This window comes from Mauremys reevesii, linkage group 20, assembly GCF_016161935.1.
Source record: "Mauremys reevesii isolate NIE-2019 linkage group 20, ASM1616193v1, whole genome shotgun sequence".
Taxonomy (NCBI): domain Eukaryota; kingdom Metazoa; phylum Chordata; order Testudines; family Geoemydidae; genus Mauremys; species Mauremys reevesii.
This window is the reverse complement of record NC_052642.1, coordinates 2,364,789-2,504,912: the sequence shown is the minus strand read 5'-3', so window position 1 is coordinate 2,504,912 and position 140,124 is coordinate 2,364,789. Positions and strand designations below refer to the sequence as shown.

At 50.4% G+C, this 140,124-nt stretch overlaps 6 protein-coding genes across 19 annotated transcripts in view; 2 read left to right on the top strand and 4 right to left on the bottom strand.

The window, feature by feature from the left end:
• CWF19L1 (CWF19 like cell cycle control factor 1) overlaps window positions 1-42,379 on the bottom strand; it is a 46,794-nt gene extending 4,415 nt beyond the window's left edge. The window contains exons 1-12 of one of the 5 annotated variants that reach the window (XM_039508477.1): window positions 42,226-42,379; window positions 41,146-41,230; window positions 37,700-37,778; window positions 35,314-35,415; window positions 31,944-32,158; window positions 29,713-29,831; window positions 20,164-20,248; window positions 19,148-19,288; window positions 18,287-18,398; window positions 6,441-6,520; window positions 3,850-4,059; window positions 3,082-3,201 (exon numbers count right to left, since the gene is read on the bottom strand). In XM_039508477.1, the coding sequence (XP_039364411.1) occupies window positions 3,082-3,201; window positions 3,850-4,059; window positions 6,441-6,520; window positions 18,287-18,398; window positions 19,148-19,288; window positions 20,164-20,248; window positions 29,713-29,831; window positions 31,944-32,158; window positions 35,314-35,415; window positions 37,700-37,778; window positions 41,146-41,230; window positions 42,226-42,248 (1,371 nt within the window). In that variant the 5' untranslated portion in view covers window positions 42,249-42,379. Of the gene's footprint in view, window positions 1-3,081; window positions 3,202-3,849; window positions 4,060-6,440; window positions 6,521-18,286; window positions 18,399-19,147; window positions 19,289-20,163; window positions 20,249-21,298; window positions 21,377-29,712; window positions 29,832-31,943; window positions 32,159-35,313; window positions 35,416-37,699; window positions 37,779-41,145; window positions 41,231-41,932; window positions 42,060-42,225 lie in introns of those variants that run through there. The other 4 variants (XM_039508479.1, XM_039508478.1, XM_039508480.1 and 1 more) reach the window with 4 other exon arrangements.
• A 6,744-nt stretch (window positions 42,380-49,123) lies between these two features.
• LOC120387102 (fibrinogen-like protein 1-like protein) lies at window positions 49,124-55,242 on the bottom strand. The gene is made up of 4 exons (XM_039507302.1): window positions 55,048-55,242; window positions 51,906-52,049; window positions 51,119-51,181; window positions 49,124-50,214 (listed from the first exon to the last, which is right to left on the bottom strand). The coding sequence occupies exons 1-4, from the start codon at window positions 55,109-55,111 to the stop codon at window positions 49,586-49,588; spliced, it is 900 nt and encodes a 299-aa protein (XP_039363236.1). The 5' UTR covers window positions 55,112-55,242; the 3' UTR covers window positions 49,124-49,585.
• A 6,085-nt stretch (window positions 55,243-61,327) lies between these two features.
• Window positions 61,328-66,997, top strand: LOC120387103 (fibrinogen-like protein 1-like protein). The gene is made up of 3 exons (XM_039507303.1): window positions 61,328-61,402; window positions 64,383-64,478; window positions 65,845-66,997. Exons 1-3 carry the CDS (start codon window positions 61,399-61,401, stop codon window positions 66,522-66,524), a joined length of 780 nt encoding a protein of 259 aa, XP_039363237.1. The 5' UTR covers window positions 61,328-61,398; the 3' UTR covers window positions 66,525-66,997.
• A 14,124-nt stretch (window positions 66,998-81,121) lies between these two features.
• On the bottom strand, window positions 81,122-85,369 carry LOC120387413 (fibrinogen-like protein 1-like protein). 2 transcript variants are annotated; one of them, XM_039508124.1, is made up of 4 exons: window positions 85,154-85,369; window positions 83,339-83,482; window positions 82,498-82,554; window positions 81,122-82,121 (listed from the first exon to the last, which is right to left on the bottom strand). In XM_039508124.1, exons 1-4 carry the CDS (start codon window positions 85,155-85,157, stop codon window positions 81,493-81,495), a joined length of 834 nt encoding a protein of 277 aa, XP_039364058.1. In that variant the 5' UTR covers window positions 85,158-85,369; the 3' UTR covers window positions 81,122-81,492. The 2 variants fall into 2 exon arrangements, with proteins under 2 accessions (XP_039364058.1, XP_039364059.1); XM_039508125.1 differs by lacking the exon at window positions 82,498-82,554.
• A 14,609-nt stretch (window positions 85,370-99,978) lies between these two features.
• On the bottom strand, window positions 99,979-114,440 carry LOC120387065 (uncharacterized protein C2orf72 homolog). 5 transcript variants are annotated; one of them, XR_005590021.1, is made up of 3 exons: window positions 113,904-114,440; window positions 101,436-101,574; window positions 99,979-100,036 (listed from the first exon to the last, which is right to left on the bottom strand). XR_005590021.1 is itself a non-coding variant. In XM_039507217.1 (3 exons), exons 1-2 carry the CDS (start codon window positions 113,307-113,309, stop codon window positions 101,471-101,473), a joined length of 495 nt encoding a protein of 164 aa, XP_039363151.1. In that variant the 5' UTR covers window positions 113,310-113,312; the 3' UTR covers window positions 99,979-100,036; window positions 101,436-101,470. The 5 variants fall into 5 exon arrangements, 2 of the variants coding, with proteins under 2 accessions (XP_039363151.1, XP_039363152.1); XR_005590020.1 differs by having other exon boundaries at window positions 101,436-101,577; window positions 113,904-114,437; XR_005590019.1 differs by lacking the exon at window positions 113,904-114,440 and adding an exon at window positions 112,862-113,312 and having other exon boundaries at window positions 101,436-101,577.
• LOC120387064 (uncharacterized protein C2orf72-like) lies at window positions 113,560-135,284 on the top strand. Of its 5 annotated transcripts, none has more exons than XR_005590018.1 (3): window positions 113,560-113,813; window positions 133,679-133,817; window positions 135,226-135,284. XR_005590018.1 is itself a non-coding variant. In XM_039507213.1 (3 exons), the coding sequence occupies exons 1-2, from the start codon at window positions 117,401-117,403 to the stop codon at window positions 133,780-133,782; spliced, it is 762 nt and encodes a 253-aa protein (XP_039363147.1). In that variant the 5' UTR covers window positions 117,345-117,400; the 3' UTR covers window positions 133,783-133,817; window positions 135,226-135,284. The 5 variants fall into 5 exon arrangements, 3 of the variants coding, with proteins under 3 accessions (XP_039363147.1, XP_039363149.1, XP_039363148.1); XR_005590017.1 differs by having other exon boundaries at window positions 113,569-113,813; window positions 133,676-133,817; XM_039507213.1 differs by lacking the exon at window positions 113,560-113,813 and adding an exon at window positions 117,345-118,055 and having other exon boundaries at window positions 133,676-133,817.
• Window positions 135,285-140,124: the final 4,840 nt, after the last annotated feature.

Below are 140,124 nucleotides of genomic sequence, written 5' to 3'. Positions count from 1 at the left end.
AATTTGGGTGGCTTCTGTCATGCAGGCCTTCATCATTTCAAGATTCACAGAACCATAGCACTGGAAGAGACCTCAAGAGGTCGTCTAGTCCGGTCCCCTGCACTCAAAGCAGGACTAAGTATTATCTAGCCCATTCCTGACAGGTGTTTGTCTAACCTTTTCTTTAAAATCTCCAATGATGGAAGTTCCACAACCTCCCTAGGCAGTTTATTCCAGTGCTTAATCACCCTGACAGTTAGGAAGTTTTTCCTAATGTCCAACCTAAACCTACCTAGCTGCAATTTAAGCCCATTGCTTCTTGTCCAATCCTCAGAGGTTAAGAACAACAATTTTTCTCCTTCCTCCTTGTAACAACCTTTTATGTACTTGAAAACTTATGTCCCCTCTCAGTCTTCTCTTTTCTAGACTAAACAAACTCAATTTTTTCAATCTTCCCTCATAGGTCATGTTTTCTAGACCTTTAATCATTTTTTGTTGCTCTTCTCTGGACTTTCTCCAATTTGTCCACATCTTTCCTGAAACGTGCCACCCAGAACTGGACACAATACTCCAGCTGAGGCCTAATCAGCGTGGAGTAGAGTGGAAGAATGACTTCTCATGTCTTGCTTACAACACTCCTGCTAATACATTCCAGAATGATGTTTGCTTTTTTTGCAACAGCGTTACACTGTTAACTCTCATTTAGCTTGTGGTCCACTATAGCAACCAGATCCCTTTCCGCAGTGCTCCTTCCTAGACAGTCATTTCCCATTTTGTATGTATGCAACTGATTGTTCCTTCCTAAGTGGAGCACTTTGCATTTGTCCTTATTGAATTTCATCCTATTTGCTTCAGACCATTTCTCCAGTTTGTCCAGATCATTTTGAATTCATTTATTTTTATTTATTTTAATTATAATCCTATCTTCCAAAGCACTTGCAACCCCCCCAGCTTGGTATCATCTGCAAACTTTATAAGTGTACTCTCTATGCCATTACCTAAATCCTTGATGAAGATACTGAACAGAACCGAACCCAGAACTGATCCCCGCGCGACCCCACTCGTTAAGTTTACACTAGAGCAACATGGGGCTACAGTGCCTTAACTCCATTTGGAAACTAAAGCTGTGCAAAATAAATCAGGTATCTTGCCAGTAGCTCCTAACACTAATACTCTGTGATCTGCACTAGCTCTGCCCATTAGCTTGTGGGTGGAGGTTCAGTCCTGTTCTGACTTATGAAGCCCTACATGGCCTGGGGCTTGCCTGCTTGTGATGCCTCCCCCCTTGCAAGATACTGACACAAGATCAATGGACGTGCTCGGAGTGCAGCCTCTCTGGTTTACCAGAGAAGATACTGATGGTAGGACTGGGGGCCTCAACTTAGAAATTCATTCCCTCTGCTCTGAAACCCCCTCAACAAGCTCACCCTTAGTGCACGGTGAAAAGCATTTGGAGGATGCTGAGGTTTTAAAGCACGTGTTGTGTTTGGGGTTCTGCAGGACCCAAATGAGGAGACATCCACCTCATGCTGATGACTGGTTTTGTGCACAGCAAGGCAGCTGGGTTGGCTAATGTTGGTTCTGTCTCAGTTTACAACGGTCACGCTGCAGTCACGGCCCAACCCCGTCTTCCAACACTGCCTGCAATGTCTGCCAATGGGCCTGTGGCTCAAGGATCAGACTCCTCAGTCACCAAAGGACCCATGAAAAATAAAACCTGGGAAAGATCATCCTTGACCTTGAGGGATCCCCGACAACGAGTGTAGTTTTAATTGGTCAAGGCTCCTACAGACCAGCATAAAGCATCTTTATGTTTATATGTTGAAACCAAACTAAAATAATAATTTCCACAGCCCAGCCTGCTGAAAATCAAGGCCTTCTACTTTCTAACACAGAGAGGGTATTATTAAACCTTTGCATTGCTTTACATAGTAACGCAAACACATCTGTGTTATTTATTGACCAGAAGCTAGCCAGTAAACGCCTCTGCAGCATGACGAGCTTGTAATACTCCTTCTGGAAAGTGACCTGGGCTTATTCATGGCATCTAGCTGCTTTACAAGGTTAAATAGTTTTGTTCCCATTTCCTAACAGAAGCTTTCTCTGAGCCAGCTTGAGGAAAGCCTCAGCTTTGCTTGAAGTGAACCTCAGTGCGTCAGAGTTAAAAGAAAAAGCTGTCAAGTATCAGAGGTGTAGCCGTGTTAGTCTGGATCTGTAAAAGCAGCAAAGAGTCCTGTGGCACCTTATAGACTAACAGACGTTTTGCAGCATGAGCTTTCGTGGGTGAATACCCACTTCTTCGGATGCAAGTGGTGGAAATTTCCAGGGGCAGGTTTATATATGCAAGCAAGAAGCAAGCTAGAGATAACGAGGTTAGTTCAATCAGGGAGGATGAGGCCCTGTTCTAGCAGTTGAGGTGTGAAAACCAAGGGAGGAGAAACTGGTTCTGTAATTGGCAAGCCATTCACAGTCTTTGTTTAATCCTGAGCTGATGGTGTCAAATTTGCAGATGAACTGGAGCTCAGCAGTTTCTCTTTGAAGTCTGGTCCTGAAGTTTTTTTGCTGCAGGATGGCCACCTTAAGATCTGCTATTGTGTGTCCAGGGAGGTTGAAGTGTTCTCCTACAGGTTTTTGTATATTGCCATTCCTAATATCTGATTTGTGTCCATTTATCCTTTTCCTTAGAAAAAGCTGGGATCTAATTTTTGGCTTGTTCCTACTTTGGCTGCAAATGTGTTTTCCAAGGAATAATGGACCCAAAGGACACAGCAAGCCAGACTGCTGCTAGTTATTACTCATTGATCCAGCAAGAAGGGCAAGTGGTTTCAAATAAAAGGAAGAGGAGGAAATAGTAGCAATGTTTGATTAAAGGCCACCCCAGACCGTCAGCAATTATTGATACAGGGCTTAATGGTGGAGATGCAGAGCACCTACAACTCTCAGTGTTTTCACCTCAATAGGTAAGTGCTCAGCGCCTCAAAGCTCAGGCCCACAGTGTATCACAACTCCCGACTGCTTAATCTGGGCGTGTAAGGCTACTGCTGGATGAAATGCCAAACCAGAAAGGATCAGTAAATGAGAGGTGAAAGTCTTGGTTCATACTTGCTTGATATCCGAGTGCTCTGGGATTTCTAATAATTCAATCTCCTGTTCTTGTGCTTGTAGAATAAAGGACTCTTTAATGTCTTCAGTTGCACAGCAGCTGAGTGGTACAGGAATCACCTGGAGATGGTGGACACAAGAAAAAGACACAAACTAAAAGTTCTTGAAACGTTTTCATGACTGTCCTCCAATACCCTTTGTGGTAGATGAGGCCACTCTGAAACGGTCACAGGTCCACCAGGTAGAAAACCACCCAATGCACCTTCCATAATCCATGCAGCAGAAACTGGTCACTGAGCATCAGTGTTTTCAGCCACTGGCCGAAGACTTGTACGTGTTATAGCACACGCTTGGAAGCTTTCCTGCCTAGCTCAGTACCTTGAACTGAGTAACCCACTGCACATGCCAAGGAAAGCTGCTAAAACCAAAGCAGGAGGAGAGCCTGCCGGCTTCCATGAAGCCCTTCTGATCTTTATCAGTTGAAGATGATAAATGTTCCAGTCTATTGACACTGGCCTCCAGTAAACTCAGCTCTCTGCACTTGCTGTAGCAAGAAAAATTGAACATGTTCAAGTGGCCATTTAAGTGGTCACAGGGGTTTTACCTTTATCCTGCTTCCCATCTGCTGGTCGCAAGATTATTTACAATTTGGGATGCCAAGGAGGAAAACCAGAGAAGGGAGTTTGCCTGCACTTGGGTTGAAATGTGAGCTGTTCCCTTTCAAAGCAGCTTAGATTGTGTTCTTCCACTGGTGTGTTATAATCCTACCTGCAACTGTAGGTGCTGACTTCTGTAATTTCTTTCAAACAACACGTATCTTTTTCCTTTGCTTCTGAAAAACTTCTTCAGGGCAGATTTGTACTTGTCTATTTCTTCCATCGCCTCTGAAGAAAGTTCAACCACTGACTGGTAATGCCCAATAGGTAAAATCAGGACATGATCATTGGATAAGCCACCCTTGGCAAGGGCAAGATAGCACTAGAACAGAACAAGAAATCAGAAAATACATAAGCAACTATTCACAGCAAACCAACTCAGACCTTGCCATGGTTATTCCCCCATGGCTAACCCGGCTCACAGTTGCAAGATTCAAAAGACAAAAATCAACAAAATACCCCAGGCTCTACTTCAAGGAGAGTTTGTAGCAGGCTGTCAATTATCAGATGACTTAAAAAAGGGTAGGGCAGGGCAAGGTCAGGTGGCAATAAATGGGATTTCTGGATATGACGCCGCTTGAAAGAAAATCCACTTGGGAATTTATGGTTGGGTTTAAAATAAAGAATGAATTAATTTGATCCTGGAATAGTTCATAATCAGCTAATTTTGGTTTATACTCCACAGCAGCAGCAGCAGCTTTACGCAAAGTGGAATAGCCAGCTAGCAACACCGTTTAACCCAGAGGAGGTCACGGAATCAGGGCTCAGGTGTTCTTACACCTGAAGGACATAATGGTCTCTAACTAGATAGAAAGTTATCCAGAGAAAAAGATCACCAAAGACATATAAATAAGAAGGTTTAATCATTAAGAAATGCATTTGATTTCATGATATTAGGAAAAACTTTTTCACTCAGAGAGTGGTGAAGCACTGGAATGGGTTACCTAGGGAGGTGGTGGAATCTCCTTCCTTAGAGGTTTTTACGGTCAGGCTTGACAAAGCCCTGGCTGGGATGATTTAGTTGGGAATTGGTCCTGCTTTGAACAGGGGGTTGGACTAGATACCTCCTGAGGTCCCTTCCAACCCTGATATTCTACGATTCTCTGATTTGAGCTGGAATTTTGCAGAGAGCCAGTAGGTTCCACTGCTGAAGTAGGTTTCCATCTCAGGACAGGCTTGGACCAGGTCTGCACTAGAAAAGGTTTGTTAATGTAGCTTGTGACAAACAGGGAATTTTTTTGTAATATTTTTGTGACACCACTGGGTGATGCAGTTTCCCTCATACTTGGCTCAGCTATCCATAGTGGGGGGAGGAAAGGGACGGGAAATGGATTAAGTTTGCTCTCAGGGCAGACTAAGACGTAAGTGTGTGGGTGTGTGGGCTAGCTGGCTGAGCAGACTGAGTGCATCATTAAAAAGATTGGCCAAGGCCAACCCATATCAGTGGAAAATCTGAGAAGACAATGGAAATCCAGTCACCAGCATATTGACATCTAGCAATCAATGACCCAGAGGGAGGAGAAAGAGGTGGGGGAATAAACATGGGCTCTGCCAAAAACTTGGACCTCTTTCACCTGGGAACTGACTAAGGAAGGAAGTCAGAGACACAGAGCCTGAAAATGGGAGTTCCCTACAGCTTGGCTAGTGAATTGCTCTGGGTTGACTAGCATGGACTATGCTTTAATGTTTATGGCTCTATGCTAACCTAAGGAATTCCAATGCTATATTCCAGCAGACTAATACAGCCGACTGTTTTGAAAATGCTGCTTGAGTGCCACTGCAAATACAGCGTGAAGTGCATGAGTCCCTGAAGCGTGTACCAGTCTCTAACCAAGAGTCTCTCTCAGCTGGACTTGGCAAGCAGAGCTCACAGTGTGAAGCAGGAGTGCTGAAGACCTCCAAGTTCAGTCTCAGGAGGCAGGGAGGCCACATAGCCTACCCTGAAGGAAGAGTGAGACCCCTTTGGGACTCTGGCACGCTGAAGGGATTCTGCCAAGAGACTATTCTAAAGCTGGGGTGTAGCACTGATTTTGTGGATTTGTGACACAAATAAAATGGCAAACCCTCCTAATGCAGTCATGCCTTATACTAGCAAAAAAGAAAAAAGACGTGATGTTGTCCATACAGCTACACTGGTTTATCTCACAGAATAAACCATGTTGGTAGAAGCACTTTTTTGCCAATATAACTGCATTTATACTAGGGCTTTGGCAGGTATAAAAATGACATTAAAGAAAAATCACCCTGACTGACATTACTATGCTGGGAAATCTTTCTAGTGCAGATGTGGCCTTGCCGTGGTTCCCTGAGCACAAGCAAAGATAAGAAAAGTTATCTAACTGCAGAGTAGAATAAACTGTCCTGCTGGGAGATCTTAGGGACATGATTTAAGTTGGAATCACAGAGTTACATGCTCACACTCAGGACATCGTTTGTGGTTGATACATAGTCAAAATGGGCTATAGCGCCTCTTGTGTTGAACAGCAGTGAAACTGGACAGTGTCAGGTTTCCTTTGAGGTTTGTGAGAGGATAATCAGAGGTTTCTGTGACCTGTAGCTGCCAGACAACCCTTTTGTGTATAAGTTTAGGATATTTTTAATTGCAGTTTAAAGTCAAGTGTTAAAAAGAAAGTGGCTTTAAATCGTAAGCATCAGTACAACACTGCACTTTTCTGTGAGAAGAATGTGCCAAGAAGTACTCACGTGTGTGCCGATACTAACAACCAAATGTTTCTCAACGTCAGGGCTGGAAAGACAGAACCAGCAGGGGCCAGTTGGCTGACCTTTATTAGGAGAAAAAGAACAAAAACTGTTACCATAAACATTCTTTTCATAGAGATAACAGGATCACAGCTAAGCACTCAAAGGTTAGCATATGGATGTTACTGTAAATATACTTATTTTTGGTGTAAGAACTGGTTGGAAGGCCAGGGCAATGTTTTCTGGTGCCCCGTCTCTTTAAGAACATAAGAGCAGCCATACGGGGTCACACCAATGGTCTAACGCAGTATCTGGTCTTCTAATAGTAACCACAACCGGAAGCTTCAGATAGAATGAACAAAACAGGGCAATTTCAAATGATCCATCTTGTTGTCCAGTCCCAGCTTCTGGCAGGTGAAGGTTTAAGGTTGTGCCCAGACCGTTTTGGCTAAAAGCCATTGGTGGCCTTATCCTCCAGGGGCATACCCAATTCTTTTTTTTTTTAAACTCAGTTATACTTTTGGCCTTCATAAAATCCCATGGCAAGGATTCCGGAGCCTGACTGCACATTGTGTGAAGATGACTTGATCATTTATAACATGCAAGCAGAATAGAGCCCAGAGCAGGAATATATATACACTTGGTGCTTTAATGGAGCCAACTTCACAAAGTTAAAAACAATTATGAGCCCGATAAGTTGGGAGGATGAATTTCATCAGAAAAAGCTGAATGATAATTTGGAATCATTTAAGAACACATTCCTAGATGCTCCAAAAGCCACAATCCCACAAATGAGGAAGCCCACACTGGTTAAAAAAATACCTGGTTTAAGGAGAAGTGAAGGCAGCTATAAAAATTAAAAAATAGTAGGTAACAAATGGAAGAAAGGGAAATTTATAATAATGAATATAAATCAGAAGTTAGCAATTGTAGAAAATTAAAAAGGAAAGCCAAGGGACACAAGGAGAAATGTATGGCCAGCAGAGTTAAGGACAGTAAGGAGGTTTTTTTTTACATATATTAGGAACAAAAAGAATCCTCCTGACAATGGCACAGGTCCATTGCTATTTGGAAATGGTAGAATTACCAATAATAATACAGAAAAGCATAAGTGTTCAGTAAATATTTTTGTTATGTATTTAGGGAGCACACATGATATAGTCCCATTATGTGTGATCACAACACTGCATTCCACTAGTATTTCTGGAATCTGTTAAACAGAAGCTCCTAAAAATCAGACATGTTTTCAGTCAGCAGGTCCAGATCACTTCCATCCAAGAGTTTTAAAAGAGCTGACAGAAGGGCTCACTGAACTGTTAATGTTGATTTTCAATATGTCTTGGATGCACTGGGGTACTTCCAGAAGACTGGAAGAAAACCAACATGTAATTTTTAAAGAGTGTAATAGGATGACCGAGGTCATTAGAGGCCTGTCAGTTTGACAAAAATCCTGGGAAAGATAATGGAGCTGCTAATAAAGGGCTCAATTAATAAAGAATTAAGGAGGGTAATAAATATCAGAGGGGTAGCCGTGTTAGTCTAGTTCTGTAGAAACAGCAAAGAATCCTGTGGCACCTTATAGACTAACAGACGTTTTGCAGCATGAGCTTTCGTGGGTGAATACCCACTTCTTCGGATGCAAGAACTTTCGTGGGTGAATACCCACTTCTTTGGATGCAAGAACTTGCATCCGAAGAAGTGGGTATTCACCCACGAAAACTCATGCTGCAAAACGTCTGTTAGTCTATAAGGTGCCACAGGATTCTTTGCTGCTTCAAGGAGGGTAATGTAATTAATGCAAATCAATATGGGTTTATGGAAAATAGATCCTGTCAAATTAACTTGATATCTTTTTTTATGACATTATATATTTGCTTGCTAAAGATAATAGTGTTGATGTAATATACTTTGACTTCTCTAAGGTATTTCACTTGATACTGCACAACATTTTGGTTAAAAAACTAAAATGATATAAAATTAATATGGCACACATTAAATGGATTAAAAACTGGCTAACTGATAAGATCTCAAAAATGTAACCATAAATGGGGAATAGTCATTGAGTGCATTTGATTTGCAACAAGGTCCCGCGGGGATAGGTTTTTGGCCCTACAGTTTCTAACATTTTTATCAGTGACCTGGAAGAAAACATAAAATCATCACTGATAAATTTTGAAGATGACACAAAATTTGGAGGATTGGTAAACAATGAAGAGGACAGGTCACTGATTCAGAGCAATCCAGACTGTTTGGTAAATGGGGCACAAGGAAATAATGTGCCTTTTAATCCAGCTAAATGTAAAGGTATACATCTAGGAACAAAGAATGGAGGCCATCCCTACAGGATGGGGACTTTATCCTTTCAAGCAATGACTCTGAAAATTACTTGGCGGTCATGGCGGATAATCAGATGAGCTCCCACTGTGATGATGTGGCCAAAAGCACTCTTGGGATGCACAATCTGGGGAATCTCAAGTAGGAGCAGAGAAGTTTTTACCTCTTTATTTGGCACTGATGCGACCACTGCCGAAATCCTGTGTCCAGTTCTGAGGCCCACAATTCAAGGAAGATATTGATAAATTGGAGAGGGTTCAGATCTCTCATATTGTGGCAGAACTTGTCCCTGAAATTATGGATATCAGAGCCATGTGGGCCAATATGGCCAAGTTGTGGTCCATATGGGAAAGGGACATTTGGACAATTCAGAGGAAACCAAGGACCATAATGAGAATAAGCATCCACACATCTAGTAAGAAGATCCTTGTCATTGTTTTTCCCTCCATCTGTATGGCTTCTTTTTTGGCACTTGAACCAGGGAAACCTCAAGGATTGGTGACTCAGGTTCTGGAGTGACCTAGGGTCTGCTGAAGACACAAAAGAATTACTTGGAACTGCAAAATTATTTGTAAAAGACATCTGGATTGAGGATGTTGCAGATGCCTCTTCCCAAACTGAAGATATCTGAGCAGCTGAAACCACTGGTGCAGAGTGGGACTGGATTGAAGCTACTAGTGCCAGCAAAGGAAGCCGCACAGAGAACCATCCTGAGCACTCTTATGCCAGGAGGAACAGTGCTGATGCAGCTAGTTGTCAAAGAGAGAGGATTCCAGTCCTGCTCCTTCCCCCACCTCAGCTGCTTACTTGCTCATGTGTTTGGTGTCATATCTTGGATGAGTAGAATTGGAGGGATGATTCAGAAAGGAAGAAGCTTCTGTGGCTGGTCTGTGTTCAGAGTCCAACATAGCTTTCATGGATTTTTCCATGAGGAAAAGCTTGTCTGGATTGCCTGTCCTTTTGTGCATGCTTCTTGGAAGACCTGCATATGGCACATTTATCCAAGGACAGTAAATGTAGATGCTAGTCAACCCAGAGCAATTCAATAGCCAAGCTGTAGGGAACTCCCATTTTCAGGCTCTGTGTCTCTGACTTCCTTCCTTGGTCAGTTCCCAGGTGAAAGAGCTCCAAGTTTTTGGCAGAGCCCATGTTTATTCCCCCACCTCTTTCTCCTCCCTTTGGGTCACTGATTGCTAGATGTCAATATCCTGGTGACTGGATTTCCATTGTCTTCTCAGATTCTCCACTGATACGGGTTGGCCTTGGCCAATCTTTTTAATGACCCATTTGGTCTGCTCAGCCAGCTAGCTCACACACCCACACACTTATGTCTCTTAGTCTGCCCTGAGAGCAAACTTAATCCATTTCCCGTCCTCCTCCTCCCCCCACCATGGATAGCTGAGCAAAGTATGAGGGACAGTAAAGGCATCTGTCATGGGTGTAGTGAGATGAAAAACCCACGCACGAGGGGGGCGCATGATTTAAACCCTTGTGACCTAATCTGTGCCATAAGAAGATATCCCCCCCCCGCCCTTTTCTTTTGCTGGCTTACTGCTAACAAACTACATAAAACAGTAACAACGAATAACTAACTATAACAAACTACTAACTGCATAGCAAGAATAGTACAAAGGGACACGATGTTGTTCTGACTCAATACTTAAAGGCAGCTTGAAGGAACTGTGTGGCAGCTGGGGTCACTGTACCCTCAGGTGTGGAGGGGCAGGGAAGGGGTGAGAGGGCATGCAAGGCACATCCGCAACCCCTGCTGGAGACGGTTGGTGAAAATGTTCAGAACTCCTGTGCTAGGGCACAGACATAAGCAAGTGGGATCCCCGTGTGCAGTAACTCGAAGAAGTGGAGATTAATAGTAGTGAGCTTACAGAGCCCACACGTAAGGCCGTTTAGCCTCACACCACACCAGCCTTCATACTTTTTTTTTTTTAAGTGATACTAACAGTTTCCCACCAATGCTGACCAACTGCTTAGTATTTTCTACCCTTTGATTGTCTCATTTAGCTTGTAAGCTCCTTGGGAGCAAGGGACCATTTCTTCCTTTGTATTTGTGAAGTGCAAAACATGATGGGGCTCCGTTCTGGACTGGGGCATTCAGATGTTACCACAAAGTAACTAAAAAGAGGAAGTTACTCACCTTGTGCAATAACGACGGTTCTTTGAGATGTGTCCCCCTAAGGGGTCTCCACTGTAGGTGTATCTGCCCCCTGCGCCTCTATTGGAAGATTTTAGGTAGCAGTCTCTGTTCGGCCCACACATGCACCCTCCCTTCCTCATGGTCTGCCTCAAGGCTGTGTAGCACTGTGTGGGCGAATTGCTCCCAGTTCTTTCACCACTGCAGAGTTCCTTGACGGGAATTCCGAAGCAGAGGGGAAGAGGGCAGGTTATGGAGCACCACAGGGACACATTGCAAAGAAATATTGTTACTGCACAAGGTGAGTAACTTCCTTCTTCAAGTACAGCAACTCCTCACTGAACGTCGGCCCAGTTAACGTTGCTTTGTTCTGTCACTGATCAATTAGAGAACATGCTCGTTTAAAGTTGCTCCCTAATAACGTTGTTTGGCAGCCGCCTGCTTTGTCCACTGCTTGCTGGGGAGGAGGGGTTCCCTTCCCCCCCGCTCCTGTACACCATCTCCACAGAGCGGGGGCGGGGATAGGACAGGGCTCAGGATGGAGGAAGCTTGCTGGCAGCAGCTGCTGTCTCAACTTGCTGATCTACAGTACTTAAAAAGTACATCTCTCTCTCTCACACACACACACACACACACACACACACACACACACGGTCTGTCTCTGTCACACAGACTGTGTGTGTGTCTCTCTCTCTCTCTCACACACACACACACACACACACACACACACACACAGAGCACTTTGGAAATTGTTTGTTTAAAACTTATACTGTGCGCGCGCGTGTGTGTAGCCTTTTGTCTGGTGAAAAAAATTTCCCTGGAACCTAACACCCCCCCATCCCCCATTTACATTAATTCTTATGGGGAAATTGGATTCACTTAACATCATTTCTCTTAAAGTAGCATTTTTCAGGAACATAACTACAACGTTAAGCGAGGAGTTACTGTAGTGTCCCTATGGGTGCTCCGCTGTAGGTGACTCCACAGCAGTATGTCCCATGGACAGCTGGGGCTTCGGAGTGGATCCTATTACTGATAACACATGGTATCAGAGTCTGAGTCTTGGGTAATTGCATAGTGTTCTCTGAAAGTATGGCCAGAGGCCCACGCTGCTGCCCTGGAGATTTCAGAGATGGGGACTGTGACGGGATCCCTGGGGTACAACCTGGAACTGGGGTACCACTGTCCCCTCTTAACTCTCCAGCGAGGGCTGCCTCTCACAATGTTTTTGCAAGTGACAAGCAGCAAACCCCTCCAAGTGCTGTCATCACTCAACACAGTGGCATGTGGAGCCCCACACCCAGCTAGATTGCATGAATGCTCCCTGAGCCACTCATGAATCACACAGAGAAAGGCACCAGCAAATCTCCCAAGGCCCCAGCCTTGCACCCCAGGAATATACCGTCGTGCACCACTTCAAATCCTTTCTTGAACAATGCAAGTATTTTGATTAGTTCACCACTTCATCAAAGGAAAGTGGACATGTACCTTAACAGAACAAGGAGTAATGGTCTCAAGTTGCAGTGGGAGAGGTTTAGGTTGGATATTAGGAAAAACTCTCTCACTAGGAGGGTGGTGAAGCACTGGAATGGGTTACCTAGGGAGGTGGTGGAATCTCCTTCCTTAGAGGTTTTTACGGAAAATACTAGCCCAGACATGCCCTGGTGGGCCCTGCTGAGTCTCAGAGTTGAGTAATCCTCCTATTGTGTGATGCCTGCACAACTCTCTTACAGAACTGTACATCCCTTGTTTACAACTCCGCTGCTGATTAATGGTCGTTTAACACCTGCCTGGGTGTTGGTCACCTCCTTCATTGTCACTGGCGAACTAGCAATGGACGACTCCCAGACTTACACCATATTTCAAAGACAGCCATGCAGCAAAATCTCATAACTTTATACACACTAATGAGATGCATATTTTGACAGAACAATGGTTTTCAGCAGGTCATAACCTTTCCTATGAGATCTTACATTGCATGCTTTGAATGACATATCACAACCATATACGAATGCTGAATATGGGGGTTACACTGTGGTACTTTGAGGTACAGTATGTCACAGGGACATCTTTAAGAAACACAACCGAGGTGGAAACGTATCTTGTAGAATGCATGCTACAGAAAGACACCTTCATCTCGCCAGACTTAGCACTTCCCCCTCTGGTGGTGACAGGCCTGAGGTAAATCAGCCCCACTCCGGGCAGTATTTGTCTCCCCTCTCTGTGCTCCTTTCGTCATATTTTCAGGGTAGCCCTCGGGATTGGCCTAAGGGGTGAACCTCCACCAAACAAAAATCTAACAGTCTCACAAACACAAAAATAAAGGGGATACCTTTCCCTGCCTCCTCGCTGGGTTGTCCTGTGTGCCCTGGAGTGTCAGCCCTTTCCTAGCAGGCACTCAGGTTTGGCTGTTTCCCCTCTGGGAAGAAGCACAGCCTCTCACCCTGGAAAAGCTTATTTCCCTGCTGCCACTAGCCTGGCAGCAGCTTGTCTCTCTCTTCCCCCTTTCTCTCACCAGAGGAGGGGTTTTAAAAGATGTCAGGGAGCCCTTGAAAGGATTCAGGTGTTCCCAATTGACCTGAGGTAACCCCTTCTCAACTTGTAGAAAAAAGGGCCTTTTACATTCTAAGGCTGACATATCGGCCTTCCAGCACCCTCTTGCAGCCGTCCAGCCTGACTTTGTCACATATTCTCCCCGCTCTCAACACCACAGGGTTGGGCTACTTGGGTCGAAAAACAGTGCACCACTGACATGCCTCAGCGTTACCACGCTTGGTCTCTGACCTGTGTTGCACTCTGAAGTGGAAGGGTTGTAACAACAGGAACCACCTCGTTACCCTTACATTTCTTTCTTTGTTCCAGTGCACCCATTTCAGGGGGGCCTGGTCAGTGATGAGGGTAAATCTCCGTCCAAGTAGGCAGTATCAGAGGATTTCCGTGGCCCACTTTACCGTAAGGCATTCCTTCTCTACCATGGCATACTTTTGTTCTCTGGGTAGGAGCTTCCTGTTAAGAAACAGGACTGGGTGTTCTTCCTTTCCTAGCATTTGAGAAAGTACGGCTCCTAACCCAGCCTCAGAGGCATCGGTTTGTAGTATAAACTCCTTCTCAAAGTCTGGGGCTACTAGTACTGGGTTATTGCAGAGGCCAGTCCTCAGATCGGCAAAAGCTTCTTCAGTTGTGCCGGTCCATTTCAATATTGCTGGGCCCCAAGCCTTTATCAGATCTGTCAACGGGTATGCTAGGTAGCAAAGTGGGGAATGAATCGCCTGTAGTATCCAACTATCCCCAGGAATGCTCTGACCGGTGTCTTCCAGATTGGTCAGGCATCTTTGTATCACCTCTAACTTGTTCAGTTGGGGGCAGGCTTTACAATGCCCCTCCCTATGATGTACCTGAGTTATTTGGTTTCTGATAGCCCTATTGCACATTTGGGGGTGAAACCTGCCTTCCTCAGTGTCCAGTACTGCTTGCATCTTTTCTAGGTGCATCTCCCAGTCTGGGCTATGTATGATGACATCAGCGAGGTAAGCGGCTGCATACTTGCCATGTGGACGTAACAGCTTATCTATGAGCTGCTGGAAAGTCGCAGGAGCCCCATGTAACCCAAAAGGGAGGACATGTACTGGTACAATCCTTCTGGTGTAGAAAAAGCAGCCTTCTCTTTGGCTTCCTTGGCCAGAGGGATGTGCCAATAACCCTTGGTCAGGTCAAGGGTGGACAGGAATCGTGCTTTTCCCAATCACTCAATTAGCTCGTCTATCCGAAGTATACGGTAAGCATCGAACCGCGACACCTCGTTTTATTTTCAGAAGTCATTGCAGAATCTCATGCTGCCATCTGGGTTAGGTACCAGGACACCCTTAGGAATGCCATCTTAATAGATAGGTGTAATAGGGAGCAATTAGCCACAGGCTCAAAGGGTTATCTGGTCAGGGTTCTAAAACTAGATTGAGGTCTCAGGCTGGAGTGGGTGGTCTAACATGCAGGAAGAGGATTCCCATGCCTTTAATGAATCTGCATGTTGTTGCATGGTCAAACACTGAGTATCTGTCCATGGGATGGTAGAAGGCCGTTATAGTCACTAGATGAACTTTAAGTGAGCTAAGAGAAACCCTGGACCATTTGAGGTCTCGAGAATATAGTCCAGAATCAATGGGAGGGAGGAAGATGACAGGTCCAATTGCTTGGAATCACACCAAACTTGGAATTGTTTTCACTTTTGAAGGAGGGCATGATGAGTTGCTGATTTCCTACTGTGCAGTAACACAGGGATAGCTCAGTGGTTTGAGCATTGTCCTGCTAAACCCAGGATTGTGAGTTCAATCCTTGAGGGGGCCACTTAGGGATCTGGGACAAAAATCTGTCTGGGGATCGGTCCTGCTTTGAGCAGGGGGTTGGACTAGATGACCTCCTGAGGTCCCTTCCAATCCTGATAGTCTATGAGTCTTTTACCCACTCAGAGCATTCACTCTGTAGGTGTTGGAACCAAAAAAGAGTCAGATTGAAGCCAGAGGATCCGCATGTTGGGGTGAAGGACCCTTCCGTTGTTCTAAGAGAGCAGATGAGGAAGGGGCAGAAGAGGAATCGGAGGACATACTGGAACCTAACTTGTCTCGGCCAGGAGGGGGCAATCAGAATAATCTTCTCTCTCTCTCTCTCCCCAACAAGACCCTGAATAACAGAGGACACGGAAGAAAGGTGTACAGTAGGTCCCTGCTCCATAGGAAGATCAGGGTGTCCCCCAGGGACTGTCTCCTCAATCCAGCTCTGGAGCAATAGCAAGGACTTTTCCTGTTCCGGTAAGTGCCAAAAAGGTCTATTGTCAGGGTCCCTTATAGGCTGAATATATTGTGAAGCATTGCAAGGTTCGTTTCCCATTTGTGATCATGGGAGAAGTTTCAACTAGGGCGGTCAGCTGTCACATTCTGTATCCATGGTGCCTAAGATGAGCACCAATTAAAAAGCTGTAGTGCTTCCACACAAAGGGAGGGTGATCTGGCACCCACTTGATGTAGAACATGCAGGTCACACTGTCTGTCATGACCTTTGTGTGAGTATCCCGGATGAATTGGAGAAAGCGTATACAGATATTTCTGACAGCTCTTAGCGCCAAGAGATTGAGGTGGAGGACTGCTTCTGAGGGAGACTGCTTGCCCTGGACCTTGTGGTTGTTCAGATGGGCTCCCCAGCCTATCAGGGAGGCGTCTGTTGTTAGGGTCAGCATTGGTGGAGGTTTGACCCCGGAGGGCATCAACAGGGGCTTGTCTAACCCATCCCTGTACAGGGAGTAGACAGATTTGAACCACATCTGCAGACATCTCATGAATAGCCAGGCATTTAGCGTCATGAATGTGCATGCCACCATGTGCCCAGGAGCTGGAAGCAATTCCTGGCCATTTGTGGGCCAGTCTGGACTGTCTCTATGAGGCTCCACAGGGTGCTGAATTCATGCAAGAGGAGGAATGCTCTCACCTACACCAAGTCCAGTTCAACCCCAGAGAAGCAAGCCATCCAGGAATGGGTAGATGACAATACCCAACATTCGTAGGTGTGCCACTACAATGGCAAGGACCTTGGAGACCATCCTGGGTGCGGCTGAAAGGGAGCACCCTGTATTGGATAATGGTTTTGCCCACAGGTGAACCGAAGAAATCTCCTGTGAGATGGTCAGATGGAAATATGTAAGTAGGCATCCTATAGGTCAAGGGCCAAAAACCAATCTCCTTGCTCCAGAGATAGAATAGCTGCTAGAGTGACCATCTTGAACTTCTGAGCCTTCACATATCTGTTTAGTGCCTGTAGATCTAGTATGGGCCTCCAACTTCCCTTTGACTTGGGTATCAGGAAATACCTGGAGTAAAAAAACGATGCCCCTGAGGTGAGTGGGGACTGATTCTATGGCCCCTAGGTGGAGCAGGTGATCTATTTCCTGAGGCAACAGTGTCTCGTGAAAAGGGTCCCTGAAGAGGATGGGGAGGGAGGATGGGTGGGGAGGAGGGACGTGAAGCGGATGGAGTAGCCCTTTGAAACAATCTCCAAAACCCACTTTTTGGAGGTGTTGTTCTTCCAGTTCCTTAAGAAATGAGTCAGGCAACTACCAAATGGGCACAGAAGCACCGTATCGGGCAGCTGATCGCATTGCAAGAAGTGGTCATTCGGGGCCTCAACCAAGGAGTCAAAATTGGTGTTTAGAAGACGAGGGTTGAGAGATCGAGGGAAGTTGATGACTTCCTCCTCTGGATCCGGGGTCTCTTGCGCTGTGGTTCATAGTAGTGCTGTGATGGAGGGAACTGGGGTAATCAGGATCTGTGAGGTGGTTGTGATGTAAATTTCCTCTTCTGCCTTGGTGTATAGATATCCAGGGAGCATAGCATGATCCTCAAGTCTTTCAGGGTGTGGAGCGACATGGCGGTCTTGTCAGTGAATAGTTTGGGCCCTTTGAACAGGAGATCTTCAACCACTGCATGCACCTCTCTGGGCAACCATGAGAGGTGTGACCAGGATGCCCGACTCATTACCACCGCCATCAAGACTGAGCAGGCTGCTGCGTCAGCCACATCCACTGCAGTCTGTAGCGCTGTTCTTGCTAGTAATTGTCCCTGTGTGATGATGGCCTGAAATTGTTCTTTTTGTGCTTCCAGTAAGTGGTCAATAGAAGTACTCAGTTTTCAATAGTTCATGAAAACATATTTGGCCATTAGGGCCTCATGTGAGGCCCTGAATTGCAGTGTCACAGATAAGTATGCCTTTTGTCCAAGGAAGTCTAGCGTCTTCCAGTGTCTATGTAAGGGGTGGATCTGGAGTAATACTGCTTTCCCTGAGCATTGACTGCATCCACCACGACATAGTTTGGCTGAAGATGGGTGAAGAGGGGAACGCAATACTTTTTATCGGCCCTTTTGGATGTTGATACAACAGAGGCTGGTGTCTGCCATATGACCTTAGCTGGGGCCAGAGGAACCTCGGTGACTGGAATGGCGATTCTAGAAGAGGAGGAAGCGTGTAATATCTCCAATAGTTTATGCTAACCTATGACGCAGTGAAGAAGACAACGGAACTGCTATACTTTCCGTTCAAGGCCAAAGGCAGTCGAGAAGCAATTGAGGGTGGTTTGCTCACACAGCGCTACATAGCCTTGAAACAGACCACGAGGGAGGAAGAGCACATGTGGGGGCCGGACGGACAATGCTATCTATAATCTGCGATTAGAGACGCAAGGACGCAGACACACCTACAGCGATGCACCCATAGGGACACTACTCAAAGAACAACAACTACTACTACTCAGGAATATTTTGCTCTCTTATTTTTCTAGGGTAGCTTCCAGGGAGTTCACCAAAAGCACCAATGGCCAGGTACTCACGGATTTTCTTAGGCTGCTTGAGCTGGGAATGCTGTCCTCCCTTTCCATCTGATGGCCGCTTCTTTCCATGCTGTTTGCTCAAATCAAAGAAAAACTGACAAGCTGGTTCTTCCTGGTCAGAAAAATAAAACCAAAGTCAATTGTGCTCTGTCTATATGATGAAGCCCCACCTAATATACAAAGAGATCCTTCTGAAAAAGCTGTTTGTTACTCAGCAGATAAGTGACATAATGGTTTGATCTTCTCTCCCACTAATACAATGAAGTCCATCTGCCTAGTAACCATATCCCCAGGCTGGGAGACTTGTCTAAAACAGTTATCCCGTTCCCTATTTCAGCGGCCCCTCTTACTTTCAGAGCGGCTGTGTTTTATGAAATATTCAGAAGGCACAGAAGCACTTATGGGAGAAGGAAAGAAAGGGTGCATGGGGGAAATGGAACTGGTGGAGTGCAGGGCTGCACTGACAATTTACCAGGACTCTAAGGGCTATATTCTAACTGACAGAAACCAGGCCAACCGCAGTCACTCCAGCTTCACTGTGGAGCCTGCCCTACATGGGCCCAGTATGCAAAGAAGCCCATGGAAAATAGGTCCCAACAAGCAGCCTAGTCACTCACACTGATTTGGAGCATGGCCTGCAGTATCTACACACCGTTAAAGGTAGGCAGCAACTATGTGCTACACTACAGAATACCACAGGCCACAATGAGGCTGTTCCTGAGATTGTGCATCACCCCAAACCATCCCTCAGACATTCAAAGCACTTTGGACAGAAACACTCAAAGGTAACAAACCCAAGCGCTGTTTTATGCTGCAGAAGAAAGCAGCAGCTCACTCACACAAAGGCTGAACATATTGTACCTCTGCACCTGAGAGCATCTTTGGCTTATGTGCTTCTTTCCCGGATTTCTGATATGGGTTTTCAGTGACATCTTGTGGCTGTTTCACTAGCTCTGCAGGGTCCATTGAGCGCATTGGGAGAATACTAAATGCATAGAGATACTGGAGAAAACAAAAATGATTCAGCAACCCAAAAGGCACTGAAAAGGAACAACTAGCTTCACAACAAGAATTCAGTTCATTTTACATTTCCATTTTTAGAACCTTTTTGAAAAGCAGCAGCAGATCTGGAAGTAGTGCCCATTAAATGGATTAGAGAAAATAACAGGGAAAAGTGATAAATCTCGTTCTTCTATTATTCTGATGACACTTGTTCACAATTCTGCCCCTCGCTCCCCTAAATCTTTCCCTCCCTAAGGTTCCTTGGACCCCAGGTCCCAACACCTCCAAAAGCCCGACTGCCCTGCCCGTGTCCTCCCAGGCAGCCGTGGTGGCAGCAGCTGGGGAGCCTGAGAGGAGGACTGGTCCCCGGGCAGGCGGGGGAGACTCCAAGGTGAAGAGGTGTTGGCCCCGGCGCAGCCCAAGCACCGGAGACTGACAGGTACCTGCCCCTGCCCGATCCTGGCACCACCTGCCCCCCAGCCCAGTGAGTGTTACCTGCCCCACCAGCCTCAATGCCCTGCCCCATACTGTCAGCAGGCCTGACAAACTCACTGCACCCCACATGCGTCTTACAGGGCACTTACCCACAAAGACGAATGTGGAAGGGATCTACACAAGGCTGGCAACTTGTCAAGAGTGGGAATGTTTTCTTTGTTTTTAACCTCATCTACCAAACATTATGGGGTATTACTTGAGTGATGAGATTCCAACTTTGCTCTGTTGCAAGTCTGTATGTAACTGTGACATCAGAAAGGCCCCATCATTCAATGTGTGACCCCAGCCATACTCTAAAAATAAATTAGATGTCCAAAGTCATGCTTGTTTCCACAATATCTATATCTGATAGAAGAAAATAATCAAGCATTCGCCATTACCTTTTTCTTGCTTGTATTGCCAACGTTGGCAAGAGCTATAAATCTGCTCACATGCTGTGCATTCTCCTGTAGGACCACATGGTTTCTTTGGAAAAACAAACATTTTAAAGGTATTTTTGACAAAGTTATTACAGCAGAAGCTACTGTTTGCAGATCACTACCGCTAAGAACTAGTACTCCCGGGGGAACACTGCGCACGCGCAGAATTTATGTCCCCTGCAGGATTTATTCACTTCCCTGCAGAAAAATGACTTTCTGATGGGGAAGCAAAGGGAAGCCACAAGAGCGGTCATGCAACCCTTCCCAGCAGCGTGTTTCAGATTTACCAGAGAGGTAAATCACTGTGGGGCAGGAGGCGGGACTGGGGAAGACCCAGCTGGTGGCTCCTACCCTGTGCCGGGCTCAGCTGCTAGTCCTGGCTGGGCTGGGGGAGGACAGGACTTTCTCTTTCCCAGCACAGCATCCGGGGTGGGTAAGACCCACTCTCATATTTCTCCCCTGGCTGCAGGAAGCACAGAAACTCCACCACACACACACACACACATACTTCCTGTACCCATTGCTTCTCAACTACAGGGGGAGGGATCTGCTCCCCCATCCACCCAACCTCCGTGCAGCCAGACCCCCTCATACCCAGACCCTCCTGCCGAGCCTCATCCCCACCCCCTGCACTCAGAAACCCTCTGACGAGCTCCACTCCCCTTGTACCTGGACCACCCCGATGAGCCACCCACACTGGGATCCCCACCCCACCAGCATCTGGATCCCCCACTGATCCCCATAGACCTCCCACCAAGCTCTATCCCCCCCACACACACTCAGACCCCCCTGTGCAGAGCCCTATCTTCACCTGGACTCCCCTGCAGAGTCCCATTACCATTACACTCAGAACCCTCCCAACAAGCCCCTGTGCATCCAGATCCCCCCCACACTCAGATCCCCCACTGAGCCACCCACACGCAGATTGCCCCACACAGAACCCTCAACCCACACATGGATCCCCCCACAGTAAGCTCTTCCACACTTGGATTCTGCCTTGCTGAGCCTGCCTGCCCCACGCAGAGGGGCAGGGCCCTGGGGTGTTTCTGGGGCAGGCTGGGTCCTTGTGCCGTGTCAGGGTTGGGTGCAGCCTCACCGCTGAGTCCGTGTCCCGGGGGGAGCTGAACAGTGATCTCCCACCTCCGTGCAGCCAGGGGCCTGTGCTCCCCAAGGCCCTGCTGGAGCCGCCACATTTATTTGACAAATAAAATTTGCAAAATTTTAAAATATTGTGTGCAGAATTTTTTATTTTTTGGCACAGAATGCCCTCAGGAGTAAACCAGCCAGGGAATCAAATATACAGCCTGTTGTAACTTGTTGCTGGATTTTCTTCAAAGTAAGTTGCCTGAGTAATGGCATAAAGATGTGGGTAATGTGGAGCTCAATTCTACAGAGTACTGAGCATTTTCACTCTGATCCAACAAAGTACTTATGCTTGTGCTTAACGTTAAGCATACAAGTACTCCCAGTGGTATCAATGAAATTACTCACATCGTTAAAATTAAGCACATTTTTAAATGCTTTGCTGGATTAGGGCCAAAATGCTTAGCACGCTCCAGAATTAAACCTGAGTCCACCGATGAGAAGTTCTGATGGCAGTAGCTTATCAGACCTGAAAATTTTAATAAAAGCCACTTTTGAATGCAGAGAAAAAGGATATTTAAGTATTTTAAAACCTACAACTTGAGGATGCTTCCTGCTGGTTTGGCAATAACTCAATCCTGGGCCAACACATCGTCCTTAGACTTTGCTTCATTTTTATTTACAGGTCCAATTATTACACTGGAGACAGAAAACAGCCTCAAATATTGTTTCATTATTAATTATAACTATTAAAACAATTCTCTGACTCAGGGTTTCTGTAATGGTTCATAGATTCTAAGGCCAGGAAGGCCCATTATGATCATCTAGTCTGACGTCCTGTGTAACACAGGCCACAGAAAAACACCCAATCTTGATTTAAAAATTTTCATTGATGGAGAATACACCACAACCCTGGATAAATTGTTCCAGTGGTTAGTTACTCTCACCATTAAAAATGTATGACTTATTTCCAGTCTGAATTTGTTTAGCTTCAGCTTTCATAGAATCACAGAATCTCAGGGTTGGAAGGGACCTCAGGAGGTCATCTAGTCCAACCCCATGCTCAAAGCTTTCAGCCATTGCATCAAGTTATACTGTTGTCTGCTAGATTGAAAAACTCATTATTAAAAATTTGTTCCCCTGGTAGGTACTTATAGACTATAATCAAGTCACCCCTTAAATTTCTCTTTGTTAAGCTAAATGAACTGAGCTCCTTGAGTCGATCACTATCAGGAATGTTTTCTTGAAGGGCCAAAATCCCAATAATACATATGTAAGATCTTGACCACAGTCTCTGTTAAGAATCTTTCACATAGACCCAAATTCCACCGCTTGGTCTGAGGCATAAGGCCGAGTTAACAATGGACAACACATGGCTGAAGAAAGCTGGGATAATCAGGAGATGACCTTGTTTGTTTTAACTATACATAAAATAAGCTGAGAGCATCACTCCAGGTGGAGAGCAGTAATTGGGAGGCTTATCACGAGTTATAGGCACATAACTCACTAACAGAAGCCTTAAAGTCTGCTCCCTGGTTCATGAAGAGATAACGGTACATACTCCCCGAATGCCTACCAGGGTTCAGGGAGAGGCCTAACATGATAGCATGAGTTATGGCATCCTCCCTTACAGATGCCAATCCTAGTTCGCAGAAACGCAGTTGTAAACCATACATGATTGTCACTGCTGCTTACTGTTCTTTTTGTTTAAACCCTGTGGGCCATGCTGTCTGGAAAGAGCGCCGTCATTTCTATGGACCTGAAATCAGGATTCAACTTACACGTTGCAAGAGGAGAATTTTGAGGGACAACACCTGTGTACTAGCAAACATGTTAACCTGAGCTATGGGTGGAGCCATTATGTAATGTTTTAGACTATTGGCTTATTGTGCTAATTTTGTCTTGCTGCTAGAACCTATCCAGGGGCTCGGGAACTCCCACCCCATCGCTTCTCTCCGCCCACTGGCACCCTATATAATCTATTGTAATCAATTGTTTAGCAGTGTCTCACTGAGCCTAATAAGCAAAGGGACACTGGGCCAGCGCTGTGCGTAATAAACCTCATGCTTCTGTTCCTTCATTTCTAATCCTTTAATCACTCTTCTGGCTATTCTCTGAACCCTCGGCAATTTATCCACATCCTTCTTGAATTGTGGGCACCAAAACTGGACACAGAATTCCAGTAGTGGTAGCGCCAGTGCCAAATACAGAGGTAAAATAACCTCTCTACTCCTACTTGAGATTCCCCAATTAATGTATCCCAGGATTTCATTCGTTCTTTTGGACACAACATCACATCAGGAGCTCATCTTCAGGTGATCGTCTCCCACAACCCCCAAATCATTTTCAGAGTCCTTGCTTGCAAGGACAGAGTCCTCCATCCTGCAAGCATGGCCTATGTTTTTTGTTCCTAGATGACAGGATGGCATGCATAGTAAAATACATATTGTTTCCTTGGGCCCTGTTTACCAAGCAATCTAGATTGCTCTGAATCAGAGATCTGCCCTCTTCATTACGTGCCACTCCACCAATTTCTGTGCCATCCGCAAACTTTATCAGTGATGATTTTATGTTTTCTTCCAGGTCACTGATAAAATGTTAAATAGCATAGGGCCAAAAACCAATCTCTAGGGACCCTGCTGCACACAGACATGCTGTGATGACTGTTCCCCATTTACTGTTACATTCTGAAATCTTATCAGTTAGCCAGTTTTTAATCCCTTTAACATGTGCCATATTAATTTTATATCATTCTAATTTTTTTAAATCAAAAGGTAGTGCAGTACCAAGTCAAACACCTTAGAGAAGTGTAAGAGTATGATATCAACACTATTATTATACATTTGGTTGCTAAAGATATCTAAAAAGATAGTTAATTTGATAGGATCTATCCTCCAAAAACCCATATTGATTTGCTTTAATTACATTACCCTCATTTAATTCTTTATTAATCAAGCCCTGTATTGGCCGTTCTATTATCTTGCCCAGGATTGATGTCAAACTAACAGACCATTACCCTTTTCAAAAGTTACACATTAGCTTTATTTCAGTCTTCTGGAACTATCCCAGTGCTCTTAGACACATTGAAAATCAACATTAATAGTCCAGCGAGCCCTTCAGTCAGCTCTTTTAAAGCTCTTGGATGGAAGTGATCTGGATCTGCTGACTGAAAAAATGCCTGATTTTAGTAGCTTCTGTTTAACAGACTCCAGAAGTACTAGTGGAATGCAAAGAGTGTTACAATCACATAAAATGGGACTATATCACGTGTTCCCTAAATACATTCAAAAATAAAACAAAGTAAATTTTAGAGCCTGCAAGTCCAGTCAGTTCTACTCCTTGTTCGGCCAATCGCTCAGACGAACAAGTTTGTTTACGTTTGCAGGAGATAATGCTGCCCACTTCTTGTTTACAAAGTCATCCGAAAGTGAGACCAGGCGTTCTCATGGCACTGCTGTAACTGGCGTCGCAAGGTATTTACATGCCAGATGAGCTAAAGAGTCATATGTCCCTTTGTCATAAACAGATAGTTAAGGGTTAATGTCTCTTTTACCTGCAAAGGGTTAAGAAGCTCAGTAAACCTGGCTGACACCTGACCAGAGGACCAATAGGGGGATAAGATACTTTCAAATCTTGGTGGAGGGAAGTCTTTCTTTTGTGCTCTTTGTTTGGGGGTTGTTCGTTCTCGGAACTGAGAGGGACCAGACATCAATCCAGGCTCTCCAAATCTTTCTGAATCAGTCTCTTATGTTTCAAACTTGTAAGTAGCACAGGCAAGGCGTGTTAGTCTTATGTTTGTTCTCTCAATCTGTAAATGTTCCTTTTTGCTGAAGGATTTTTACCTCTGCTGTAACTGTGAACCTGAGGCTAGAGGGGGTTTTCCTCTGGGCTATATGAATCTAAGTACCCTGTAAAGCATTTTCCATCCTGATTTTACAGAGATAATTTTTACCTTTTCTTCCTTTAATTAAAAGCTTTCTTTTTTAAGAACCTGATTGATTTTTCTTTGTTTTAAGATCCAAGAGGATTGGGTCTGAACTCACCAGGGATTGGTGAGGGGCGATGGTTAATTTCTCCTTGTTTTAAGATCCAAGGGGTTTGGATCTGTGTTCCCCAGGGAAGGTTTTGGGGGGACAGAAAGTGTGCCAGACACTGATTACTGGCTGGTGGCAGTGTTACCAGGTCTAAGCTAGGAATTAAGCTTAGAAGGGTCCATGCAGGTCCCCACATCTGTACCCTAAAGTTCAGAGTGGGGGAGGAAACCTTGACACCCTTCATGCTTCAACCACCATTCCAGGGGACATGCGTCTATGCTTATGACTGATTCTGCTCGATAACAATGCAAAGCAGTGAGGACCGACGCATGTTCATTTTCATCATCTGAGTCTGATGCCACCAGCAGAAGGTTGATTTTCCTTTTTGGTGGTTTGGATTCTGTAGTTTCCGCATCACAGTGTTGCTCTTTTAAGACTTCTGAAAGCATGCTCCACACCTAGTCACTCTCAGATTTTGGAAGGTACTTCAGATTCTTAATCCTTGGGTCAAGTGCTGTAGCTATCTTTAGAAATCTCACATTGGTACCTTCTTTGTGTTTTGTCAAATCTGCAGTGAAAGTGTTCTTAAAAAGAACACATGCTGCGTCATTATCCGAGACTGCTATAACATTAAATATATGGCCTAATTTGGGTAAAACAGAGTAGGGGACATACAATTCTCCCCAAAAGAGTTCAGTGACAAATTTAATTGATGCATTTTTTTTTAAATAAGCGTCATCAGCATGGAAGCATGTCCTCTGGAATAGAGGCCGAAGCATGAAGGGGCATATGAATGTTTAGCATATCTAGCACATAAATACCTTGCAATGCTGGCTACAAAAGTGCCATGCAAATGCCAGTTCACTTTCTGGTGACATTGTAAATAAGAAGCGGGCAGTATTATCTCCTGTAAATGTAAACAAACTTGTTTGTCTTAGCGATTGGCTGAACAAGAAGTAGGACTGAGTGGACTTGTAGGCTCTGAAGTTTTACATTGATTTGTTTTTTAGTGCAGTTATGTAACAAAAAAAATCTACATTGGTAAGTTGCACTTTAACGACAAAGAGATTGCACTATAATACTTGTACAAGGTGAATTGAAAAATACTATTTCTTTTATCACTTTTACAGTGCAAATATTTGTAATCAAAATATATCCTTTGATTTCAATTACAACACAGAATACAATAAATATGAAAATGTAAAACAATCCAAAATATTTAATAAATTTCAATTGGTATTCTATTGTTTAACAGTGTAATTAAAAAAGTTGTGATTAATCACAGTTTTAATTGATCACGTACATTAACTGTGATTAATCGACAGTCCTAGTTATTTGCAATGTTTACAAAATCCAAGGACGTTTTAGTATTGGTAGCATGAGACCTCCAGCATATGTCACTCAAACGAAAGTCCTCCATGATTACACATTTATCTCTTCTCTTTGCACATTATAGATTGGTGCGTAAGGAAGCATCCTGCTCCATGTGTGAGCTGGCCTGTGGCAGAGACCAACTAGTACCCCATCTTGTTCTTTATCTATTAGAACATAGATCCACAAGCAATCAAGATAATTTTCTTCTACGTTATCAGTGACTCGGAAAAAGGTTATGCCATCCTCCCTCCCCGCCCAACACACCAACACACACACACACACATATCTTTTGCTTGCACGATCCTTCCCAAATAGGTTATAACCACTGGCTTTAACATTTCATAACATTTGTGACTCATCCAACCAGGTTTCATTTATATCGGTTAGATCAAATTTATCCTCATAAATGAGCAATCCCAGTTCCTCTTGTTTTGTTACTCAGGCTCCAAGAATTCAGAAAATTTCAAGAATTCAATTCCAAAATTTCTTCTCTTCATGTCATTTGGCTCCTTGCTTAATTTTGTTCTCAACATCTCAATTTTGTGCTAACTAAGCACTCATATCGTCCCTCTTTTTACCATCCCCTTTTAACATAAGAACAGCCGTACTGGGTCAGATCAAAGGTCCATCTAGCCCAGTACCCTGTCTATCGACAGTGGCCAATGCCAGATGCCCCAGAGGGAGTGGACCTAACAGGCAATGATCAAGTGATCTCTCTCCTGCCATCCATCTCCATCCTCTGACAAACAGAGGCTAGGGACACCATTCCTTACCCATCCTGGCTAATAGCCATCTATGGACTTAACCACCATAAATTTATTCAGATCTCTTTTAAACGCTGTTATAGTCCTAGCCTTCACAACCTCCTCAGGTAAGGAGTTCCACAAGTTGACTGTGCGCTGCGTGAAGAACAACTTCCTTTTATTTGTTTTAAACCTGCTGCCCACTAATTTCATTTGGTGACCCCTAGTTCTTGTATTATGGGAATAAGTAAATAACTTTTCCTTATCCACTTTCTCCACATCACTCATGATTTTATAGACCTCTATCATATCTCCCCTTAGTCCTAGCCTCTTTAATCTTTCCTCGTATGGGACCCTCTCCAAACCCCTAATCATTTTAGTTGCCCTTTTCTGAACCTTTTCTAGTGCCAGTGTATCTTTTTTTGAGATGAGGAGATCACATCTGTACGCAGTATTCGAGATGGATTTATATAAGGGCAATAATATATTCTAGTCTTATTCTCTATTCCCTTTTTAATGATTCCTAACATCCTATTTGCTATTTTGACCGCCTCTGCACACTGCATGGACATCTTCAGAGAACTAGCCACGATGACTCCAAGATCTTTTTCCTGCCTCGTTGTAGCTAAATTAGCCCCCATCATATTGTATGTATAGTTGAGGTTATTTTTTTCCAATGTGCATTACTTTACATTTATCCACAGTAATTTAGTTTAACTTCCTCCTGGCTACTTAGCCAGCCTGTCCTCCAGGAGGTGAAGGCTATACAAACTACACAGGCCTCTCCCCCCATAGAACATGGACCAACGTTCCACGGAACCAAAGCCCTCCTACCCAGCAATTTACATCCAGACTCTTCTGCCTTCCTTTGCACAAGGGACATGAAGGATCTCAAAGAAGATTGATTGGACATTCTTCTTCAGCATGCTTCGAGTTCACTGAGGTCATCTACTATCTCTGAGATGTATCCCAACACCATGCTGTTACTGCCAATTTGAACCATCACAAATGGATTCTTCCCCATAGACTTAAAAAGCTTATTCAATCTTAGATTAACATCTCATGTCTTGGCTCTGGAAAAGTAGCACACTCTCCGGTTGTCCTCCTGTCCCTTGCAGAATACTGTTTCAGTTCTTCTGAGTATTGAATCCCCAAAAAGGACTGTCTGTCTTCCTTGGAAAATTGGACACTCTTTGTGGGTAAGAAAAATCAAGCTTATGTGTGGGTGGCAGCTCGGCCCAACCTATATGTCCCATACATACAATCATAGATTAGGGTTGGAAGAGACCTCAGGAGGTCATCTAGTCCAATCCCCTGCTCAAAGCAGGATCCACACCAACAAAATCATCCCAGCCAGGGCTTTGTCAAGCTGGGCCTAAAAACCTCTAAGGATGGAGACTCCACCACCTCCCTAGGTAACCCAGTCCAGTGCTTCACCACCCTCCTAGTGAAATAGTTTTTCCTCATATCTAACCTAGACCTCCTGCACTGGAACTTGAGACCATTGCTCCTTGTTCTGTCATCTGCCACCACTTTGAACAGCCGAGCTCCATCCTCTTTGGAACCCCCCTTCAGGTAGTTGAAAACTGCTATCACATCTCCCCTCACTTTTCTCTTCTGCAGACTAAATAAGCCCAGTTCCCTCAGCCTCTCCTCGTAAGTCATATGCCCCAGCCCCCTAATCATTTTCATTGCCCTCTGCTGGACTCTCTCCAATTGGTCCACATCCTTTATGTAGAGGGGGGCCCAAAACTGGACGCAATACTCCAGACATGGCCTCACTAGTGCCAAATACATCTCTCCCTTCCCTTGGGCCTGCTGGAATTTGAAAGGTGTCTTTCATAGTTTCCACACTGAGGACCTGGTATTGATAGGAAACTTCTAGGTGTGTGGAATTCCTCCTGCTTCTCTTCCCTGTGGTGGCCAGTCTGCCTAACTTCATCTGTCTCCAACCATGTAGAATGCTGCCGTGACCGCTTGGTGAGGAAATGTGTTTTGTAAAATCCACAGTAGCAGTTATTCTATTTGTAACATAAGTTCATAGGGACGTATTGCTGACATTTATTATCAGCAATGGGTCAACTTCCTAGTGTAGATGGGGGTTATGGCCACAAAATATGCTTGAGATGAAGTCAGGGTGTACACTGGAATAAATTAAGGTACCTACAAGCTATAATGCGGCTTTAGCAAATTATAATTTTAGAACTGCTTCCCATACATGCTAGAAAACCAAACTTTCTTATAAAATAAGAGTGGTTTCTCAAGGTCCTACATACCTATAAGGAAGTCTTTCATAATAGGTCTTCTCCAATGCAGCAAAGTGATATCTTGGCTTCAGACTTGTGGCTAGACTAGATATTAACACCGAGCCACATCTCTGAGTATCCATTTCTCCCTATAAAAGGCAAATAAAGCATTAGTCTAAAATCCTCTGGGTTTGCAATGCAGAGAAAAATGGTTCAGCATAGAGTTTCTTTGTTCTGTGTATTTTAGAGATTTTGTGCTCTGCACCTCTGCTGAACAGCAGCACGTTCGAGCCAGAGTTCGAATTCTCCCATAGATGTTGCTTGCAGTGGGGCTTGAAAAGCTCAGCTATTGAGCCAGCTCTTCCCGCTACCAGAGATTGTACAAAGCAAAAGCTCTGGCACAGAGCTCAGAAGCCCTGGCAGTAGGTGGCTAGATATAATCCCCAGATACACACACTCTCCCATATCCCCCCTAGTTAGCTGCCCCCCGGCCCCTTCTTTCTCCCCCCACCTCAGCCCAGTTCTCCATTGGACACCCTCCATGAACAAACAAGAGACTGCATAATATCTGTGCTCCCCCTTCTTGTCCCCATCCATGAGAGCTCCCCAGCCCTCACCCCATGCCCTCCCCACCCCATGCCCTCCCCACTGCTACAAGCACTGGCCCAAAATAACCATCTAGGTAAGTCAAGCTGGGACTCTCCGCCAGCAAACCATTTGTGGAGCCACAGATTAAACATGCAAACCTTTAAAAACAGTCAAACTATTTCTTCAAACCTTGATTACTTTGTTAATATAAATGAGATTTTCAAATAGAACAAGTACAAAGTTTCTAGTTTTGGACTTTAAGTGTTCAGAGAGAAAAATGTGTGTTTAGAACATATGGGGGAAATTATTTTTCCCATGTTCACTTAACTCAAAAACTGAACATTTTTGCTCCAATTTTCATCCTCCACTTCCAACAGCCCCCATCACCACACCCCTTCTCTAGGCATCACCAACCATGACATTTCTCCTTCCAAAATATGTTTGAAAATGTTAAGAGCAACTGAAAATGGGAGCTTGACTGGAAATTGGAACTCAGCTTTATAGTGGATGCTTCCTGCGTTGACTACAGTGAACTGATGTGTAACAGAAAAGTCAGTAGTGCAGGAAAAAATGTGTTGACCTTCACTCAGGTAAGAGGTATATAAACTTCAGTAGCATCACAGGGTGACTAGCCCTATAAGAGTGTTTGTGTCCAGCCTCATCTGTGCCTAATTTACCACCCAGATCACTGGCCAGAGTCCAGAGACCATGTGATTGACAGCCAGGCCTGCTGGGACTTGCTTATAAAAGGCAGCCTGTGCTCAGTGAAAAGAAAGCTAGCAAGAGCAGCACTATGCTAGCAGGTTCTCCAGGAAGTGGGGCCTAGGAAAGGACCAACGGAAACTCCACTGACCTCCACACAGCAAAGAAGAGACCATGGGAGCAGGAGGTGCTGAGAGAGAGCAGAGCGAGACTCTCCAGAGGCAGCAGACTGACAAACAACAGGTCATGTAGGAAATGGCTGAGGGAAAGTGAATTAGGTGGTTAGGGCCAGAACCCAGAGCAGACAAGTCCTACGTATGGGTGGTGGGTATATAGTCCTGCACGGACGACAAAAAGTCAAAAGTGCCCTAAGAAGGGTAAGGGACTATTGAGCTCTTGGGGGAGTCAAAGAGCTATTCTGAGCCCAGAGGGGGCTGGAAGGGTTTATTTCTTTAGTTGGACTTTTGGCTGTCCCCAGAAGAGAGACTAACTTTTAACCAGAGGGTCAAGGGCACCACAGCAATGTACCAGTGGAGAAACTGAGGTAGCAGATGTGCCTCATCACTAGGGAGAGGTAAGCTGCTGTTATGAGAAGTCTGCAAAAGGCCTGGGGGTGAAATCAGATTATTCAGCATACTTCACACACATGAAACAAAAGAAGTTACAAGATCCGCAAGTCAGCTAGTAAAAGATTCAAAAGATTAATTGGAATTAAAAACGTCTCTAATTTGTACCACAAACAATCCTAGTGTGGAAAACAATGAGTCCACAGGAAAGAGGACAGCTCATTGTCTGAACTCAAGAGGACACCATGGGCCCTACTTACCCAATTCAAGAGCCAAGATAAGCATCCTCAGAACAGAAACCAGTCTGACAAGCCATTTTTAAAGCTTTTTTTTTTTAATCTACAAATAGCTACAGTGAGTGGAAAGTGCACATTTAACCCATTTCAAGTGAATTTGAATACTTACAGGTTTATTTCCAAAATTCCCTACACCTCTGGGCCAAGGGGATGTCAGCAAGATATCAACACCTTTGAATTTTGGAGTAGATAATAAAGATATTTTCAGTTCTGACACATCTTTGGAGCTGAAACTGTAGGCAGGAGCTGGCTCACTCAGGGATTCTGTACCACTCAGGTAGGCAATCTGCAATCCTGAGGTGCCGCTGAAAATACCCTTACGACCTGTAGTAAAACACAAATGAAATTAAGTATTGTAAGAAACTACTTAAATATGTCATCCTAAGAGGAGGTCAAGTTTTGCAGTCCTTGCTTATTTATTCAGTCTTTGCTTATGAGGAAACTGACTAGCTCTGGTAATGCATTAATTGCAGTCAGGACTCCAGGATTTGGCTCAATGACTGGAAACCCCTTTCCATTTAAAATACTCGGGGGGATTAAAGAGGCTACAAAAATAGAAAACACAATAATAATGGGGGATTTCAACAAAACCCATACGACATGTCAGCTTAGGATGGGATGCAGAGATAAAATTTCTAGACACCATCAATGACTGCTTCTTGGAGCAGCTAGTTCTGGAACCCACATGGGGAGAGGCGATTCTTGATACAGTCCTAAGAAACACGTGGAATCTGGTCCAAGAGGTTTTCGAATGAATGATAAATTCAGCAGTAATAAGTGTGGCAAAGTACCTGCTTCTCCCCAGCTCCCCCAGTTGCTTTTCCCTTTTGGCTTGGGCAAACACAAGCAAAAAAAGCCTTCGCAGGGTCTCTGGCAGATCCTCCTCTCCTCCTCTCCCTTGCCCTTGCTGTTTTTCTCCTTCTGGGGACAGAGTGCAGTCTTCCTGGCAGGAGAGCAGAGGAGCCTGCACCTACCTGCTTGCTGCTTCTTCTCTGCTTCTCCCCCCCTCCTGTTTCCCCTGCCAGGAGGTTAAAAAAAAAACCAGCAATTGGGGCCAGCTGAACCACATTAGTTCCTCTGGGTAACCCTTCCAGCAGCTGAACCTTTTTTTCACAGCTGCCTCTCCTCAATGGATAAGGAGAAGCCTTTTAACCCCCCTGGGACTAATTGCTACCCCCCCTTTGTAGCCATTTGGCCTGGGTTTGCCACATAAGTCACTAGGACCAGAAGGTATTCACCCAAGAGTTCTGAAGAAGCTCAAATATGAAATTGTAGAACTATGGTATTAGCTTTGATATGTAAACTATTGCTTAAATCATCCTCTGTACAAGATGACTGGAGGGTAGCTAATGTAATGCCAATTTCTTAAAAAAATGCTCCAGAGGTGGATCTTTGCAGTTACATAGGCCGGTAAGCCTAACTTCAGTACTGGGCAAATTGGCTGAAACTATACTAAAAGAAGAGAAATATGAGTCACACAGATGAACATGATTTGTTGGGGAAGAATCAACACAGTTTTTGTAAAGGAAAATCATGCCTCATCAATCTCTTAGAATTGTTTGAGGGGGTCAAACATGTGGAGAAGGGTAATCCAGTGGATACAGTATACTTAGAAAAAGCCTTTGACAAGATCCCTCACTAAAGGCTCTTAAGCAAAGTAAGCAGTCTGCGGATAAGAGGGAAGGTGCTCTTATGGATTAGTAACCGGTCAAAAGACAGGAAACAAAAGGGTAGCAATAAACAGTCAGTTTTCACAGTGGCAAGAGATAAATAGAGGGATTCCCAAGGGTCTGTACTGAGACCAGTGCTGTTCAACATATTCATAAATGATCTGGATCAAGGGGTAAACAGTAAGGTGGCAAAGTTTGCAAAGGATACAAAATTACCCAAGGTAACTAGGTCCAAAGCAGACAGTGAAGAATTACAAAGGGATCACATAAGACTGGGTGACTGGGCAACAAAATGGCAGATGAACTTCAATGAAAATATAATCCCAACTATGCATATAAAATGATGGGGTCTAAATTAGCTGTTACCACTCAAGAGAGAGATCTTGGAGTCACTGTGGATAGTTCTCTGAAAACATTTGCTCAATCCGCAGCCTCAGTTAAAAAAAGCTATCAGAATGTTATGAACCATTAGGAAATGGATAGCTAAGAAGACAGAAAATGTCATAATACCACTATATAAAGCCATGGAATGCCCATCCCCTGAATACCACATACAGTTTTGATTGTCCCCTCTCAAAAAATATACATTAGAATTGGAAACAGTACACAGAAGGGGAACAAAAATGATTAAGGGTGTGAAACAGATTCCATACAAACAGAGATTAAAAAACTGAGATTGTTCAGCTTGGAAAAGAGATGACTAAGGGGTGATATTATAGAGGTCTATAAAATCATGAGTGGTGTGGAGAAAGTGAAAAAGGAAATGTTATTTACCCCTTCACATAACACAAGAACCCGGGGTCAGAGGATGTTGTGAAGGCCACAAGTATAACTGGGTTAAAAAAAGAATTAGGTAAATTCACGGAAGATATGTCCACCAATGGCTATTAGCCAAGATGGTCAGGGACACAGCCCCATGCTCTGGGTATCACTAAGCCTCTGACTACTAGATGCTTGAACTGGCCAACAGTGGATGGATCACTCAATTGTCCTGTTCTGTTCATTCCCTCTTAAGCATCTGGCACTGGCCACAGTATTACCCAGTATGGCCATTCTTCTCTTCTGTGTATGGACTAGCCTTCCCAAGCTAGCTTGAATCCAGCTAGCCTGGGTAACAATAGCAGTGAAAACAGTGCAGGGCAAATTCCAGCACAGGTAGTACAAGCCCAGTTTGGCCCTAGGTACGTAGCCTGACTACTAGCCCACTCTGAAGTCCGTGCTGCACTGTCTTCAGCCAGCATGAATCCACAGCTGTTGTAGCTCGCACTAGCTGAAGTGGACTAGCTCATGCACAGTTCTGTCGTGTGGACATACAATAAATGCATAGCTGAATTAGGAAGGAAAATTCATTCTGCACATATGCAATGGACAGTGTTCTTTTGCCATTAACTTGTTTCCCAACAATTTTTTCCCCAAAGTTGGCAACTTCACAACTTCATTGAAACTTGTCCAACAAGCTCAGTTTGACAACCCAAATAGCTCTGTTGAGCTCATAAGAAGTTGAAAATGTTGTAAAAGTACAAAAGATGTCTTTTTGTGTGGCTTATCCAAAAAAAAAAAAAAAAAGCAGAATGATTTTATTAAGGTTTCAAAAACAATTCATCTTGAGCCTCAGTACGAGACTCAGTACGAGAGATTAGTTGGCATGATTTCTGAAGGAAGGTATCAACAAGTGAAGAAATGAACAAGTGAAGTTTGGAACGAAAGGGCCATCACAACCTAAATTAAGGCACCCCTACAGCAACATTTTAATACTCCCATAAAGAGCACATCGGATTCCCAACACAGAAATAAAATCTATACCATTACCTAAGTATGTAATGTTCTCGGCTAGTTCACAGCCATTGACATCTGGAAAATAATGTACCGTTTCCGGGTTATTGGCACCCAAGACATATGTTGGAATAGGAGCTAGAGAAGAAATACACATAATTAGTTCACTTGTTTCAGAACTGTGACGTTTATTTGATTCTGTATTTACTATTATAAAGTAAAGATTCACTACGGAGGAAATATACTATTGTTACGGACCCAGAAATTGAGTTTGTTAGATCCTGTCCATTTCATGGATATTTATTAACCACCAGTTAAAACACACACACACACCCCTAAATTGAACATTATAGCACATACTAATATAGTATATTAAAGTACTGTTTGTTTTTTTTAATTTGGTAGATTTCAAGTTGACTGTGTCCCTTAAGAACATCTTCACTGATAATGCCAACAAGATTAAATGACTCTCTCATCCCCGTCCCCATCAACTGTAATCTCCCCCCTCAAGAAAAGCCAGTATAAATAATCAAGATTTGCATGACACCTAGGAGCTCATTAAGCTTTGGCCTGAAGAACTAAAAGATTGCCTATACACAACTTGCACCAGTTTCACTTAAATTTGTTTAGTTAAAACAGTGCAACTTGTGTGTGGACTCATCAGTTTAGCTTTCAGGTACGACAGTAAAAAGACCAAACAATGTTAACGGCTTATTGAGGAAATGCACCCAAGCACCAGGATTACCTCAGGAACTGTGTACAACAGAAACCTCTCAGAGACAGCACTACACAATGGGAACTGTTTGACCCAGGTCACAGCAAAAGTGGGGAGAAGATATAAAAGGGGGAAAATGACGTTATGGGTTGGGGGGGGGAGGCATCACTCTTCCTACAACAACACACCTGGAAACACCTGAGGAACAAAGACTGAACTGTGGGAAGTGATGGATTTTTAGCCTGTGTATGAAAACCTGGGAAAGCCCAGGCAACTTGTGCCTTAAGAATCTGCCAGCCTGTTTATCACTCAGGGTGAGAATCTGCTTATTTACATCCTACCTATCTAGTGTGTTAATTTACTACGGTAATCTGCTTTGATCTGTTTGCTATCACTTAAAATCTCTTAAAATCTATCCTTTGTAGTAAATTTGTTTTGTCTCTGAAACCAGTGTGGAACTCATATTTGGGACAGAAAGCTATTGCATCTCTCTCTCCACATTTAGGGAGAGGGTGATTTTTTAGAGCTTACGCTATATAGCTCTCTATACAGCACAAGACGATACAGTTTGGGGTTTACACTCCAGAGAGGTTATGCACTGGTGTGCTGTGCAATTCCTTAGCTGAGCTCTCCCATGCAGAGCTGATCTCAACGTGTGTGTGAATATGGCTGCACCTGGGTGTGTCTCTACTTGTGTGTGTGCTGGAAGGTGGCTTGAGAGCCTGTCACAGCAGCACAGAGTAAGGGGAACCCAGGCGGGTGGGACAGGCAGGCTCAGTGGTATCCCAGTGGCACCCTGGAGGGAACCCATCACAATAGACTACACTTAGTTGCAAGTCAACGTGTTTTAATAGTTACCAACTACCGGGAATCAATTTTTCTTTAGGAAAATAACTAAAAAGTACCAATGTAAAACATTATTAAAATCCATGATTTAAATCAAGATTTCCTGCTTGGTGACTAAAAACTGGCAATTTTAAATCAATCCACCCTGGTGCCCAACGTCTCAGACAGGTACACAGCCCCTTCTGCCAGTCACATCACCTCATCTATATGTTTAGTGAGCTTGCTTGATCAGAGCTAATGCAGATACGTCTACAAGCTGGGAACTGTACCCCCAGCTTGAAGTGTAGAGATACTCTACGAAAAAACAAGGTAAGGTGGCAGCTTTACAGATATTCACAGATAAGCTTCTCTCATAAATGTGGTGATGGGAGCAGGGAGAGGGAGTGGGGGATAAGGAAATGGGTAGTTTCCCCTACACGGGTGGAGAAGGGGGTCTATGCTGGAGTAATGAGAGGCTCAAAGAGAAGCAGATGGGCTCAGTAAGTCAAACGGCATTTCATACTTGGAAATATTTTGGTAGAACAGCTGCATGGAAACAGAATCCTCACGTGCCTCTATTCTGGGCACAGAGTGTTCAAAGCGCCCATGGCCCTTTGTTATGCACTCCCAGCAGCAGCAAGCAGTGCTGAGCACATTGCCTTCAGCTTCCGTAACCCATAGCTGAACGGCTCTGACGCCCACCACAGCCCGTGCCCTCTCTGGCCATCCCTCTATTCAGTCCAGGATCGTACACTGAACAACTTAATAAAGCAACAAAGGAATGAGATGTGTGGTGAAGATACTGTTCATCAACTCCAAAGCCACGCGTGCAGCCACATCCCACTGGGTTATAGTCATCTAATATACAGGCCCTTTCCTTACCTTTCTTGGCACATGTCCGATACTCCTCCCACTCTGTCTCTGGAGTAGAGCCAAAGAAGTTCCCAACACACAAAAGCAGCTAAAATCATTTAAAAAAAGTAACAGAAGAGAACCATTGTAAGAACGGGGAAAGGTTTACGATGTTAAAATATCTAGGCTGTCCTTTTCATTACTTTCTTACTGTCACAGCATTAACAGTGATTTGGGTACAGTGGCTTATCGCCTGAGATTTAGTTGCATCTGATGTATGTAAAACAAGAAATTCCTTAGCAGTTATGAAGCACATAAGGAAAAAAACCAGGGAAAAAACAGCTGAAATTACAAGATCACGTAAATCTTCATTGTGAGAAACTCCCTTATTCCTTCCCGATGTACAGAGTCTTCTCCAGGAGAAAACACTTCCTAGCAATCTCTCCAATAGCATCCTACTATTATTGCAAGCATCCTTTTAAGCCATGATGTGCAGAGACCAGTATCACAAGATGCACAGAGTGGGAGAAAGGTTACAGAAGTTTACCATGACCTGTCACATGAAATTAAGTGAAAGTTAGAATCAAAGAGAGTGTGTTTAAGTGAAGTGAACTGTGATAAGGAGTCTCAAAAGACTCCTGGAGTCTAGTGCATAAAGTTGTTTAACAACAAATTAAGATGCTAGGACGCCATGAAGTGCTGATAACTGCAATTCACCAGAAGTGTATTTGTTTGGTTCATTTTGATGGGGGCAAGGGATTCCTTTTCTGGAGGGGGAATATCGGTTCCTGTCTTGAGCTTGCAGCCTGGACAGCTTGCAGGGGAGGGACGGAGGGAGCTTCACCATCACAGCTACTACCACCTGCTGGGATCTCAGGATCTACCATCATTTTTTCACCAGTTTTCCTGGTGTATTTTAATGATGGTTGTTACAACAGGAGAAAGGGCCAGAACATATTCTACCTGAACCCCAGACCACATTTAACTGTTTACTGTTACAACACTAATCAAGGGGTTTGAAACACCCTAGACTCCATTATAACAGCATCAGTCTGAGCTCTCAGGTTCTGTTAAAATCTCATCCTGTGTTTCCCAAAGACATTCACATAAAAGAAAAGTGAAAAGAATAGCAAGAGATAGGAAAATGCAGATTTTGTCTCTTGACTGCAGTTCAGTTGCTGGACAGCTGAAGGCGAAGCATACAACTTAAGTACCTGACTTCAATCCTCTGGCTTCAACTTTCCACTCTCCAAAACAAAACTTGCAAAAGCTGTGGGAGGCAAAAATGCAGCCAAGGATCAGGCTGCATTGGCAGAGGCAACTTAAACTTTCTCAGATTTCTATCACAGCTTCAACAACCACCATTAAACTCTCTCTGGAGAACTCCCACAGTAGCATGAACTTCCTAGACACCACAAGCAGTTTCAAGAATGAACACCTACAGACTATATAGAAGAAACCCAGGGATCACCATATCTACCTTCACGGATCCCCTAGCCACCACAAACACACAAAGACATCTGTTATCTACAACCAGGCACTCCGATACGTCTGAAGAGAAAGTCTAGAATAAACACCATTACACACTTAAAACCACCTTCACCAAACAAGGAAACTCCATCAGAGAAGTAGATCACATCATGGAACAAGTTATCCAAATATCCCAAGAGAACCTGCTTCAGTACAGAAGTAAACCCTCACCAACCAAATACCCCTAGTTGTCACCTATCACCCCACATTGCTACCTATACAGAGTATCACCAAACAAGTACAACCTATATTCGATGGAGACCCCATTGTCAAAGAAGTCTTTCCTGACTTCTGGCCTTCAAATAACCCTCCAGTCTCTCCAAGCTCATCATCAGAAGCAAGCTCCTCATAGACCAGGACACATCAACTCAAAGCAGCACCAGACCCTATCAGAACAGAAGATGCAAAACATGTAGCCGTGGAGATATGTCTGCAAGATCAATGCCCACCCCAACACACCTTTCAAGATCCATGGGTCCTACACATGCCTATCACAACATGTGGCAGACCTCATCCAGTGCATTAAATGCCCCAGTAACAACTATGTAGATGAAACCAGATCATCACTACGCTCTTGAATGAACTCACATGAAAATGAAAAAAAAACAAAAAACCCATATCACCTGTGGGTGAACACTTTTCACAAAATGATCACTCCATATCTGACCTATCAGTTCTCAATCTCATAAGAAACCTCCACAACACTTTCAAAAGACAAACCTGAAAGCTTAAATTCATGACTTTGCTAGATCCTAAAAATCATGGACTGAAGAGACACTAGATTTATGGCTTATTACAACAATCTATAATGCGCTAACAACTTCCCCTCAGCTGCTTCTGCATCCCTTCCTTCCTCCCTATGACTGGAGGGGAGTTAACTGGCCACTTCACTTTGTTTAACATAAGTAGTTAACATATATTTGAAGGGATCATTCAATCTGTCACGCCTTGTATTTAGATGTGACACACTGAATAAGGGCAGGTCTACACTACAAATCTCTGGTGAAGATGCTCCAAGTCCATGGCAGAGAGCTCTCCCATCAGCTTAATAACTCTCTCTAACATCCTGGGACCAACATGGCTACAACAATGCTGCAGGTAACAACACTTGTCACTTAGCTCACTTTTTTAAATAACAAATGTAACATAAAATGTTTTCCAGTAAAGACCTGCTTGCTTTCACCCTCTTCAATTCAGAGATTTTTTTTAAGAACCCAGTACCTTTGTATCAATTTTCAGTCAGAAATCAAAAATCAATTTTGGTAAAATAATCCTAGTTCTACACTTTGATTAATATAGAATGAGCATGGGGCTAAAAGCCAGAATTCCTGGGTTCTATTTCTGGCTCTACCACTCACTGAGGCCTGGTCCTACACTTAAAATTTAGGTTGACATAGCTATGTCGCTCAGGGGTGTGAAAAACCCACCCCCACCCCCAGAGTGCCATAGCTATGCCAACCGAATCCCCGGTGTAGCTGTTGCCTAGGGAGGTAATTTTCTTACAACAATGGAAATAGCCAGGGGTTATGCCAGCATAGCAACAGTGCCATAGCTATGGTGGGATAGTCTCTGTAGTGTAGACATACAAGGTCTCAGTGAGAGACCTTGAGCAGGTCACTGCATCTCTTTGCTTCAGTTTCCCATCTGTAAATATGAGGATAATAAGACTTATCTGTGGCACCAACTTTAAAGAGATGTTGTGAGTATTAATATTTGTTCAATGTTTTAAAGATGCAAAGCACTGTGTAAATACTAAGCTTCTATTTCACATTATGTGCAAATATTCTTTTCAAGTAACATTTAGAGGCATCAACACAATGAGCATTTGGCTTTATTTAACATTATCGTAGGTCAGAAATTTTTTCACTTGCCAATAGGAGGCAATATACAGTGAAACACTTCTAATCTAACAGACCACAGTGCAGAAGCAGAAATATAAATCTTACATCAAATTCTCCACTTTTCTTCTGAACAGCTTGTACTCTATTGAACAACATATCAAATTTTCCTTCAACATCCCCACAGGCCAGTCTAGGGAGAGAAATAAGGACATGACAACACGCATAATGAATTTGTGTATCTTTAATATTTGAATTGGTAACATTAAAAATTGTGACCCTGTCTTTCTTACAGTCAAGGATTCATATACACACTTCAACCAGGAGGTTGTGGAAAACTCTGCCTAAAATATAACTACTGTCTAAATGCTTATTAACTCAGATACATTTTCCCAGAACAGGTATCTTAGGAGTTACCAGGAGACAGATGGCCTGCAACCTCTGGGGAGTGGGGAAACACAAGTGCTGCTTAATGCATCTCTCTCCATAACTGATAGTATTTTTCTACAATCTTTGTTATATTGTAGTATATGATACCATGTAATTAAAACTTGTATTGAAATGCACACACAAGGGGCTGATTTAGGATTGCATGAGCAGCTAAAACAAGCATTTCTTGACTTTTAGTTGTTTAAACCATGGAATATTTTTGCTCTCTTCACAATTTTTTTTCTGAACTGTCCTACATTTCTAGTTTTATAAAGAGATAGAAAGAAGTGTTTGACACCTCTTCTGCGCACCATTTCCGTTACAAGCTACGGAGCCTTTCAACGCCTCAAGGCTGGTGCAGAGCTAAGCACCTAACAGCCCTGCAAACGGTTACATTAACCGGCAATGCGGAGCGGATTTTCTAAGAGATTAAAAAACCAAAACACTGAACGAGCTTTTCAGTTACCACACTCAGGGCGGAGACTGGAAGCGCTCGGACAACTGCAGCGGCCGAGAGATGTCGCTGCCCCCGCAGTTACTGCCCCGGAGGAGCGCGGCGCGCGGCCGGCAGCACAACCGGGGCCCGAGCCCCGGCCCAGCCCGCCCGGCCCCGGCCCCGGCCCCGGCCCCGGCGGGATGCGGCAGCTCGACCGTGGGCCGGCGCCGGGCTGGGAGCGGGGGGCGCCACGGGCCCAGGGACCCCCAGTCCCGCCCCGCCCCGCCCCGCCGGCTCCCCCCGCAGCCCGGCCCCCGCCTCACACTCTCAGCGGTTTTCCAGCCATTGCAACGCCGCAGCAGGGGACAAAAAACCCCAACCCGCCCCGGCCGGAAACCAGAGCCGCGCTCCCCGGGTACGTCCCCCAAACCCTCCAGGCCGGAAACCAGAGCCGCGCTCCCCGGGTACGTTCCCCAAACCCTCCCCGGCCGGAAACCAGAGCCGCGCTCCCTGGGTACGTCCCCCAAACCCTCCAGGCCGGAAACCAAAGCCGCGCTCCCCGGGTACGTTCCCCAAACCCTCCAGGCCGGAAACCAAAGCCGCGCTCCCCGGGTACGTTCCCCAAACCCTCCCAGGCCGGAAACCAGAGCCGCGCTCCCCGGGTACGTTCCCCAAACCCTCCAGGCCGGAAACCAGAGCCGCGCTCCCCGGGTACGTCCCCCAAACCCTCCAGGCCGGAAACCAGAGCCGCGCTCCCCGGGTACGTCCCCCAAACCCTCCAGGCCGGAAACCAGAGCCGCGCTCCCCGGGTACGTTCCCCAAACCCTCCCCAACCGGAAACCAGAGCCGCGCTCCCCGGGTACGTTCCCCAAACCCTCCCCGACCGGAAACCAGAGCCGCGCTCCCCGGGTACGTTCCCCAAACCCTTCACCCGGCTCGCCGTGCGCCCCACTCAAACCGTTCCCACCAGAAGCAAGAGCCGTGCTTGCCGGGTGCCTCACTGAAACCCTTACACTGAATGTAACAGCCCGTGAGACCCGTAGGGGCCCCGCCGACGTGATGCACAGTGATGTTAGTGAGGCTCGGACTCAGCCCCCTGCCGTTCTCTTAAGCCAGCCAGGGACGTGGGGCTTAGATGAAATAACTGTCAGGTGGGGCCCCCTGGTGTTACAGACCGAACGCCAAGAATCGCTGTCAGTGGCTCACAGTCACACTAGGGGGATGTAGCTGGACGAGTCCCACATGGGTCAGTGTGGGTCCAGCACCCCACCCTGGGGACTAACTGGCCGGGCAGCAGAGCTGTAGAAAGGATCTGGGGACAGGTTACACTGGTTCGCAAAGTGAATATGAGCCAACGATGTCAGGCAGTTGCCAAAAGGCTAATATCTTTCTGGGGCGTATTAACCGATGTATCGAGCCGTTATCTGAAACTTGGACAACCTATAGACACCACTTGGAAGTCCTTAAGAGGCACCATCAATGCTGCCTTTGTAAGATTTTGAAGATCAAATGGGAAGACAGGCGCACCAATATTAGTGTTCTGGGAGAGGCAAAGACCACCAGTATCGAGGCAATGATCATCCATCAGCAATTCCACTGGACTGCTCATGTTGTCTGGATGCCAAACCATCGCCTCCCAAAACAGGTCCTGTTCTCTCAGCTGAAAGAAGGGCACCGTAACGTGGACAACTGAAGCATTATAAGGACTTGCTATAGGAAAACCTAAGAAAGTGTAATATTGACATTGACACTTTGGAGACACTTGCCCAGGATCACTTAAAATGAAGTGAAGTCCTATGTGATGGTTCCCTGCGTTCTGAACTTGCTCACTGACAAGCTGAAGAGGACAAGAGGCGCAGGAGGAAGGAGATACTGGCTTCCAGTCATGGTCAACAGCCTTCTGCTAAGCCTGAAAACATCTCCCCTCATTGTAATAGAACTTGTGGTTTAAGGATTGGCCTTATTAGCCACCTGAGGACCCATAACACCCATGGAAGATGATCATACTCGGTAACGAGTGATCTCCCATCATCCAGATATGAGACATGGGAGTTAATTGTCCTGCTTTCCTCAGCACTGACGAGGCCTCAGCTGGAGCACTGTGTCCAGTTCTGGGCACCACACTTTAGGAAAGATGTGGAGAAATTGGAGCAAGTCCAGAGGAGAGCAACAAAATTGGTCAAAGGTTAACAACACCCGACCTGTGAGGAAAGTTACAAAAAACTGGACGCGTTTAGTCCCAAGAAAAGTAGACTGAGGGGGAACCTGACAACAGTCTGCACACGCACTAAGGGCTGTTATAAGGAGGATGGGATCAGGTGTTCTCCATGGCCACTGAAGGTAGAACAAGAAATATTAGGCACAGAGGAGGTTTGGGTTTGATATTGGGGAAACTTTGTGACTCTAAAGACAGGGAAGTGTCAGAACAGGTCACCAAGGGCGGCTGTGGAGTCCCCACACTGGCGGTGTTTAAGGACAGGTTGGATGTTCTAGGGTTACTTGGGCCTGCCTCGGAGCTGGGGACTGGACTAGATGACGTCTCCAGGCCCCTTCCAGCCCAATGTGGCTATAATTCTGTTTCAGGAGCCATGGAATTGATACAGCGCGAACCATCGGAACCACTTCCTGCCACCAGCCCCTGTTCTTCTGATGCTCGTTTATAAAGTCACAGCAGTTCTCGGGGGAGGGGGGGTGGGGAAGGCTGTTATCCAACAACACCGTCTGAGGCCGGAGGCAGAACAGGAGCTTTGTTGCCTGTAGCAGGGTGAACGTTCAGGCTCCAGGCCAGCACTGCCCTGTTCAGGGTTTTCCACTGGGAATGGGACGCAGCAGCGGAGAGGCAGAGAGAGGCCTCAGAGTGGCAGTTTGTGGTTAGCGAGAGAGAAACCCAGGCTGAAAACTCTGTTAGTGCCTGAGACTGGAGTTCCCAGAGTGGGGTATGGAACCACCAGGAGTCCTAGGCTGAGGCAAGGCCTGCTGGATGCATCGGGCACCAAGAGGCTCCTTCTCCTTGGGCCAGCGCCCATTCGCACGTGCGCAGGGCAGCTCCCTGGGCCAAGCTCCCAGCCCTGAACTCTGGCTCCCCTGGGCCCTGCTGTGCCCCTGCGGGAGCAGCACATGTCTCTCCGACAGCCCCTTCTCGAAGGGTGGGAGAAGGGCTGGCAGCAGGCGGCAGAGGCAGGATTTCCTGCCAGCTCTCCAGCCAGCCAGGGCTCTGGGGGATGGGGCGGGAGGCCAGCTTCTCCTGTGTGCCCATCCCTGGCTAATCAGGGCTGTGGAGGCAGGGCCAGCCTCAAAGCACTGCTGCTGATCCGTCCAGTGCGGGTGTCACACCTTAGACTAACCCAGACTCCCCCTGGCTGCTCTACCTGGCTCCTGGCTGCTCCCCTCCAGTCTGGCCCAAATGCAGCCACCAACCTCACTGCCTGCTCCGGTGGCTCTGCCCACGCCACCCTGTGGTGCTGCCCAGAGGCCGATTAAGGTTTATTGGGGTGCTGGGTACGAAGAACATTTGGTCTCCCCAGTTCCCCTCACCATGGGGTCCTGGCCCTTGGTCCTCCTCTTCCCCCCAACGCTCCACTCCCAGGCCTGGCCAAGAGCTGCCCAGGGAGCCCGAGCCACAGTGGGGAGGCCCGGACCCTCCACTTACCCTGGGCAGCATTCCCTGGGGGTGGGGATACAGACTGTGGGCTGCTCTCAGGCTCCCTGGCCCCCCACCCCGGGCAGGTGGAGGGTCCAGGGCTCCCCACAACTGGCCCTGGCTCCCTGGGCGCCTCTTACCACAGCCAGGCTCCAGCTTCCAGCCTGGCAGGGGACAGAGCCACAGGGGAAGAGGACAAGCGGGGCCACAGTTCTGGAGCCGGGGCACCCTCACTTCTGCACAGGTTCCGGCACTCCTGCAGGGGCCCCCAAATTGGCTGGCGCCCCTGGGAACAGGCCCCATGGGCCTGTGCATTAATCTCCCATTGGTTCTGCCACCCTTTACTCATACGGATAACAGCACTTCATCACCCCTGCACTCAACACTATTGTGAACTGTAACCCAACAGCAGCCAAAACGGATCCCTTTGGCAAGCCAGCTCCATCGGCTCATTACCTAGGCACAGTAAGTGTGTCTGTGCAAATACAGCCTGCTCCTGAACGCTTCCCCCCAGCTCCCGGCTAGATGTTAGGGGAGAGCTCATTCTCCCCCTGCTTACGTTGCCAACAAGGGGCTTCAGTAACATCTAAAGACTGTTAAGCCAGGGATTTCCCCTTCCAAAAAGACCCTTTAAGCCAAAATAAGGAAAAGTGACCTGTAGCAGGGCAGTAATCGCACTCCTAGGAGAGAAGGTTCAAGGCAGTTGAGGTCGGCGGCTCGAGGAGGCAGCCACAGCTTTGGCCCTGATATAAGAGCTAAGGGAGGATTGGGACGGGCCTGGCTGCCTGGGAGCTCAGGGTGCCTGGGGCAGAGCAGGGCTGGGGAAGGGCAGGAGGAGCTGGGGAGCTCCAGCTTGGCAACTCCCCAGGCTGAGGCCTTGGTAAGGCCCAATATGGCACTGGGGCTACAGAGGTGCAGCCCGGGGATAGGCAGAAGCAGCTGATCCAACCCCTTTGCCAGTGATGAGTGGCCATGACAGACTGCGTCTGCCCCAGGGAAAGGGGGCTAGATGATGACTGGCAGTAGCCACTGAGGCAAGGTGGGCATAGGGGGAGGGGGTTCCCCTGGGAAGGGAGACCCAGAGTGTGGGGGCACTGCTTTGGGACAGCACCCCAAGCTAAGGGGCACTGGGATCTGCGAGGGACATGGGAACCTGAAGCAGGAGAGACACGGGCCAGCAGGAGGCGCTCCTAGTGCTGGAATTGAGCTAATTCCTGAATGACCAGCAGGAGGCGCCGTGCCAGTGAGTCAGCAATCTGCTACGTGGCCAAATAAACTAGTTAATTTGAAGCAGGAAAACAAGAGTTCTGTGATTAAACCCCTCAGCCCCTTAGAAAGGCACATCAGGGGCAGGCCCTGGAGGGACGAGGGGAGGGGAGTGCACGGAAGGAGGGGTCGTGTGGGCGTAAACGCAGAACAGTCTAGTTAATAGCCCCTAAGTGCACTTTCTGCACAGAACTACTGCAGCTTCCCAAGCCCCAGACTGCACAAAGTCTGGAAATGGACAATTCAGGGGTTCAGCCAGTTCCCCCCAGTCATATCACCAGGGTCACTGCACAGGCTTGGCCTGGCTGCTCTGCCTTAGCTCTGCCCCCTGGCCAGGCTGCCCATTGGTCTGCGAACAGCCCTGGAAACGGGCTGGGATGCACGGTTGGACAAGGGATGTTTTTAAGAAGATCTGCAGTGCAGGCTGCAGAGCAATGGGAGTAGAGGCCAGGTGCCGTTCTACATCTGGAAAGTAGCTGGACGTGTTGTCAGTTTCAGGGGACAAAGCTGAGTGGCCGGTGTCAGACGGTTGGAGTGGAAGGTCCTAGACCAGTGGGGCAGTGCTGGGTTCCTTTCATTGTCCGTCTCCAGACGTCCTGACGTTCGGTGTCTACAGGCCTCATTGGTTTGTACAAGAAATGTAGTGATTGCTTTGGACGGTAGATGGACCCACTGACACACTTTCAGCATTAACGCTTCCTACGGGTTGTGGGGAGGGATTGCTGAACAGTTTGCATTCCCCTCTCTAGAGACCAAACAAAACAATTCCCAGCCCGGGGCAGAGCCATTCTCCAGTGTTTCTCTCTTGTGCTGTGTGTACATGAGCAAACGGCCTGTTCGTCTCTCATGCTGCCCCCTCTCCTGCAGTATTTGCCATTTCAACAAAGCTGACTTTTTCCCACTGAAAATTTTGCTTTCCCTGAAGCCATATTTCTGATGGGAAAAGTTTTGCCCAGCTGGAGCAATTTCCTTGGTTCACCCGGTCACTCCTGGAAATAATTAATACCCGTTGTTGGGGGAGGTTCCAGAGAGTGCCGGTGTGTATCTCAGGAGCCTGAATCTCACTGACAGGGCCAGCCTTAGGGAAATGGCGCCCTAGGCGAACTTAGCAGGGGGTGGGGGGTTAGGTCCCGGAGACTGCCAGCAACCCTCCCCGCCTCCCACTCTCCGAAGGGCTGTTCTCCTGCAGCACTCACTATGCTGTGCCAGGGTGAGGGGCTGGTTAGCAGGGGCTGCCTCCGGGAGGGGCAGTTCGGGGGGTGGGAGGCCCCAGCACTCACCTCCAGAAAGGTTCCCTTCATGTACATCATGCACAGAGATGTTTTCCCGCAACCTCCATCCCTCACAATCAAGACCTTCAGCTCCTTGTTCCTGGAGGGAGCAGGTGGGCTCTCGCTCTCCTTAGGGGCGCAGGAGCCCGTGCCAGGGATGGACCCATTCGCTACTGCCATGTCTGTGGTGGGTAGACAGGCCCTAGGGTGTGGGGGGGGATGAGCTCCTCCCCGCACACATGGGTCCCATGGGCACTGACAGCCCCCTGACCATTGCACCCTGGGCGGTTGCCCACCCCCAAATCCAGCCCTGCTCACTGACTTGCAATGGGCTCTATGCTCCTAAGTAACTCCCACCATTTTTGCTTGTTACCATGTGACTGTCCTGCTGGGACAGCCCTTGCAGGAGACAGCCCCTGGGTCTGTGACCTCTTCACCAGAGCACGTGGCCAGGCAGAGCTGGGGGCAGGGCTCTGATTCTCAGCCTGAGGAGTGGCTCTGCCTGCTGATCCGTGTCTGCCCCACAGGCTCTCTGGGTATTGTACCCCTAGTCTCCTCGCCCAGCATCCCAGTCTCTCCTCCCCGAAACGTGAGAAAGGACTGGTGGCCCAAAGAGTTATTTTTGGTGCCGTTGGCAGCAATGGGCCCATCCCAACAACCCTACACTAGGGCCTGATCCAACGCCCACTGAACTCAATGGCAGATTGTTATCAACTGGCTTTGGACGAGGACCTACTTGCACATGTGGACAGTAATTCAAGGTACTGATTAAAGGGCCCCTCAGGCCCCTGCTGCAGCTACCCAGATGTCGTCAGACGTGCAGACCTGGCTTTCAAATCCTGCTAGGCCATTGCTGAAAATTCCCTCATAGCAACCTGCAGGCCCCTAAGACTGTGGGGCAACGAACCCAGCCAGGTCTGGCAGCCCAACTCCCAAGGCAGGAAGGCTGAGAATACTGGGAATGGATCTACGCAATACGGTGCCCACGAGAGCACAGCAGAGAATAAGTGGCACGGAACAGAAAGCTACCAACTGGAGCCACCACTTTTTAAAATGCCTTTTTACTCCAAAGCTTTAATCCCTGCTAATGAGCAGTAGAGTGGGTGTTTATAAAAATCCTTCTGTGTCTCTGGATTTCACCACCCCTGTGACCTCTGGAACTGCACATGAGTCTAAGAGCAAAAGACACTGAAAAGTCACTATGGATCGGAGGCATTTACTCTCCCTGGAGCTTCTACATCTGGATACTACAGGTTTTGCAAATGATTCTTCTGATTACAAATATAACAAAATCAATTCAACGCAAAGCACAAGTGCCCAGCAGAGATTAGCTCGGAAAGTGCACGAAAGAAAAGAAAAGAGAAAGTTGCCCCATTTTGGATAAACATGATACTTCCCCCTCCAAGTTGGATGTGAGGTTTGCCCATGACACATCCAAACCCTTTTCCCTCCCTTCGTGGAGCAGGGGTTGGCCTCACTGCAGACAGGAGGGTGGGGAAGGGGTGACTAACAGTAAGACGCTGGTTTGATGAGGATGGCGGAGGCTTGGCAGTTCCCACTACAGAAACTACCCCAAGTGATGCTCGCTTTGACGTTCAGTCGAACAGAATAACAAGCCGAGTACCACCAGCCCCCACCATAGCTAGACGCACAGTTCCCACCATAAGTGTCCTGATCCAGGTCTTTAGTGGAGAACTTCATGTTGTCATGAACGGTGGTTGGATTGTTTGAAGTCATGGCGTCCCCTGCAGTCCCCGTGTAAGAGCCCAGCCTCAGCCTGTAGCCGTTGGACTCGTCTTCCAGACCGAAGAGGTTGTAGTCTGCGTATTTCATGGTGCCGGATGAATCGTGGATGACAAACCTGACCTGGTAGACCTTCTGCTTGGCGATCCGATAGATGTACTCCATCCCCAGCCAGTAGTCATCCTGCACGTTGCCAAAGCCGTACTTGTAGGTGCTCCAGGACTCGGCCCAGGTGATCTGCGTGTCATGCCGGTTCCGCTGGAGGACCGTCCAGCCCTCGCTGGTGCTGTTCAAGTCACAGTAAACGACAATCTGGTGGAGTCCTGTAGGCTGGATCACGAAGACACCGCTGACCCTGTTCCAGGTTATCTCGCTGCAGTCCTTGGGCCAGACTGTGCACAAGAGAGAGATCGCTTTCACTAAACCCCCAGAACAGAACCCTGCTCAGCTCTTTCCACCCTGGGTCAGTGAGAAAGGGCCCCTCTGGTGTGCCACAGACAGCAGTGTCTGCTGCTTTGCCAGCCCATTGTCAAAGATGCTTCAACAATGGATGCAGACGCTGAGCCCGAACCTGCTGGCACAGCCCTGGCGTTAGGTCCTGCCACCCGCTCCTGGGCAGTTTATTCTCTGACTAGCTACTTTGCACATGCACAGGCAGGTTTCCCAGAAGACAAACAGGCCCCTGTTCATACTCTGCAGGGGCTTTCGGGGAGGTGTTTAACACAGCAGCCATGATGCGTGGGACACTGCAAGCTAACAGCACTGTCTGTCCTGTGGGGTGACTGTTTTACAGCAGCGGGTTCTGTACCCCCTCAGCTCTCAGCAAACTGCTGTGCCAAGGGCTCTCCAGCACGGTCTGTGTGCTGAGGCCACGGACACCAGCTGCCAGGGAAAGGTGGGGACTGCAGAGTCAAACGATCTTGCCACTCATCCCAAATTTTGGCTGCAAACTCCCCACACCTGTAGTAGTGAGGGACACGGCCCAGTGGGTCACAGCCGTGGGTCCTGGATCCCCCCAGTCTATCAGTGGTGCCACTTTTCCTGCAGAAAGATCATGATCCAAAGCTTCTCTGCAGGACATGTTACAGCCTGTGTGTATCAAGCCCTTCCCCCACGCCCTCCCACACTGAAATCTGCCATCAGCCTGTATAATCCCTGGGGATTCTCCTATGGCCGGGTCAGACATTGCATCCCAATGCCTTGTTATGCCCTGCAGGTAGAAGCTGTGGGAATAACCATTGTTCTTGCATCTCATTTCTGCAGGGCGTGGACAGGTGAAGTGTGGGATACTCTTACCGTGGGCCTCTGGTAACTCCAGGTCACTGGCTCGGCTGTGCCGCAGGTTCCCTTTCCCCTGATCTGTAGGGACAGGAATTGGGAGATCTGCCTGACATGAGGAGTTTTCAGAGACTGTCTCCCCAGCACCAGCTCCACAGCAGTGTTAGCAGTGCATTCACCTCCCCTTCTCCATGTCCCTGAAACCCTCATCTGGGACAAACCGTTCTTCTGCAAACCCCCCTCACTGCTCTACCTGGCTCCTGGCTGCTCCCCTCCAGTCTGGCCCAAATGCGGCCACCAAACTCACTGCCCGCTCCTGTGACTCTGCCCACACCACCTTGTGCCTTCCAGTCCCTTCCCTGGCTCTGCAGCTCCTCCTGCAGCAGCTTCCAGCCCCCGCGCCTCCCCTCGAGCTCAGCACAGCGCCGCCCTGCCTAGCTCGAGCGCTGTGTTAATTCTGCACCAGTCGCCCTGCTGCCGGAGCCCCCATCTCATCCCGTCTGCCCCCTGCCCCGCTTGGGCCCGCGCTGCACCAGTTCACTCCTCCACACCCCCTCTGCTGCTCAAGGCAACCAGCACCTCCTGGCTTTGTGCTGTGCTGCTCCCTGCCCTGCAACGGGCCAGCCCCTGTGCGCCCCCCAACCTTCCTCCCCTCCCTCAAACCGCCAAAGAGCTCAGCATGGTTTGAATAGAGAGCTACGGGTGGAGTGTAATTTCTCCCAGGTCCTTCAGACCCCCATAATCCCCAGGCAGCCAGTGAGTGAGGGCCAGGGGTGAGGCCTATAGAAGCAGACACATGACACACCTGCCTTCAGGTCCTTTGGGTGGATGTTTCTGATGGCATGGGTGGGTCCCTGTAAGATGTTCAGGTTGTGTATTTCCAGGGTGAGAACTGGGGCTGACAGGGCCAGCAGGCCGGTGAGGAGCAGGAGACGAGGGCACTGGGCAGCTGCAAAAGGGAAGAGCCGGCGAGAAGCTGGGAACACAAACCCGCCCCTCAGGAGCCGCGACTCGGCCAGGGAACGGCACAACCCTCCCGCCGCACCCAGCACAGACTGGCACCGCTGCCCTCGCCCGTCAGTCTGGCTGGGCAGCCGGCCACTGGCCAGGCATGCTCAGGGCAGAGAGGAGACGCTAGGAACCGGCCCCGTTGGGCCAGAGACTCCCAGGAGGGGGGAGTCTGGGATTCGCCCTGGAGAAATGTTCCTGCCCCACAGAGACACCCCTGTGCCATGGAAATAACCGGGAGGGAGGGAGAGTGGGTGAGAGAAAGGGAAAATGGAGATTGGGGCTGGGGGAGGGGGGGCACTGAGAGCCCGGGGATGGGGGTCGTGAGGGGTGGGGGGGTGGCCACAGAGCCGCAGGGAACGGACCCCTGTGGGGCGGGGGCGGGGTGGGTACTGGGAGTTCCTCCTGAAGGGACGGTGGTTGGCCAAGGTCACTCAGCCCCAGGATGTGGGAGGGGGACTGGCCAGCGGCACTCAGAGCCTGGGGGACTGTCCAGGGGGGCACTCAGAGCCCCAGGAGCTGGAGGGGGGCACTGGCCAGGGGCACTCAGAGCATGGGGGGGCTCTCCGGGGGGCACTCAGAGCCCTGGGAGGTGGAGGAGGGGCACTGGCCAGGGGCACTCAGAGCCTGGGGGGGCTGTTCAGGGGGCACTCAGAGCCTGGGGGGCTGTCCAGGGGGGGCACTCAGAGCCCCAGGAGCTGGAGGGGAGCGCTGATCAGGGGCACTCAGAGCCTGGGGGGGCTGTTCAGGGGGCACTCAGAGCCTGGGGGGCTGTCCAGGGGGGGCACTCAGAGCCCCAGGAGCTGGAGGGGAGCGCTGATCAGGGGCACTCAGAGCCTGGGGGGGCTGTCCAGGGGGGCACTCAGAGGCCCAGGAGCTGGAGGGGGGGCACTGGCCAGGGGCACTCAGAGCCTGGGGGGGCTATCCAGGGGGGCACTCAGAGCCCTGGGAGGTGGAAGGGGGGCACTAGTCAGGGGCACTCAGAGCCCAGGGAGGGGCTGTCCAGGGGGAGCACTCAGAGCCCCAGGAGGTGGAGGGAGGGCGCTGGTGTGACGAAATGGGACTGGTTTTAATGTTCCCTCTGAATACTGGGCGGGGGGGGGGCTCAGCTCTGGCCGACCCTCTGTTGCCTGGCAACTAATGGCCAGGCCCTGACCTCCTGGCTCGGGGCAGAGACTCAGCCCAGAGAGGAGGGGCTGGAGGGGGGTTGGGAGTTTTTGGAAGATGGAGGGGAGCCCCGAGGTGGCTCTGGCCTCCCAGCGGGGCTGTGGCCTCTCTGGGGCCCCAGATGGACCTAACTAAGGGGGGGTCTTGCTGTCTGTACTGGCAAGACCTGTTGTGGACTGTGTTCCTGTCATCTAAATAAACCTCTGTGTTACTGGCTGGCTGAGAGTCACGTCTGACTGTGAAGTGGGGGTGCAGGACCCTCTGGCTTCCCCAGGACCCCGCTGGGGCGGGCTCGCTGTGGGAAGCGCACGGAGGGGCACATGCTGAATGCTACGTGTGAGCTTCCTGCCCTGCAGACAGTCTGCTCCAAGGGAGAGGAGGCTCCCCAGAGTCCTGTCTGGCTTTGTGGGGAGCAGTTCCAGAGCATCGCCCGGGGACTCCGTGACAACTGGTCGGGGGCACTCAGAGCCACGGGAGGTGGGGCTGAGGGGAGGGATTGGCCAGGGGCACTCAGAGCCGGAGAGGGTCTGTCCAGGGGGGCACTCAGAGCCCCAGGAGGTGGGGGGGGGCGCTGGTTAGGGGCAGTCAGAGCCCCAGGAGGTGGAGTGGGGGCCACTGGCCAGGGGCACTCAGAGCCTGGGGGTGGCTATCCGGGGGGGCACTCAGAGCCCCAGGAGGTGGGGCTGAGGGGAGGGACTGTCCTGGGGCACTCAGAGCCTGGGGGGGCCTGTCCAGGGGGGCCACTCAGAGCCCCTGGAGGTGGAGGGGGCACTGGTCAGGGGCACTCAGAGCCTGGGGCTGTCCGGGGGCACTCAGAGCCCCGGGAGGTGGAGGGGGAAGTTGGTCAGGGGCACTCAGAGCCCTGGGAGGTGGGGCTGAGGGGAGGGACTGTCCCGGGGCACTCAGAGCCTGGGGGGGCTGTCCGGGGGGGGCACTCAGAGCCCCGGGAGGTGGGGCTGAGGGGAGGGACTGTCCCGGGGCACTCAGAGCCTGCGGGAGCTGTCCACGGGGGACACTCAGAGCCCCAGGAGGTGGAGGGGGGGCACTGGCCCGGGGCACTCAGAGCCTGGCGGGGCACTCAGAGCCCCGGGAGGTGGAGGGGGAAGGGCGCACAGGATTTCAGGAATTCCCTGGCAGTGCAGAGCTGCTGGCGGCAGGGAGGAGCCAGCCCTGACAATCCCCAGTTGGCATCCCTGGCTGGGCTAGTGGCTATGGGGGCCCGTGGCCAGGCTGCAGCGGAAGGTGACTTGCAGGAAATGCCTCAGCCTCTGCCTCCTGCTGGGAAGGGCCTGGGCCAGACAATGACCCACCGCGCAGTGTCCCAGCTCCCTGCCCCGCACCGGCAGGGCACAGCCCCTCCTCTGTAGGGCGGTTGGCATGTACCTAAGTGCTGCTTCCTCCGTCCCCAAAGGCCTCTCCCAGCCGGTCTCTGGCAAGCCCTGCCGTTCAGTACGCCACAACCCCGGCTGTGACATACCGGGGGGGGACCCATCGGGGGTGGGGGGCTGTCACACAGCTGGGGAGTTTCACCCAGCTGGACAGGGGTGACACGTCATAGACTCTGTCTCCCTGGAGCTGGTGACTCTGATCCTCTGAGTCTCAGCCTGGGTGTCTCTCTGCCCTTCCCCCCAGTCGCCCCCGGACCAGGTGGGAGCGCCCCACGTTGAGTTCTGGACCCACAAGTGCTGGTGGGTTACAATTCCAGCTGACCACGCCCACCCAGCCCTAGTGCGGAGCAGAAGGGCCCAGCGCTGCCCCACAGCCCCTCTTACCCATCACCTCCCCGCAGCACGTCTGTCCCAGGCTGAATGCTGCTGCTCTGTGCAGAGAGGCCATCCAGGTGGAGGCAGCACGTGGCTGGCACTTATAGCTCCTGCCGTATGAGGGGCAGGTGCTGCTACCGACTGCTCCCCCAACCCCCGCCCTGCTGCGCTCTGGGGATGGTGCCCTGCTGCGGAGCTGTCAGGTGTCTTCAACTGGAATTTGTTTGGAGAGCAACTGCGCTAAGGAGCCTTATCAGCCCTGGGCAGAGAGTACCTGGGAGCCTGCCTGGGTCGGGCGGGTCTGGTACAGCCTCCCCCCAGATAAGGCTCCTCCCTGGAACTGCCACCCATGGGAATGAGGAATGATTCCCTCCGAGGTAACACCCGGGGCAGCCAGGGCAGGGCAGGGCATGGCCTGCTCCCCTGGAGCATTAGGGCTTTCAGGCTTCAGAGGTGTCAGCAGAGCAGGTTATGGTTGTACGTTACAGCAGCGAAGAAAGTTGGGGGGCAGAGGAACTGAGTGCTCTGCCTCCCCCCATGCCTGGGGCCTGTTTGCAAGGCAGCAGTCACACTGTCCCCTTTATCCAGGGAGTGCCCACTACACCCATCTCATGTAGTCCTCGGCACAGGGAGGGGGAGCATGTTCCCAGCTGAAGGATGTTCGTCCAAGACTCACCGACCCCTATTCCTGGATGAGTGAGTGAGCTGGGAGAGAGGTCGCCATGTAGCCTGCACTTGTCAGTGGCTTCTGGATTCTTCTGAGAAAGGGTTAATCAGGGGCTTAGTTTAGTCCACACTTGGCTTTCTCGGCAGTGCTGGACTCTAGTGGCAGGGAGGAGTCCAGCTCGCACCCTTTCACCGGCAGGGAAAGTTACCCAAAAGTTAGGCTGTTCTCACAGGCTGTCGTAGTTACTGTGACCGTGGCAGGGAGGATTGGTGCTTGTAGGACATCGGATACCTTCCCTCCTCCGAGAGCTGTGCAGTAACCAGAACATCCCCAACAGGGAGAGGGTTTTGAGGGCCCTGGGCTCCTGGGAGCCAGGGCTTCTCTTGGCAGCCTGGAAGTCCTGGTGCCCCATCCGCCTGCCAAGCAGGCAGAAAGAGAGGTGGGCAGGCGGGCGAGCTGGCAGGGAGCCAAGCAGCTCTCCGTGCAAAACCTGCCTGCTTTCCGTCTGAAGCCTTGTCCAAATCGACGTGTTCCCACGAAACGTTTGGATTTTGACAAGCTGGCAATTTCTGATGGAAAAACAGCTCCACTGGCAAGTTCTGACCAGCCCCTCTCCTGACCGCACAGGAGCCCTGCATGTTTGCTGAGCGTGGAATCAGAACAGACTTGACTGAGGTGTTTGTGCCCTGGTAGGGTGACCAGACATCCCGATAAAATCAGGACCGTCCCGATATTTAGGTGTTTGTCCCACGTCCCGACCGATCTTTGGTCAGGACGCAATTTGTCCCAATATTTCGCCGGAAGCACGCTTTTTCTTTTGTTTTTGCTCCGCCGGCAGCACTCGGCTTTTTTTTTTTCTCCACGGGCGGACACCGCCCCCCATGTGTCCCGATATTTTCTTCCTCTCATCTGGTCACCCTCTGCCCAGGGATGCCATCTCAGGCCAGCTCCCCCAGCTCCCCGGTGCTCACATTCTACTGGTGGTGACGTCTGACCCTGGCGAGATGAAAGGCCTCTGCAGGTTGTTTCCAGCAGTGTGAGCTTTAGCTGCAGGCTTCTGTCCCCAGCCATGCCATGACCGAATCTGTCTAGCCAGGCTGGGCGTCCTGCCTCATATGTGGTCAGAAGTCACATGGGCCCTTCCACGGACTAGGTGGCAGCATCTGGCCTGGGGAAAACACAGATATGTGCCATGTGCTCACCCCAGAGATTTCTGTCTTTCTGCAAACTGAAGAGGCCTCTCTCCTGTAGCTGCAGCCGAGGTTGCGAGGAGGCCAGCAGGTCCTTTGGCCCCCTGCAGACTGGGGGAGGCCCTGACCAGTCTCTCTAAAGGCCAGAAGACCCTACGTAACAGGTGGGGAACAGGACTGTGACGTTACGTTGCTGCTCCATGGTTCCTTTCTCCTCAGCTGAAGAAGAAACTGAGCCCTGAAGCAAGGCTGCAGACTGGCCTGGCCGTGGGGCTGACCCAGTATACACCGGAGGGTGGGAGAAGGAACAGTCAGGCTGGTGGGTTCCTGCTTCTAAAAAGAAAAAAATCAGAGCATGTTTTTACATCCTACTTTTGACTCCCCGGCCAGTGGGTGTGATCATTCCAGGTCGAAAAGTCAGCCTGTAATGCCCGGCTCCTGCTCGCTGCTCCGATGGAGACTCCACGTCCCCTCTGCTCCCCGTAAGGCAGGGGAACTGCCAGCCACTGCCTGTTACTGTCTGCACCCAGCAGCAACACTCCTCTGCCTCCCGCTGCCCTCTCCTCTGCTGAGGTCCCCCGTCCCCTGCTCTGGGACCCTCTCTGCTATGGGGTCAGACATGCGGGGAGAGCAGGGCAGGTCTGCGCCCTCAGCCCCTGGGCTCTCGCCCAGAGCTCTGCCCGCAGGTCCAGCCCTGAACATCACGGCGTCAGAGGAGCTTCTCCCACTATCACGGCAGTTCCTCCTGTCGGTGCCCAAAGCGCGGGACTCGCACTCAGCCCCTGAGAGTTGGGAACATTGCAGAATGGCCCAACCCTGTCTGCTGGGAGAGGACGACCACCCCACCTCCCTGGCTGGGGGAGCTGCCATGATCCCCCCATCTGCCAGCCTGAGCACTGTCCTCTGCGCACAAACCCCCAGACTCTCCCCTGCCCCCCACATCCCCCTGAGCCTCCCTCCTGCCCCCATTCCCCTGTACCCCCCTCAGCCTCCCGCAGCTCCCCACACCCCTGCCCCTCAACCTTCCCCCACATTCTCCTGCCCCCACATGCCCCTGCACCTCCCTGAGCCGCTCTCATGGCCCACATGATCACCTCCAACCCCCTCAGCCTCTCCTCTGCCCCACCCCCATGCCCCCCTCAGCCCTTGCCCCCCTCAGCCTTTCCCCTGCCCCCCACACCTCCTGGCCCCCTCAGCCTTCCCTGCTGCCCCACTCAGCCTTCCCCCAGCACACTCTGTCTCCCTCAGCCTGCCCCCACATCCCCCCTGCAACCCACTCAGCCTTCCCCCCACATCCCCTCACAGTCCCCAGTCCCCATGCTCTGTCCAGGCCCCGAACCATACGGCATCAGCCAGGCTGCCTGTGGGCTCGGCTTCAGCCTCCTCGAGCCCAGGGGAGGTGGCAGCCGGCGGGAGGAGGGCAGCCTGCCTGCCACACGCGGACAGAGCGGGGGACGTGGCGGCCCTCGCGCAGGCCTCAGCCCCGCTGGCAGCAGTGGGAAATGGCGAAGGGACAATTGGCGAGTTGGCGCCTTTGGCCACGTTTCCATGGGACAGGTGAGAAGCCCCCACAATCCCAAGTCACGATCAGAGCGTGAGGGCGGCCGCGCCGCTGCCCCTGCTGTGCATGGGGTCGGCCCAGCCCGCCCAGCTCACCCCCCACCTCCTGGCCGCTCCCGCCAGGGGCTCCGTCTCCATGCCCAGGAGCCCTCCAGCAGCTGGAGAGAAACGGGCTTGCAAGCTGCCAGGCCTCACTGTGGGGGAGATGCGTTGACTGGGCAATCGGCCAGAATCCATTGGAAGCTGCTTTACTTGTTGGTTGGGGCAGCCAGACTTAATGGAGCCGACTGCAGCTGGCATTTGGGGTGTGTGGGCCGGGGGGAAGAGGCAGCATGAATTGCACATGGGAGATAGTGGATAGTTCTCTGAAGATGTCCACGCAGTGTGCAGAGGCGGTCAAAAAAGCAAACAGGATGTTAGGAACCATTAAAAAGGGGATAGAGAATAAGAAGGAGAATATATTATTGCCCTTATATAAATCCACGGTACGCCCACATCTCGAATACTGTGTACAGATGTGGTCGCCTCATCTCAAAAAAGATATACTGGCACTAGAAAAGGTTCAGAGAAGGGCAACTAAAATGATTAGGGGTTTGGAGAGGGTCCCATATGAGGAGAGATAAAAGAGGCTAGGACTCTTCAGCTTGGAAAAGAGGAGAGTAAGGGGGGATATGATAGAGGTCTATAAAATCATGAGTGATGTGGAGAAAGTGGATAAGGAAAAGTTATTTACTTATTCCCACAATACAAGAACTAGGGGCCACCAAATGAAATTAATGGGCAGCAGGTTTAAAACAAATAAAAGGAAGTTCTTCTTCACACAGCACACAGTCAACTTGTGGAACTCCTTGCCTGAGGAGGTTGTGAAGGCTAGGACTATAACAGCGTTTAAAAGAAAACTGGATAAATTCATGGAGGTTAAGTCCATAAATGGCTATTAGCCGGGATGGGTAAGGAATGGTGTCCCTAGCCTCTGTTTGTCAGAGAATGTAGATGGATGGCGGGAGAGAGATCACTTGATCACTGCCTGTTAGGTTCACTCCCTCTGGGGCACCTGGCATGGCCAATGTCGGTAGACAGATACTGAGTTAGCTGGACCTTTGGTCTGACCCAGTACGGCCGTTCTTATGTTCTTATGAGATTCATTCATTGTTTGCATGACGGCACAAACTCCTCCTCACCCCAAAACCTGGTCCCCAAACTATCACACTGGAGCACATCACACTAAGCAAACTGGTGCGACGTGCAACAAAATAAAGGTGTCCCATCTCGTGGCCTTTGTCACACATTTCAATGGCTTGTGCCACGTGCTGGCAGGTTGCAGGGTCGAGAGGCGTGCATGCGGTGAACCGCCTGGGTGCTCTTTTCCAGAAATATACGGACATGGAGCTGTTCCCTCTAATGCACCAGTTCCTGCCCCCTGTATCCCAGCTCTCTGGCTGGGATACAGAGAGCAGCTGCCTTGACAGTCGCTGAATGAATCCAGTTTGATCCTCTTCCCTGTGGTCCAGATGCAGCAGCAGCACAGTCTCACGCCAGCCCACCCCACTCAGGTATCTCCTCACCCGGCCATGACCTGTAGAGACAATCGGGGGGTCGGGGGGGGCTGTTCAGTCTCTGTAACCCCACATGCTAAGCTGGGGTTAGTGATACCAAATGGCACTGCAAGTCCGAGGGGGGTGGGGAGAGGGGTTCCCACTGGGTGTGTGGGTTTGGTGAAAGGCGCCTACAAAACATTGGATCTGCCCAGTGCTTAAAGACAGAGCTGACTGGACTCAGCTGGAAGTCCTGGTTTCTTCTCAGTGATCCCTAGAGCTGAAAACACTGTGAAGCCAGTTTCCATGGGCACCGTAGAGCTGGTGCTGTGGTGAAAGACGGTACAAGGGTCAGCAGCCGTGAGGTTCCCCCTAGCCAGGGAAGTCACTAAGAGCTGGACTCACGCCGGGCTGGAGGCCCCTCAGAGCATGACATCGCAGCTCCAGGCAGAGACAGCAGCATGGAGCAGCAGCGGTGCTGAGCAGAGGCAGAGGCATCCCTGGCCTATGCCTACTCTCCCTGGCGCAGGAAGTGAACCCCCCCGAATGCCCCTGAACTCTTGAACTCTGCTGAGCTTGGCCAGTAAACTGGGTGTGGGGGCAGCAGAGGGGAAATGTGAGGGGTGCACCAAAGGGACATTCGTCCATTGGACTCTCTCTCCCCAAGGTGGGAAACTGAGGCAAAGGGCTGCTGCCCAATGGATTGTAGGGCAGGCGTTTCATTCACAGTTCACATACTTCTGAGTCAGTCTTGTGGTGGTTTCCCCAATTCATGCTGCATTTCTTTCTCCTCTAAATAATAAAGTTCTCGTGTGTTAGACATAGACTGGGTGCTTGCGACTGGGGAACAGCTGCCTGTTAGGGGCGTGCTGGTCAGTTTCCCAGATTTCTGGGAGGGTCGCTCCAGCTGGTTCTGGTTTGCAATGCTAAGAGGAACTCTAGATCCTGACTCCAGTCCTTGTCGCTGCCAATACCACCTGGCACAAGTGTTACACCCCCATCACGTTCTGCACAATCCTCATTCCTGCCATCTCCTCTGGCTTGATCCTCTCCATTTCGTGTGTCCTTTGTCTGGAGGGCCGATGATACGGTAACACCGCAGAATCCCGCTGATAAATTAAATCCCTGGCTCACACCTGCCCGACTTCAGAAACGTTGGCATTCTCGGGGAGGAGGGAGGGAGCCCAAGAAGTCTAGTATCTGTGGTAAATAAAGGATGAGCAGACGTTCCGGTGGGGGCTCCCTCCCGGCCCACAGGCCAGGCATGAGGCCAGCAGTTGAAAAAGCAAGATAAGCTGGGTGTGGAGTGGCGCTTTCCCCATAAAGGGATGGAGCCCTGGCTCTGGTTTCTGAGGTGGAAGTGGAACGCTTCAGGTTGCTAATTCGTCAGCTCAGCTGCAGCCTCGGGATGGGTGAGTGTTATTGAAATGCCCAGCATTTCACACAGCCTGGAGAGGTAGGGCCAGAGCCCGGGGTGGTGGGCACCCGAGCCCCAGGCGGTGTGCGCATAGGGGGGAGGTCTATCCGGCCCCTGTGGGACACCATGTGCCCTGAGTGCCCGGGCACAGGAAGGAACGTGCCCAGACAGACGCAGTAACTACCGCATAGAGAGGGGCAGCCTGCACTCCTCTCAGTGCCACCCCTGAGCGTGAGCAGGTGCACAAGAGGGAGGGGAGCCCTGGTGCATCCTCGCTTTCCCGACCCTGCCTGGCCGAGGCACAAGGGATGGGGGCACAGGTACATGCTGCTTTTCCTTTGAAACGGAGCAGCATTTCCCCCAGCAAGTGCATGCTGCAGCATGAGCCTGGCTAGCTAGGCGTCTGGCAGTGCCTCCTGGTTGGTAAAGAGTGCCCCCGGGGCCATGGGGTACCAGGAGCCTGGCAGGGATCCCCAGCCCAGCACTCTGCTGGACCCTAGGCAGGAATCCTCCCTCCCTGCCCCAGGGACCTTTGGGCACTGGGGCCAAAGTACTTTAGAACAAAATGGAAGTAGCATAGGCCATGTTTTAAAAATGGGGAAACTGAGGTATGGTGCAGTGTAATGAGTTTTCCAAGGTCACAGGTAGAACTCCGGCCCTCTGTGTCTTACACCAGCGTCTACTATTACCAGATTGTTATTTCATTCAATTCCAAACATTGTAATTCTGGCTTGTCAGACTCACTGAAATCCTTCTCCTCTAAAGCTTTAACCCTTTGCCTGCCATGGGGTTACGCATCTCTCTTCTCTCTCACAATGATACCTGAGATTGCTGGCAGCGTGCCACAGTTACTTGGGCTGTGACATTGTCTGAAGAATTTGGGTTCCATCTCCAAAAGGAAGGTGTTTCCAGTGAAATCTGTCTGTGGATCATATCTGGGCACTGTTTCCATTGGAACAGCGGTTTTCTGCGTGTCGTTTACACTGTGTTCTCTCTCTATCTCTCTAATTTATTTGCACGTTGGTATCATGGTCACTTGTGGGGTTAGTTTGGTCACTTGTGGGGTCACTTGTGGACTTTTGGGGTTAGTTGTGGACTTTCTAACTTTGCAACCCCACATGAATACAATGATGACTGACAGAAAGGACGGTGCCAGACTCTGGTGCGGCTTTAACCTGCTCTGGTTTGATCCCCCCTGCCACACCCAACAAAAAGCTGCCATTTTACAACTGTAATGGGCCGGCAGCAGCCGTGATGAAACTTGGGACCTCTGGAGCTTAACACAGGAGCCTCTGCGGCAGGGTTCTCAACCTGTTTGCCGCTGGGGGCTGCAGATGCAGTGCTCTGTGTTACACAATATCTAATACCAGGGCCAGGATAGATATACCTGGGGGTGGGGGTGAATCAACTGGTTTCTGTACAAGAGCCTGGATTGCTCTGGGCTGCTGATCCCTGCAAGGTCATTGTGACTCCCTGCGCTCAGTGCTGGAAGTGGCCTGGGAAAAGCATGGGTGGGGAGGGGAAGGGGTGTCTATGATAATCCCAGCTGAAATAAATGGCCTGCATGTGGTAGGGCAGCACTTGCAGTGCAGCCCTCAGTGACCCAGCTCCATTTTGAACTCTTTTTGGCCGGGACTGTGGCCCCTGGCGACTCTGCCCACTTTAAGCCTGGCCTGAGCTGGGCCCACAGAACAGCTGCAGTGTCAGCAGCGTGTCCCCCTCTGGGCTGCTGGGCTGCAGTGCAGGGGGCAGCTCTGTGCCTGGCGTGTGGCACGCAGCAGCTCTGTGCCCTGGGCACCGTTCACCTGGAGCTCGCTGGGCGGGGGGGGGGGGGCAGAGCTCTGCCGGAGGCTGCCCAGCTGCGGTCTCTGTGTGGTTGAGCGGGCTCTGCCCTCCGGCTGGTGATAGTGACGGTGGACGGGGTGCAGCTGGGACAGAGGGGGTTGCTCCGAGCGCCGCTCAGTGCAGCAGGCACCAGGAACATGCCCTCAGCCCCACGTGGGGCTTAACACTGGGGCACTGTCCAGGCCAGCGAGGGTCACTGCTGCGGAGGCATTAGAGCCCTGGAGCAGAGACTGCGCGGGAGGGGAGGGGGAGAGGGCTGCTCCCCACCCTGCCTGCTGTCAGGCACGTGTCCCTCCCTGCCAGCTCCAGGCAGTCAGGGGCAGGGGTGATCCCACCCACCAAGCCTGCTTGGGAACCTGCCCACAGGACAAATTTCCACCTTGCACCAGCTGTGGCTGACAAATAATGGTAGAAATGTGAATGCAGTGCCTTACAGGGCAGCCTCCTGCTCTGGCTGTGAGCTCCGGGTCCTGGCCAGCGGGGACGGGCAGGCAGGTGCTGTCTGCTGCAGGCAGCCCAGGACTCTAGAGGCTAGCGGGGGGCACGTCCCCCCATTGCTCCGGACGCCTCTGGCGCTGACGCCCAGCAGAGGAGGCAGCACTCCCCTTGTAGTGGTGCAGCGCGGGGAGAGAGGAGGCAGCTGGCTGCCAGCTGAGCTCCTTCCCCATCACAGGGGGCTGCTTCGCCTGCCCTGCTGGCAGGGAGCGCTCCAGCTCCAGCGCCCAGGACCCGGGAGCCAGGCAATCAGAGCCGCAATCTTTGCATGTTTTTAGCATGCAGCTGGGTCCCAGCTGTGTGCTAATCGGGCCGGCTGCAGAGATGGAGACAGTGGCAGGGCCGGGGGAGAGGCTTCACCTCGTCTCCAGAGACTTGGGCCCACACACCCCATGCTGAGCCCCTTTGAACATCCAGCCATGTCCTGCAGTGCCTACCTGGGAGCTGAGCTCTTGTGAAAATCTGGCCCAGTAGCTGATGAGCCCTCTGAAAACTCTGGCCTTAGCATCTAAGGGTAACATTTTCAAGGGTGGCTAAGTCACTTAAGTGCCTAAATCCTGGTGACGTCTAGTGGGATTTAGGCACTTGTGATACTCTCTCCTGGTCTCATGTCCAGCGGTTTCTGTCCCCTGCAGGGTTCCAGTCCGGCTCTCTCCTGCTTCTGTCTGCGCTGTCCATGATGGTGCTCGTTTGCGTAGCCCCCGTGCAGGGCAACAAGAAGGTCGAGAGGGGTGAGTAGAGAACCCGTCGGAGAGCTTCTATCATCTGCCATATCCGAGATCAGGGCATCGTGGGCCTGATCCTGCTCCTCTCCCCCATACCGGTGTCACCCCCATATCCACTTACCCACTGAGTGCACCTTCCAGCCCCCACCAGCGCTGGGCCCAAGGAGACGCTGAGTTCTCCGAAGGGTTAACAAGGCCAGCCCGCGCTAGTGAGCGCAACACTCCCATTCGGAGGCCTCCAGCGCCTGGGAATGGGCCAGCCGGGGTGGGGGAGGTGCTGCTCGACTGGCTGTTTGCTTTACGCAGCTTCGTTATCCCGCCGCCGGCAGTGACTGAAGTGTTGGTGCCAACCGCAGGGCAGCGCGTGGGACCCAGGCACCCCCGCCCCCAAACTGGCTGGGAGTTCTACACTTCAGTCTCCCCAACTCCTGCACTAAGCAAGCTAAGCTGTCCCTTAGGGCTCGCCCCGGCTAACAGCTGGGGAGCTCTTGCTCATGCCTAGATCCTTGCCCCAGAGTCCAGGCTGCCCTGCTAGGGGGGTTCATTCCCTTCTCCCCACACCTCCATCAGCTCGGGGAGCTGCTCGGGGGCTTGCCCAGGCAGGCCGGGGGCTGAGCCAGCTCCAGAGGTGGCCCTGAGCCCCTGCCCCCTGCAGTGCTCAGCAGCTCCTCCTCCTCGGCTCAGGAAGGAGGCTCAGCTATGGGGGAGGGGGCCAGAGGTGGTGGGGCACACGGGGATTGTCTGGGGGGCAGGGGAGCTGGGGGGCTCAGGCTTGAGGGAGGACCCTGGGGAGGGGAGGGGCAGTTATACCAGTATAGCCACAGTGCTATCATTCTCCCAGGACCGTTCTGGACAATTTCCACCCCAAAGACAAGCCCCTCGAGAGGGTGTCTGGAATTTTCAAAGGCACCACAGGGAGTTGGGTGCCTAAATCCCACTGGATTCCAATCGCAGTCAAGTGTCAAACTCCCTTAGGCTCTTTGAAAAATCCCATTTAAATTGTCACCTATGGGTTTCATAATTAACATTCTCTGAGATGGATCTGGCAGTGTCTCCCCCACCCACCTCAAACTATTTCGTCAGCAGTACAGACTCCGGAAGGATACAGAGCCTTGCTTTACACTTGATTAATCTCTTCAAAGTTTCTTCAAAACCAGCAGAGCAAGAAACTATTCTTATTTTATTTTGTTTTTTTGGTAAAATGAAAGTGTAAGATCTGGAGCCAGATTATGTGGCCAGGAATGGCCGGGGCGGATTCTGTGGCTGTAGTATTGTGAAATACCTGCCTCTAAAAACCCAGCCTCCAGTTACCCCAGGCTGATTTGATCGAGCTGGCTAGCCCCCACTTAACCTGATGTTCATGGCATTTCAGGGTTCCCCAAAGACTGCAGCTACATTCCCAGGGACAGCGCCAGCGGGGTCCATGTCATCCAGCCGGCAGGCTCTCCCCCTCGGGTGGTGTGGTGTGACATGGACACCGAAGGCAAAGGCTGGACCGTTGTCCAGAGAAATTCTTACAACACAGAGATCACCTGGAAGGAGTCCTGGAGCACCTACAAGTACGGCTTTGGGAACGTGCAGCAGGATTACTGGCTGGGCAACGAGTACCTGTCCCTGCTCACGCGGCAGAACACCTACAAGGTCCGCTTTGTCGTGGAGGACAAATCCAACAACACCCGCTACGCAGAGTACGACATCTTCAGTGTCGAGGATGAGCCCAGCGGGTACCCGCTGAGGCTGGGCAGGTACTCTGGGGACGGCGAGGACTATCTCACCACCTACCACTCCGGCCTCGGGGGCATACACGACAATATGAAGTTCAGCACAACTGACAAGGATCAGGACCAGACCAGTGGGAATTGCGCCAGTAGCTATGGAGGCTGGTGGTACGACAAGTGTCAGAACATCCTGCTGAATGGGAAAGGCTACATCTACTGGGCAGGGTTCTGTAAGAGTGGGGAGTGCAAGACTTCCCTCATCCTGGTTAAGCCAACAGACGTGTGCTGGGTCCGGCAGGAGGAGCCCATCCTCCTTGGGAGCCGGCGCCGCTGAGAAGGGGAGACAATATTAGATCAGACACAGAGCGCCCTCCCACACCTAATCAGTGCAGTCCCTGCAATGCCTCCACTCTGCTCACCCCCTTCCCTGTTGGCTTCTGCATGGTAAATCCCCCAGAATAAACTCTGAGAGCTGCCCCCGCCGGTGTGTTCGAATTACATGAAGAGCGTGATTGGGGTGTATCCCTGGACCCCCGCTTCCACTCTGCCTCGCTGGAAGCATGTCACTCACTACGACTTTGGGCCCACACGTACCTCTGCTTCCCCCAGCCCTGCCACTGCCCCTTGGCATTCGTGATCAATGAATCATGGCGCTGGATTTCTAGCAACTGTTACTGAGCATTTAAATGGGAGATGACTCAAAGCCAGGACTTTACATCTGAATCCTGCATGTATGAGCAGTGGTGAGTTTGGGTTCAAAAACCTGGCCTCTGTGTTTTTAATAAATATGGTTATTACATGAGAAAACGTTGCACCAATAATTAATTGTGGATAAACCAATGAGATTAGATAGACATGCAACGAAACCACACGATAAAGATATTGGTGTCCCTCTTCAACCCAAGGGGCTAGTCAAAGTTTGGGGTCCTGGGCAGGGGCGGCTCCAGGCCCCAGCACGCCAAGCACGTGCTTGGGGCGACATGCCGCGGGGGGCGCTGTGTCGGTCGCTGGGAGGGCGGCAGGCGGCTCTGGTGGACCTCCCGCAGGCGTCCCTGCGGAGGGTCCGCTGGTCCCGCGGCTTCGGTGGAGCATCCGCAGGCACGCCTGCGGGAGGTCCACCGGAGCCGCAGGACCAGCGACCCGCAGAGCACACCCCACAGCATGCCGCCGTGCTTGGGGCGGCGAAATGGCTAGAGCTGCCCCTCGTCCTGGGGATGTTCCAGTGGGGAGCAGAAATTGGGAATGGAGTCTGGTAATTTTTTTATGTCTTGTTTATTTACAAGGAACATACATAGTCCTGCTTCTCCAAACGCAGCAGGAACCAACAACAGGGAATAGCCTCCCTGCTCTCAGCGCCAAGCCTCCGTAGCCAGCACCTGGCCCAAAAGCTCTCTGTGCTCCTCCCAAGATCACACCATGCTCACAGGCTCTGCTCAGCTTTCCTGCTCTGCCTCCGTGTCTTGGCTGCACTGCCCGGCTTGTCTCTTTCACACACTCACCAGGTCAGAATGATACTCGGTGGAATCTTCTTCCCACCTGGTGGTAGTTTCTGGGCCCACTCCATCATGGCTTGTTCTACACGAGGCCCCCTTACCTGTTGCTTCCAACTGTCGTAAATGAAGCGTGCATCCTCACAGCTGAGTCAATGAGATTTTAACTCCACCCATAGCAACGTATAATCCAGCTCCTAGCAATGTATTTATCTGTCAGGCTGACATCCTCTGAGCATTTCCTGCCTGTTTGGCTTCAGTCTTCACTTCAGTAAAAGTTACTTGTGACCAGACGCTGCACACCATTAATGCGAACAGCCCGGGGCAGGAACACCACCCCAGACAGGGGAAGAACAGGCTAAAGAATAACTACATGGATTCAAGTCAGCTGGGCCTGATGAAGCTCACCCTAGGGCAGGGCTCCTAAATCGTGGGCCGCAGCCCAAAGATGGGCCAGGACGTAGTCCTGGCTGGGGCACTGGCAGGGGTGAAGATGGGGGTGGGGATATGAAGGGGTGTTGCACCCCCCCAAAAAAAACCAACCCCTGCATCTTTCCATTCCCCTCCTGACCATGGCCCTTCAGTGCATTCCCAGGACACATGGCCCTGTCTAACTGGCCTTCCTGACAGAGCCTGCCTGGAGACCGTGCGTAGGGGGGAGTTTGGTGGGGCAGGTTTGGAAAGAGGGATTTTTTCAGGGGGAGGGAAGCTGGGAGCCATGGAGGTGCAGCTGGAAGGTTTCCTCCACCCCTTCCTGGGGTGCAGACAAGGGGGAGGGGGTTGTTATTTTGCAGTTGGGAGTATCAGGGACCCCTCCCCCCGTGCACTGAGCTATCCCCTCCAGCTCGGGTTCTGGTGGTGAGGTGGGGATGTGCTGGTTTGCAATGGGGGAGCGGAGGATCTCCCTCCCCAGGGCACCTCTCATCTCCGCTGTCTGTGCTGGGAGCCACCCCCACCCCCCACTCTGCCCATTGCAGGCTGCGCCCGGTGCCCTCCCCAGCCAGCCGGCCCTCACCAGGCTGGAGCATGATGCTGCCAGCGGGAGCCGCCTCAGCCTTTCCCGGGCAGCCGGCTCGCTCAGCCGTTTTGCTGACTGGGGGCTCCCCTGCCAAACCCAGGGTTCCCCTGCACCATTCCCCTCAACTTGGGGTCCCACCCACACCCCAACTCCCCCCGGAACATGGCTACCCCTCCCCTTCCGCAACAACCTGAACTCTTCATACGCCACAGCCCACCCCCGCCCCCTCCCCATGAGCCACCCGTGAGCAGCGCCCTCCATCTCAGACCAAACTGCTCTCGGTGTCACCCCCACCCCCACGCCCCAGGGCCGGGCTGGCGCTCTCTGGGGCTGGACCCCGGCTGTGACTGGGGTAACAGGGCCTGCTCCTTTCTCTGCCCGTCTCCCCCCAGCTGGAGGGGGCTGCAGGAGACCCAGGCCCTGGCGCTGGAGCAGTTCCAGGGCTGCTGTGCCTGCCACGGGTGGCGGGCAGCACCGAGGGACCTCAGCCACCTCCCGCTTTGGCTCGATCTGGGGGGTGAAGTCCAGGCTCTCGTTGCCCCTGGCTCTCCAAGGGAACGGGTGCTGGGCACTGCTGTGGGGAGCAGGGGTGGCACCTGCCCTCAGGCCGCAGCACGGAAGGGGCAGGGTCGGGAGGGGAGGGGAAGGATGCTCCCGGCTGGTACATACCAATTCCAGCTATGGAATAATGAATCATTTTCCTGCAGAAGTGTGAGTGGGGGGCCGCAGCGCCCGGTGCAGCTGCACTGCTGGGCCTCATACGTAAGGATCTAGCTGGAGCCATCTCAGACCCAAGCTCAGTGAGGCTCTTGGCGAGCTCCTGGAGGCTGTCAGAGGGCGCCAGGGACGGGCGAAGGGCGAACACAGCACCTGTCGGGACCAAGGGGACCAAGGAGGAGCTGGGAATTCCAGACCAGTCAGCCCCACTTCGAGGCCTGGGACGATACTGGACTAACATAGGGACCAAGCCCCTTGTGAGCCCCTGGAGGGGAACAGGCTGATGAGCCGGGCTGTGGGGCTACGGTGTATAGTGCCGCAGCCTGGGTCTTTCCCCACCTGCCTTCTCCCCACACATGCTCCAGGCTACTCAGCCCTCATCAGTGGCCAGTGAATACACTGGGGGTGAGGGGGGAACTGCCAGGCTCTGCTGCCCAGTGGGCATGGGTCACTGTTTTTGTCCTGGCCCGAGGTGGAGGAGAGGCCTCAGGGGTGGGGGGGTCAGAGAGTGAGCCCCCCTCGCACCCTGAAGCAGCGGCTCCTGGGCCCTGCTCTAGCAACTCAAAGACTTGTTTGGTGGGTTACTCTGAACGGGGGCGGGGGGGCGTAGCCATCTGACCATGCCAAGAAGACAAGGGGGAGGGGACATTGGGGGTCCCCGCCCTGAGTAACACTCCAAAGTGCAGATGGGATGCTCCTGCCAGGGCCAAAGGGGTGAGGGGTCCAGAGGGCGGGGGGGAGGGTGTTCCTGGGGGAGCCATAGAGGAGTGGAGCACTTGAGAAAGGAAGAAGGGGGTTGGTGCAGCTGGGAGCTGGGGGGCTTTGAGCTGCTCTGTAGAGTAAATGGACATGGGTGTTGGGGGCAGCAGAAGAGCCTTGGGGGCACAAGGGGTGGTGGAGTGGCAGGGGGCACAGGGCAGGGGTGAAGAAGGGGGCGGGGGAAGGAAGTGGTTGGGGATGGTGAGGAGTGGGGGCGTTAAGAGGTGGGGTTATTGGGGAATGGGGCCAGGGGGGAGGGGCTGTGGGATTTTGCCGAGTGGGGGGATGGTCTGGGCAGTGTGATTTTTATAGGGGTGTTTGTGGGATTGTGCAATGGGGTGGGTTTTTCGGGGAGCTGGGATTGGAGTGGTGTGGAGAGGCAATGGGAGGGAGGGTGCCTGACAGGAGGTTTGGGGGAGTTGGATTTATTTGGGGTTTTGGGGTGAGTTTAGTTGTGGGGGTTGGATGGATTGAAGAGGGTGGCTGGGGGATTATTTGGGGATTAGATGGGGCGGTGGGAGGGGGTTTAAGCAGAGGTGGATGGGAGTTGGGCAGGTAGGTTGGGGACTATACAGAGGTTGACTGGGGCTGAGGAGGGGTTATTTGAGGGTCTGTGGTGGGGTTGGGTGTGGGCTGAGGAGGAGGGGTAATTGGGGGTCTGTGGGGGTTGGGGTTGGGCTGATGTGGGGTTTGGGGGTCTGTGGGGGTGTTGGGTATGCACTGAGGAGGGAGGTTAATTGGGAGTCTGTGGGGGTTAGGTGGGCTGATGTGGGGTTTGGGGGAGAGGTCTGGGGGGGTGGGCTGAGGAGGGGTTTGAGGGGGTCTGTGGTGGGGGGGATGGGTATGCACTGAGGAGGGTGGTAATTGGGGGTCTGTGGTGGTGGGGGTCTGTGTGGGGGTTGGGTGTGGGCTGATGTGGGGTTTGGGGGAGGGGTCTGTGGGGAGGTTGGGTGTGGGCTGACATGGGGTTTGGATGGGTCTGTGGTGGGGGTTGGGTGTGGGCTGACATGGGGTTTGGGGGTCTGTGGTGGGGTTGGGTGTGGGCTGACATGGGGTTTGGGAGGAGGGCCTGTGGGGGTTGGGTATGCACTGAGATGGGGGTTAATTGGGGTCTGTGGGGTTGGGTTTGAGCTGATGTGGGGTTTGGGGGTCTGTGGGGGTTGGGTGTAGGCTGACATGGGGGTTTGGGAGGAGGGGTCTGTGGGGGTGTTGGGTATGCACTGAGATGGGGGTTAATTGGGGGTCTGTGGGGGGGTTGGGTGTGGGCTGATGTGGGGTTTGGGGGGTCTGTGGGGGTGTTGGGTGTGGGCTCAGGAGGCGGGTTAATTGGGGTCTGTGGGGGGGTTGGGTGTGGGCTGAGAAGGGGGTTATTTGGGGGTCTGTGGTGAGAGTCCAGAGGAGAGCACTGATCAAAGGACCTGTGAGGAAAAACTGGGGTGGTAGTCCTGGGGTTGGGGGTGGGGGCTGACATGGGGTTTTGGGTCTGTTAGATGGGGCCTGGCAGTGCTGGGCTGATGGCTGGGGTTGGGGAGGGGTCTGTGGGGAGGTTGGGTGTGGGCTGACATGGGGTTGGGTGGGTCTGCGGTGGGGGTTGGGTGTGGGCTGACATGGGGTTTGGGGAGAGGGTCTGTGGGGGCATTGGATGTGAGCTGATGTGGGGTTTGGGGGTCTGTGGGGTGTTGGGTATGCACTGAAATGGGGTTAATTGGGGTCTGTGGGCTGGTTGGGTGTGGGCTGATGTGGGGTTTGGGGGTCTGTGGGGGTGTTGGGTGTGGGCTCAGGAGGCGGGTTAATTGGGGTCTGCGGTGGGGGTTGGGTGTGGGCTGAGAAGGGGGGTTATTTGGGGGTCTGTGGTGAGAGTCCAGAGGAGAGCAACAAAACTGATCAAAGGACCTGTGAGGAAAAAACTGGACGTGTTTAGTCCCAAGAAAAGTAGACTGAGGGAGAACCTGACACCAGTCTGCACACGCACTAAGGGCTGTTATAAGGAGGATGGGATCAGGTGTTCTCCATGGCCACTGAAGGTAGGACAAGAAATATTGGGAACAGAGGAGGTTTGGGTTCGATATTGGGGAAACTTTGTAACTCTAAAGACAGGGAAGTGTCAGAACAGGTCACCAAGGGCGGCTGTGGAGTCCCCACACTGGTGGTGTTGAAGGACAGGTTGGACGCTCTAGGGTTACTTGGGCCTGCCTCGGAGCTGGGGACTGGACTAGATGACGCCTCCAGGCCCCTTCCAGCCCAACGTGTCTATAATTCTGTTTCAGGAGCCATGGAATTGATACAGCGCGAACCATCGGAACCACTTCCTGCCACCAGCCCCTGTTCTTCTGATGCTCCTTTATAAAGTCACAGCAGTTCTCGGGGCGGGGTCTGTTATCCAACAACACCGTCTGAGGCTGGAGGCAGAACAGGAGCTCTGTTGCCTGCAGCAGGGTGAACGTTCAGGCTCCAGGCCGGCACTGCCCCGTTCAGGGTTTTCCACTGGGGATGGGACGCAGCAGCGGAGGGGCAGGCAGAGGCCTCAGAGTGGCAGTTTGGGTTAGAGAGAGGAACTCTGCTGGTGCTCACATGGCCCAGAACTGCTCCTGAAGCCTGTCTGGCCCAGGGTGGGGTTTACACACCCCATCAAATGAGTTGCCATTGCCTTTGGAATGCCCCAATGATGCCAAATAACAGGATTTTCAAAAATCTACCTGGTAAAGACTCTTCAGCTGCTCCTGGCATGGGGCCTCTTCCCTCCCCTCTGCAATACCCTGCGTCTGCTTTATTTCTTCTCTGCCATCTCAGCATGTTCCTCCCAATGGCACCAAGCCTGTGGCTTGCTGAGCAACCTTAAATCCTACTAGCTTCAGGGACTGGTGGGTGGTGAGGGTGCTCAGACTTTGCAGGGCTTGGCTTTGTTTTGGGCACTGGTCAATAACTGTGGCCCAGCATCTTTGCATCTGCTGCTCCAGCCTGGCTGATGCTGAATTTCCATAGTGCAGAGGTTCAGCTGGGACAGGTGTCCAAAATGTTGATACTTGTCTCAAGATAAGTAGGATGTGGTTAGTCTGGAAATCTTATCATAGAATATCAGAGGTGGAATGGACCTCAGGAGATCATCTAGTTCAACTCCCTGCTCAAAGGAGGACCCCTCCCCAGACAGATTTTCCTCCCTGATCCCTAAATAGCCCCCTGAAGTTATGAACTCACAACCCTAGGTTGAGCAGGCCATTGCTAAAACCATCAAGCTATCCCTTCCCCCTTCGTCAGGTCAGCCCTTCTCACCAGTTACTGGCGTATCTGGGGTTTGGCCTTAATGGAAATCCTGGGAGAAAGCCTCATGCTACTGCTGCTTCTGGGTCCGATACAAACCAGGAAATACAGGACCACGGTTAATGAGAGCAGCTCAAAAGATCATTTTTGCTGAGCCCAGCCCTGCACAGATTTCCAACTTAGGTTTGCATTTTCAGCAAAAGTTCTTGTGGTTATTTTCTCCCAACCCCTTTGTGCCTCCATAATAGCCAGCCACCCCATCAGTCGCATCCTGGCGAGCTCCAGGGACAGGGCTGAGGGATAGAGGAGCAGATACACGACACACCTGCCTTCAGGTCCTTTGGGTGGAAGTTCCTGATTGCACGGATGAGTCCTGTTTAGATGGGCAGGTTCTGTGTGTCTGTGGTGAGAACTGGGGCTGTCTGGGCCAGCAGGCAGGTGAGGAGCAGGAGACGAGCGCATGGGGCAGCTGAAAAGGGACGAGCCAGAGTGAAGCTTGAAACACAAATGCAGGGGCCAAGAATCCCAATTCCCCCATCCTGGACAGAAGAAGTCAAATACTCACTGATGGACATTTGGTTCAGATTCTGGGACTGGTTCCTTGTGCAGCAAGTGAAGTTAACTGCACCTCCGAGCCGTGACAGAGCACTGTATAACCAGAGTCTGGTGGCTGTCTCTCACCCTGGGCTCTCCCCAGGATAGGCTGTTGTTCACACTAGTAAAATGATGTTAAAATGCTGAGAAGGAGCAGGGAAGAGGCACAAAAATGACTTGTGGCCTGGCCAGCACGCCTTCGAGCAGGCAACCCGAGGGACTGCAGCTAGCAGTTCAGAGGTCTGTCATTAAGGTCTCTGATCACCCAGCAGGAGGAGGTAGCCCGCATTTCACGTTTTTGCTCTAGCGGACAAAGGTGTAACGAGAGCTAGCAAAGGTGATGTTAGAAACATCAAAATTGGAAATCAGTGTCGGTGTAGAAGAGTGCCGGGACATCACCCACCGGAACCAATTGTGAGGGGACATGGGAATTCACTGTCACCTGGCCTCTGGGGATGGAGGCAGCACATGGCTGGCACTTATAGCTCCTGCCGTATGAGGGGCAGGTGCTGCTTCCAACTGCTCCCCCTAACCCCCGCCCTGCTGCGCTCTGGGGATGCTGCCCTGCTGCGGAGCTGTCAGGTGTCTTCAACTGGAATTTGTTTGGAGAGAAACTGTGCTAAGGAGCCTTATCAGCCCTGGGCAGAGAGTACCTGGGAGCCTGCCTGGGTCGGGCGGGTCTGGTACAGCCTCCCCCCAGATAAGGCTCTTCCCTGGAACTGCCACCCATGGGAATGAGGAATGATTCCCTCTGAGGTAACACCCGGGGCAGCCAGGGCAGGACAGGGCATGGCCTGCTCCCCTGGAGCATTAGGGCTTTCGGGAGTCAGAGGTGTCAGCGGAGCAGGTTGTACGTTAAAGCAGCAAAGGCAGTTGGGGGGCAGAGGAATTGGACTTGCACTTGATCAGCTCAATTTGAAAATGTCTGTCAAAGGAAATTCAGATGTATACATCTGACATGTACACACAGTCACATGTGCACACTAGCACATGCACACACACATCCACGCACACACACTGTCCCTGGAGCTCCCCAGGATGCGACTGACGGGGTGGCTAGCTATTATGGAGGCACGAAGGGGTTGGGAGAAAATAATCGAGAAGCATTGCTGAAAATGCAGACCTAAGCTGGAAATCTGTGCAGGGCTGGGCTCACGAAAATGATCTTTTGAGCTGCTCTTTTTAAGTGTGGTCCTGTACTTCCTGGTTTGCGTCGGACCCAGGCAGGAGACTGGGCTGCTCTCAGCTGTAGAAGCCGTTGGAATGAGCCAGGTCGGAATGAGCCAGGCACTCAGGACCTTCAGGAGGAGAAGTGAAACCCACGTCTGCCACCAATCGCCCCAGCAGTCACTGATCGACACCAAACCACGTCCTTCCAGTCAGGCAGTTTCATATGCACACATCAGACCCTTGGTTTGCCACTCAGACACCACGGTGATGGGCACAGTGAGGACCTAGAGAAGTTAAACAGGCAGACAGACAAGGAAACAGTGGCCCTGGCTACAGGTGTGTGTGTGGTGCAATTGCTGGCTGAAGGCACAACCTTAATTCCTGCATCTCCTGTCTGTCAGCTCTCGGCTATCATTCGCTTGGCAGCCTGAGCGCCGATTTCTAACGCAGCGTTTTGCTCTGGCCTATTGTTGTTCTCATCGCCGGGGCGCCTTGGCCCCGGTGTCAGGAGCGGTGCTAAGGAGGCTGCTTTTCAAAGGTCTCTAACTAGGGTTGCCAACTTTCTACTTGCATAAAACCAAACGCCCCTGACCCAGCCCCTGTCATGCCCCTTCCCCGAGGCCCCACCCCCACTCACTCCAGCCCACCTCCCTCAGTCGCTCGCTCTCTCACACCCTCGCTCACTTCCACTGCCTGGGGCTGGGGGTTGGCGTGCAGGAGGGGGTGAGGGCACCGGCTGGGGATGCGGGCTCTGGGATTGGGCTGGGGATGAGGGGTTTGGAGTGCAGGAGTGGGCTCAGGGCTGCGAGTGTGAGGTCTGGGAGGGAGTTTGGGTGTGGGAGGGGGTCCGACCTGGGGCAGGGGGCTGGGGGGCAGGGTGTGAGGTCTGGGAGGAAGTTTTGGTGTGAACATAACATAATAACATAAGAACGGCCGTACCGGGTCAGACCAAAGGTCCATCTAGCCCAGTATCTGTCTACCAACAGTGGCCAATGCCAGGTGCCCCAGAGAGAGTGAACCTAACAGGCAATGATCAAGTGATCTCTCTCCTGCCATCCATCTCCATCCTCTGACGAACAGAGGCTAAGGACACCATTCTTACCCATCCTGGCTAATAGCCATTTATGGACCTAGCCACCATGAATTTATCCAGTCCCCTTTTAAACATTGTTATAGTCCTAGCCTTCACAACCTCCTCAGGCAAGGAGTTCCACAAGTTGACTGTGCGCTGCGTGAAGAAGAACTTCCTTTTATTTGTTTTAAACCTGCTGCCCATTAATTTCATTTGGTGGCCCCTAGTTCTTGTATTATGGGACTAAGTAAATAACTTTTCCTTATCCACTTTCTCCACATCACTCATGATTTTATAGACCTCTATCATATCCCCCCTTAGTCCTAGCCTCTTTAATCTTTCCTCGTAGGGGACCCTCTCTAAACCCCTAATCATTTTAGTTGCCCTTTTCTGAACCTTTTCTAGTGCTAGAATATCTTTTTTGAGGTGAGGAGACCACATCTGTACACAGTATTCGAGATGTGGGCGTACCATGGATTTATATAAGGGCAATAATATATTCTCAGTCTTATTCTCTATCCCCTTTTTAATGATTCCTAACATCCTGTTTGCTTTTTTGACCGCCTCTGCACACTGCGTGGACATCTTCAGAGAACTATCCACAATGACGCCAAGATCTTTTTCCTGACTCGTTGTAGCTAAATTAGCCCCCATCATATTGTATGTATAGTTGGCGTTATTTTTTCCAATGTGCATTACTTTACATTTATCCACATTAAATTTCATTTGCCATTTTGTTGCCCAATCACTTAGTTTTGTGAGATCTTTTTGAAGTTCTTCACAATCTGGGAAGGGAGGGGGTCCGACCTAGGGCAGGGGTCCAATCTGGGGCAGGGGGTTGGGGTGGAGGGTGTGAGGTCTGGGAGGGAGTTTGGGTGTGGGAGGGGGTTCCGACCTGGGGCAGGGGGTTGGGGTGCAGGGTGTGAGGTCTGGGAGGGAGTTAGGGTACAGGAGGAGGTTCTGACCTGGGGCAGGGTTTCTGGTTGCGAGCTCCGGCCAGGTGGCACTTACCTCAGCCGGCCCCCGGTTGGCAGCACACCGGCCCTAAGGCAGGCTCCCTGGCTCCGCACAGCTCCTGGAAGCAGCCAGCATGTCCCTGCAGCCCCTCGGAGGAGGCATGGCCAGGCAGCATTGTGTGCTGCATGCACCCGCAGCTCCCATTGGCCATGGTTCCTGGCCAATGGGAGCTGCAGAGCCAGCACTCGGGGTGAGGCCAGCGCATGGAGCTTCCCTGATTGCCCCTGCGCCTAGGGGCTGCAGGGACCTGCCGGCCGCTTCTGGGAGCCCCGTGGAGCCAGGGCAGGAAGGGAGCCTGCCTTAGTGCCACTGTGCCGCCGACCAACCGGACTTTTAATGGCCCAGTGGGTGGTGCTAACTGGAGCTGCCAGGGTCACTTTTCGAGCAGTCGAAAACCGGACACCTGCCAACCCTGCGTCGAAGGCCCTGATTTGTGAGTGAGCTAAGCTCCTCCTGCGCTAAATGAGCTTCCTTAACCTTTTCCTGCACCCCATCCCCATCCCCCCTCCTTTACCTGCTTCATCTGCCCTGTGTGGGGTGTTGTGCCCCTAGAGCATGAGTTCCCTGCCACAGGGCCTGTCCTCTTGTCCCTGGGGGCTCAGTGCCCAGTCCTAGGCACCCTGCCTCCAGGCTGCGTGTGACGAAGTGGGAATGGTTTTAATGTTTTCTCTGAATACTGTGGGTGCCTCAGTTTCCCCTATGCATTTCTTAAGTATCTAGGTGGTGGGATAAGAGTGTGTGATTGCTGCACAGCCCAAGAGGGAAGGGGTCTGCACAGAGAATGGTCGACACCCTGTCTCCTGGCAACTGATGGCCTGGGCCCCTCCCCTGCAAGGTGCCAACTGAAGGTGTTGGAGAACAAAGAGATCAGGGGCCTCCTGGCCCAGGAAAGAGACAAAGGCCAGAGGAGGGGCTGGAGAGTTTCAGTTTGGAGCTGGCTCAGGAAACAGAGGGAGGCCCAGCATCGGGTCTGGGCTCCCTGCCCCCAAGATGGACCTGACTGAGGGGTCCTGTTCTCTGTACCTACAAGCTCTGGTTTGGACTGTGTTCCTGTCGTCTAATAAACCTTCTGTGTTACTGGCTGGCTGAGAGTCCCGGTGAATTGCAGGACGTGGGGGGTGCAGGGCCCTGGCTCCCCCACCCTCCGGGTAACGCTGCAGTAGGAAGCTGTTATCACTGTCTGAGTCGTGTTATCATTATCTGCCCTCCGGCCTTTGGGTGGGTCCATGCTGCGGATTTGCTTGTGTCCCACAGGGTCTAATGGCCCCTCTGCCCAGCCCGGGGCTGGAATCCCGCAGGTTTGTTATCCTGGGGGAGCTCAGCGTCCATGTGACCAGTGCCAGGGAAATATGGAGCCCGCCCTGCTCTGGGGCACACCCTGGATCTGACTGTCAGCCGAGGGGCGAGCACCGGGCATATAACCAATGTTCTGACTTGAGCCCAGCCTCATGGCCCGGCGATCCTGGCCTGTCCTCCCCCACAGGGGACAGACCCCACAAAGATGGTTGGCCTGGAGGGGGTTTGGCTCCTGTAAGTTTTCAGGCGATGCTGGCAGGGCCGGATTCGAAACCACAGGCCAAGGGGCCACTGAGCACAATCACACGGTGACCACAGCCACAAGCTGCTCCCCATCCCTGCTGGATGAATGATGTCGCGTGAGACACAGAGACAGCGCTTGGGAGCCACAAACCCTCTGCCAGCCGGGCAAAGCTGGGAATGTGACAACAAGACAACACACCTGCCTTCAGGTCCTTCGGGTGGATGCTCCTGATGGCATGGGTGGGTCCCTGTAAGATGTTCAGGTTGTGTATTTCCAGGGTGAGAACTGGGGCTGACAGGGCCAGCAGGCCGGTGAGGAGCAGGAGACGAGGGCACCGGGCAGCTGCAAAAGGGAAAAGCCGGCGAGAGGCTGGGAACACAAACCCGCCCTTCAGGAGCCACGACTCCCAGTTCCCTCTGCCAGCACAGTGCCCCCCTGGAGCAGCCAGCTAAGAGCACACGCCGCTGCGCCGCGCTCACAGCAGCACAGGGGTGCTGGGGAGCCAGGCGGGGCGATGGTGGTGATCAGGGTAAGGGGAATTACGGGAGAGAAGAGCATTGGGGGAGGAGTGGCTGGAGGACTGGACCAGGGTTGTGGGGCAGCTTGTGGGTCTGGGGAGCCCCGTGCATGGTTGCTTGAAGTTGCAGCCTCTGTTCCCTGCCACAGTCCTATGGGAAGCCCTAGTTGCCTTGCTGTGGAGCCAGTCACTGTTGCCCAGCCCAGATTCCCAGCTCAGGCCAGTCCCACGGTCAGGCTCCCCCATCCATCCCCCTGCACAAAGACATCCTCCCCCAAGGCTCCCCACAGATTTCCAGAGCCCTGCTTAGCCCTGCCTGCCCCCATCCCTGCTCCGCCCATAGCCTGTCTCCCAGGGCCCAGCCCCTGCCCCGTGCTGCCCAGCCAGCATCCCTGGCTCACAGTGGCTGTGCAGGGCGCAGTGGGATCAGACAATGCTGCTGAAGAGAGAAGATGAACGTGCCCCTTTTCCACTGGCAACGTGCATGTAACCTCACGGCCTGGGAATGTGACTGGCATCAGTGCTGCATGCGGCTCAGGAACAAAGAGCAGGGATTTCGCTGGCCAGACCACTGCCTAACGTCCCAGGTCCCAATACCACCGTGTGCTCTGAGGGGAGTGTGAGAAGCTGGCCGGGCGCCAGGGAGATTTCAAACCAGAGCATTTTCAAATGTTTCCTATGAAATGATTGATCGGCAAAGCTGAATGATGGTGTCACACAGAGCAGCTCCACGGTGATGCCGAGGGAGGGGGCACTGATCCCCTCAGAGAACTGGGCCCTGCTGACTGCAGGGGCAGGATGGATGAAGAGCCAGGCCCTGTGCCAGGTGGCATGAGAGCACCAGGGGCCTCTTTCCTCCCCTCCCCCTGTCTGTGCAGGAGTGGGGCAGGGTTCCTACCTTGGCCCCCCACAGCACTAGGGAAAGGGACCAGGCCTGTGGGCCACCATAGGGGCATTGTCCTCCGCCAAGGGGTGCGGCCAGACTCCTAGCTAACTAGTGTGCAAGCTGCCACGGGAGCATGTGCTAGCTGGGGAAACAGGCTGCATCTTACCACACAAGCAGTGGGATGCATCCAGCCCAGTGGTCTGGGGCCTCCCCCGCCCCCGGTCCCTGCTGGCACATGGCTCCAGCCAGCAGGGTCCTACCCCACGAAGCTGCCCTCGGTCCCAGCCCCTGGGCACCGTTCTTTAATTTAAACCAAGTGCTGCAGAATCCAGGGACCTGGCCGCAGCATTTAGGCCCAGCGTGATACCCCATAGATGGGGGCTGCCACGGGATGCCCTGGCGTGAGGCAAGCACCGTGCTCCTGCTCCAGCAGCCCCAGTGCCCAGGGGTCTGCATGTGGCCAGGCAGAGCTGCGGGCAGAGCCTTCACTGTCAGGCTGAGGAGCGGCTCCGCCTGCAGTGGGAGTGGGATGGACGCTGCCTCTGTCCCACAGGCTCCGGAGGACAGAGGGCCCAAGTACTCTTCTCTCCCGCCCGGCACTAAGGGCCCAAGTCTCTCCTCCCGCTCCCATCTCCTCTTTCTCCTCCCGCAGACAATCCCTCTGGCCCCAGTCCCCCCTCGCCCCTCCCCCCTCCAACGGAAGGGCTGGTGGCCTGGAGAGTTACTCTTGGTGAAGCAAGGAGCAAAGGGCCCATCCCAGCAGCCCCCATGCCCTGCCTGTGAACCTGGAAACGCCAGGCATGTTCTCCAGCAGCGTGGTGCCCATGGGAGCACCCGGAGACACAGTGACAGCAGGGCACAGAGTTACCCACTGCTTCGAAGCGTGTGTTTATTCCAAAGTCTGGATCCCCAATCAGGGCCATGCAGAGGGTGTTTGTGAAGCTCTCCCCATGCTTGGGATGTCACCTTTCCAGCGACCTCTAGGCCTGCTCATTGCGTTGACGAGCTAAAATGACGCGGAAGAGTCACTCCAGGCTGAACGCTGGTGCATGGAAGTCAGCCCAGTGGAGAAGAGCTCGGAAAGTCTGCAGGGAGGGAGAGGAGAAGGAAAGTGGCCCCATTTCCTTGGTAACCCGGGTACCTCCCCCAGCAAGGCCTGTGAGGGCGGGCAGGAGGTTTGGCCATGACACACTCTGACCCTTTTCCATCCCTTCGTGGAGCAGGGGTTGGCCTCACTGCAGACAGGAGGGTGGGGAAGGGGTGACTAACAGTAAGACGCTGGTTTGATGAGGATGGCAGAGGCTTGGCAGTTCCCACTACAGAAACTACCCCAAGTGATGCTCCCTTTGACGTTCAGTTGAGCAGAATAACAAGCCGAGTACCACCAGCCCCCACCAGAGCTAGACGCACAGTTCCCACTGGAAGTGTCCTGATCCAGGTCTTTAGTGGAGAACTTCATGTTGTCATGCACGATGCTAGGATTGTTTGGGGCCATGGCGTCCCCTGCAGTCCCCGTGTAAGAGCCCAGCCTCAGCCTGTAGCCGTTGGACTCGTCTTCCAGACCGAAGAGGTTGTAGTCTGCGTATTTCATGGTGCCGGATGAATCGTGGATGACAAACCTGACCTGGTAGACTCTCTGCTTGGCGATCCGATAGATGTACTCCATCCCCAGCCAGTAGTCATTGTGCACGTTGCCAAAGCCGTACTTGTAGGTGCTCCAGGACTCGGCCCAGGTGATCTGCGTGTCACGCCGGTTCCGCTGGAGGACCGTCCAGCCCTCGCTGGTGCTGTTCAGCTCACAGTAGACCTCAAATTGATGGAGTCCTGTGGGCTGGATGACGAAGACACCGCTGACCCTGTTCCAGGTTATCTCGCTGCAGTCCTTGGGCCAGGCTGTGGGCAAAACAAGACAAGGTGTCGAGAACAAAACCCCATGGAACAAAACCCTGCTTATAGACTCAGCTCAGAGATCACAATGGACTTTCCATAAAACCTTTCCTTGGCCTCCTTCCCAACTCCTCCGCCAAGGAATAGCAGCCTGCATTTTGACCAGATCAGGTTGGGCAGAGGGGTCCTGGAGGTGCGCTCTGGACTCTGATGTCCCCATAGCTGTGCCTGAGGGAATTCTCACCTCCGGCACTCTGCTCCCAGATATATGTGTGTGTGTGTGTGTGTGTGTGTCCATGCTACCTGCATACTCCAGCAATTGTGTGAACAACCCCTGGGATGTTCTGGGCTCTCACCCCTGTGGGACACACTCACCACTTACCCTGGGCTACCCGCATGTCGCTGGCTCTGCTGTGCCGGAGGCTCCCTGTCCCGTGATCTGTGTGGGGAGGAGAGATCCACATGACGTGAGGGCTTTACAGAGGATATTCCCAGCTCCACAGCTGGCAGTATTCTCAGCGCATTCACCTCCCTGTCCCTCTGCTGGCCCAGCGGCTCCTCACCCCACTGGATTGCTCCAAATTCTGACACCCGCAGGAATTCACCTATAATCCCTCCAGAGCAGAGACCTACCCTGGAACCCTCCTCAGCCTGGCCACAGCCCCGTGTCGCTGCCAAGACCCATCAGCATGTGGGGGCCAGGCACCAATCCCAGAGGCCTGATAGGCTCTGCCTGCATCGGGCACCAACAGGCTCCTTCCCTCTGGGCCAGGGCCCATTCACAATGCACAAGGTGGCTCCTTGGGCCCCAGGCCTGGATCCTAGCCCTGAGCTCAGGCTCCCCTGCCCTGCCTAGCTCGAGCTCTGTGTTAATTCTGCACCAGTCGCCCTGCTGCCGGAGCCCCCATCTCATCCCGTCTGCCCGCTGCCCCGCTCGGGCCCGCGCTGCACCAGTTCACTCCTCCACACCCCCTCTGCTGCTCAAGGCAACCAGCACCTCCTGGCTTTGTCCTGTGCTGCTCCCTGCCCTGCAACGGGCCAGCCCCTGTGCGCCCCCCAACCTCCCTCCCCTCCCTCAAACCGCCAAAGAGCTCAGCGTGGTTTGAATAGAGAGCTACGGGTGGAGTGTAATTTCTCCCAGTGCCTTCAGACCCCCATAATCCCCAGGCAGCCAGTGAGTGAGGGCCAGGGGTGAGGCCTATAGAAGCAGACACATGACACACCTGCCTTCAGGTCCTTTGGGTGGATGTTTCTGATGGCATGGGTGGGTCCCTGTAAGATGTTCAGGTTGTGTATTTCCAGGGTGAGAACTGGGGCTGACAGGGCCAGCAGGCCGGTGAGGAGCAGGAGACGAGGGCACCGGGCAGCTGCAAAAGGGAAGAGCCGGCGAGAGGCTGGAAACACAAAACCGCCCCTCAGGAGCCGCGACTCGGCCAGGGAACGGCACAACCCTCCTGCCGTGCCCAGCACAGACTGGCACTGCTGCCCTCGCCCGTCAGTCTGGCTGGACAGCCGGCCACTGGCCAGGCATGCTCGGGGCAGAGAGGAGACGCTAGGAACCGGCCCCGTTGGGCCAGAGACTCCCAGGAGGGGGGAGTCTGGGATTCGCCCTGGAGAAATGTTCCTGCCCCACAGAGACACCCCTGTGCCATGGAAATATCCGGGAGGGTGGGAGAGTGGGTGAGAGAAAGGGAAAATGGAGATTGGGGCTGGGGGGGGCACTGAGAGCCCGGGGATGGGGGTCGTGAGGGTGGGGTTGGCCACAGCGCCGCAGGGAAAGGAACCCTGAGGGGCGGGGGCTGGATGGGTACTGGGAGTTCCTGCTGAAGGGACGGTGGTTGGCCAAGGTCACTCAGCCCCAGGAGGTGGGAGGGGGACTGGCCAGCGGCACTCAGAGCCTGGGGGCTGTTCAGAGGGGGCACTCAGAGCCTGGGGGCTGTCCAGGGGGGGCACTCAGAGCCCCGGGAGGTGGGGCTGAGGGGAGGGACTGTCCCGGGGCACTCAGAGCTTGGGGGGGCTGTTCAGGAGGGGCACTCAGAGCCCCGGGAGGTGGAGGGGGGGCACTAGTCAGGGGCACTCAGAGCCTGGGGGGGCGCTGTCCAGGGGGGCACTCAGAGCCCCGGGAAGTGGAGGGGGGCACTGGCCCAGGGCACTCAGAGCCTGGGGGGGCTGTCCGGGGGGGGCACTCAGAGCCCCGGGAGGTGGGGCTGAGGGGAGGGACTGTCCCGGGGCACTCAGAGCCTGGGGGGGCTGTCCGGGGGGGCACTCAGAGCCCCAGGAGGTGGAGGGGGGGCACTGGTCAGGGGCACTCAGAGCCTGGGGGGGGCTGTCCGGGGGGGCACTCAGAGCCCCGGGAGGTGGAGGGGGAAGGGCGCACAGGATTTCAGGAATTCCCTGGCAGTGCAGAGCTGCTGGTGGCAGGGAGGAGCCAGCCCTGACAATCCCCAGTTGGCATCCCTGTCTGGGCTAGTGGCTATGGGGGCCCGTGGCCAGGCTGCAGCGGAAGGTGACTTGCAGGAAATGCCTCAGCCTCTGCCTCCTGCTGGGAAGGGCCTGGGCCAGACAATGACCCACCGCGCAGTGTCCCAGCTCCCTGCCCCGCACCGGCAGGGCACGGCCCCTCCTCTGTAGGGCGGTTGGCATGTACCTAAGTGCTGCTTCCTCCGTCCCCAAAGGCCTCTCCCAGCCGGTCTCTGGCAAGCCCTGCCGTTCAGTACACCACAACCCCGGCTGTGGCATACCCGGGGGGGGGACCCATCGGGGGTGGGGGGCTGTCACACAGCTGGGGAGTTTCACCCGGCTGGACAGGGGTGACACGTCATAGACTCTGTCTCCCTGGAGCTGGTGACTCTGCTCCTCTGAGTCTCAGCCCGGGTGTCTCTCTGCCCTTCCCCCCAGTCGCCCCCGGACGAGGTGGGAGCGCCCCACGTTGAGTTCTGGACCCACAAGTGCTGGTGGGTTCCAATCCCAGCTGACCACGCCCACCCAGCCCTAGTGCGGAGCAGAAGGGCCCAGCGCTGCCCCACAGCCCCTCTTACCCATCACCTCCCCGCAGCACGTCTGTCCCAGGCTGAATGCTGCTGCTCTGTGCAGAGAGGCCGTCCAGGTGGAGGCAGCACGTGGCTGGCACTTATAGCTCCTGCCGTATGAGGGGCAGGTGCTGCTACCGACTGCTCCCCCTAACCCCCGCCCTGCTGCGCTCTGGGGATGCTGCCCTGCTGCGGAGCCGTCAGGTGTCTTCAACTGGAATTTGTTTGGAGAGAAACTGCGCTAAGGAGCCTTATCAGCCCTGGGCAGAGAGTACCTGGGAGCCTGCCTGAGTCGGGCGGTTCTGGTACAGCCTCCCCCCAGATAAGGCTCCTCCCTGGAACTGCCACCCATGGGAATGAGGAATGATTCCCTTTGAGGTAACACCCGGGGCAGCCAGGCCAGGGCAGAACTCGGGGCTGGTAGCGCCCGGGCCAGGCCAAGGCCCTACCACTCAACCATTATTCCTGCCCGTGTGTGAGACGAACAGGCCAAATGGGTGACACATGCCTGCAAACAGCTGGGTTGTGTTGCTCCCCTGCCGTAGCTGACGGGTTCTAACGGGCTGAAGGATGTTCTCTTGCTGGGTGCCTTAAATAAACCCGTTTGTTTAAAAACAAAACTAGAGCTGCACATTCCAGCCCACAGAAGTGCCATGCAGACCCCAAAAGTTGTGTTACAAGCCCCACGCAGTCAGGCCCCAGCAGGAGCCACGGGCTCCCAGCACCCTGCATGCTTTGGTCCAGGTCCCTACTGCAGATGCACACTGCCATCACCAGCTTCCCCAGACCCCCGTTTCTCTGCCTGGCCCACAGCTGATCCCCGCATGGTCAGGAAAAGCCACCAAGTGCCCCAGGCTTCTCCAGGGCCACCCGGGGGGGGGGGGGCAAGTGGGGCAGTTTTTCGGGGCCCCTGGAGCGGGGTCCTTCACTCACTCTGGGGACCCTGGAAAACTCTCACGGGGCCCGGGCCCCCGGAGCTTCTTCCGCTCCGGTCCCACCACCGAAGTGCCGGGTCTTCGGCAGTAATTCGGCGGCGGGGGGGAGCCCACCGCAGGTCTTCGGGGCACTTCGGCGGCAGGTCCCGGAGCGAAAGGACCCCCCGCCACCGAAGCGGGGGCCCCCCACCGCCGAAGACCCCAGGCCCCCGAATCCTCTGGGCGGCCCTGGGCGTCTCCTCGCCAATGAGTCCCAGAGGATCACCTGCCTGGTCTTTAGCAGTCAAACGTGTGAGATCTGTGTGTCCTGGTGATATTAAAGCTCACGGTGTAAAGTGCCTCTGCTTGGCAACTCCCTCCTCTCTGAGTCAAAGATGGGTTGCCCTTCCCGGCCCTTTGCGAAGCCTGTCTATATGCACAGCGTTCGGGGACGGCTGGGGCGGGGGGCTGGCACAGTCTATTTTGGGAGATTAAGGGTGGCAGAGTTGTACTTTATTTGCAGTTTCCTTTCTTCCTTCCACAGCCTGGGGACTGTAGCGGGGGAGGCAGTATCAGATACTAGGGTGGTGGCCACCCTGATCAAAGCCTGGACAGACAGACAGACAGAGGTGCTGCAGTTCTGTATTTACCTGGGTTTGGTGTTGGAGTCTGGGATCGACGTCCTAGCCTGGCTCACTGTTGCAGTCCAGATAACCACAGCAGCCGGTCCTTGGACCGTTCATCTGAGCCTCTCGTGGCATTTGTGCAGAACTCCTCACCCCCAGGAGCCGCTGAGGCCAGGGGCATTAGCTGGTCTCTAGCTACTGGCTAGGACATCCCTGTACCCTCCTTTGCAGCATCCGGTACTGGCCGTTGTCAGACACCAGAAGAATCCCAGCTCAGCTGTGGTCTGGCGTTTCCCCTGCTCCTCCTGGGTCAGGGCATTACCCAGCTCTAACTAAAGGGCCTGGGGTGGGGCAGATCATCCCACATGTACTGCTGTGGGGTTCTCACCCCTTCCTGTGCAGCAACCAGTGCTGGTTGCTGTCTGAGATGGTCACTGGCTCCAGAAGACCTTGGGTCACAGCCAGGCTGGCAAGTCCCCCATCTCTATGTGTGCTTCTCTGGAAAGACCCCTTTCCTTGTACCCTTGGGATGTGGTGTCCGATGGGGGAGGTGGTGTGTGGGAGGGAAAGTAGCCTGGGCCCAGATCCTGCCAGGAGCTCTGGGTGGAGACTGGGGATCCCGTACTGCGGACTGCAGTGACAACCTGATCCCTAGTGGCTGCAGTTCATTGCTGCAGCGTGTGCTGAGAGTGGGAGACAGGCGCACCCAAAGCATGAAGCAGGGGCAGGAGAGGAGTCGGGGAAGGGGCAGCCTTTTCCAGCTCTGGTTCTGCTGGTCTCTGTGGATGTCGTCCCAGCAGAGGACAAAGTGGCCAGTTTAGTCACTTTGGGACTTGGTTCATTGCTTGCTGGTAAGGGACGCGTATGAGCCTCACTGCTCCAGCCCAAATTTGAGCTTCCCTTTGCATTGCTCCTTTGCGTCTGTGGCATAATTTTGTACTTTCTTTGCTCTTGTGTTCTCGTTAGCTCACGCGCCGAACTCTGGTGCTGGCGGCTAGACCAGTATCATTTATCTGAAATATTTATCAGCTACTTTTCTCACTGTTGGAAATTATCATTGGAATCAACAAAACCGGAATTTGTTTTTTCTGTTCTGAAAATGAAACAAGTTACATTTAAACAAATTTTAAAATATCCAAATATCAGTAAGTCGTTTTCCCATTAGTACAGACGTTTGCTAGGAAGTGGATTTGAATTCAATGTTTAAGTCACAGTACATTGTAAACACAGGACATATCACTGTGCAATATTTAAAGAGTGAAAGCTGCACATGGTCAATCATTTAATTTTGCCATAACAAGAAATAACAACTGTTGTGTTACCACAGATATACACAAAAATATAGACTGAATCTTGAATATGGTTTTTTATTTTCCAGAATTTAGACCTTGGGTGCAGAATTCGTAGAATGAAAAGAGACGCAAAAAAAGGATGTTAAGAGGAAACAGACACAGTTTGATGAAAGTTAACCATAAAAAGACTCTGCTTGCCTGTGACCAGAACACCTAGACCAAGGGTGGCCAGTGTGTGGCTCTGGAGCCACATGCGGCTCTTCAGAAGTTAATATGCAGCTCCTTGTATAGGCACCGACTCCGGGGCTGGAGCTACAGGCACCAACTTTCCGATGTGCCGGGGGGTGCTCACTGCTCAACCCCTGGCTCTGCCACAGGCCCTGCCCCCACTCCACCCCTTTCTGCCCCCTCCCCTGAGCCTGTTATGCCCTTGCTCCTCCTTCCTCCCCGCCAGAGCCTCCTGCACGCCACGAAACAGCTGATCCGGAGATGTGGGGAGGGAGGGGAAGGCGCTGATAGGCAGGGCTGCCGGTGAGTGGGAGGTGCTGGGTGGGGGGGGGGGCTGCTGACATATTACTGTCGCTCTTTGGCAATGTTCGCTGGTAAATTCTGGCTCCTCCTCAGGCTGGCCACCCCTGACCTAGACTCTATGGTTTGGCTCCTATCAATAGCCTCAGAAAACCATGCAAATTCCAGTATAAAAAACGAACAGGCCTGCGCGTCAGATACATCTGCTAGTCATGACCAAAGTTTAAGTGTCTGCTTTGTTTGACAGAGGCACTATGAATAATAATTAGCCTTTTTAAAAGCCTGTTTATTCTGTTGCTTATACAATCTTTGGATGCTTGAAAATATCCCCCGTCTCTTTCGATGATGGCAAGCACAGCCGCAGCCAAAGCAACATCCCAGCATCTCACTAGTTTGCACAGAGCCAGCTGCAGTGTGAAACTGGATGGAGGGATCCATGCAGCAGGACACAGGCTGAGCCTAACTGAATTCCCTCCGTATGAAGGGCAGAAGGGATTGACATGTGGAAGGGGTTGCAGTGGAGAACAGACAATGATCAAGCATGAAATGTGTGCAGAAAATACAGCCTACGTGAAAAGCTCAGCCGGCCCTCATCAGTGAATGAGTTTGATCCCCTGCTTTAATGATGATGATGCAGGTGAATTATGGAAACAATTCAGGTCAAATCCTGAAGGGCACAGGAGCAAACTATTCCACTGTGTAGGAAAGACAGGAAGTCTGGCAAGAGAGCACCAGGAGATCTTCAATGATTTAAAGCTCAAAAAAGAGTCCTACAAAAAGGGGGAACTGGATCAAATTACGAAGGATGAATATAAACAAACACCACAAGCAGGCAGGGACAAAATTAGAAAGGCCAGGGCACAAAATGAGATGAAGCTAAGGGTAACAAGACAACATTCTACAAGTACATTAGAAGCAAGAGGAAGACGAAGGACAGGGTGGGCCCATTACTCAATGAGCGGGGGAAACAGTAACAGAAAATATGGAAATGGCAGAGGGGCTAAATGACTTTTTTGTTTCAGTTTTCACCAAAAAATGTTTAGCAGCGATCAGACACCTAACATAGTGAATGCCAGTGACAATGAGGTAGGATCTGAGGCTAAAATAGGGAAAGAACAAGTTAAAAGTTGCTTAGACAAGTTAGAGGTTTTCAAGTCACCAGGGCCTGATGAAATGCATCCTAGAACACTCAAGGAGCTGACTGGGGAGATATCTGAGCCATTAGCAATTATCTTTGAAAACTGACGGAAGATGGGAGCGATCCCAAGGGAATGGAAGAGGGCAAATATAGTGCCCATGTATAAAAAGGGGAATAAGGACAACCTGGGGAATTACAGACCAGTCAGCTTAACTTCAGTACCCGGAAAGATAATGGAGCAAACAATCAATCATTTTGCAAACTCCTAGAAGATAATAAGGTGATAAGTAACCGTCAGCATGGATTTGTCAAGAACAAATTGTGTCAAACCAACCTGAGAGCTTTCTTTGACAGGGTAACAAGCCTTGTGGACAGGGAGGAAGCGGTAGATGTGGTATATCTTGACTTTAGTAAGGCTTTTGTTACTGTCTGGCATGCCCTTCTCATAAATAAACTAGGGAAATATAGCCTAGATGGGGCTACTATAATGTGGGTGTATAACTGGTTAGAAAACCATTCCCAGAGAGCGGTTCACAGACAAACTGGAAGGGAATATCGAGAGGGATCCTGCAGGGATTGGTCCTGGGTCCGGTTCTGGTCAACATCTTCAATGATTTGGATAATTGCATAGAAAGCACACTTGCAGATGATACCATGCTGGGAGGGGTTGCAAGTGCTTTGGAGGACAGGACTAAAATTCAAAATGATCTGGGCAAACTAGAGAAATGGTCTGAAGTAAATAGGATGAAAATCAATAAGGACAAATGCAAAGTGCTCCACTGAGGAAGGAACAATCAGTTGCACACATATACAATGGGAAATGACTGCCTAGGAAGGAGCACTGCGGAAAGGGATCTGTGGTCATAGTGGATCACAAGCTAAATATGAAACAACAGTGTAACACTGTGGCAAAAACAAGCAAACATTCTGGGATGTATTAGCAGAAGTGTTGTAAGCAAGACACGAGAAGTGATTCTTCTGCTCCACCCCATGCTGATTAGGCCTCAGCTGAAGTATTGTGTCCAGTTCTGGGCACCACATTTCAGGAAAGATGTGGACAAACTGGAGAAAGTCCACAGAAAAGCTCCAAAAATGATTAAAGGTCTAGAAAACATGAGCTAGGAGGGAAGATTGAAAGAAAATGGGTTTGTTTAGTCTGGAGAAGAGAAGATTGAGGAGAGGGGGAAACATGATAAGTTTCAAGTACATCAAATGTTGTTACAAGGAGGAAGGAGAAAAATTGCTCTTCTTAACCTCTGAGGATAAAAGCAATGGGCTTAAATTACCATAAGGGCAGTTTAGGTTGGACATCAGGAAAACTTCCTAACTGTCAGGGTGGTTAAGCACTGGAATAAACTGCCTAGGGAGGTTGTGGAATCTCCATGATTGGAGATTTTGAGAGCAGGTTGGACAAACATTTGTCAGGGATGGTCTAGATAATACTTAGTCCTGCCTTGACTGCATGGGACTGAGCTAGACGACCTCTCAAGGTCCCTTCCAGTCCTACCCTTCTATGACTAATAAATCCTACTCGGTTTTGAAAATGGGCAGCACTACAAATACTGGCCGGGGCGTGTGTAGAGGTCCCTCGCTCTCCCGCTCGGAGGGAGGCCACTCCGGCTGGCCCAGTCTGGTCCAGACCAGAGTTTGCAGGGTAGCCGGGAGCCCACAATAGGGCTGGGCGATCAACTGCTGCTACCAGGCTTCGGCCTGGGCTGGGGTAGCTCAAGTAGTCAGCCCTTAACCACAGTCTCTCAGGGCTGGCTTTGGCCTAGGCGGAGCTCAGCCCGCCAGCAAACACCCAGTCTCTCAGGGCTGGGAGGGGCAGGATTGGCTGCCCCTGCGTCGGCGGGGATCCGGCCGCAACACACCGACTGAGCCATGCCGGGCTCTGCAGCCGTCTGCTCTGGGGCTGCCCCTGGGCTACTTCCTGCCTCCCCGGGGTTTGGTACCTGCGGCCTCCAGGCCTCTTCCAGCTCCTTGGGATAAACTGCAGCCAGTACTCTGGCCAGTCATCATCCACGTCTGGGGATCAGGAACAGCCCAGTGCAGGCTCCTCTCAGGGCCTCTGGAGAACAGGCCGAAAGGAAGGCGAAAAATCTCAGGGCCTCTGCCAATCTGCCCTGGAGGAAAATTCCTTTCCGACCCCAAATATGGTAATCAGTTACATCCTAAACATGTGCGCAAGACTCACCAGCCAGACACCCAGGAAAGAATTCTCTGTAGTAACTCAGATCCCACCCTATGTAACATCCCATAATCAAAGATCAATTAATTGCCAGAATTAGGCTATCCCGTCATACCATCCCCTCCATAAACTTATCAAGCTTAGTCTTGAAGCCAGATATGCCTTGTGCCCAGTGGTGAGCTGGAGCCGGTTCCCACTGGTTTGCGGGAACCGGTTGTTAAATTTAGAAGCCCTTTTAGAACCGGTTGTTCTAACAAAAGCTCCAGCAGGCTGGACTTAGGTGAGAAGGCTATGACAGATACAGAGGCAGAAGTGGTAGTGACCCAAGCAGTGGAAGCAGTGGAAGACTTGCTAATCCCTTCCATCTTCCACTCCTTGTAGGCTTTCTGCTTTTTCTTAATCACCTCTCTGAGATGCTTGCTCATCCAGCTTGGTCTACAACTCCTGCCTATGAATTTTTTCCCCTTTCTTGGGATGCAGGCTTCTGATAGTTTCTGCAACTTTGACTTGAAGTAATTCCAGGCCTCCTCCACCTTTAGATCCACAAGTTCTTCAGTCCAATCCACTTTCCTAACTAATTTCCTTATTTTTTTAAGTTAGCCCTTTTGAAATAAAAAACCCTAGTTCCAGATCTATTTTTGTTTATCCTTCCATTTAGTTTGAATTGAATTAGCTCATGATCGCTCGAACCAAGGTTGTCTCCTACAACCATTTCTTCTATGAGATCTTCACTACTCACCAAAACCAAATCTAAAATGGCATCTCCTCTTGTCGGTTCTTCAACTACTACTATCACATCCAGGAAAATCTGAGCCCTATTATAATTACTAGCACTTTTCCTCCAGTCTATATCTGGGAAGTTGAAGTCTCCCATGATCACACAATTCCCATTAGTGTTTACTTCTTTAAAAACATTAAAGAGGTCTCTATCCATATCCAAATCAGATCCTGGCGGTCTGTAGCACACCCCAAGCACTATCTCAGGGGAGGCTCTAGTAGCTTTCTTTCCCAGTGTGATTTTTGCCCAGACAGACTCTGTCTTATCCATTCCATCACTTCTTATTTCTTTACAGTTAACCTCATCATTGATATACAATGCTACTCCACCACCTTTGCCTTTATTTCTGTCTTTCCTAAACAGCACATACCCTTCAACACCTGTACTCCAGTCATGACTACTATTCCACCATGTTTCTGTTATCCCTATAACATCCGGTTTCACTTCCTGCACCAGTAGCTCTAGTTCCTCCATTTTGTTCACTTCCTGCACCAGTAGCTCTAGTTCCTCCATTTAGGCTCCTCGCATTAGTGTACAAAACATCTTAATTTTTGCTGTTTGGCTTCACTGACATTCTTTACCTGGTTAGGCACAGACATTCTACCACCAGCCTCACCTATTACACTGGTATCTACACTACCCTTCCTCCTTATGTCAATTCTTCTGCCCACGGCTGTATCCTCTCTTACTTTGTGTTCTTCCCTCTCAATGTTAAATTCCGGCGTGGAGATTACCTGGACATCTCCCAACCATCTCCCCCAAATTCCTAGTTTAAAGCTCTCTTAATCAGTTGTGCCAGCCTCCATCCTAGAAGTCTATTTCCCTCCCTACTCAGGAGAAGTCCATCCCGAGAGAACAGTCCTCTGTCCATGAATGCTTCCCAGTGGCCGTGCATCCCAAAGCCCTCCTTATAGCACCACTGCCTGAGCCATCTGTTGATCATCATAATCTTGTCACACCTTTGTTGCCCTTCTCTAGGAACAGGCAGATTCCCAAGGAAGATCAACTGAGCCTCGATTTCCTTGAGCGTCTTCCCCAGCCTGGCATAGTCTCCCTTGATACGTTCCAGCGAGAATTTAGCTGTATCATTTGTTCCCACATGAAGGACAATCAGCAGATTCTTTCCCACTCCCGTTAGGATCCTCTTCAGCCTCAGGTCCACATCCTGTATCTTAACACCCGGCAGACAGCTCACCCTTCTGTTCTCCGGATCAGCTCTAGTTACAGGCCTGTCTATTCTTCTCAGTAAGGAGTCCCCAATCATGTAGACCTGCCTTTTCCTGGTGATGGTGCAATTCTCCGGTCTATCCCCTGTTCCCTCTGGCTGCAAGTCCTCTCGATTCCTATTCTCCCTTGCAACCCATCCTGTATCCTCCTGGGGCTCATATTTGGTGGTGTTATCTCCATTGACTCTTCCCCTCTTCCTATAGAACTAGCTTCTCTTCTCTTCTTCCTTGCCCTCTCCCCTTCAGCGACCACCTGCTGTGCCCCTTTTCCATTTTCCAACTCTGCAAACCTGTGCCTGAGCTCTATTTCTCCTTCACTGGCCTGTCTTTTCCTCTCCCTGGTTCTCTTAGTCACATGCTTCCACCATCCACTTTCCTCCCCCAGCAGTCTCCCCTCAGAGTTCTTTTGTCCTGCTTCCATCTGCAAGTCTGAGCTTTTCCCTTCAGCTGCCTCATGTCTTTTCTCCATCATCTGCTTAAATCCCCTTCTAAACTCAACCAGAGTTTCCACCTGCATCTCGAGTCCTCGGATCTTTTCTTCCATCAGCTCTATCAGGTGGCACTTCATGCAGACAAAACTCTTTTCCGGTACCCCAGCCAAGATCATGTACATGCCACAGCTTCCACATCCAGTCATCTTCACTGTGTCTTCCACGGCTTGGGTCACTATCACTGCTGCCTCTGTATCTGTCATAGCCTTCTCACCTAGGTCCAGCCTCTACAAATGCCTTCTCCAACAGAACCCCCACTCAAACTCCTCTCTTTACAGCTGTTTCCTGGCTCCTGTGCCGCTGCAGCTGTTCAGTCCCATTCTTCTCGCCTACACCATCCCAGTCTCCATTCCTTCGGCTTCTCATCCCAGTCCCAGTCTCCCTGCCTAGCCAGTTGTAGTCTCCCCATCCCTGGCTCCTTGTTCCCAGTCACTCCTAGTCCCCCTCCAGCTCACCTGATCTGTCTCTCCCCTTCACCCCCATTTCCACACCCCTCTGGCTTCCAAGTCCAGTGTCCTGCCCAGACGCCATCCTCCCTACTCCTTGTCCCAGTCTCTTTGCCCAGCCAGTCCCAGTTCTCCCCCAAAAGACTCATCAGACTGGTGTCCCCTTCCCTGCCACCCACAGTACCCCCCATTTCCCAGTTTTCTTGGACTGCCAGTCCCAGACTTCCCCACTCCCCAACTCCCAGTTGCAGTTTCTGTCCTTTTCCCATCCCCCAGAAGCTCCTTGTCCCAATCCACTCCCCAGATCCCCTCCCTAGGTCCAGCTTTTGTCTCCTCTGCATTTAAGTACAGTGGCTTCCTTCTCCATGCCTGGGCCCAGCAGTCACCCTGTGTCTGCAGCCATCCCAGCCTGCAGCAATCAGGAGCAGCAGCAATTGCAGGGTCCCTCACCAAAGACTCTTAGGCAAAGTAAGCTGTCAAGGGATAAGAGGGAAGGTCCCCTCATGGATCCTTTTGGGAACCTGGGAGGTGGTGACCATGAGATGGTCGAGTTCAGGATCCTGACATAAGGAAGAAAGGAGACCAGCAAAATGGGCCCTGGGCTTCAGAAAAGCAGACTTTGGCTCCCTCAGGGAACTGATGGGCAGGATCCTCTGAGAGAATAACACGAGTGGGGAAGGAGTCGAGGAAAACTGGCTGTACTTTAAAGAATCCTTATTGAGATTGCAGGAACAAACCATCCCGATGTGTAGAAAGAATAGCAAATATGGCAGGCGACCAGCTTGGCTTAACAGTGAAATCTTTGCTGATTTTAAACACAAAAAAGAAGCTTACAAGAAGTGGAAGACTGGACAGATGACTAGGGAGGAGTATAAAAATATTGCTTGAGCATGCAGGAGTGAAATCAGGAAGGCCAAGGCACGATTGGAGTTGCAGCTAGCAAGGGATGTTAAGAGTAACAAGAAGGGTTTCTACAGGTATGTTAGCAACAAGAAGAAAGTCAAGGAACGTGTGGGCCCCTTACTGAATGAGGGAGGCAACCTAGTAACAGAGGATGTGGAAAAAGCTAATGTACTCAATGCTTTTTTTGCCTTTGTCATCACAAACAAGGGCAGCTCCCGGACTGCTGCACTGGGCAGCACAGTATGGGGAGGAGGTGATCAGCCCTCTGTGGAGAAAAAAGTGGTTCAGGACTATTTAGAAAAGCTGGACAAGCACAAGTCCATGGGGCCGGATGCGCTACATCCGAGAGTGCTAAAGGAGTTAGCGGCCATTATCTTTGAAAACTCATGGCGATCAGGGGAGGTCCCGGATGACTGGAAAAAGGCTGATGACTGGAGATCATTTTTAAGACTTCTGAAGAATGAGCATTCTGCAGTTCAAGATGAGACAGGCACAGTGAGAAGGATTTTTATACATTTGCAGTACTGCTTCCAGAGTACTGCAAGTGACTCCACGATCTCTTTCTTGATGGGTAACAGCTAATTTAGGATCCATCATTTTGTATGTATAGTTGGGATTATATTTTGCCATGTGCATTTAACATTGAAATTTCATCTGCCATTTTGTTGCCAAGTCACCTAGTTTTGTGAGGTCCCTTGTAGTTCTTCGCAGTCTGCTTTGGACTTAACTATCTTGAATAATTTTGTATCATCTGTAAATTTTGCCACCTCACTATTTACCCCTTTTCCCAGATCATTTATGAATATGTGGAATAGGACTGGTCCCAGTACAGACCCCTGGGGGACACCACTATTTACCTCTCTCCATTCTGAAAATGGACCATTTATTCCTACCCTTCATTTCCTATCTTTTAACCAGTTACTGATCATAGAATCACAGAATATCAGGGTTGGAAGGGACCTCAGGAGGTCATCTAATCTAATCCCCTGCTCAAAGCAGGACCAATCCCCAACTAAATCATCCCAGCCAGGGCTTCGTCAAGCCTGACCTTAAAAACCTCTAAGGAAGGAGATTCCACCACCTCCCTAGGTAACCCATTCCAGTGCTTCACCTCCCTCCTAGTGAAATTTTTTTTCCTAATATCCAACCTAAACCTCCCCCACTGCAACTTGAGACCATTGTCCTTGTTCTGTCATCTGATACCACTGAGAACAGTCTAGATCCTCTTTGGAACCCCCTTTCAGGTAGTTGAAAGCAGCTATCAAATCTCCCATCATTCTTCTCTTCTGCAGACTAAACAATCTCAGTTCCCTCAGCCTCTCCTCATAAGTCGTGCTCCAGCCCCCTAATCATTTTTGTTGCCCTCCACTGGATTGTTTCCAATTTTTCCACATCCTTCTTGTAGTGTGGGGCCCAAAACTGGACACAGTACTCACCAATGTCGAATAGAGGGGAACGATCACGTCCCTCGATCTGCTGGCAATGCCTCTACTTATACTCCTCCAGATCATTAATGAAGATATTGAACAAAACCGGCCCCAGAACCGACCCTTGGGGCACTCCTCTTGATACCAGCTGCCAACTAGACATGGAGCCATTGATCACTACCCGTTGAGCCTGATGATCTAGCCAGATTCCTATCCACCTTATAGTCTGTTCATCCAGCCCATACTTCTTTAACTTGCTGGCAAGAATACTGTGGGAGACCGTATCAAAAGCTTTGCTAAAGTCAAGGAATAACATGTCCACTGCTTTCCCCTCATCCACAGAGCCAGTTATTGCATCATAGAAGGCAATTAGGTTAGTCAGGTACGACTTGCCCTTGGTGAATCCATGCTGACTGTTCCTGATCACTTTCCTCTCCTCTAAGTGCTTCAGAATTGATTCCTTGAGGACCTGCTCCATGATTTTTCCAGGGACTGAAGTGAGGCTGACTGGCCTGTAGTTCCCCGGATCCTCCTCCTTCCCTTTTTTAAGGATGGGCACTACGTTACCCTTTTTCCAGTCATCCGGGACCTCCCCTGATCGCCATGAGTTTTCAAAGATAATGGCCAATGGCTCTGCAATCACATCCGCTAACTCCTTTAGCACCCTCAGATGCAACTGAATAGTGTAGCTGTCCTTAATGTGCGTCAAGACCATACCAGGGAACCAGATGTGAATAAGATTGCTGACAGTTTCATCCAGAAAGCTACAGTGAGACATAATGTTTTTAAACTGGGATGTTAGTGAAGACAGCTTGTAGGTGATTGCAATGATTTTAATATACTGTAATTCAGGAGAATGTAATTATGTAATTCATAACAATTTAATCATTATTAAAACAGTAAAGATACAAATGACAGGCACATTCAATAACTAGAATAGGAAAGAAGTGTATAGATGTAAGCAGTCAGAATGAGCTCTCCCCTGACATCTGGTGGTGAGCTGTGGAAAAGGACTTCAGGGGCTGATCTCGTTTGCATGGGCACACCCACCCTGCCTAGCATGATGGACTGCTTGCCCAAATGGTCACTTTGGCTGCTGTGGGATCCCCAGTCTCTTTGTTATTGGGGCAGGGGCTGTTATCCTGGTTATGTGAATCAAGGACAGTAGAACTATACTTGGCATTTTATGACAGAGGGACTCACCCTCAACTAAGTAGCACTCACTAGGCAAGGGACATGGGTTCCAAATCCCAGTAAGTTGAGAAGTGGGGGGATAAATGTGTGTGTCTGGTAACATGAGCAATTTCTGAGGTTCCCAATATACCACCTTTATTACTCCTTTCTCCAGTGTGCAATAAGAGAGATGATTTTGATTCAATAACAAGTCTTATTGGTGCTACAGAGCTGATATCAGTGATACGCAGACCTATTCTGGGCTAGTGTTGTACTAGCACTGAAACTCCCTTACTACCAGCTAAAATTACTGAGAGCTGAAGTCACTAAAGGGCTGAGATCACTGACAGCTGTGGTGGGGGGCGGGCTGAAGACAAGTTGGTGAGCAGCTAGCAGAGAGGCACGGCTGGAGAGGGTGGCTGGTGGAGGGATGCACCTTGCGGTGAAGACTGCAGCAGAACCCCACGGAGAGGCATGGCAATCGGCCATCAACCCAAGCAGCGGAACATGTACGATGCCCCCCCATACCTCCCCCTCTTCCATCCAGGCTAGGAGGTAAACTCTGCAGAGGAACTTCTGAATTCTGGGGGCTGCACTGACCAAGGTCAGAAACTGTGGGTGGGGTGACTGTTGGGTTGGTGGACTTAAGACCCTGAGGGGAAACGGACACTGACAAACTTACTTGGGGGTGGGTCTTTTGCTCATGGTTTGTGTTATGAAACCTGTTTGTGGTGCTTCCCCAACATAATGCCGCAATGTTTCCCTCCTTTATTAAAAGACTTCTGCTATGCTCAGACTCTGTGCTTGCGAGGGAGAAGTGTTGTCTCGTAGAGGCACCGGGGAGGTGGTAGGTAATTGTCCCAGCTCACTGGGTGGGGGCTCAAGCTGGTTTTGCATTGCGTTATTGAAACAGAACCCCTAGATACTGAACCCGGCCCTTGTTGCTGCCAGCTCTGACGGGCAGAAGGGTTACATAAATATACTGAAAACTGTCAGAGTGCCCCACCCCCAAACACACACACCTCTTCAAAAGCACCCACTGGCAAAAAACAAAAGTCAGCATCTATGTTGCATGCTGTCCCACTGTTAATGCAACCCAAGATTGCATTTGCTTTTTTCACGACCAGCATTGCACTGTCTCATGTTGAGATGGCTGATGAAGGAATAACAGATGGAGAAGTCTGAACAGAGGTAGAAAGGTCAATTAGTTAAAATAATATTCAGAAGTGATGGACTAATTTTAATAAATGTTAAGATTCATGTGTTATTTACCTGTACAATTCAACTGGACTTTTACACGTGAGCATAAATCACACTTCATTTTTACACCAACGACTCTTCCCAGGATAAAGCTGTACTTCCGTCAGTGACACATTCATACTAATCCCAGTCCTGAGCCATAGTGGCAACATGATGATCACTTAGCGAACCACTCTAGTTGATCTGCCCTGTTTTATGTTAAAGTCAGTAATGGCATTGATCAAGATTGGCTAGTGTGATTGGAGAAAACCACAGGACTGAAAATTGACATTTAAAAAGTGAAAAATAGTGGAAATATCAGAATAATCTCAAACATGTTCCCATTTTTCCTATAGCAAAGACATTTGTTCTGAGGAGTAAGACCTAAAATGTGACTGCTGCATATTCATGTTTCAAAGTGTGATAAAGGTTTTAATTTGGAATGTAAAGGTACGGACACACAAATCTTACATGATGATGTTTTTTATTGTGGATGGTAGTTAAGATCCAGATGGACAGCGGCCTGAAGAAAAAAGAAGGGGGGTGGGCACAAACATGAAGTTAGGAGACAGCAGCAGTGAGCTGTAGGTAACATGAATATGTTAGTAACCAGACGGTTATATGCTTCCTGCGTGACAGCGATTCAGACCACACCATTAAAGAAAAACACATCACACGTTTACAGAGGAGCCAGCTGCCTAGGCACTAATGTTAATACTTATGTTTTGCGTGAAGGGAAAAAACACTTCAGTAAGTTTTGTATTTTGGTTGTAACTGATTTACTCTCCACTCCATGGAAAACCCTCGCCATAGCTTGAGTACCAGAGTCGTTTCTCTCTTGGCTTTGGTGAGCAGGGCTGAGCGTTTCCATCTGGCACAAACAATCCCCCCATCCCAAACTTTGTACAGAGGCTGGAGAATGTCAGCCCAGCTCCAGCAATAGCTGTCGGGGCACCCATTGGAGAGGCAGCAGAGTGAACCCAAAACAAGACTGCTTCTACAAGCCACAGATGTGAGGGCTGGCGTGTCGGGCAATGACAATGTGGATTTAAGACCTTTCCACCCTCGAAATCCAGTGACAAATTTTCTCTTGTACCAAGAGACACTTGGGACTGCTAAAGGGAGCAAACTGCATCTCCATGAGTCTCATGATTCCCGTGTACTGCTCTAGCTTTGACCCACCAGCCAGGTGTGGTTTGTAAGGTCTTTGGGGCAGGGACTGTCACATACTGTATGTTTGTTCAGTGAAGAGCACAATGGGGCCCCAACCTGACTGGACTCTCACAGCAATATAAATGGTACACAGGACATTACAACAGCTGGGTATTGCATGGGCATGGCTCCACCCTGGGCACCACCCATATGGCAGGGTAGACTGGGGGGTATTTGGTGTCTGGGCTACGCTATGCCGAGGGTATCCTCAGGGCCAGATTCAGCTCCTCTGTGCCACCTGGGTGGTGCAAAGGGGCTTCAACTGGGGCGGAAAAATCAGGCCCTAGGTATTTAGAACAGGAAGAGAGACATCCTCTATCTGACTGGAACAAAGTTTTACTTCGATTGCCCCACTGAGACGTTGTGAAGGGCTTGGCGATCCACAGATAAAAGGCACTGGCCCGAGACCATATAAACTATTATCGCCAGGAACAGGCCCTGCATTGGGTGTCCCTGTGACATTAGCATATTGCCGTGTAAGAGTCACTGCCTTACAAGCGAAGCAACAAATGTAATTAGTTATGGATGCCAAAGTCTAATGAACTGCTAAGCATATTTTACTTTGAATACAGTGTGAGTCACTTGACAAGCTTCCATCTGGCAGACAGACTATGTTAGACAAATGGGTTTGCTAATGGGACATCGCTGTGGACAGATTTGTTTGCTAATGGCTAAATGTAACTAGCAGAGTAGAGTCAAAGGACACCCACCTGTGGGCAGGAAGCCGGCCCGATGGAACCCGGTCTCAGATGCTAGTGTTCATGTACTGGCTTCCGATAATACCTGCGCACGCCACACAGAGCGCCCCCAGGACTTTGAAGAGGGTGGCTCGTGAAACCCAAACAGCGTCTTCTGGCAAAGAAAATGTTATGAAAAATTGTAAAAAAAAATTCTATACCTCTATTTTTTCAGTGTATAAGAACAGGCCCCACCTCAAGTCCACTGTACCTTTACAGTCAATTCCCATTCTCAACTATAATCAGCAAACAGAACCACACAGCCTGCCCCTCAAACTAACAGCCTGCCCAAAGTCACAGCCCCTCTCAGCTCCTTCTCCTCGCTGCCTGGGGAAAGACACGGGCTTGGCAACATGTGGGGAAGGTTAACAAAGCCGGGACCCGGTGCAGCAAAGGAGAAGCAAGCTCCAGAGTCAAGGGGCCTTCGCTGAGCATGCCCTGCCAGCCACCTCCCCACATCGAAAGCCAGGGAACTCCTGCTGCAGCTTGGCTGTTGATTGCAATGCCACCATGATCACATGAGGAAAGTCTCAGGTAACTGGGTCCAAAACCACTCAGAGCTTCAGAGTTGAAAACCAGCTCGTCAATCTGCATGTGTAAAGCGTCGAGCAGCCTGTTGAGAACCCAGAGCTCAGTATCTATCCTCTGGGTAGGAAGCTCCACTCCAAACAATCTAGCAGCAGTGTTAAGCACCAGTTTCTGTTTCCACGTTTCCTTAGGAGGCAGCCCCAAGAAGACCATGTTACAGTAGCCTAGTGCAGAGGACACAAAGGTGCAGATGCAAGTAGCAAGTTCCCTTCATCCAGAAGAAATGGTCACCCTCACCTTGCCAGGCATAGTAGGAAGAAACACTCAGCACAGCTACTCCCCAGGAATCCATTAGCAGCCAAAGGTGTGACACGGCCTCTAAGTTATGACCCCACTTCACAAATGACAGACACACTCCCTTGATCAGCAGGGCTGACAGAAGCCTCTCCACTTCCTCCTATTGCTTCCCCCGCAACCCTTCAATAGAGCCTCGGTCCTACACAGAGGGAGCCTCGGTGGACCACAGTACTCCTCTGGCCCAATGGAGCTCTCTACAATAAGATAAAGCTCGCCCGAGCGGGAGATGGAGCTTCCTCAGGGGCTGGTCCAAGGCGGTGAATTAACTTCTCCAGGAACTAAAGACCGTCCCAGCTCTCCCCACCTTCCACCCACAGTACAAGGAGAATGTCTTTGGCTTTGCCTTCTCTAACGTCAACGTCTAGCCACACGGGTAGATATTTAGTAAGACAAAAACTCCAAACTAAAGCCCACCACCGCACACCCTTCTCCCTGTCAGGGGGTGAGAGAATGGACACGTGATAGATGCATGTCATGTGCTTTAATGTGCAACTGGAAAGTTCTCAGATACTATTGTGATAAGTGACTAGCCCTCATCCCAAACCCCAACCTCCTGCACACACGGGGCCTTTTCTTCTACGGCTCCACTGGGATTCGAAGTTACATCCAATTTATCAACTGGTCAGTGCATCTTGCTATGAACACTTACAGTGTCAAACACAAGACAGCAGAAATGCTCCCCACTCTACGAGGCTTGGAATTATTAGTTATTTGTACTGCGACAACACCTAGGGGCTAGAATTAAAGACCCAGGTCCCACTGGGCTGGGAGCTGCCAAACCCAGAACAGAACGACAGGCCTGCCCCAAGGAGTGAACCCTTTATAAACCCATGTGAACGCAAAGAAGACACTGTAGAACGCCAGGCAGTTTGCTCGTGTCAGTCAACCACAAAACGTTCAAGCCAGCAACGTTTCCGTGGCTCAGGGCTCATGGGGCAGCTCCTCCTCCTTGCTGCAGTCGGGCAGGTTATGAAGAGAGCAGCCTTCATTGGTACTATCAGCTCCACCCCTTCCTGCCTCCAGCCAGTTTCCTTCCTGCCTCTGCAGCAGGAGGTGGCTGCCTGTACTGCACCGAACGCTCTCCTATTCACAGGTAGGGTTGCCAACTTTCTAATTGCAGAAAACCAAACACCCCAGCCCTGCCCCCTGCCCCCTGCCCCTTCCTCAAGGCCCCAAACCTGCCCCACTCCCCTTCTCCAAGGCCCTGCTCCACTGACTCCATCCCCCCTTCCTCCATCACTCGCGGTTCCTGGCCAATGCTCGGGGCAGGGGCAGCGTGCAAAGCCCCCATGGTTCCCTCTCCACCTAGGAGCTGGACATGCTGGCTGCTTCCGGGAGCCTCACAGAGCTGGGCAGGGAGCCTGCTAGCCCCCCTGCGCTGCCAACCGGACATTTAATGACCAGGTGTTCCCGTTGAAAACTGGACACGTGGCAACCCTATTCACAGGTCCCTTCCTTGTGATTGGTTTGTGCAGCACTTTCATACCTCCGAATCCACACTAGGATCGAGGGCAATGGCCAATAGCCTGGGCCACGGGCGCACTGCTTGTTGTGGGCCCATAAAGGCCCCTGTTATGGGTACTAGATCACCGTCCTGCATCCCCAGTGCAGTGGCATCTGCCCCTTTCAGGCCTCATGGTGATTTGGGGGGAGCAGTCACGGCCCTTTAAGACCCCTCAGGAAACACAGCAGCCATGGCCTGACACAAGCTGGCAGAACAAGATCAGAGGCAACATTTTCAGCAACACCTGAGTAACTTAGGAATTTAAGTCACATTTTCAGAAGTCACTTAGGAGTCTAAGTCCTATTGACTATCAATGAGCATTAGGCTTCAAAGTGCCTAAGTCACTGTTGAAAATGGGACTTTCCCAGATCAAGAATCATGTTCTTCCTCAAAAACTTTTCAGGTCTAGCCCTTGACCTTCCTCCTCCATCTGCCAATCTCCCTGAAAGCACAAGCAATTCAGAAACAGATTCTAAGAACATAAGAACGGCCATATTGGGTCAGACCAATCCTAGCCTAGTATCCGGTCTCTGACAGTTGCCAGTACCTGAGCTTTAGGGACAGTGTACAACAGAACAGGGAAAGACTGGAAAGACTCACACTTGTCTTCCCCTCCCTGCTTCTGACAGTCAGAGGTTTAGGGTTGCCCAAGCATGGGGTTGCATCCCTGACCATCTTGGAAAATAGCCACTGAGGGGCCTATCCTCCAAGAACTTATCTAGTTCTTTTTGGAACCCAGTTATACTTCTGGCGATGAGTTCCACAAGTCAATTGTTCATTGTGTGAAAAAGTATTGACTCTTATCTGTATTAAACCTGCTGCCTGTTAATTTCATTGGGTGACGCCTGGTTTTTGTATTGTGGGAATGGGTAAATTACATTTTTTCCAACCCATTCGTGCTGGGGAGGAACCAGTGGTCATGGTACATGTAGGTACCAATGACTCAGGGAAAGGTGGAAGAGAGGTCCTGCAGGCCAAATTTAGGCTTCTAGGTAAGAGATTAAAGTTCAGGACCTACATGGGAGCATTCTCTGAATTGCTTCCAGTTCCATGTTCAGGGCTAGTTAGACAGGCAGAACTGCAGGTGTCAATGGTGGATGAGAGGATGGTGTTGGGAGGAGGGATTTAGGTTTATTTGGACCTGGGAAACCTTTAGGAAAGAAGGAGCCGATACAGGAAGGATGGACTTGACCCAACCCAAAATGGAAGCAGATTGCTGGCATGGAAAATTAAAAACATCATAGAGGAGTTTTAAATTAAGGGCTGGGGGAAAGCCTACAGTTGTGAAGGAGCACATGGTTCAGAGAGAGACATTCTGTGGGGAGGATTTATATCCTATATCAGGGGTAGGCAACCTATGGCACGGGTGCCAAAGGCGGCACACGAGCTGATTTTCAGTGGCACTCACACTGCCCGGGTCCTGGCCACCGGTCCGGGGGGCTCTGCATTTTAATTTAATTTTAAATGAAGCTTCTTAAACATTTTTAAAACCTTATTTACTTTACATACAACAATAGTTTAGTTATATATTATAGATGTATAGAAAGAGACCGTCTAAAAACATTACAATGTATTACTGGCACACGAAACCTTAAATCAGAGTGAATAAATGAAGACTCGGCACAGCACTGCTGAAAGGTTGCCGACCCCTGTCCTATATCATAATGAAGAGAGGATAGAAGTTGATAAAATACAGGCGGAAACTGAAGAGAAACAGTCCAGTGAAAAAGATTCCCATTCAATTATCTCACATGAAAGCAGACAACTAAATATTGACAAATTTGATAAGTGCTTGTACACAAATGGTAGAAGTCTAAATATGAACAGGGGTGAATTTGAGTGAACTGAGTGCCTAGTATTAAATAAGGATATTGATATAATAGGCATTACATGAACTTGATGGAAAAATGATGATCAATGGGACACCAATACCAGAATACATAATATATAGGAAGATATATACTGCGCTGCTGAGGAGTGGCGCTATATGTGAAAGAAAGCAGAGTCAAATAATAAATAATTTAAATGAATCAAACTGTACCATAGAATCTCTATGGATAGAAATTCCATGCTTGAATAGTAAGAATGTAACAGTAGGAATATGTTACCGACCACTTAACCAGGATGATGACGGTGATTGTGGAATGCTCAGGGAGATTAGAGAGGCTACAAAAACAGAAAACCCATTAATAATGGAGGACTTCAACTACCCCATATTAACTGGGCATATGTCATCTCACAGTGGGATGCAGGAATAAAATATCTACACTCCATTAATGAGTGCTTCTTGGAGCAGCTAGTCCTGGAACCCACAAGGGGAGAGGCAATTCTTGATTTAGTCCTACATTCAGCTACACTCACCAAGTGCTTGGTAATGGCAACCATAATGTAATCAAATTTAACATTCTTATAGGGAGGAAACAAATAAATCCACCACAGTAGCATTTAACTTCATAAGGGGGAACTATACAAAAATGAGGAAGCCAGCTAAATGTAAGTTAAAAGGAATAGTACTAAGAGTGAAATGCCTGCAAGCTGCATGGCAGCGATTTAAAACACCATAATAGAGGCTCAAACTAAATGTATGTGCCTCTCCCCCAAACAGTGAGTGGACCAAAAAAATGTCACCATGGCTAAACAGCAAATCAGAATAGGCAGGTAGACTCAAAAAGGCATCCTTTAAAAACTGGAAGTCAAATCCTAGTCAGGAAAACAGAAAGGTGCATTAATTCTGGCAAGGCAAGTGTAAAAGTATAATTAGGTGGCCCAAAAAAGCATATGAAGAGCAACTAGCAAAAGGCACAAAAATTAACAGCAAAAATATGATGAAATACATCAGCAGCCAGAGGCCTGCAAATAATCATTTGGGCCACTGGACGATAAAGGTGCTACCGGAGCACTCAGGAAAGACAAGGCAGCTCCAGAGAAGCTAAACGAATTCTTTGCATTGGTCTTCACTGCAGAGGATGTGAGGGAGATTCCCACACCTGAGCCATTCTTTTTAGGTGACAAATCTGAAGAATTGTCCTAGATTGTAGAGTCAATAGAGGATGTTTTAGGACAAACTGATAAACAGTAATAAGTCACTGGAACCAGATGGGATTCACCCAACAGTTCTGAAGGAACTCAAATATATAATTGCAGAATTATTAACTGTGGTATGTAACCTCTTGATTAAATCAGCCTCTGTATGAGATGACTGGAGGATGGCTAAGGTAACACTGATATTTTAAAAACGGCTCCAGAGGAGATCCTGGTGATTACAGGCTGGTAAGACTAACTTCAGTACCAGGCAAACTGATTGAAACTATAGTAAAGAACAGAATTAAATGAACTTTTGTAAAGGGCAATAATACCTCACCAATCTATTAGAATTCTTTGAGGGTATAAACAAGCACGTGGACAAAGGTGGGATCCAGTGGACATAATGTACTTGGCCTTTCAGAAAGCCTTTGACAAGGTCCCACATTAAACAAAATAGGCTGCCATGGCATCAGAGGGAAGGTCCTCTCATGGATCAGTAACTGGTTCAAAAACAGGAAGCAAAGGGTAGGAATTCACAATAGAAAGAGGTAAATAGCAGGGTCCCACGAGGATCTGTACTAGGACCTGTGCTGTTCAACATATTCATAAATTATCAGGAAAAGGAGTAAACGGTGAGGTGGAGAAGTTTGCAGACGATGCAGAACTACTCAAGATCGTTAAGTCCAAAGCAGACAGTGAAGAGTTACAAAGAGATCTCACAAAACTGGGTGAATTGGGGAACAAAATGGCAGATGAAATTCAATGTTGATAAGTGCAAAGTAATGCACATTGGAAAACATAATCCCAACTATACAGACAAAATGATGGGGTCTAAATTAGGTGTTACCATTCAAGAAAGAGATCTTGCAGTGGTCATGGATAGTCCTCTGACAACATTTGCTCAACGTGCAACGACAGTCAAAAAAAAAGAACGTTGGGGGCCATAAGGAAAGGGATAGAGACAAAGACAGAAAATATCATAATGCCAGTATGGAAATCCATGCTAAGCCCACTCCTTGAATAACGTGTGCAGTTCTGGACACCCCATCTCAAAATATATCAGAATTGGAAAAGGCACAGATGGGCAACAAAAATCATTGGGGTATGGAACAACTTCCATATGAGGAGAAATTAAAAGACTTGGAAAAGAGATGACTAAGGGGCCAGAGGTCTATAAAATCATGACTGGTGTGGGGAAAGTGAATCAGGAAGTGTTATTTACCCATTCACATAGCACAAGAACTGGGGCTCACCCAATGCAATTACTAGGCAACAGGTTTAAAATGAACATAAGGAAGTACTTTACACAACGCATGGTCAATCTGTGGAACTCACTGCCAGGGGATATTGTGAAAGCCAAAACTATAACTGTGTTCAAAAAAGAATTAGACAGAGGATAGGTCCATCAATGGCTTTTAGCGAAGATGGTCGCAGATACAACCCTATGCTCCAGATGTCCCTAAACCTCCAAATGCCAGAAGCTGGGACTAGACAACAGGGAATGGGATCACTGAACAATTGCTCTGTTCTGTTCATTCCTTCTGAAGCATCTGGCACTGGTCACTGTCAGAAGACAGTATACTGGGCTAGATGGACCACTGGTCTGACCCAGCTCTGCCATTCTTATGTTCTTATTTTATAGAGCCTCTATCACAGGGATGGGCAAACTTTTTGGCCCGAGGGCCACATCTGGGTATGGAAATTGTATGGCGGGCCATGAATGCTCAAAAAATTTGGGGTTGGGGTGCAGGGAGGGCTGAGGGCTCCAGGGTTGGGCTGGGGATGAGGAGTTGAGGTTGCAGGAGGGTGCTCCGGACTGGGACCGAGGGTTTCGGAGGGCAGGAGGGGGATCAGGGCTGAGGCAGAGGGTTGGGGCATGGGAGGGGGTCAGGGGTGCAGGCTCCGGGAGGCTCTTACCTCAAGCAGCTCCTGGAAGCAGCGGCATATCATCCCTCCGGCTCCTACGCGGAGGCGCGGCCAGGCAATTCTGTGCGCTGCCCCATCCGCAGGCGCCACCCCTGAAGCTCCCATTGGCCACGGTTCCCAGCCAATGGGAGCTGCAGGGTGGCGCTCGGGGCAGGGGCAGTGTGTGGAGCAGAGCCCCCTGGCTGCCTCTATGTGTAGGAGCCGGAGGAGGGACATGCAGCTGCTTACGGGAACCGTGCAGAGCCATGGCAAGCCCCCGACCCTGCTCCCTGGCTGGAGCACCAGAACAGGGCAAGCCCTGGACCCTGTTCCCCGCCGGGAGCTTGATGGCCGAATTAAAACGCCTCAAGGGCCAGATGTGGCCCCTGGGCTGTAGTTTGCCCACCCCTGCTTTATCATATCCCCACATAAATGTCTCTTTTCTAAACCGAACAGCCCTAATTTTTTGTACTCTCTCCTCATATGGAAGCCATTCCATACCCTTGACCATCTCTGTTGCTCTTCTCTGAACTGCTTCTAGTTCCACTACATCCATTTGGAGATGGGGCGAACAGAACTGGACACGGTATTCAAGGTATTTCCTTCCTCAGGTCCTTCAGTCCAACAGACCTGTCCCAGCCTCCCACGGTTTTCAGTTCTGAACCAGTCTCTCCCATTTCTGAGCACGGCACTAGGAGGATGACAAGTTCTCTTTCTCAGCCAAAATGGGCAGCCACAACACAGGGCAAATGGGTTATTCAGCTGTGAGCAGGATCCTGCACAGTCTCTCTCTCCCCTCCTCTTTCTCCAAAATAATACTAATACTTTCTCCCTTTCCCCTAGCGTAGAGGTGCAAATTTCTCTGCAGCAATACAAGTCATAGGCCATGTGCCAGGAAAGCAGCTGTAAGTGGAAATACCTTCAACAGGATTCTCAGCAGGGGCGGCTCCAGACCCCAGCACCCCAAGCGCGTGCTTGGGGCGGCAAGCAGCGGGGGGGCGCTCTGCCGGTCGCTGCGAGGGCGGCAGGCAGGCTGCCTTCGGCGGCATGCCTCCGGAGGATCCATTGGTCCCGCGGCTTCGGCGGACCTCCCACAGGCTGCTGCCGAATATGCGGGACTGGGGACCTCCCGCAGGCAAGCCACCGAAGGCAGCATGCCTGCCGTGCTTGGGGTGGCAAAATGCCTAGATTCTCAGTGGCCAAGCAGCCAAGGGGATGCAATCAGCCCTAGACCTAAAATGCCAAATTCTTTAGCTAATTCAAAAATGTGCTGATGCAGAGCTCAGAATTTGGTATCATGCCCATCAGTGTGCAGTAGGGGTGACCGTTCTGTCTGGACACATTTAAAGAAGTCCTAGTCGCATATCCTATGATTCACCCTACATCTCAGCTCTTTTCCACCGGCTCTGGTCATGGCACTCCAGCCTTTCAGAAGATGGCTGTTTCCCTGCAAAGGTGAGGCTTGTATAGTATTTCCTATCTGGATGACTGGCTCATATGGGCCAGTTTTTCCAGAAGGGGAACTCCACGGTGAGTGGAAGATGCAGGCAGCCTTTGCACATTAATGTGCACAAATTAACTATTAAGAGGATTGTCTGATTTATGCAAGTCACAGTCCCACTCTCTAAGAATGAGGTACTGGTAAATCCCAATAACAGAAAGGTCTTGTGGGATAATGGGGGTAAAAAAATCAATAAAATCACAGAATTGTAAAAAAAAAATTGCGATTTCATCATAATTTTCAGGCACAGAGCTACATACAAACTTGAATAATTCACATATTTGGAGTCTGGAAAATGAGAATTTGGCTTGAATCTTGAAATCAAGTTCATGGGAATAATCCAGTGACCTTCCTCCAACTTTACAACGGCTGCCTGAGTAACCTCTAACATCACAATCTCACCACTGTCTGGAAATTAAACCAAACACTGCCTGAAGCATCGTGGACAAAGCGGGACAATAAAAGGGACAGTTTTCAGTTAGGAGTTGTTGTTTATGGCAGTGGAGGAGACATAGGGGTTTTGCCCTATTTATTTCACATCTTCATTAATGACCATGGGAAAGGGGTAAACTCTCCATTAAACGAACATGCAGAGCATATTCAACGGGGAGCTGGTGAAGCTGGGAACACCTCCCACCGGTGATATTCCTACACAAAGGACACAGCCTGAGGAAACAGGCTCTTGCTGAGCCATATTCTCATAGGTCTGCGAGAGACAACGGAGGGTGAGGGAATAGCTCTTAGTCGACCGACTTCTGCGGCGGAGCGAGACAAGCTTTGAAGCTTAGACTGAGCCCTTCTTGGGGTCTGAGGAACAGAATCCTCATACATCTCCTGAATGGTCCCTACCTCAGGGTATGGGGCAGGAGTATAGGCCAGGGACCTGCTTCCCCTTATGGGCCAATAGATACATGCAGCCCAGGGACCCACTGGCCACATCCTTATCCTCTTCCCATCACACTCCCTCAGGGCTTCTCATCACTAGGAAGCCTCACTCGGTTCACACACTATTTGTAGCAATCGAACTAGGTAAAATGCTGAGCATGGCAGTGGGCAGCACAGACAAGGCCAGCTTGTGTCCAGCAGCTTGTCAGTTGGTGGGGAGTGAACCTAGCTCTTAGTGGAGTGCAGCCACGGAACGATGACAGGATACTGAACAACCGGTTCTAGTCACACTGATCACAGCATCACATCAGCTAACTCGGTGCTTAAGACTCAAGCTGAAATACGATTCGATTTCCCAATGAAAACCGGCCCTTGTTCTAGGAATCGCAGCATCCCAGAGATTCAGCCTGGCTGAGCTCTTGGCAGCTACACGGTGGGGAAAGAAACAACCAGCAGATCCTGCAAGGCAGCCCTGCGGAGAGACTATGGGGGCCGCAGCGAGCAGTGATGGGGTAGAAAGTCCAGCGGGATTTTCAGTTCCGTGTCCAGGTTCCACTGGCACAAGCCTCAAGCACGTCCTTCAGCCTGGGATCACAGTCCCTCTTTGTCGCTCAGGAAGAGAGGCCTTGGGGAAATCAGTGCTTTCTTTGAAGATGAAATTGGCTGCAGTGATAATACTTTGCCCTCCCCAGCATCTTCCATCTAAGGGCATGTCTACACTTCAGCTGCTACAGGGACACAGCTACCACACTGCAGCTGGGCCACCGCGGCACCATAGGGTAGATGCTTCCTACGTCCCCTGGAAGGTTTGTTCCATGGAGATCAGGAGTCAGCAACATTTCAGCAGTGCTGCGCCGAGTCTTCATTTATTCACTCTAATTTAAGGTCTCGCATACCAGTAATACATTTTAATGTTTTTAGAAGGTCTCTTTCTAAAAGTCTATAATAAATAACTAAATTATTGTTGTATGTAAAGTAAATAAGGTTTTTAAAATGTTTAAGAAGCTTCATTTAAAATTAAATTAAAATGTAGAGCCCCCGCACTGGTGGCCAGGACCCGGGGTGTGAGTGCCACTGAAAATCAGCTCGCGTGCCAAAGCCATAGGTCACCTACCCCGATGTAGATGATCCATCTCGCTGAGGCTGTAGGTAGGTCAATGGGAGAACTCTTCCCCCCACCAGGGCCGGCTCCAGACCCCAGCGCGCCAAGCACGCGCTTGGGGCGGCATTTTGCCTGGAGGGCGGCAGGCGGCTCCAGCGGACCTCCCGCAGGCATGACTGTGGAGGGTCCGCTGGTCCGGCGGCTGCGGTGGAGCATCCGCAGACGTGCCTGCGGGAGGTCCACCAGAGCCGCGGGACCAGCGGACCCTCCGCAGGCACATCTGCAAGAGGTCCCCCGGAGCTGCGGGACCGGCGACCGGCAGAGCGCCCTGCACGGCGCGCCGCCCTGTTTGGGGCGGCTGAATTCCTAGAGCCGCCCCTGCCCCCCACCTAGCCCTGGCTACGCTGGGTGCTGGGTTGACCTGAGGACGGGGCTCAGGGCGTCTCGTTTTTCACAGCCCTGAGCAACACCCGGCTCTGCTGGGCTAGTTTTGATGTGCAGAGCAGGCCTGAGAGCGGGTCCCAAAGGGGCCTAAGATCCGGGCTCGGGGGCATTACCAGGGAGAGCCCCCCAGCCCCATGTGCCAGCCCCACCTCTGCGCTACACGCCAGGCCGGGCACAGCCCCAGGCAGCCCCCAGCGCCCCCGCCGCACCTGGCTCTTCCCTCAGGGCCTCGCAAGCGGCTTTCTTGACCTCCAGGGCGCCCTCGGGCCGGCCGGGGCGGAACACGGCCGTGTGCACCTCGACCCGCGGCGCGGCGCCCGGCCCCGGCGGCTGGAAGACCTCGAGGAGCAGCTCCTCCAGGCGGCGGCGGGCCTCCGCCTCCTCCTCGGGCTGGGGCTGCACGATCACCGCCACCAGGGCGGCGGGCGCGCCGCGGCTCTGCTCCCGCACGCCCCGCAGCACCTCCCGCAGCCGCTCGGCCCGGCCCCGCAGGGCCGGGGCGCGGCACAGGACGAAGATGAGCTGCCCGGCCGGGGGCGCGCTGGGCGGCGCGGAGCTGGGCGGCGCGGGGCTCAGGCTGCCGGAGCGCCCGGCCATGGGCAGCACCTGGTGGGCGAAGGAGCTGAGCGCGGCCTGGGCGCGGTCCGGCTCCCACGTCTCCCCGGCCAGCAGCAGCACCTGCGTCCGCTGCACCACGGCCTGGAACTCCCCGTCCGGGCTCGCCCCGGGCTCGGCGCCGCCCGCCAGCTCCTGCCGCTCCATGGCCGCCCGCCGCTGGGCTGGGCCCGCGGGGCCACGAGCTGCGCCCCGGCCATGTCACAATCCCACCCGGGAGCGGCGCGGCCCCCGCCTGCAGGCTGGCTCCGGGCGCGCTGCCTCCTGCCGTCCCTCCCGCGGGCGAGCCCGGGGCAGCCCGCTCCCGTCCGGCGGGGTCGGCTCCCAATAGCTCAGAGCTGCGGGCTCGCCGGGGTGATTGGTGCTTCCTGCCGGCGGCAGCCCCCGGGCCGCTCTGCCTCCTGCCCAGGGTAGAGTCTGCACCGCAGGCTGGACTGGGGCGCCCGAGAACCGGCGGATGCCCCGTCGGGAGGTGGGGACACGCAGGTGAGTGTGTAGGGATAGCTGAAGCTAGGTTTGTGTCTCCTGGCTGATGGATGTGTGTCATGGTCTCTAGATAATTGCAGACACACGCACCTCTCTGTGTTGAATTGTATTGGAAGAGCAGCAGCCCCCTTGGTTTTAAGATGCCCAAGACGTTTCTGGTGGCGTTCGGGCCAGTTACCCATTCAGAGGCTGTGGAGACTCCGAAGAAGGAATGTCTGGTGAAATCCGGCAGAGGACACCTGGCTGGTCCTCTTCATAAGTGAGATCCATGTCCATCAAAGGAGTTACCAGATACCAAGCATGCGGCCCTAGAAGCCTACACACCTCCAAGATATTTCCAGTTACTGCTCCAGGTCTCAGCCGGGCTTTCTCCATGGTTACTGGGACAATGGTGCCCTCTGCCAGCATTCTAGACTCATCACCATGCCTCAGGCCAGGACACAGCACACAACAGGCCTCGCTGATGGACAGCCTTCTTCTGGCGACCAACAGCAAACCTACCTCTCAGCCTGTTCTGCTAGACCCCACTGCAGACATTGATACTGAGGGGGCCACGCTCCCTAACACCAAAATCCTGACCACAGGGAGTCCCACGTGACTCAGTGCTCTCCCCCATCCTAGCCAAGATCCACATAAGAGACTGGGGAGATTGTGACACGTATGTGAATGACAGATTGTGATGCCTCTTCTCTGCTGATATAGTCTCCACCAATGCAGGCTATCCCAGTGCTGGGAAGAAAGCAGCTGACGGATAAAACACCATGGCCAGCTCCATCTGGGAAAGGCAGAGGTGGTGCTGATAGACAAGGGGAAACATTTTGAGGAAATTGGCAATGACTGGGGGCATCAGACCACAGATGGCAAAGGTGGTGCAAAACCTTGGGGTCTTGCTAGACTAAGGCCCCCTACTCCTGGATATGCAGATTGCCATAGCAGTGGGGAACACACAATCTTCGCCAGGCCGAGAGGCTTCATCCAGTCCTTTCACATGATGATTTAGCTCAGTGGTTCTCAACCAGAGGTCCAGGGGCTCCCTGGGGGGCCGTGGGCAGGTTTCAGGGGGTCCACCAAGCAGGGCTGGCGCTAGACTTGCTAGGGCCCAGGGCAGAAAGCCAAAGCCCCACTGCGCAGGACTGCAGCCCATGGCCCTGAGCCTCACCACCCAAGGTTGAAGCTGAAGCCTGGACAACTTAGCGTTGTGGTGGCCCCTGTGGCATGAGCCTTTGGGCAACCCCGCTTGCTATCCCTTAACGCTGGCCCTGGCTTTTATATGCAGAAAAACAGGTGTAGTGGTGCAGCTGGGCTGTGGAGTTTCTATGGGGGCCTCGGTAAGAACAAGGGAACCCTGATTTAGCTGCTCTTTTGTTGTGTGTTTGCACAGCCCCTAGCACAGTGGGGCCTGCTCCTTGCCTAGGACTCTTAGGCTCCATGGTAATACCAACAATATTGTAGCTCACCTACCCCTACAGCAAGGCTGCTGATAGCACTAGCAATAAAGGTTGAGGTGAACGCTTGGTTGGACTCCACTGACTCCCTGTTCATGTCAGAGCAGAGCTCAACTCCTGCTCCCAGTGAACTGGGTCAGAGATCACCTCAGTCTTCACAACCCCGGGGGCCGCTACGCTTCCCAAGGCCAGGCTTGGGGAACAGAGTATTCCCAGGGACAGGAGCTCATTACCCAAAGAGATCGGGCTGAGCCCAAGCTAAGCTGTAAAGCTGCAGTGCCTTTGTGGTAGTACCAGGTGGAGAGAGGAAAATCTCCCTTTTGTTTGGGGTTTGTGTCCACTTCAGTTTTGTGCAGCGCTGAGGCTCCACCTGTGACAGAAAACCACCAGGGTGGAAAGTTTTCCTTTTTAACACATTTAATAATCTTGTCACAGCCTCTTGCCCAGATGCTTCTCTGGGGAAGCTGTAGGGTCCGGAGCCGTAGGACAGGCGGCTTGGTGTTAAATCGCAGCGAGGGTAGGGAATGTAGAGGGGCTGCTCTAGTGAGAGCCCCTCGCTGATGGGGGGCAGAGGGACCTGTCCTACGTGGCTCCCTGGCAGCACCGACTGGCTAAGTGGCCAGTAGCTGGGCTCTCCAGGCCACCTCACGGGCTCCAAAGGCAGGTCACGGGCCCAGGGGAATATGGGGGGAAGAGGGTGTAGGAGGGCGGCTGGCTGTTCGAATGGAACTGTGATCCCGACCCGGGGAAGGGAGGGACCCCAGGGGAAGAGTCTGAGCCCTAGTCAAGGGGCCGTGCCGCTCCCGGGTGGGATTGTGACATGGCCGGGGCGCAGCTCACAGGCCCAGCCCAGCGGCGGGCGGCCATGGAGCGGCAGGAGCAGTCGGGGCGGGCGGCGCCAAGCCCGGGGCGAGCCCGGACGGGGAGTTCCAGGCGTGGTGCAGCGGATGCAGGTGCTGCTGCTGGCTGGGGAGACGTGGGAGCCGGACCGCGCCCAGGCCGTGCTCAGCTCCTTCGCCCACCAGGTGCTGCCCATGGCCGGGCGCTCCGGCAGCCTGAGCCGGCCGCCCAGCCCGCGCCGCCCAGCCCCGCGCCGCCCAGCACGCCCCCGGCCGGGCAGCTCATCTTCTTCCTGTTCGTCGGACCCATGAGAATATGGCTGAGCAAGAGCCTGTGTACCCAAGCTGTGTCCTTTGTGTAGGAATATCACCACTGGGACGTGGTCCTGCCTCACCAGTTCCCCATTTATTATGCTCTTCCCCTTTCCCCATGTCATTCATTAAGAAGTTAAACACCCAAGCCTCAGGCAGTACCATAAACCCCAACTCCTAACTGAAAACTGTCGCTTTTATCATCACTCTTTGTTCTGGTCTTTCAGGCAGTGTTTGGTTTGATTTCAAGATAGCGATGGGGAGTCTGAGATTGTGACAATAGAGGTCACTCAGCTAGTAAGGTTGGAGTGAGGTCATAGGAATACTGTCAACAGCCTGATTGCTAGACTAGGGGCAAGCCTTGATTTTCCAGACTTCAAATACATATATTAGTCACAATTATTATGTAGTCCTGTGCCCGAAATTCACAGTGAAACTGAAATGTCTCTTTGCAGCCTCCCTCATTTTATTGAGTTTTATTTCTAATTTTTCCACAAGACCTTTCATATTGGGGTTTCCCACTCTTGTGACCAACTGTCACTCTTACTGAGTGGGACTGTGACTGGAGTAAATCAGACATCCCAGATTTGGCTCTCTAGTTAATTTGCACACAGCTTAACGGGGCGTCACAACTGGTAGGAAAAGCATGTTGGCACCAGAGGAATTTAGCCTCTTTGTTGACAGCATAGCTGTGAAGCGGGGCCTTCTTCTGTCTAGTTGGCAGTGGCTTTCTAACCATACGTGCTGTGTTACATATGCTTGCCAGTTGATGGTGTATTTGTATTACAGCTGAGTGCTGAAACATCCACTGAATATATGTATAATCCCTTACAATGTAATGGGCTGTGTCCCAGCTCTAGGCCATGGAGGGGGGCTGTGCCCCAGGGTGAGGTGAGGCAAGGTGGTGTATTGTGACATAGCAAGAAAGTGTAATTTGTGAGTCCTTCAGTATTAGGCAAGCAGAGGGCAGGAGAGTTCATGCTAACAGGACATGGACAGTGAGGGGCAGGTGTCAGAGAAACCCCCTGCTGCTGCCACTGGTGAGCAGATCCTAAAGGATTTCCAGGTTCTGATAGAGAAGGTTGGGGGGAAGCCAGAGGTGCTGCTGGTTGGAGAGTCTCAGGAGGCAAAAGACACTCGGGCTCTGATGACGGCTTTTGTCCAAGAATTGTTCCCGGATGCTTGCAAACCAGGGATCAGTCCGGCAATAGCTGTGACCCAGACACAGCCAGGGGCCAAGCCTGGTGCTAGCAACAGTCGACCCCAACTCATCTTCTTCCTGTGCCGAGCTTCCTCCCTGCGGGGCAAGCAGGCCGAGATCCAGAAGATCTTGAAGGAAGTGAAGAAGTTTAGCCGCAGAGCCCCAGCTGCTCTGGTGGGAGTCATCGTGCAGCCCAAGAAGGAAGAGGAGACAGAGGCCCGGAAGCTGATGGAGAGCATGCTCCAGGGTGCCTTCCCTAGACAGCCACGTAAACGAGACAAGCGGGGTAGGAAGCAGGGCCAGGCGCTGGAGCTGGAGGAGGTGGAGGTGGAGGTGGAAGTCTTCATTCCAGGCCGGCCACGGGGGAAACTGGCCATCATGAAAGCCGCCTGCCGAGCTTCCGAGGCCCTGCAGCAGCGCACGTCTGCAGGTGTGAAGCAGGATGGTATGGACAGATGGGGGGGGGGAGGGAGGAGGGTAGCCAGGGAGCACGTGGGGGCAGTAGATGGAGGAGTGAAGTACATAGTCTAGAAGTCTAAATAATAAGATGGGTGAACTAAAGTGCTTCGTGATAAAGGAGGATATTGATATAATTGGCATCACAGAAACCTGGTGGACTGAGGACAATCACTGGGACACAATCATTCCGGGGTGCAAAATATATCTGAGGACAGAACAGGGAGGGGGAGTGGCACTTTATGTGAAAGAAAATGTAGAATCAAATGAAGTAAAAATCTTAAGTGAATCCGCATGTTCCATAGAATCTCTATGGATAGTAATTTCATGCTCTAATAAGAGAATAACATTAGGGATCTATTATCGACCACGTGACCAGGACAGTGATAGTGATGAAGAAATGCTAAGGGAAATTAGAAAGGCTATCAAAATTAAGAACTCAATAAAAGTGGGGGATTTCAATTATCCCCATATTCATAGAATCATAGAATATCTGGGTTGGAAGGGACCTCAGGAGGTCATCTAGTCCAACCCTTTGCTCAAAGCAGGACCAATTCCCAACTAAATCATCTGGAAACATGTCACCTCAGGACGAAATGCAGAGACAAAATTTCTCGATATTTTAAATGACTGCTTCTTGAAGCAGCTGGTACGGGAACCCACAAGGGGAGAGGCAACTCTCTATTTAGTCCTGAGTGGAGTGCAGGAGCTGGTCCAAGAGGTAACTATAACAGGACCTCTTGGAAATAGTGACCATAATATAACAATATTTAACATCCCTGTGGTGGGAAGAACATCTGAACAGCCCAGCACTGTGGCATATAATTTCAAAAAGGGGAACTATGCAGAAATGAGGGGGTTAGTTAAACAGAAATTAAAAGGTACATTGGCTAAAGTGAAATCCCTGCAAGCTGCATGGATGCTTTTTAAAGACCATAATAGAGGCCCAACTTAAATGTATATCCCAAATTAAGAAACACAGTAAAAGAACTAAAAAAGTCACCATGGCTTAACAACCATGTAAAAGAAGCAGTGAGAGAGAAAAAGGCATCTTTTAAAAAGTGGAAGTCCAATCCTAGTGAGGTAAATAGAATGGAGCATAAACACGGCCAAATTAAGTGTAAAAATATAATAAGAAAAGCCAAAGAGGAGTTTGAAGAACGACTAACCAAAATTCCAAAGGTAAACGCAAAATGTTTTTTAAGTACATCAGAAGCAGGAAGCCTGCTAAACAACCAGTGGGGCCCCTGGATGATCGAGATACAAAAGAAGCGCTTAAAAACAATAAAGTCATTGTGGAGAAACTAAATGGATTCTTTGCTTCAGTCGATTCCCAAACCTGAGCTGGCTTTTGTAGGTGACAAATCTGAGGAACTGTCACAGATTGAAGTGTCACTAGAGGAGGTTTTGGAATTAATTGATAAACTCAACATTAACAAGTCACCGGGACCAGATGGCATTCACCCAAGAGTTCTGAAAGAACTCAAATGTGAAGTTGCGGAATTAACTGTGGTTTGTAACCTGTCCTTTAAATTGGCTTCTGTACCCAATGACTGGAAGTTAGCTAATGTAACACCAATATTTAAAAAGGGCTCTAGAGGTGACCCCGGCAATTACAGACCGGTAAGTCTAACGTCGGTATCGGGCAAATTAGTTGAAACAATAGTAAAGAATAAAATTGTCAGACACATAGAAGAACATAAATTGTTGGGCAAAAGTCAACATGGGTTCTGTAAAGGGAAATCGTGTCTTACTAATCTATTAGAGATCTTTGAAGGGGTCAACAAACATGTGAACAAGAAGGATCCAGTGGACATAGTGTACTTAGATTTCCAGAAAGCCTTTGACAAGGTCCCTCACCAAAGGCTCTTACGTAAAATAAGTTGTCATGGGATAAAAGGGAAGGTCCTTTCATGGATTGAGAACTGATTAAAAGATAGGGAACAAAGGGGTAGGAATAAATGGTAAATTCTCAGAATGGAGAGGGGTAACTAGTGGTGTTCCCCAAGGGTCAGTCCTAGGACCAATCCTATTCAACTTATTCATAAATGATCTGGAGAAAGGGGTAAACAGTGAGGTGGCAAAGTTTGCAGATGATACTAAACTGCTCAAGATAGTTAAGAACAAAGCAGACTGTGAAGAACTTCAAAAAGATCTCACTAAACTAAGTGACTGGGCAACAAAATGGCAAATGAAATTTAATGTGGATAATGCACATTGGAAAAAATAACCCCAACTGTACATACAATATGATGGGGGGCTAATTTAGCTACAACTACTCAGGACAAAGATCTTGGAGTCATTGTGGATAGTTCTCTGAGGATGTCCACGCAGTGTGCAGCAGCAGTCAAAAAAGCAAACAGGGTGTTAGGAACCATTAAAAAGGGGATAGAGAATAAGACAGAGAATATCTTATTGCCCTTATATAAATCCATGGTACGCCCACATCTTGAATACTGCATACAGATGTGGTTGCCTCATCTCAAAAAAGATATACTGGCACTAGAAAAGGTTCAGAGAAGGGCAACTAAAATGATTAGGGGTTTGGAGAGGGTCCCAAATGAGGAGAGATTAAAGAGTCTAGGACTTTTCAGCTTGGAAAAGAGGAGACTAAGGGGGGATATGATAGAGGTCTATAAAATCATGAGTGATGTGGAGAAAGTAGATAAGGAAAAGTTATTATTTATTCCCATATGCAGCAGGGTGCTGGTGCAAAGGCACCTAATTAGCCCCTGCTCAGCCAGCCCCAATCAGGGGGAATAGATTGGGGCTGGGGAGAAGCCTGGTGCCTGGCCTGTAGAACTGGCTGCACCTGCGGGCCTGAGGCTTCAAGGGCTATAAAGGCTGGCTGGCAGCCAGACAAAGGAGGGATGGCCAGGGGAAGGTCAGTCTTCAGGCTGAGGGCAGACTCTGTGCAGGAGAGGCGATTGTAAGGCCTGCAAGCTCTGTATATAGTATATCACTGGTAGTGGGAGAATGGGGTGTAAATAAAGCCACGGGAGCTGAAGAACTAGAAGCCTCTCTGCGCTTTGGTGGGGTGACAGAGCGCCCCAGGAAGAGGGGCGGGCAGAGGACCTTGTTACACCATAATACAAGAAGTAGGGGCCTCCAAATGAAATTAATGGGGAACAGATTTAAAACAAATAAAAGGAAGTTCTTCTTCACGCAGCACACAGTCAACTTGTGGAACTTCTTGCCTGAGGAGGTTGTGAAGGGTAGGACTATAACAGGGTTTAAAAGAGAACTGGATAAATTCATGGAGGTTAAGTCCATTAATGGCTGTTAGCCAGGATGGGTAAGGAATGGTGTCCCTAGCCTCTGTTTGTCAGAGGGTGGAGATGGATGGCAGGAGAGAGATCACTTGATCATTACCTGTTAGGTTCACTCCCTCTGGGGCACCTGGCATTGGCCACTGTTGGTAGACAGGATCCTGGGCTGGATGGACCTTTGGTCTGACCCAGTACAGCCATTCTTATTTTCTTACAGTACGCAAGTGGGGAGACATTGGATGGCAGGATGAGGAAGCCGGGCATTCGGGGTTTCAGGTCACGGCCATTTTATTGGTGGTGGTGGTTGTTATTTTTGAACAGACTGAAGATGGGGGAGAGCTCTATGTGAATCATAAATATGAGCTCTTGATAGCTCTTCTATAGCTGATTAATGTGTGGGGTAGGTGTTCCCAGCACACCACTGTGGGCTGCTTGGGTCAGGATCTGTAAAGCGCCCAGCACATTTTCAGGTTCCATGTAAATAATAATGACCCTGCCACACCACCTAGGCACTAGGCCACTTTGGGAGCTGTGTGCCCCCTCAGAGAAAAATGATTCAAGGGACGGACGCCCACTCTCCCTTCGGAGAACAGTCTGGATTCTGCAATGATTAGACCAGAACAGTGGGTCTGGCAAAGAACCTTCTGCTTCAGAAGACATCTTGCTGCTACTTTGGTATTTATAATGCAACAGGAGGCTGGGGCCTTGTGACGTTCCCTGGTGTTATCCGGACCGGTGATCTGCTAGGTCACTCCAATCCTTGACTCTGGGAGCCAGCCTGACCCTGCTCTGCTGTGAGACCCCCACTCCTGGGCTGTTCACACACAGCCTCTAGCGTGTAAGCTGCTCCCAGCTACGTGAGTGAGCACTTTTGGCCAGCTGCTGCTTGGACTGTGCAACTGAATGACACTAGTCAATATCTCTGGTCCCAGACACAACCCTAGGAACCTCTGTCTTGCAGTGTCCAGTTATGCCCGCTGGATGCTGCAAGCTTATATGAGTTTGTCAATTTAACAAAGAAATTGATATGTACCAGGCTTCTTATCCCAAGGGGAGTCTCTGACATGCTTCAAACCAAATCCACTGCTTCAGGTAGAATAAACAAACAGATTTATTAACTACAAAGATAGATTTTAAGTGATTATAAGTGAAAGCACAATAAGTCAGATTTGGTCAAATGAAATAAAAGCAAAATGCATTCTATGCTGATTTTAACACTTTCAGTGCCCTTACAAACTTGATGCTTCTCACCACAGACTGGCTGGTTTCCCTTCAGCCAGGCTCACCCCTTTGATCAGCACTTCAGTAATAATTGGAGATATACCAATCTCCTAGAGCTGGAAGGGACTTTGAAAGGTCATTGAGTCCAGCCCCCTGCCTTCACTAGCAGGACCATTTTTTGCCCTAGATCCCTAAGTGGCCCCCTCAAGGATTGAACTCACAACCCTGGGTTTAGCAGACCAAGGCTCAAACCACTGAGCTATCCCTCCCCCTTAGGCCAGTGTCCTTTGTTCCTGTGAGGCTGGGCTGGGTTTGTCCCATACATGCCTTGATGAGGTGTGAACTGCCCCTCTGCTCTTAGAAAGCTTTTGCCTGGGCTTTCTTTAAGCCATGAGGACACATTTTCAGCCTCATAACTATATACATGAAATTATAACCTATAACATTACTATAACATCACTGTAACAACAATGCTCAGTGCATCATGAGCCTTCCGAAGACACTCAACATGACAAACTTTGCACTGGATACCACACAATCATTTTATAAGGATGAACATGGGTATTTCCACAAGGTAGAGAACGTCACAGGCCTGTCATGGTGCTCTAAAGTCAGTTACCATTGCTCTGGATGTACAGTGGAATCCCAGAGTTACAAAGACCTCAGGAGTGGAGGTTGTGCAGAACTCTGAAATGTTCCTAACTCTGAACAAAACATTCTGGTTCTTTCAAAAGTTTACAATTAAACACTGATGTAACACAGCTTTGAAACTTTACTGTGCAGAAGAAAAATGCTGCTGTCTCTTTATTTTTTTAGTAGTTTACGTTTACCATGGTCCTGTACTGTATTCACCCTTTTTTTTTTTTGGTCCCTGCTGCTGCCTGATTGTACTTCTGGTTCATAACTCTGAGGTTCTCCTATATCTGTTGAAGCAGCCTTCATAGCTTCTTTGTCTGCCCCATCCCCCATTGCTCCATGTGCTGTAAGCCCCTGGAACAGGTCATACAGTCCCCCATCTCACAGGCCCGCTGCTCTGTTAATGTAGGATTTGCTGCTGGGTGAGGGGCTGTTGGCAATCTGCTGTTTGGTGCCTGCTGGGTTGGAGCATGAGGAGGAGCTGTTTGGGGTTTGAGCGAGGGATGGAGAACATAAGAACAGCCATACGGGGTCAGCCCAATAGTCCATCTGGCCCAGTGTCCTGTCTTCTGACAGTGGCCAGTGCCAGATGCTTCTGAGGGAATGAACAGAACATGGCAATTTCAAGTGATCATCCCCTGTTGTCTACGTCCAGCTTTTGGCAATTGGAGGTTTAGGAATGCCTGGAGCATGGGGTTGCATGCTTGGTTAATAACCATTAATGGACCTATCCTTCATTAACGTATCTAATTCTTTTCTGAACCCAGTTATACTTTTGGCCTTCACAACATCCCTTGGCAGTGAGTTCCACAGGTTGACTGTGCATTGTCTGTCGAAGTACTTCCTTTTGTTTGTTTTAAACCTGCTGCCTATTAATTTCATCAGGTGACCCAGAGTTCTTTTGTTATGCGAAGGGGTAAATAACACGTCCTTGTTACGCTCTCTACACCAGTCATGATTTTATAGGCCTAACACCCCTTAGTTGTCTCTTTTCTAAATTGAACAGTCCCACTCTTCTTAATCTCTCCTCATATGGAAGCTGTTCCATACCCTGATCATTTTTGTTGCCCTTCTCTGTACCTTTCCCAATTCTGATATATCCTTTTTGAGACGGGACGACCAGAACTGCATGCAGTATTCAAGGAGTGGGCATACCATGGATTTATATAATGGAGTTATATTTTCCATTGTATTATCTATCCCTTTCCTGATGGGACCTAATAACCTGTTAGCTTTTTTTTTCACTTCAGCTACACACTGAGCAGATATTTTCAGAGAACTATCCACAATCTCTCCAACATCTCTTTCTTGACCCCATCATTTTATAGATCTAGTTGGGATTATTTTTGTCAATGTGCGTTACTTTATACTTATCAACACTGAATTACATCTGCCATTTTCTTGCCCAGTCACCCAGTTTAGTGAGATTCCTTTGTAACTCTTCGCAGTCAGCTTTGGACTTAACTATTGAGTAGTTTAGTGTTGTCCTCAAATTTGGCATCTCTATATTCACCCCCTGTCATGAATATTGACGGGGAGGTAGCAACCTTTATGTATGCAGTGGTATAAAATCCCTCCTTGGCAGCTGTACTGGATTGCCTTATCTGTAAGGGGTTAAGCAGTTCAAATAACCTAATTGGCACCTGACCAGAAGGACCAATGAGGAAAGAAGATACTTTCAAATTTGGGGGTGGGGGGAGAGAATTTGTTTTTTTGTTCTGTGTGTTGTTCCCTCTCTGGACGGAGGGAGAAGCCAAGCAGGTACAGTATCTCCTGCAAATATACCTGGAATAATCCATCTGAAATCACAGAAACTGTGAGTAGAGCAAGGAAATGCATTAGGTTATCTTTTATTTTGCCTTGTGAATTTTTGTATGCTACAGAGGTAGTTTTATTCCTGTTTTTGTAACTGTGAAGCTGAGCCGAGAGGGGAGTCCTCTGTGTTTAAAATCTTTTTATTACCCTGTAAAGTTACCTTCCATCCTGATTTTACAGGTGTAATTCTTTTATTTTTTTTCTTTATAAATAAAGTTCTTCTTTTAAGAATGGGATTGATTTCAGTGTCCCGAAGACAAAGGGTCTGGTCTGTGCTCACATTGCTAAGGCAACTGGTTGGTATATTATTCCCAAGCCTCCCCAGGAAAGGGGGTGAAGGGGCTTGGGGGGATATTTGGGGGGATAGGGATTCCAAGAGACCCTTCCCTGAATTTTTGTGTAAATTTCTTGGTGGTGGCAGCAATACCGTCCAAGGACAAGGAAAGGAATTTGTACCTTGGGGAAGTTTTAACCGAAGCTGGTAGAATATAAGCTTAGGTGAGTCTTTCATGCGGGTCCCACATCTGTACCGCAGAGTTCAGAGTGGAGGGGAACCCTGACACCCCCTTTACTGGATCATTTATGAATATGTTGAATAGCACAGTCCCAGTACAGATCCTTAGCGGACCCCACTATTTACCTCTCTTCACTATGAAAATGGACCATTTATTCCTACCCTTTGTTTCCTGTCTTTTAACCAGTTACTGATCCATGAGAGGACCTTCCCTCTTATCCCATGACAGCTTACTTTGCTTGAGAGCCTTTGGTGAGTGACCTTGTCAAAGGCTTTCTGAAAGTCCAATACACTTTATCCCCTGGATCCCCCTTGACCATGTTTTTGACACCCAATTTGCCTGGTACCAATGTTAGGTTTACTGGCTTGTAATTGTCAGAATTGCTCTGGAGCATTTTTTAAAAATTGGCATTCCATTAGCTACCCTCCAGCCATCTGATACAGAGGCTGATTTAGGCAAAAGATTACATAACGCAGTTAGTAGTTCTGCAATGTCAAATCTGAGTTCCTTCAGAACTCTTGGGTGATACCATCTGGCCCTGGTGACTTACTACTTTTTAATGTATCAATTTGTTCCCAAACCTCCTCTATTCATACCTCACTCTGGGCCAGTTCCTCAGATCTGTCACTTAAAAATAATGGCTCACATGTGAGGATCCCCTCCATATCCCGTGCAGTGAAGACTGATGCAAAAAATTCATTTAGCTTCTCCACAATGGCTTGTCTGTTTCTGACATACTTATTGTTTTTTTGCGGTTAGTGTTTGTGTATTTAGCTAGTTGCTCTTAGATTCTCTCTTGCCCTGCCTTATTATACTGTTACACTTGACTTGCCAGTGTTTATGCTCCTTTCTATTTTCCTCACTAGGATTTGACTTCCAGTTTTTAAAGGATGCATGTCTTTTTGTCTCTGAGTGCCTCTTTTACTCTGCTGTTTAGCCATGGTGGCGTTTTTTGGTCCTCTTACTGCTTTTTCTGATTTGGGGTATACATTTAGTTTGAACCTCTATTATGCTACTTTTAAATAATCTCCGTGCAGTTTGCAGACTTTTCACCCTTGTGACTGTATCTTTTAATTTCCATTTAACTGGCTTCCTCATTTTTGTGTAGTTCCCCTTTTTGAAGTTAAACGCTGCTGTGGTGGGTTTCTTTGGCATTTCCCCCCCTACAAGGATGTTAAATTTAATTACATTATAGTCACTATTACTGAGCGGTTCAGCTATATTCATCTCTTGGACCAGATACCATGTGCCTCTTAGGACTAAATGAAGAATTGTCCCGCACATTGTGGGGTCCAGAACTAGCTGCTCCAAGAAATGATATCTAGAAACTTTATCTCTGCATCCATTCCTAAGATGACATATGCCCAGTCAGTATGGGGATAGTTGAAATCCCCCATTATTATTGAGTTTTCTGCCTTGGAGGGACATTCAGGGACCGGCGGGTGGCTCAAAAGGGGCAGAGGGATTGTTCCAGGGTGTTCTCTCTTCTTACGAAGGAGAATTGCCCACCAGTTTGTGTCTATCTGTGGGATAGACTCATGGGGTCTGACATAGCAGTTCTCAGTTACACTAAGAACAGCGCGGAGGAGCAAGTGCTAATTGCTGAACAGCCCCTTCTGGAGTGGTCATGTTAAGGGGGAGGGATAGCTCAGTGGTTTGAGCATTGGCCTGCTAAACCCAGGGTTGAGAGTTCAATCCTTGAGGGGGCCACTTAGGGATCTGGGGCAAAAATTGGTCCTGCTAGTGAAGGCAGGGGGCTGGACTCAATGACCTTTCAAGGTCCCTTCCAGTTCTAGGAGATTGGTATACCTCCAATTATTACCTAACTTGTATGGTTCTAAGTACTCCTGACATGGCAGTGTTTGCTAAGGACATGCATGTGTTGAAGGCTCTGTCCTCTTTCTGTGCAGGAGGCTGTCCCGGCTCAGGTGGGAAGAGCTTTCATTTTAAGCAGGTGGGGGATTGGTAGCCATATAGATGGTGCAATGCAGGACCTGGGACATTTGGGGGTGACACATCTGGAGGCAGCCATGCCCCTTTTGTGTCTTTCAGGAAGGATAAAGAGATCAATGACGTTGCTCAAGAGGACGGTTTGAAAGCTCTGCTCACGCCAAGGGAGTGACAGCATCACCTCAGTTTGAGTCAAGGACAAAAAAGCTGGGGAGGGAACTGGCTTGATTCTTGTGGAAACTGGAAACGGCCTTGGGAAAGATCCCCAAGACTGCACGCTACTTAGACTGGATAGAAAATTTAGCAGGACGCGAGGGCAGCAGACTCTTCCGTCGGTCTCGGGGATGTAAAGGACTCCAAGAAGGCCACCTTCCAAACTGCAGCGTAAAGGTGGGACAGCTGTTAGCAGGATTTCAGATGGAGTAAGGTGAAAGCTAGTGAAGCACCATGTGAAGTTTCGAGGGAGAAACAGGAGATCCAACCACAGGCCTGAGAAAGGACCGAGAGACTGGGGGGGAACTCCTGGGTGATCCCATTTACAGATCCCTTGAGAGACCCTAACGTGGCCACTTGCACCCTGAAAGAACCTGGGGATAAGCATTTTTCACACCCAGATTGAGGAAGGCAGGAACTGAAGAGCCCCCCCAGCCTTATTTTCCTCTCCCTGAGCCATGATGTAAAGAATCCCTGCTGTAACAGGCATCGTGGTGTTTGCTCTCCAAGAGACCAAGGGTGTGGTGACAACCCTGCCCGAGGAGCAGTTCGAGGGGTGGGCTCACTGACTGAGCTTGGATGGTGTGACGTTATTGATATAATCTGGGACCATATAGAACATGGTCACAAGCAAGGTCCTGTAGTGGCACCAAATCTTATGTAAAGGGGGTCATATAAGGTGTCTAAGACAAGGTTATGATTGGCTGGTTATGATTATACTGTCTATATGCATGTGTCATTTTTGTGGTTGAAGTTATGAATATTGGCTATACTGTCTGTATTTCAAACTTATGCTGTGCTTCTGGGAGACATCCCAGACAAGTTGGTATTAGCTCTGCCTAGCCTGCTTGATGGCCCATTAAGGACCATCAGCTACACAACTGACCCATTGGGAGAAGGTAGATACGCCTTGTAACTCAGCAAAGTATGCAGGGACGTGCCCATGTGACTCCAGACTCCATTTTGCTGTAATTTTCCACAGTAAGAACAAAGAGGTTCTTACACCTGGAAAAGACTATAAAAGGCTGATGCCTCATCTCCATCTTGTCTTCAGTCCTGCTTCTTACCTCTGGAGGGACTTTGCTACAAATGGAAGTGCTACACAAAGGACTGAATGACTCATCCCAGCTGTGGATGTTTTCCAGAAAGTTGATTTGAACCTACAGTTTACTCCATCACTGCTACAAGCCTGAACCAAGAACTTTGCCATTACTGTATGTAATTGATTCCATTTAACCAATTCTAGTTCTCATCTCTATCTTTTTCCTTTTATGAATAAACCTTTAGATTTTAGATTCTAAAGGATTGGCAACAGCATGATTTGTGGGTAAGATCTGATGTGTATATTAACCTGGGTCTGGGGGCTTGATTCTTTGGGATTGAGAGAACCTTTTTTTTTTTTTTTGCATTGGGGTGTTGGTTTTCATAACCATTTGTCCTCATAACGAGTGGCGCTGGTGGTGATGCTGGGAGACTGGAGTGTCTAAGGGAATTGCTTATGTGACTTGTGGTTAGCCAGTGGGGTGAGACCAAAGTCCTCTTTGTCTGGCTGGTTTGGTTTGCCTTAGAGGTGGAAAAACCCCAGCCTTGGGCTGTGACTGCCCTGTTTAAGCAATTGGTCCTGAATTGGCACTCTCAGTTGGGTCCCGCCAGAACCGCATCGTCACAGATGGGAGATGGTGTGTTGCGCTCAGAAGGCCTGGAAACACAAGCAACCTGATTGGACATGCCAGAGCAAACTGGAGCTGGTTTGTAGCAGGACCTTCTGAGGCTGCTTCCGGCCTGCAGGGCCGCCTTCGCTCTGCCCTCCCTTTTTTCGAACTTGTCTGTGGTGAGGTATCGGAGGGGCATTGAAGACACATGGGGAAGGTTCCCTTGGACTTGTGCGCCCAGGCCTGGTGGGTTGAGGGTAACAGCTGCAGATTTTACACACTGGCTTTGAGTTTGTGAGGAGGTCAGCGTGCTGGATGGAGCCCACGCTGGCTGAGTGACTCCTCCCCAATGACCTGCTTAGCTAGCCTGCCTTTGGATTGTGGGATGAAAAAGGTTCCTTCCGCCCACAAAGTGCATTCTACCCACACAAAGGATGTTGTGGCTTTGAGGTTTGCGCCAGTTGAGATCCAGCACTACAGCTGGATTGTCTGATCTTACCAGGATGTGTTGACCTTGAATTTGAGGGGACCTTTGGCTTGATGGCTTCAGAGAGGCTGTCCACAGACAATCACATTGCTTGAGCTGTAGCTTGTGCATAGGAATCCCCAGTGATTCCTTAGTGATATTAAGCCATCAGGGGATAACTCTTCAGCATGTGCTTTCTGCCTTATGCATTTGGATGCCTGGAGGAGGGGACAGCTCCACTTCTGGGTGGTTGGGAGAGCCTCAAGTTTCTAACAGGAACCGCTGCAGGGAAACAGCCACTGCCACCATCACCGTCGCCTTCCGAAGGCTGGAGAGCCATAACCAGGTGGGGTAAAAAAGGATGGAGCTGTAGGGTGAATCGTAGGATGGCAGGGATATGTAAACAGGCCTCCTTTAAATCTGTCCAGGATGAAAGGTCACCCAGACTGCTCGCTGCTAGACATGATACCAGATTCTGAGCTCTGCATCAGCACATGTCCAATACACTGATCTAGCTAAAGAAGTTGGCATTTTAGGTCTCATGCTGAATGCACCGCGCTGGCTACATGGCCCCAGAGAATTCTCTTGAATATGTGCCTGTATGCAGCTGCTGCTCTGGCACATGGCCTCTGGCCTTTACTGCAGCTGAGAAGCTGCTTCTCAACATTGGGAGAAAGGGAAGAAAATATTAGTTTGGGAGAAGGAGGAGGAGCAAGAGTCCGTGAGACAACTGAATAACCCATTTGCCCTGTGTCATGGCTGCCCACTTTTGCTGAAAAAGGAAACTCTTGGTCCTCTGAGTGTCCTGCTTAGAATTGGGACAGCCTGGTTCAGAAGTGGAAAATGTGGGAGACAGGGACGTTTCTGTCAGACTGATGGGCCTGAGGAAGGAAATGAATGAGGAATCTCTCTCTGTGTGGCTTGTGCTTTCAGGGAGATTAGCAGATGGAGCAGGGAAGGTCAGGGGCTGGACCTGAAAAGTTTTTGAGAAAAACTCTTGTTGTTAATCTGAGGTAACATTTCAAAAGTATCCGTGACTTAGGAGCCCAAGTCCCATTTTTCAACAATGATTTAGGTGCTAGGAGCCTAATGCTCATAGGACAACGTTCACTGCAGTACAGGCAGCCACCTCCTGCCCTCCTACTGCAGAGGCAGGAAGGAAACTGGCTGGAGGCAGGAAGGGATGGAGCTGATAGTACCAATGAAGGCTGCTCTCTTCATAAGCTGCCTGACTGCAGCAAGGAGGAGGAGCTGCCCCATGAGCCCTGAGCCACGGAAACGTTGCTGGCTTGAACGTTTTGTGGCTGACTGACATGAGCAAACTGCCTGGCGTTCTACAGTGTCCTCTTTGCGTTCACATGATTTATAAAGGGTTCACTCCTTGGGGCAGGCCTGTCGTTCTGTTCTGGGTTTGGCAGCTCCCAGCCCAGTGGGACCTGGGTCTTTAATTCTAGCCCCTAGGTGTTGTCGCAGTACAAATAACTAATAATGCCAAGCCTCGTAGAGTGGGGAGCATTTCTGCTGTCTTGTGTTTGACACTGTAAGTGTTCATAGCAAGATGCACTGACCAGTTGATAAATTGGATGTAACTTCGAATCCCAGTGGAGCCGTAGAACAAAAGGCCCCGTGTGTGCAGGAGGTTGGGGTTTGGGATGAGGGCTAGTCACTTATCACAATAGTATCTGAGAACTTTCCAGTTGCACATTAAAGCACATGACATGCATCTATCACGTGTCCATTCTCTCACCCCCTGACAGGGAGAAGGGTGTGCGGTGGTGGGCTTTAGTTTGGAGTTTTGTCTTACTAAATATCTACCCGTGTGGCTAGACGTTGACGTTAGAGAAGGCAAAGCCAAAGACATTCTTCTTGTACTGTGGGTGGAAGGTGGGGAGAGCTGGGACGGTCCTTAGTTCCTGGAGAAGTTAATTCACCGCTTTGGACCAGCCCCTGAGGAAGCTCCATCTCCCGCTCGGGCGAGCTTTATCTTATTGTAGAGAGCTCCATTGGGCCAGAGGAGTACTGTGGTCCACCGAGGCTCCCTCTGTGTAGGACCAAGGCTCTATTGAAGGGTTGGAGGGGAAGCAATAGGAGGAAGTGGAGAGGCTTCTGTCAGCCCTGCTGATCAAGGGAGTGTGTCTGTCAATTGTGAAGTGGGGTCATAACTTAGAGGCCATGTCAGAGCGTTGGCTGCTAATGGATTCCTGGGGAGTAGCTGTGCTGAGTGTTTCTTCCAACTACGCCTGGCAAGGTGAGGGTGACCATTTCTTCTGGATGAAGGGAACTTGCTACTTGCATCTGCACCTTTGTGTCCTCTGCACTAGGCTGCTGTAACATGGTCTTCTTGGGGCTGCCTCCTAAGGAAACTTGGAAAGTGAAACTGGTGCTGAATTTGGCTGCTTGAATTTTTAGTGGAGCTTCATATCAGGAGTCCTGGGTCTACACTGGGTGTTTTATTCTTTACTTGTGGAGTTTGGGGAGTTGGTTTTAAACTATAACACTCTAGGGCAGTAGTTCTCAAACTTGTGTACTGGTGACCCCTTTCACACAGCAAGCCTCTGAGTGCGACCTCCCTTATAAATTTAAAAACACTTTTTTATATATTTAACACTATTATAAATGCTGGAGGCAAAGTGGGGTTTGGGGTGGAGGCTGACAGCTCGTGACCCCCTATGTAATAACCTTGTGACCCCCTCAGGGGTCCTGAGCCCCAGTTGAGAACCCCTGCTCTAGGGCCTGGCTCCACAAAGGACTTAAGCACCTAGAAAGTCACAGGAATACATAGAGATCCACAGAGTCTGAATTAGGCACCTAGCCTCCCTATGCAATGAGTTGGGAGGGTTAGGCACCTAAGACTGGGATCCCCAAAAGCTGGCACACTGTGCAGGGACCTGCATAAGCTAGCTAGTGGGAGATACCGAGGAGAGGGTGTGTTCTAAGCCCTCTCAGGGAGCACCTGCAGTCCAGGCTGTAGGGAACTACCTGTCCTGCTTGTGATCCATCACTGGGAACCCTGTTCTGGAGTCGGGCGACTCAAGGACACAAAGAATCCTGTGGCATTAATTATTTTGCAGCTTTTTGGGTGAATGAAATACCCACATGGGTGAATACTCTTGAGTGGTATTTCAACACAAAAGCATGCTCTGCAACGTCATCTATAAGGTATAAAGTGCCACTCTTTCTTTTTACAGATCCAGACTAACACGGCTATCCCTCTGATACTCAAGGACACAAGTTGTTTCATGTGAGAATTAATTAGTCACCTGCCTGACTCCACACACAATGTCCAGAGAAGGAGGAAGCAGTGGGGGTCCAACCCTTACTACCTTTAGCCCAGTGGTAAGAGCACTCACCTGGGACATGGGAGACCTGGGTTCAGTTCCCCCTGTGCTTGAAGTAGAGAAAAGATTTGAACAAGTGTCTCCCACCTCTCAGGAGATGTGCTAACCACTGGGCTTTGAGATATTCTGATGTGGGGCTCCCTGAATCTCTCTTGTTGAAGCCTCTTCCTCTGGCCAGCTTTTGAGTGGGACATGATCCAATAAGTGGTCTCTGAGTACACCTGCTGGATTGAGTGAGGTGCTCATACGCCTGTCTTCTGCCAGGTTGGGGGTTGCTGTGGGGAATCAGGTGGGAGATAGGTACCGGTCCTGGACACCCAGAGGGAGGCAGAAGTGTTCATGCCCAGAGCCAGGAATTTAGGTTCCTAGAGAACTAGTACAGCAGAAATGTAGGCACTGAGTGATTGTAGACACCTATGGGGTTAGGCAGCAACCGAGCGGGGGTTTTGTGGATTGCCATGGCATCTAAAACTGGAACGTAGGCTCCTAAATATATAACCTTTTTACAATTTTTCATAACATTTTCTTTGCCAGAAGACGCTGTTTGGGTTTCACGAGCCACCCTCTTCAAAGTCCTGGGGGCGCTCTGTGTGGCGTGCGCTGGTGTTATTGGAAGCCAGTACATAAACATTCGCACCTGAGACTGGGTCCCATTGGGCCGGCTTCCTGCCCACAGGTGGGTGTCCTTTGACTCTACTCTGCTAGTTACATTTAGCCATTAGCAAACGAATCTGTCCACAGCGATGTCCCATTAGCAAACCCACTTGTCTAACATAGTCTGTCTGCCAGACGGAAGCTGGTTAAGTGACTCACGCTGTATTCTAAGTAAAATATGCTTAGCAGTTCATTAGACTTTGGCATCCATAACTAATTACATTTGTTGCATTGCTTGTAAGGCAGTGACTCTTACATGGCAATATGCTAATGTCCCAGGGACACCCAATGCAGGGCCTGTTCCTGGCGATAATAGTTTATATGGTCTCTGGCCAGTGCCTTTTATCTGTGGATCTCCAAGCCCTTCAGGAGGTGCTGTAAATAAATCTGTGTTCCAGTCAGATAGAGAATGTCCCTTCTTCCTGTTCTAAGTACCATGGGCCTGATTTTTCTGCCCTGGTTCAAGCCCCTTTGCACCGCCCAGGTGGCACAGAGGAGTTGAATCTGGCTCTGAGGATTCCCCCAGCATAGCACAGCCAACCCAGACACCAAATACTCCCCACCCTGCCCTGGTGTAGGGGTGGTGCCCAGGGTGGAGCATGTCCATGCTACACTGATACACAGCTGGCTCAAGGCATATAGGGACCCTATATTGCTATAGTGCCTAGAGGCCAACCAGGTCAGGACCTTGACGTGCTGGGTGCTGTGTAAACCTAGTAAATGACAGCCCCTGTCCCAAAGAGCTTGCATTGCATGTGGCCAGCTGGTCTATAATAGAGTAGCACCTAAGCTGCTCTGGCTCATGCTGATAGGCTGGGGCAGGTATCATGGGATTCACGGAGACTGTTTGGTCCCTCCTTCACCTTGGGTATCTTGGTACAAGAGAAACTCTTTCACTACGTTCTGAGGGTGGGAGTGTCTTAAATCTGCATTGTCACCCCTCCCGCACTATATCCCCACAGTTATGGCTTATGTTAGCCGCCATCTTTTGTGCTCCCTCTATTGCATCTACTACAGAAGCTCCGACAGCTATTCCTGGAGCTGGGCTGAAATTCTCCAGGATTTTGTACAAAGTTTTGGGGAGCGGGAAGATGCAAACATTCACCCTTGCTTCCCAGAGCCAAGAGAGCAACAACTTTTATACTCACGCCACTGAGTTATCCATACAATGGAGAGGAAACGAATTATAACCAAATAAAACTTACCAAAGTGTGTTTTCTCTCTAAGCAAAACATAAGTATTAACATTAGTTGCTAGGCAGCTAACTTGCCTGTAAATCTGTGGTTCGGTTTTCATTAATAGTGTAATCTACAGAGGTGTTACACAGGCCATGAACAACCATATGTTGTAGCATTCTATGCATGTTACCTAGAACACACTGCTGCTGCTATCTCCTAGCCTGACATTATGTATTTTCATTTTTTTTCCAGATCCTCTGTCCACCTGGATCTCACCTGTCATCCAAAATAAAAAACATCAGCACCTGTTACTGTTTTGTGTTTGTGTTAATACAGAGCTCCAAAATTAAAGGTGTTGCAACGAGCATCTGTTATAAAGTCCTATGTTAATCCACCAAGAATTTTGGCTTAGAAAATTGATTTGCTATGAAAGTTACCAGATTTGCTCTGAAGGCAAAGGAAAAAAATTCTGCAAAGTTTGAAGAAAATGAATCAAACAGTTTTTGAGTTACAGATCATTAAAAAAAATGTGAAACTCGGCATGTCTAACATTTTCGTTGGGTCCCTCTAGCTCCCAAAAAGATTTGTTTGTTATCCTTCAAATTTTCATAGAGTTAAATTTCCTGGAAAACTCATGCCTTGGCTCTATTGGGAGAAAATAGATTGTAATTAAGCAAACGTTATTAATGTTTTTTGTTAGGACCCAATTCTATTCCCATTCCTAAGTGAGTGATGCATTGGGTTTTAATTTTGTTTTGATTTTTTGTTTTGGTTATTGACGGCTGTGGTTATTTTTTTGGTTATTGACTAGATACTATAGCTGTGTATGTGAGTAAGTTGATTTCCATTGGTGGGTTACAGTTTAGAAAGGACATAAGGTTCCTTCTATATCTGAGAGCTAAGCATAGCTTTCTTTTACTTCAAGTTTGGACTGAGTTTGGAGCTTCAAGATCAGGGTTCTGGACCCACCTTCTGCACCCTGTGTGATTTGTAACTGTGAGGATATAGCCCAGGGGTGGGCAAACTTTTTGGCCTGAGGGCCACATCTGGGTATGGAAATTGTATGGTGGGCCGTGAATGTTCACAAAATTGGTAGTGCTGGTGAGGGCTCTGGCTCGCGGTATGGGCTCTGGGGTGGGGCCAGAAATGAGGATTTCAGGGTGTGGGAGGGGGCTGAGGCAGGGGGCTGGGGGAAGGGCTGCGGCTGGGGTGCAGGCTCTGGGATGGGGCTGGGGATGAGGAGTTGGGGGTGCAGTTTGCTCTGAGCTGGGATGGAGGGGTTTGGAGGGTGGGAAGGGGATCAGGGCTGGGGCGGGAGGGGGTCAGAGGTGCAGGCTCCGGGCAGCACTTACCTCATGCAGCTCCCAGAAACAGCAGCCTGTCCCCCCTCTGGCTCCTCCGCCCCTGCAGCTCCCATTGGCTATGGTTCCCATGCAGACCCCCTGGCTGCCCCTACGTGTAGGAGCTGGAGGGGGGACATGCTGCTGCTTCTGGGAGCTGCGCGGAGCAGGGCAAGCCCCGGACCCCGCTCCCCGGCAGGAACTTGAGGGCTGGATTAAAATGTCTGGAGGGCTGGATGCGGCCCCCAGGCCTTAGTTTGCCCACCCCTGATATAGCCTCTTCATAGTTAAGGTTACAACGCATTAGAAATCTGACTTTGATCCCCTTTGTTAGACAAGAAAGAAGGGGGTTAAAAAGACAAACCATCTTGTTTTCACATTTGTAGGACAATAGAGAATATTTTCTAATGTTTTTGAGTAAACTGAGTAAGGGCGTTTTGAGATTTAAATCATTTGAAGTGCCTCCTTTTCGTGATGTGTGGCGGGTGTGTGTTGTTTCTTTGTGTGATCATGCTGGGCCAAGAGAGGGACAGTGTAGCACGAGTGTGAAATATAAGTAGAGCTTGACAGGCCGAAGCAAGAGGCAGTTTTCAATGTTAGGAATGGTAAAATGTTTACAAAATTGTCATTACTTGAAAACTAGACATTAGTCTCCGTCAGTGAAGCCAAGGAGAAAAAACTTGGTGAAGGAGAATTTTCACTGTCAACCTCTGAACTAGCCCAGGTTACGCCTCAAAAGTGAGAGGAAACATCAATGGGGAAATTCTGGCCCTTTTGAGATCAATTGAGATTTTGCCCTTGACTACGGTGGGGCCAGGACTGCACCTTAGGACAACTCTCCCTGCCTTTCTCGCCAAAGCGCCTCCTTCACCTAGGGGCAAGACGTACTGGGGTAACTGGGGAATAGAAAATATAAATGCCCTGGAAAAAGTTACATAAGAAATTTTGGATAAGGCTGGGGACAGAATCCTGCTACAGATTTAAGGCTAGAAAGGAACATTCTGATAATCAAACAGGCCTCGTGCATAGCACAGGCCAGAGACTTTCACCCAATATTCCTACAGCAGCTGAATAACTTACTAGGAGACCCATCTTGAATCCAATACACCAGGGGTTCTCAAACGGGGGGTTGGGACCCCTAAGGGAGTCGCGAGCTGTCAGCCTCCACCCCAAACCCTGCTTTGCCTCCAGCATTTATAATGGCGTTAAATACATTAAAAAGAGTTTTTAATTATAGGGGGGGGGTCACACTCAGCAGCTTGCTGTGTGAAAGGGGTCACCACTACAAAGGTTTGAGAACCACTGCAGTGCACAACACTGCCTGTCACTGTATCAAATCCGTGCACTTAGGTCAACGGTCAATTTCAGCTAGTAAATCCTCTCCACCCTTTTAAGATGATGTGAGAACTACATGTAATAAAGCAATATAAAAGCAAATCATTAAAACAGGATCAGTAGCTTAGCAGTAAAGTGGCCTAGGGTGTTAGACACGAGCTATGGAACCAGGAAAGCAAAGTTCTAGTCTTGGTCTGATGCTTACTCTGCTAAGATGGTTTGTGTTCGGAGTGGTGAAGGGCAGCTGTACAATGCATGCAGGGAGCACTTAGCTACATTTGTGTAGCTTGTCAGCTGTGTTTTGAATGAGGCAGGGTTCTGCAGGAGCCAAAATTAGCTTAGCTGGCACCACCCACCTCTTTAATTCAATAATTTGGTGACACAGCCCATTAATTTAACCCTTTAAAAACTTCCTTCATTTACTTTTCAAAACATAAGAAAATTGTGTGTGCTTACATAGGCAGGGTAGGATTTGTTACCCAGACCTAAAAAGTATGATCTAAGATCTAGAACTAAGACTTTGCAATTACATTGGGCCAGAATTTGATCCCTTTCTTAGCCTTAGTGTCTTACTCTATATGTATCAAAGGGGTAGCCGTGTTAGTCTGGATCTGTAAAAGCAGCAAAGAATCCTGTGGCACCTTCTAGACTAACAGTAATAAAAATTAAAAAAAATAAATAAACCTTATAGACTAACAGACGTTTTGCAGCATGAGCTTTCGTGGGTGAATACCCACTTCGTCGGATGCAAGTAGTGGAAATTTCCAGGGGCAGGTATATATAAGCAAGCAAGAAGCAGGCTAGAGATAACGAGGTTAGTTCAATCAGGGAGGATGAGGCCCTGTTCTAGCAGTTGAGGTGTGAAGTCTATAAGGTGCCACAGGATTCTTTGCTGCTTTTACTCTATATGAAACCCTTTCGGTATGAATGAGTCTCCTCTGGAGTAAGGTGCTACTCACGGTCTACCCCATAGTGGTTTTCTTCAGTGGTAGAGCTCAAGGTTATTAAGCCTGTTTTCCTGCTGGCCTGACTACAGAGATTTGAAATGGCACGTGCCTAAGATACTGTGGGCTAGTGGATAAGACGTGGGTCGACCACCTTAAAGGTCAGGGCGGTCACAAGCTGTACCTCAAATCTCCGATGTAGCTTTCAGCAAGTCATTAAAATGTTGGTTTTCTTACTATCCCAACTGATAAATGCCTATTCCTTTGAGACAAGGGCTGGGCTGGCAGGGCACGGAGGAAGAAGAGTCATTTTGCCACATCTTAGCATTTAATTTCACTTTTGAAACGTAACCCTGGCTGATTTTTGCAGATTAACAAAAATATTCTCTCATCACTTGTGTCCCCTGCACATCAGTTCTATTGACAGAGACTCATATTTAGTATTCAAATAATAGCAATTTCTTAAATGTGTTTATTCTTCTTGCCTTTAAAAATTACCCTTTGTCTTGAACCATAGTCAGAATCTGCCTGTGTTTTAGATGTAATGGCACACTATGATTTTATTGGGCAGAGTAAGAAAGACAGAAATATTTGATACTTTGATACTACATGGTTTAAGTATCAGAGGGGTAGACGTGTTAGTCTGGTTCTGTAGAAGCAACAAAGAATCCTGTGGCACCTTATAGACTAACAGACGTTTTGCAGCATGAGCTTTCGTGGGTGAATACCCACTTCTTCGGATGCAAGCAGTGGAAATTTCCAGGGGCAGGTGTATATATAAGCAAGCAAGAAGCAAGCTAGAGATAACGAGGTTAGATCAATCAGGGAGGATGAGGCCCTGTTCCAGCAGCTGAGGTGTGAAAACCAAGGGAGGAGAAACTGGTTCTGTAATTGGCAAGCCATTCACAGTCTTTGTTTAGTCCTGAGCTGATGGTGTTAAATTTGCAGATGAACTAGAGCTCAGCAGTTTCTCTTTGGAGTCTGGTCCTAAAGTTTTTTTGCTGTAGGATGGCCACCTTAAAATCTGCTATTGTGTGGCCAGGGAGGTTGAAGTGTTCTCCTACAGGTTTTTGTATATTGCCATTCCTAATGTCTGATTTGTGTCCATTTATCCTTTTCCTTAGAGACTGTCCAGTTTGGCCGATGTACATAGCAGAGGGGCATTGCTGGCATATGATGGCATATATTACATTGGTGGACGTGCAGGTGAATGAACCGGTGATGGTGTGGCTGATCTGGTTAGGTCCTGTGATGGTGTTGCTGGTGTAGATATGTGGGCAGAGTTGGCATCGAGGTTTGTTGCATGGATTGGTTCCTGAGCTAGAGTTACTATGGTGCGGTGTGCAGTTGCTGGTGAGAATATGCTTCAGGTTGACAGGTTGTCTGTGGGCGAGGACTGGCCTGCCACCCAAGTCCTGTGAAAGTGTGGGATCATTGTCCAGGATGGGTTGTAGATCCCTGATGATGCGTTGGAGGGGTTTGAGCTGGGGACTGTATGTGATGGCCAGTGGAGTCCTGTTGGTTTCTTTCTT

Bases quoted from the DNA above. Each gene is read 5' to 3' on its own strand.
- LOC120387102 (XM_039507302.1), bottom strand. From the start codon at position 55,111: ATGGCCTCTCTGCACAGAGCAGCAGCATTCAGCCTGGGACAGACGTGC. The intron at 52,050-55,047 runs GTAAGAGGGGCT...TCCCTTTTGCAG, and splicing joins GTGCTGCGGGGAGGTGATGG to CTGCCCAGTGCCCTCGTCTC. The intron at 51,182-51,905 runs GTGTGTCATGTG...CTGTCCCTACAG, and splicing joins CCCAAAGGACCTGAAGGCAG to ATCAGGGGAAAGGGAACCTG.
- LOC120387103 (XM_039507303.1), top strand. The intron at 64,479-65,844 runs GTGAGTAGAGAA...ATGGCATTTCAG, and splicing joins CAACAAGAAGGTCGAGAGGG to GGTTCCCCAAAGACTGCAGC.
- LOC120387413 (XM_039508124.1), bottom strand. The intron at 82,555-83,338 runs GTGTGTCATGTG...CTCCCCACACAG, and splicing joins CCCAAAGGACCTGAAGGCAG to ATCACGGGACAGGGAGCCTC. The intron at 82,122-82,497 runs GTAAGTGGTGAG...TTTTGCCCACAG, and splicing joins CGACATGCGGGTAGCCCAGG to CCTGGCCCAAGGACTGCAGC.
- LOC120387065 (XM_039507217.1), bottom strand. From the start codon at position 113,309: ATGGCCGGGCGCTCCGGCAGCCTGAGCCCCGCGCCGCCCAGCTCCGCG. The intron at 101,578-112,921 runs GTGCGGCGGGGG...TTTCTTTGCCAG, and splicing joins GGCCCTGAGGGAAGAGCCAG to AAGACGCTGTTTGGGTTTCA.
- LOC120387064 (XM_039507213.1), top strand. From the start codon at position 117,401: ATGGACAGTGAGGGGCAGGTGTCAGAGAAACCCCCTGCTGCTGCCACT. The intron at 118,056-133,675 runs GTATGGACAGAT...TTTCTTTGCCAG, and splicing joins TGCAGGTGTGAAGCAGGATG to AAGACGCTGTTTGGGTTTCA.